Source organism: Oncorhynchus nerka, linkage group LG27 (assembly GCF_034236695.1).
Source record: "Oncorhynchus nerka isolate Pitt River linkage group LG27, Oner_Uvic_2.0, whole genome shotgun sequence".
Classification (NCBI taxonomy): Eukaryota; Metazoa; Chordata; class Actinopteri; order Salmoniformes; family Salmonidae; genus Oncorhynchus; species Oncorhynchus nerka.
The window spans coordinates 47,855,724-47,970,757 of NC_088422.1; the positions used below are offsets into that span (position 1 = coordinate 47,855,724).

General features: G+C 41.6%; 2 protein-coding genes across 5 annotated transcripts; one reads left to right on the plus strand and one right to left on the minus strand.

Annotated features, from left to right (window-relative positions):
• Positions 1 to 3,990: 3,990 nt before the first annotated feature.
• On the minus strand, positions 3,991 to 19,131 carry LOC115111902 (proline dehydrogenase 1, mitochondrial-like). Of its 2 annotated transcripts, XM_029638434.2 has the most exons (14): positions 18,708 to 19,128; positions 17,678 to 17,886; positions 15,934 to 15,968; positions 15,681 to 15,830; positions 15,296 to 15,360; positions 15,065 to 15,181; positions 11,797 to 11,867; positions 11,573 to 11,654; positions 10,995 to 11,087; positions 10,642 to 10,788; positions 10,203 to 10,378; positions 9,662 to 9,760; positions 5,912 to 6,000; positions 3,991 to 5,313 (listed from the first exon to the last, which is right to left on the minus strand). In XM_029638434.2, exons 1-14 carry the CDS (start codon positions 19,014 to 19,016, stop codon positions 5,111 to 5,113), a joined length of 1,845 nt encoding a protein of 614 aa, XP_029494294.2. In that variant the 5' UTR covers positions 19,017 to 19,128; the 3' UTR covers positions 3,991 to 5,110. The 2 variants fall into 2 exon arrangements, with proteins under 2 accessions (XP_029494294.2, XP_029494295.2); XM_029638435.2 differs by lacking the exon at positions 9,662 to 9,760 and having other exon boundaries at positions 18,708 to 19,131.
• Positions 19,132 to 20,013: 882 nt separating this feature from the next.
• On the plus strand, positions 20,014 to 46,779 carry scarf2 (scavenger receptor class F, member 2). 3 transcript variants are annotated; one of them, XM_029638438.2, is made up of 11 exons: positions 20,014 to 20,864; positions 23,612 to 23,670; positions 25,183 to 25,284; positions 25,443 to 25,962; positions 27,124 to 27,342; positions 27,800 to 27,928; positions 29,451 to 29,554; positions 31,201 to 31,315; positions 31,739 to 31,863; positions 37,038 to 37,196; positions 43,107 to 46,779. In XM_029638438.2, exons 1-11 carry the CDS (start codon positions 20,755 to 20,757, stop codon positions 44,390 to 44,392), a joined length of 2,928 nt encoding a protein of 975 aa, XP_029494298.2. In that variant the 5' UTR covers positions 20,014 to 20,754; the 3' UTR covers positions 44,393 to 46,779. The 3 variants fall into 3 exon arrangements, with proteins under 3 accessions (XP_029494298.2, XP_029494296.2, XP_029494299.2); XM_029638436.2 differs by having other exon boundaries at positions 20,015 to 20,864; positions 37,035 to 37,196; XM_029638439.2 differs by having other exon boundaries at positions 20,015 to 20,864; positions 31,766 to 31,863; positions 37,035 to 37,196.
• Positions 46,780 to 115,034: the final 68,255 nt, after the last annotated feature.

Consider the following 115,034-nt stretch of genomic DNA (forward strand, 5'->3'; position numbering starts at 1 on the left):
TGGAGTCTGTTTCTGACCGTTTGAGCAGACACATGCACATTTGTGGCCTGCTGGAGGTAATTTTGCAGGGCTCTGGCAGTGATCCTCCTGCTCCTCCTTGCACAAAGGCGGAGGTAGCGGTCCTGCTGCTGGGATGTTGCCCTCCTATGGCCTCCTCCTCTTCTCCTGATGTACTGGCCTGTCTCCTGGTAGCGCCTCCATGCTCTGGACACTACGCTGACATACACAGCAAACCTTCTTGCCACAGCTCACATTGATTTGCCATCCTGGATAAGCTGCACTACCTGAGCCACTTGTGTGGGTTGTAGACTCCGTCTCATGCTACCACTAGAGTGAAAGCACCACCAGCATTCAAAAGTGACCAAAACATCAGCCAGGAAGCATAGGAACTGAGAAGTGGTCTGTGGTCACCACCTGCAGAACCACTCCTTTATTGGAGGTGTCTTGCAATCAGTGTTGCTTCCTAAGTGGACAGTTTGATTTCACAGAAGTGTGATTGACATTGTGTTGTTTAAGTGTTCCCTTTATTTTTTTGAGCAGTGTATATATATATTTATATATATATATATATATATATTCCTCAGTCTCCTCCTCATCTTATTCTGTGTTGTTTGAAAGGGCTTGATACTTGATGTGAACTTGCATTATGAAGGTTTTGTTGACGGTTTGGTCCCTCAGCATGCCAACATCAAATCTTGTTGTTCCTTTTGTTTGTTGGTCCTGAACGTTTCAGCTTTAGTTTGATGTTGGCAGTCACAAGATGGTGGTCACTGGCGACATCTGCCCCCCTTCGCACCTTGACGTCCCTCAGCGAACTTCTCCACTTGCCGTTGATCATCAGGTGGTCAATCTGGTTCTTGTGTCTTTCATTAGGAGAGTACCATGTCAGCTTGTGGATATTTTTGTGGGGGAAACAGGCTGCCAGAGACTAACACAAAGGACCTATTTTAAAACAGTTATTTATAAGGCATGTTTTTTGTTCAACCATTCAGCATATTCTGAAGTAATATCAACAATACTCATTATCATTTCAATTGTTGGTATCAATTTCCTTCAGTTTCATCTTTAACCCCTAAGGTTGATTTCCACGTCTCCGCAGAAATCGAATTAGCATAATAAAAACATCCCCATGAAAGTTTGTCAGTTGCAGCTTTTGCATTTGATGCGTCTCAATTCACCGCATCCGCCCATATCACACTTCTGCATCTGCGGTGAAAGTTGACAGAGCTAGAGCGGGGTTTGTCAGACCATGAGACATCCCAAAAATCGGTCTTCTCACAAAATGTTCTGTAGCATTGGAACACTTTGGCCTAAAAACCACTATAACCACTCTATGGAAAGATGAGACTCTCACGAACACGATGGAGTTCTTCGTAAATTGGTACAGCCAATCTGTCAACTTCTATCTGTAGCAGCCAAACAGTTTGGCCTACACACTAATATGACTCTGTAGAAAGGCGAGACTCTCACGAACACAGACGCCCACAGGCATCACAAACTAGTCGAAGGTCCTTTCTTTAGATATCTGTTGTTCCATATTGTGAATCTGTTATTCAATGTGTTCGTATGGCATAATAGCATCTGAGGCCAAATACATTTTTTCTTCAAGTAATTAAAAATCAAACATGTTTTTGATACTTCAAAGGGTCGTAAAATTAAAAATCAAATAGCAAAAGGATCCTTGGTATGACCTTTAAAAAAAATCCATGTAGCTTAGTAGAACTTGGAGGAAACTATGCAAAGCCCACATGTAAAGTGATTCCAGTCAACCTCTTGCATAAGAAACGTCGACATTCATTACATAAAGTAAATTAGGAACAGCTCAGTTTAGAAGGTACTGTCAGTGGATCTGGAGTTCAATTGTTTCCTTACTAGAGAAAAAAAACATCCCGAAAGTCAAAAAGAACAGTTAAAAAAAAAAACGGAGAACAGAAACGTATTGCTGAAGGATTCGCGGAAGATCCGCTTTGACATTGAAAGGCGATTTCCGAATGAGCCGACATTTGCAGCATTTACTGTGAATACAGTCTCCGCGAACGTAGGAACACTGCCTTTAAAATGAATTTGAGCTATAACAATACAGATTGAATTGAGCCCTTACATTGGACAATGTATTTTTCTTGTTTCTGTAACACAGAGTTCTTCAGACCAATTTGCCTACAATGAATAACACATCCTCTCCCTCCCCTATTCAGGGTGAGAGAACAATATCACAGGCAATTGAATGAACATCTGCAGAGTCGCAGGGTGATAATTACTGGGAAGCATGTTTAGTTTCCGACGGAGATATTAATAGACTGTCAGTAATGAAACAGGCATTAGCCTACAATTATCACACAAAATGACCCATACTGGGAGTCTAACTTAAAAGCTGGGCTATCAAAAGAGGACGATAACTTTGTGATTTCTCAATTTACTTTCAACTTGTACGAGACTTGTTGAGGCCTTGTGCATTTTTCCATACATTCTTCTTGTCAGCCATTTTGGTTATGAACTCACTTCGTGAAACACATTTTGAATAAACAAAATGAATGACTTTTCACAGATAGCTTAAGTATATTTACAAGAGACAAGGTTGGAGTGTAAGATCTGAAGCCATTCTTGTGATTATTGTGACTTTGCCATTGTAATTGTTTGTAAGCTTGTGTAGTTAAAAATTCATTTAGGATCGTATGCTATCCATTTGTTGCTTGTACGCTGTTCTTTGTATGCCATTTTAATATTTGATATTAACCAATGATATTTGGCCACTCTTGGCCATGATTACAGACACCTGTGTCTTTTGACACTATATAAATGAGTCATCCCGCAGTGTTTGATTATAGCCTGATGAAGACAGCTTGGCTGTCGAAACGTTGGTAATTACATTTTTGCATCTGAGCTCCTAGAGTGTGCGGCTCTCTTTTATTTTGGAGTGTAAAATCCGACACATTTAAAATGTAATGAATTTACATGCCAAATGGACAAATAAATAGCACAGTCAGTATCAGTTATTTGATGTCCAGAATCGTATACAATACTGTAATTGCATCCCTGGATATGAACACAAAAGAAACAAGGCTACCGGAGAACCAACCCTCCAGACCCTTTATACAATTTAGTTCCAAAAGACTCTTATTGATTCAAACTAAACTAGCTCTGTCTATGAGAACAATATTTAATGCAGTACTACAGAGGCACCGGTGTGTGTAGACAAGTATACATTCTCACCATAGATTTATGTACAGTATACATTTCCCAAAGAACACTATATGATACTATCTTTAAAACATGATGTAGGAAATCTACAGAAATACTCCTCAGAGGGTTTTGTATTCTCAAAAAGCATTATAAAGTAAAAGGGATATTGATGGATATTTTACTGCCACTTAAATCAAGCCTGCAATGTTTTTATTACTGTTGTCCCTCTCCAGGATAAATAGAGCTATAAAAAGCAGCGAGTGACGGGTAGTCTGGGCCAGCCTGACATTTTAGGGAGTCCTGTTAGAGTAGTAAAGATGCCCATATGATATATGCAGCACTCTGAGGATGCTGAGGACACCAAGAGGAATGCTCATAGAGAGAATTAAGAGAGAGGAAGAAAGGGAAGTGGGGGAAAGAGAGAGGAAGAAAGATGTGGGGGGGGGGGTAATTGATAAGAATAAGACAGAGAACATGACAAAGAGAGAGAGGAGACAGAAAGAGAGAGCGCTAGAAAGAGAGTAAGCAGCTGTCATGTCTTTACTATCATTAAGATTCCTGTAATTAGTATTACGTGATTAAACTGAATAATCATGTAACTGTAATTAACTAGGAAGTCGGGGCACCAAGGAAAGTATTCAGATTACAAAGTTATAATTTCCCAATATAACCTTTCAGATATTTTCATATCTGATCAATAGTCTTCTGATTAATGATTTATTTTACCTCACGTTAGTCACCTTCCAAACGTCGTAAATTGTTGGTTATCTGAACGAACCCAGTCTTCACTATGAGTCATCCATACATCAATTGTCTTAAATAATTAATTTATTACTAACTAAGTAATTCACAGAAATGCATAAACAAACAAACATGGTAAATGTGGTTACATGAAATGATAGGAGAATATGCACTAGTGGGCTGAACCGGCATAGTGGCTTGTTAAACAAGCCACAATTAAAATGCTAATCCTTTACACATGAACGCTCACTCATTCGGGAACAATTGCAATCAATATATATATTTACGCACAGTGTGTCGTCTTGATCGCTGGTGAAAAGTCTTTCTTTGTAGAATTGTCCGTCTCGCTCCCTCTCTCTCTGTCTTGGTTAAAGGGGATAGTTCAAAGTGACATTCGTTATAGAATGAATGTTTCGGCAGTTGTCGTTCTTCGCGTTCGATGATACCAAATTCCTAGCTGCAGACTAGTAATTCATATCAAAGACCTGTTCTCATTCTGTCGGTATCGATAGTCTAAGAGTTTAACCACGTGGTATGGTTAAAAGATTCAGCAATGGTCTGCAACCTTTGTCCCCCTCCTAATGGAGAAAAACATGGTCTGGTGATAATTTCTCAAAGTTGGGTTTTATTCGGAATTGCAGAAAAGGGCTGTCCCAGGATGTCTGACCCTAACTGGGCCCAGGGCCGGTCCTCTGATTTAGTTTAAATCCAATCCCTTTTTGAGTTTTCCTTCATCAAACAGTCCAAAATCACATTGTAAAATTGTGTAAACAGTATCATACTCACTCATTCATCTTATACAACAATTAGATGTAAACCCTTTATCTGGGGCTATTATATAAACAACGTTATGGTAATGTGGCCACACAGTCTCCCATGAGCTTCCCAAGTTGTGACAAACGGACCAGTTCGTAGCTGGATTCTTCACCGATCTTTTACACTTTCTCCGGAGCATGAAATTTATTCGTACCTCAAGTTCTGTGAGGTGGAAGGATTTCCTTTGTCTCCATGACAGACTACTCTCTATAACTGTGTGTCCATGAGGTCTTCTCAGGAATTTACGACCTCTGACCACAGCAGCCTTGTTGAAGGAGGCAAGGGGGGTGGCAGGGAGAGGGGATGGGGTTGCTATACTCAAAGAGGCCAACGTCATGACACAGCACAGACAGACAGCTAGCTAGCTGTAATTTCATAGACCCGGTTCAGGCTGAGGTCTGTAGAAGACCTGTCCCGAGGCCAGCCTGCGTTTTAGCTCCTTCCACAGCAGCTCCCTCTCCCTCTGGGAACCCTTCATGAAGCCCCTGTTCTCCTGGGCACGACGGGATAAGTACGGTATCACCTCATTCACCGGCCCGTATGGAACATATTTATAGACCGGGAAACCTGCCTGGCCTGGAGGAGAGAGAGACAGAAGGGAAGAGAATGACATTTATTGGGGCAGCTTTTCAGTACATACCCAAAAAATATTATACTTGGCTAGTGTAATGGAATTAGTGAGTTGGGAATTTATTCAACTAATCGTGCACTTAAATTTTAGACCACACAAAGTTGAACCAGTAGTATCTTCGCTAGGATGGAGCAAAAGCCTTCACATCCTGTGGCTCCCCAGCACCTCAGTTGATCATCCCTGATTTAGTTACAATACAATGTCTATGATTGACAAACTAGTGCTGTGAGCCAACACCAGTCATGGCCAATTTGTCAATAAAGTGTCAGTGCAAGTCCCAGAACTCCATATGTGCACAATGCAGGGTCATGAGGTTCCATGTGTCAACACAAATAACTGACTGCTATTGGGAAATACCAATACAAATCCTATGGAATCTAAACAGGGCCAAAAGGCCATCAAATCAGCAGTGCTCTGTGAGATCAGAGAGCTCTGTCTGTCCCTGCATCCCAATAATCTGTCCTGTAGGCATGGGAAGAGCAAACTTGGACCATTGGGAAGCTAACCAATCAATCAATTAACCAATCAGTCAGTCAGTCTCACCCAATGGGAAGCTGATTTGGTCACACATGCCCAGCAGCTGTCCAAAGTACACCTTGTTCTCCATGGGAGTCAGGCCCAACTCATTCATCCTGTGTCAACAAGAGGAAAGGGAAAATTATAAGTACAAGTTATATTTGTATGGTATGTGATAGTGACGAAGACACAGTCTATGAAACTAAGAGATGAGGTATCCGGGCATAGAGACTTCCTTTGGACACATTTTGTTACTGTATGTGCAAACAACTCTAGCTGCACTAATGGTGAAAGGGACACATTAGCTTTACACACACAGTTGGAGTCATTAAAAATAGTTTTTCAACCACTCCACAAATTTCTTGTTAACAAACTATAGTTTTGGCAAGTTGGTTAGGATATCTACTTTGTGCATAACACAAGTAATTTTTCCAAAAACTGTTTACAGATTATTTCACTGTATCACAATTCCAGTGGGTCAGAAGTTTACATACACTAAATTGACTGTGCCTTTAAACTGCTTGGAAAATTCCATAAAATTATGTCATGGCTTTAGAAGCTTCTGATAGGCTAATTGATATCATTTGAGTCAATTGGAGGTGTACCTGTGGATGTATTTTTGAAAGGCCTACCTACACATCCAGTGCCTCTTTGCTTGCCATCATGGGAAAATAAAAATAAATCAGCCAAGACCTCCACAAGTCTGGTTCATCCTTTGGAGCAATTTCCAAATGCCTGAAGGTACCATGTTCATCTGTACAAACAATAGTACGCAAGTATAAACACAATGGGAATGCGCAGCTGTCATATCGCTCAGGAAGAAGACGCGTTCTGTCTCCTAGAGATGAACATATTTTGGTGCGAAAAGTGCAATCCCAGAACAGCAAAGGACCTTGTGAAGATGCTGGAGGAAACAGGTACAAAAGTATCTATATCCACAGTAAAACAAGTTCTATAATCGACATAACCTGAAAGGCCGCTCAGCAAGAAAGAAGCCACTGCTCCAAATCCGCCATAAAAATGGCTTTGCGGTTTGCAACTGCACATGGGTAAAGATTGCACGTTTTGGAGAAATGTCCTCTGGTCTGATGAAAGAAAAAATTGAACTGTTCGGCCATAATGACCATCGCTATGTTTGGAGGAAAAAGGAGGAGGCTTGAGTGTATGTAAACTTCTGACCCACTGGGTATGTGATGAAAGAAATAAAAGCTGAAATAAATCTCTCTCAACTATTATTCTGACATTTCACATTCTTAAAATAAAGTGGTGTTCCTAACTGACCTAAAACAGGGAATCTTTACTAGGATTAAATGTCAGGAATTCTGAAAAACTGAGTTTAAATGTATTTGGCTAAGGTGTATGTAAACTTCCGACTTCAACTGTACAGTCGTGGCCAAACGTTTTGAGAATGACACAAATATTAATTTCCACAAAGTTTGCTGCTTTGGTGTCTTTTCTTTTTTTTTGTCAGATGTTACTGTGGAATACTCAAGTATAATTACAAGCATTTCATAAGTGTCAAAGGCTTTTATTGACATGAAGTTGATGCAAAGAGTCAATATTTGCAGTGTTGACCATTCTTTTTTCAAGACCTCTGCAATCCGCCCTGGCATGCTGTCAATTAACTTCTGGGCCACTGACTGATGGCAGCCCATTCTTGCATAATCAATGCTTGGAGTTTTGTCAGAATTTGTTGGTTTTTGTTTGTCCACCCGCCTCTTGAGGATTGACCACAAGTTCTCAATGGGATTAAGTTCTGGGGAGTTTCCTGCCCATGGACCCAAAATATTGATGATTTGTTCCCACTTAGTTATTACTTTTGCCTTATGGTAAGGTGCTCCATCATGCTTGAAAAGGCATTGTTCGTCACAAAACTGTTCCTGGATGGTTGGAAGAAGTTGCTCTCGGAGGATGTGTTGGTACCATTCTTTATTCATAGCTGTGTTCTTAGGCAAAATTGTGAGTGAGCCCACTCCCTTGGCTGAGAAGCAACCCCAAGGATGAATGGTCTCTGGATGCTTCACTGTTGGCATGACACAGGACTGATGGTAGCGCTCACCTTGTCTTCTCCGGACAAGCTTTTTTCCAGATGCCCCAAACAATCGGAAAGGGGATTCATCAGAGAAAATGACTTTACTCCTGGAGATAAGTGGCTTCTTTGCTGCCCTTCTTGACACCAAGCCATCCTCCAAAAGTCTTTGCCTCACTGTGCATGCAGATGCACTCACACCTGCCTGAAGCCATTTCTGAGCAAGCTCTGTACTGGTGGTGCCCCGATCCCGCAACGGAATCAACTTTAGGAGACGGTCCTGGAGCTTGCTGGACTTTCTTGGGCGGCCTGAAGCCTTCTTCACAACAATTGAACCGCTCTCCTTGAAGTTCTTGATGATCCGATAAATGGTTGATTTAGGTGCAATCTTACTGGCAGCAATATCCTTGCCTGTGAAGACCTTTTTGTGCAAAGCAAAGATGACGGCACGTGTTTCCTTGCAGGTAACCATGATTGACAGAGGAAGAACAATGATTCCAAGCACCACCCTCCTTTTGAAGTTTCCAGTCTGTTATTCAAACTCAATCAGCATTGTAGCGGTATTTATTAGAGAGGGGTAAAGAAAGATTTTGTTCGGGCGCCATGCTGGTATTAACCATGCCGAAAGGAAAATAGTAGAATAGAGAGAGTACCACTACCAGACCCACACACATCAGCAGAAGAGACTGCCTAGAGTGTAGCCTGTTTACCAGATAGTCAGTGGAGAGAAAAGAGAATACACACCATATAAAACCCACATCACAGCACAGGGGTAACCCCAATAAGAATACATCATCCAATAATACTAATAATAGCAGAGCAATTTAACAGCAACTTCATACAAGAACGAACCCAGTCATCAACAGAGGATTTGCAATAATCTGTATTATCTTCCAGTGGATGAGTGCAGAGGGTATGAATGTGGGGGGTGTTCATAGACACAACAAAGGCCTCAAAAATGTCCACAATCTTCTCGGCCACATTTCATTAGTACACCTCACCTCAATACAGTTCACATAACAATACACAACTTGCAAGCAACCTCCCTTTTAACTAAAATGTCCACCCAAATACTTCTGGCCGGGCAATAATAGTCCAGCTCTAATGAACTTCAATGGGAAGTGCATTTGAAAAATAGAGAGTCTGTTGCAGGGTAACGCACTGGAACGATAGAGGGAAGAGAAGGAGAGAGAGAGAGAGAAAAAGAGATCTTAGCTGTGGTCTTCAGGCATGCCGGTGTACTGTCTGACTGTCCGATGGTTTGTATGTTAAAGCTTCGCAACAATGTTGCTACTTAATCCATGCGATCCATAACGGGAGCGGGCCCAAACGAAAACAACCACGACCTAAACGATCACACCGATGATTGAGTTAAATACTTGATAAACGACACACGCTGAAAACAAACAAAACTTCTGCAGCCCAGCAGACACAATCAAACTGTCGCGCCACCCAAGAGGGAGGGACTTTGCAATTAATTGCAATTCATCTGATCACTCTTCATTCTGGAGTATATGCAAATTGTCATCATACAAACTGAGGCAGCAGACTTTGTGAAAAATAATATTTGTGTCATTCTCAAAACTTTTGGCCATGAATGTACATAGTATATGCTTTAAACATGAGAAAAACTCTATAGAAATGCAATAACTACGTGTGTTAGAGTTTGAGCAGGAAAACTTGGCAGAGAGCCATCCTCCGTGTGTCTGTGTCAAGCTAAGGCCATGCAGTGCAGTAATGAGACTTGCCTCCCGAGGGTGTGCTTCACTGTGTCCTCATTGTGAGAAGCAACCATGACATTGGCATTTCTGTTCAGTGCAATCTCATCGAGGATGTAGTCTAGACACCTTACAGAGTACAGACATGACGGACATGTTAAGTAAACTACAGGTATCCTAGCGGTTAAGAGCGTTGGGACAGTAACTGAAAGGTTGTAGTTTGAATCACTGAGCCGACTAGGTGAAAAATTGGTTGATGTGCCCCTGAGCAAGGCACTTAACCCTAGATGCTCCTGTAAGTCGCTCTGGATAAGAGTGTCTGCTGAATGACTAAAATAAAAAAAATACAAACCAAAATGCTCTCTGTGTGAAACGATGTTACACAGAAGTTACTGAAAAATTCCTCATAGTGCTCTACTTTTGGTCAAGTCAGAGAGTTTACTTTATAGGTCATTCAGCATTTTAACAGGTTCTTAAAAACAATTGCTATTCAATACGAATTGAAGAATGTTTTAAGTACAGTATTTATTTAAGCACAGTGAGTAACTAAATAAGCACATCCATCCCTTACTTGTGGTACATCATGTTAGTGGTCTCATAGTCAGGGTTGATAGGGTCCTCGTATCCGATCTCCTCCGCTCTGCTCCTCTCCTGGTACATATAAGCCCCACGCACCAGCTTGGCCCCAAAAAACCATCCCTCACGCCTCGACAACTCAACATCCATGGTCACGATATCATAGGCCTCCTACAATGGTAGAGAAAGCGAGAGGAAGGAAGTAAAGGAGGGATATTAGGGACACCGGTCATCTGTATGACAATGGCGTATAAGCTGTTTATGATCAAACCTTCAAATGATGTGTTTCAGAGAGCTGCTGGTAAGACATGACTACATGTATGAGCATAGCAACTCAGTGACAGGGTCTCTAGTAGCCTTAGCTCCCAGGCTTCAACTTCCTTGTGATGTGACAAACAAGACTTGGAAGGATGGCAACGTAATGGGTCCCTAACCTTGAGGTAGCACTGGTAGGTGTTGAAGATGACAGGTTTCCCTCTATTGTAGATCCTCTGCATCTCCACAGTCAGTGTGCTGATGGCGGGCTGGAAGTAGGTCTGCTCTGCATCCACCATCAGACGAACACTGTGCTCCTCTGCATGCTGCAACACAGACAGCCAGAACAGGTGAGTTCCACTTCAATCCACACATGAGCTCAGAGCTTTTCTCAATAAACCAAGGAAACTGAACTGGTAGCTAATTATGAGATGATAAGATGACCTGGCGTGATGTAACGTGACATAGCATAACATGGCTGAAGATGACATAAGCATGGTTTCATATAGCATTTTGACCTCCCTGTGTTTACATTGGCAAGTACGTCCAGCCTCTGGAGCATCCTCTTCATCTGTTTCTCCTCCTCCTCTGTGAACTTATTGAGCAGGGGCTCCAGCTGACCAGTCTGGACAAACAAAGAAAGGAGAGCCTAAAATACCTTACCTGAGGCTCAATGAATCACACTGTCTGAGCTAACACTGGAGACAGCCCACACACACAGAGACCTGAGGGCCTTTACCTTCAACAGGCTGGCTTTGTCTTAAGCTAAGATAAGTAAGTATTAACACACGGCCTCAAGCCTTCTCACACCGCTGAGGTGTGTGGTTATTCCTTGGAATTGCACAGCTGTCATGTGTTAATGCTTACATAGGGAATGGCGTGCCAATTGAAACCATGTCAGGCCCAGTGAGTCACAAGAGGTGTAACTCTTTTCAAACATTCTTTCACCATTCTGGGATCAACTCTAAACTGAATGGTCAATCTTATCAACGTATTTACTCAAACAATTGACAGGGTTTGGAGGTGTTTACAGAACCACTTGAGTTTGAAACCAAGTGGTATCTTCTATCTTCTAGAGCACTTTCGTTGCCATTGCCGTGCCTTGCTTACCTCTAAATTTGGGACAACCAGCAGATCTGATATCTTTATTCTGTCGTCGATCAGGCTGTTCCAGTCCAGCCTGTCAATGGTTCTGAAGGGGCGCAGAGAGAGACCGCTTTTAGTAAGTCAAATATAGTTGTTGTAAGGGGCTTTTTCAACAAAGTATGCAAGGGCAATTATTCTACTGCTTTATGGCACAATACAGTTTCTCGAACGAGAGGTATTATTTTTACCCTGATCCTTGTTTCTCTCCAGTGAACCAGCCATGGAAGTCACCTGTGGCCCCCAGCGTGGTCATAAACTCCTGTATGGACAAATAGTCATTTTTGACAGTATATATAGTACGACATTGTTATCTCAATGGATCAAATAGGTCAAACAAGGGGTGATCACCTATACACAAGTCATTATAAACCCTAAAGAACAGCAACTGTGTTCTCAGGGTTGGGTAGGTTACTTTCTAAATATAATCCGTTACGGTTACTAGTTACCTTCCAAAAATTGTAATCAGAATCGTAACTTTTGGATTACCCAAACTCAGTAACACAATCTGTTTACGTTCAGTTACTTTTAGCTTGCTTTCCGCTTAAGAGGCATTAGAAGAAGACAAAAATGAATATGACCAATTGAATGACATTTATTGCAGACTAAATACATTTGAGAGTTTACATAGCTGGCCATAAATGGATGTTGCATTTTACTTTATGGGTTGGTTATGTAGGCTTCTTCTAACCCACTGCTTTCTACTACAGATAATGATACAAGTAGGCCATATATTTACATTAAAAAACAAAGTCTGTCAGATGTCCTGTCGTTCCAATGAATTAATAACCCTTGATCTTCAAGACTTGGAAATATAGATTAGTCAAAATGTTTTACCTGAACTTAACCCAAACACTAAGGACTTAATAACCTACTCTGTTGTTTATGTTTTGTTGTCATGGAGGACTGGTCATTGCTTCAAGTTGAAAAAGAAATGTTGCGCTCATGTAAAGGCATGCTTTGAGCACTACTGAAAAGTGCAATTCGCATGTGACAAATGAAAACCATATGCTGCATTTGGTACAGGCCAATTGCTTACATTTTTGTTGGTGACACTTTGATATGCCGATCATTTGCAGCTGTTTGGGATAATTCTATCAAACGTGTGCAAGTTTGAGCATGTGTCTGTTTTCTTTATCAGCATGAATTAGATTGAGCAATAAAAGCCCCACTTAAATGAAACTAGTTTTTGACAGAATTGAACGCAATACCACAGGGAGTTTAGAAAGGAGAAACTCCCTCAAACTTTTATTCAATAGGCTGGGAACCGCACTAAAGCTGTTTCAAGAGCGCATTTTTCACTGACTGTCCACTGGTCACAAAAACAGTGATTGATAAGCAGCTTAACCTTCTTAAATTCTACCATTATTGGGTTAAAATACACATATATATTGGTGAACTGCGATCCCCAACAACCACAATCTGTAAGGCGCACAGATACACACACACACACACACGGTAACATACACACTATACACACATACACATGGATTTGGTGTTTTAGATATGTGATAGTAGAGTAGTGGCCTGAGGGCACACACTTAATGTGTTGTGAAATCTGTTATGAAATATAATGGCATGTTTTAAATTATAAAAAAATTGCCTTAAGTTTGCTAGACCCCAGGAAGAGTAGATGCTGCCTTGGCAGCAGCTAATGGGGATCTGTAATAAATACAAATACAAATGGGTAAATGAGAGAGCAGCAGTGTGATTCACATCAATGTGCTATGTAGATATAAATAATAAGTGATATCCACCACTGCTGTTGTCCTTAACTCCAAGTGTTTATTCAAGTTTGATAATCTTTTGATGCCGACAGCAGTCGCACCATTGGAAGACGTAGCTTGGACTGTAGCCTACAAAACCTATTCCTATTTTCCTGCGATCCATAAAACGCGTTTGGTGTGTCATCATAGTGTCACACCCTGATCTGTTTCACCTGTCCTTGTGCTTGTCTCCACCCCCTTCAAGTTGTCGACCATCTTCCCCATTATCCCTTGGGTATTTTTACCTGTGTTTTCTGTCTGTCTGCACTAGTTCATCTTGTTTGCCAAGTCAACCAGCGTTTTTTTTCTCTCAGCTCCTGTTTTTCCCCAGTCTCTCTTTTTCTCGTCCTCCTGGTTTTGACCCTTGCCTGTCTTGACTCTGAGCCTGCCTAACCACTCTGCCTGCCCCTGACCTCGAGCCTGCCTAACCACTCTGCCTGCCCCTGACCTCGAGCCTGCCTGCTGCCCTGGACTATTTTGGACTCCGCCCTGGCTATAAACTCTTTCCTGTCCCCGACCTGCCTTTTGTCTATCCCTTGGACTATGATAAATATCAGAGCTCAAACCATCTGCCTCCTGTGTCTGCATCTGGGTCTCGCCTTGTGTCGATATAAATAGTGGTCTCTGACTTCTAGCCAGACTCGCTCACGCCGAACAAATTTAAACTTGCGCCTTTTTTCAATTCTGATTTGAATGTCATTGTCAAGTACTCCCTCTCCGGCCTCTAGGTCATCAGGCTGCTGATAATCCCGCACACCTGTCACCATCGTCAAGCGCACCAGCGCCTCATGACACTTACCTGGACTCCATCACCTCCTTGATTATCTTCCCTATATCTGTCACTCCCCTTGGTTCTTTCCTCAGGTGTTATTGACTCTGTTCTTGTGTCTCGGCGTACTGCCTTATGTTAGTGTTGTGTTCTTGGTTTTGTTGTTTTATTAAAATGTTTCACCTGCACCTGCTTTCGACTCACCGCCCCATCATTACAGAATAACACCTCACCTAATGGAAGCATCAGGTAGTGTTTTTTTGTGTGCTAGTGTAAATGACATCGGGTCTGGGAGCCGCTACAGGCTCTCATGCCTCAGCCAGATGGCCAGGCTCCCCTGCCTCTGCCGGTCTGACAGGTTCTCGCACCCCAGCAGTCTCGACAGGTTCCCGTGCCTCTGCCGACATGACAGGTTCCCGCGCTTCAGCAGGGATAACCGGTCAGCTCCTGATCCCCGGGTTCGTCCCCTTTGTCGGCGTCCTGCGGCTGGATCCGCGTGTCAGGGAGGGGGTACTGTCACGTATACCCCTCTCCGTCCTCTAGGTCATCAGGCTGCTGATTATCCTGCACATCTGTCGCCATCGCCGAGAGCACCAGCGCCTCATGACATTCACCTGGACTCTATCACCTCCTTGATTATCTTCCCTATATCTGTCCCTCCCCTTGGTTCTTTCCTCAGGTGTTATTAACGGTTTCATGTCGGTGCGTTGTTTGTGTTTCGTGTTTATTTTTTGGTTTATTTATTAAAACACTCGCTTCACGACTTTCAGCGCACTCGTTACAGTCATTGAGAAAAAGTTATTTCTGAATTGAAAAGTAATCCTATAAGTAGTCATCTAGTTTTTCAAAAGTATCTGTAAGCTGATTACAATATTTTTGCTGGTAACGGAACTGTTACTCCCCAACCCTGTGTGTTCTGTGTACCTGTAGTGGCTGCAGCTCTAGCCTCTGCTCCAGAGCCTCCATGCCATCTCTCCCCTGCTGTGCCGCCAGGAAGCTGAAGAAACGCTTCCATTTCACCAGCACCTCCGAGAACTGGAGCTATAGAGGTAGAGAGCAAAATACAAGCATTATAGCACTTTACCAGAGAGTCAACTATCAGCTAAGTGTGTGTTACACATTGATATTGAATGAGGTGAGTTCCCCCTTAACTACCAGGAACTGAGGTCGTCCCAGTGCAGTCATCTTGATGGCAGAGAAGCCATCCACTGAGCTCCCACCTGGATGAAGGTTGATAGGTCACACATGCTCAATGTAAGCCACACTAATATCAATCAAAAACAGCAATATATAAATTCATGGGAATAGGAAGCTGATGCATTTTGCATAATGTTGTCTAAACAGTAAGGTTACATAGAGGGATATTTTTGCTGAGTACTAATTACGGTCTTGAGATTATGAGTGTCCTTTAGTGAGTGTTATGATGCCAAGGAACTACAAATTGGTACATGGTAATTACTATTATTACTATTAGTCACTGAATAAAAATCTCCATCCCAACCACCCAGCCTTTTCGTGTTGTTTATATCTACAGGTGTACCAGATGCTTTGATACACTTTAGGAGGGTCTCCATGTGTTGGTCACACTTGGCCTCATCAGAGTAGAAGTATGTCCTGGCGCCGGTCACTCCCCCTCGACGGTCCCCAAACTGTTGGTGAGCCTTATACTGCTTTTCTCTGTGGTCCATGCCTGCAGGGGGAAGCAAACACATCAGCATTCCTCCCTATTGCAACCAGTTGCATCATATAGTTTGGGCTCAAATGAGAGCAAAAAAACACAAGGACGGACTTACTCATGCCTTCTTTCTCTGTAGCAGACACACATGAGCTGACAATGAGAAAAGAGAGGAGAATTTATTAATTTGTTATGGACACAAAGTTTAGTATTATAGTGTTATGGACACAAAGTATATTAAGATATCTCTCTCTACACACACACATTCAATTCCTTGGTGACCACACATCAAGCCCCGTTCCACTTCTAGAAATAAACACCATTCTATGAACCATATTGCCCTTGAGGCACAAGTCAGTGTATATAGCACACATCTACCCACAGGTGGCCCCAGATTGACTGAAGCCGAGCTGTCTCCCTGCCAATGTTTTGACCTTCCTGAAAGGGCACTCAGACACACTACACCATCACAGATCACAGGACACAAGGGCTGACGTCACAGGACACTATATTGGGTATTTTGGTGGTTATTGGTGCTAGGTTTGGTGGGTTTTTGGACGTCACTGTCAGTGCGTTTAAACAGAAGGAGGTTGAATGGTATATGATGGCATGTCTGGACTGTAAGTGCCAGACGTTTTAACATGCTTGGGATGGACCCGTAAATGTCTGAGTGATCGTTTGGTTGTTGGTTTGCATATTTGTGTGTACATGTATGAGCCTGTGAAGCCTCTATACTTTTCTATTTTATTCTCCTGGAAGCGTTCCTGTTGTTTGTGTCCTACTCTAGCTGATCAGTGCGATTCTCTTTGGAGGGTCATAGAAGTGCATGTCAAGCATGAACGTTACTATAGCAGTCGTCTTGCATCAAAGTAGACTAGCTACCTTTCCCTAGCGTATGCCTTGCAGGTCTGTTTTTTTTACCAACAGAGAGGCCTGACTGAGACTTTGATGGCCATGTCTTTTGATGGCAGACAAAGTAAAGACAAAGGAGAAAATTAAGCAGAGCAATGAAGTGACTGTATGTTTATTGAGAGAGAGAGAGAGAGAGAGAGAGAGTCCTTTGGCAGCATGTTCCTCTCTCAATTCAATTTCAATTTAAGCGGCTTTATTTATCTCTCTCACTGGACTAAATGCCGACCAAATGTCTTATTTATTTATTTATAAGTATATAACCTCAAAGTTAAAGTTGTCCTTCAAAGAGGGGTCAGGAAACTAAGCTAAGAAGAAAAACAAATGTTCTTAGCATAACTATCTCACAGTGTGAGTACATAGTGCCATTATCTCACACATCAAAACTACAGCTCTCCTCAGAGAGAACGGTTGTGTAAGTTTTTCCTGGCCTGTCATACAGGCTTATATCAGAGCTGGGATCAACTCATGTGACAGAATTCCTGAAGAGTGAGTTCCGAGAGGCCAGCCAATCCACGAGGAGGGCCTTGACCAAACCGACCAATGGGGTCTGGACAGACTAGTGTTTACATCCTAAGAGGGATATCAAATTATAGCATGTCCCTGGCTTCAAACGAGGGGAAAATCATACTTGTGGTCATTCACTCTGGTTAGATTTGGATGCCTTTGATTTTATACAAAATAAGGAAATTATATTATTTTGGGGAACTAAATCTGTATGTGTGAAAAATAGAACTTTGTTTGCTTAAAACAATGCTTGTGTGCTTTCAGAAGTGAATAACACAGAACTGCAGTACTTTCTATATTCCCTAATCCTTATCGAATACCTTACTGATGACAGGAAATGCATTCATCACATTCATCACCACTCATATTCCTTCTGATTAAGTTGTGGAACAGCATTTTATATAGGTTAGAAACATAATGTTTAGGGTAATAAGCAATTTACTTACTCCATCTCTTTAGTCACTGCATCCTCTTGTGTGAGGTCCTCCTCTACACTGTAGTCCAGGACAGAGCCCACTCCGAAGGCCCTGTTCTTTTGAATCAGAGACTTGATGGACTTGTGGTCCTCTCCCGCCACAAACTGGCCATAGAATGTCATTTTCATAAACTGCTCAAATGCCTTCTTCCCCAGTAGGAACTTACTGATATCCATCAGCTAAGAAAAAAAGGGAAATGCATTTAGAGCTCGTTTCAAGCTGTAGCGCTGAGGATCTGCGGTATAGTGCGATTTAAATGAAAGCGTTTACAGTGAATGCAGTCCCCGCAAACAAGTAAACATTTCCTTTCAATTTCGTTCACGCCATTTACTTGTGTGGCCAATAATTGTGTGGTAATAATGGCAATAAAGCCTTTGTAAATGATACATAAACATTGTTATAGCATTTGCCATGAACACCGTCTTTTTTCAGTTTTTTGGACATTTCACTGAGGTGAGAACCTCAAGATGACAGTAAACAGTGGGAGGAGGGCCGGGCAAGTCAGGCACAGTTATGTTCTATAAGAGGGAGTAATTCCACACTCTAAATAGACCGCTTGGTGGTAACGTTATCTAGGGATACAGGCACACAGCATACTAGGCCGACGACAGATTTACTGGAAGAGAGGTAATAGATTCCTCGCTGCCTGCACCTGTATGCACACCCTTTAGGCGAACTGAATGTTAAACAAACTTTGTTTATGTTTTCTTATACCGCTTCAAATAAGAGTTCCCTCACTGGAGAAATAATTCCAATTGTATTCTGTTTCTTATATATTCTATAAAATGCAGATTGTCCTGCCTTTAGAAAGTCATTTGGGCCTTCTATGTTGTCTGCTATTATAAGTCAGGATCCTTCTAAAGGACAGACAGATCAGCAAGATGATCACATGCAGTAAAGTTTCTCTAATACAGTTTGTGTGTCTCGCCAACTTGAGCTTCTCAGCAACAAAACAAATACAAGCTTAATGCAGATTCAGCACACAGATATTATACCATACCTCCTTGTTCTTATCAACCAAAAGGTCATAGGAGCACAGTTTGAAAACCACCAAACTTCTGAGCAGTTCTAAATTGTCTTTACTCTTGTATGCTTCCTGTGTCAGCTCAAAGTCAATAGAGATCTTTGGAGAGGATGAAGCATTTCTGCTTTTCCTTGAAGAGTAGGACTCTCTGTTGGTGACATCCTGGTCTGCCTGAGTTGAGGCGACGGTGGACTGTGCTCTTCGGTTAGAAAGAGTATTCAGTCTTCTGACGTTTATATCCACGCCTGCCCGAGTAAGGGCTGGTATAGTTTTGACATAAGACATGAGTTTTGAGGTGCTGCGTTGGTCTCAGCGGAACTAACTAAGCAGGTGAGCGCAGCATCGATTGTGGGCTGTTTAAAATTAGTTTCGCATTTATCTGCCACACGTATTCGTATCTACTCCGTTCATGCATATTTATAGTAGTTTAATTCTGAAGTACCGGTTGGTGGGAAAAACCCTGACGCATGCATATTGATTTTGACGTAATAGGTTAATTTCGACACGTCTTTATTTGGCCAAGACTTTAAGGTGGACTTGGGCGCGCAAGACTATCAATCTGTCCCCTGTCATGAAATCTTGTGGAATAGTGATTTTTTTGTGTAGGCCTAATGTTGCACCTTCAATATCAGGAAGAAATAGTACTACTATTGTATTGAAAAACTATGGCCATATATTAATAACCCACAGTCCTCTCTGTGGTTATTTTGCCAGTTCATTTAATGAAACAGACGGGGGAGCCATTGCTGTGCAAAAGTATAGCCTAATGGTATTCTTTCTGTCAAATTCCCATACAATGAAGTTGGCATAAAATATCAAATTGGGGCTATTGATTGGGACTAACGGTCATATTACAAAAATGTCAATAAATACATTTGATACTTGATATAATTACTCTTATTCTTATAAAATTGGTATTTGTATTACTCTCTAATTTGTCTATTTTTATATTAAAGCATTACGTGTCTTGGTGTCCCAATTTGCCAGTGTCGACAGCGAAAAATTCATCTTAGGACAATCATCCATTCTATCATCCATTCTGTGTCAGAAAATGTCCCACTTTACCAATACTCACCCTATTATTAGTAGTAGTAAGTAGTAGTAGTAGCAGTAGTAGTAGTAGTAGGCATATGTATTATATTTAATATTTTGAGGAAAGGTTGGCATTGAAGAACGAGACCTAGGCCTATATCATATTGTCCCCATGTGGCACACCCACTTTTGTGTGTTGCTTATCGCCTCTTTTCTCTGAAAATAAATCCACTGTGGCGCACGAAAAATATGCTCACTTAACTCTGTGTAACTAACTAACTGCAGGCAAGGATAGAGTAACAAATCAGAAAGTGCCTGCCCCCCGCCACTCATGACAGCGCAATAGAAAGAGAAGACAATAACACGTTATTCATCTTTGATTTAAAAGCACAAAAAAAAAGGGAATCTTTGCCTCGACCAGTCGAAAGATTTAGTTTTTACCTATTCCATAGCACTGGGCATAAAACATAATATTTGTGGTCAAGTTATGGTTGGTGGCAATAAGCGGATGCTTTTATTGTCGGAGGAGGATGCCCGTTGGATTCCGCTACTTTCCTGATGCCTCTTTCCTTCTTCCTTATTCTTCTGAAAATGTATGGGATAATGAATGTTTTAATATTACACATCAGCAATGAAGGAAAGTAATCGTTCGAGGAGATCGAATTGCGTGTTCAAGTTTGGGTTTTATAACTTCTTTGGAACTGTGCTCTGTGTGGTTTGGTGTCGCTACACATTCTTTCAACTCTTGGGTACGTCGATGGCGTAGATGGCGCAGTGCTAAGCCTTTTCTCCCCAACTGGAACCTGGATCATATCTCGAATACTTGGATAAAGCTTCTGAAGTTCCCACAATAACAAAACATTATTTTTTTTGACCTCCGTGGATTATAAACGCAACCCTGGAGAGCAGAAGAATAGGGGCAATTGTCGTTTTCTGGAGAGGAGGAATGCGGAGAGAAAGAGACATCTAGAAGGATGCTGTTTCTTGTAAAATGGAATTGAAGATCACTATTGAAGTTGTTGTGGTGGTTTGTTCATTTTTTTCTTTGAGTTTTAGCCAAGAACTCAATCCGAAAGGCAGAAATGTATGCAAATTACCAGGGTAAGTATAGCTGCACTGCGGACGCGGAATAACGGGCTTCTGTCGATTAAATAAAAGGAGTTGCCTGCCTCTATCGCTCTCAGTGCGATGCAACTACTAAGCTACTTGTTGATTATTCAGGTCAAATTCTGAACTATTGTGCTTTGAGTATTGACTACTCACATTGCAAAACTTTGTTTTAGACTCGGGTTCTCTTGCCCTCCACTACCTAAAATAGTTCATTTTCGATATTGTGTAGGCTAGTTGGTCATATTTCTTTTCATATGCACTCTCCTTACACAAGGAGGAGTCCATCTGAGGAGCAGCCATCCAGATGGTACCTACATCTGGAACCGTGGGTAATGTTCTATAATTTCACATAGGGGGCGCTTCCAGGCCTTATATATTTAGTGTCACTGGCCTGAAGTCGTGGCATCAGCTATATGGCTGAAAATAACCCCACAAAATTGTATGGCCGCAGCTACCAGAAACAAAGGTAAGTTGTAGACTGAACTTATAGACAGGGGGTGCATCAAGTTAGCTTAAGCCTACATTTCTTATTCACCAGTTAGCACCTTTACTATGCAGACTGAAAACCACATGTCAAAGGAGGGTCGGTGTAGGACCGGAGTGTGTGAAATCTGTTAACATTTTGGCATTCCATAATAGAGGTCAAAGCCCTTCTGTGGTCTGGCATTATACACATTTAAATGACATTACAAGTCGACCCCTGGGCCCTGCCTGCGCCTGTCCTTACCTTTCGTGTTAGAACGTGATGAAATGTGCCTCAATAGACAATGGTGAGCATGTACAGTGTCTCATGGGCAAAACACGTCCTTTGTTGTCAAAGTTGTTGCCCAAATGTCTATAGTTGGTTTGAAGGTCATTACTTTAACATTTAGCATCCATGAGGAGTGTTAGTGCTTTACTGTAAACTATTCTCTATCCTTTATCTTCAATGAAATCACACAAGTTTACTGTTGGTCCCACTCTCAATTTAAAGTCTCTACCACAATCCTATTCTTAGTGTTTTAACTGGCTTGGATTATTTATTTTTTTGCAGTGCACCACCCGTATCCTTTTCTTTCGTTTGTGCATTTTGTTTAATCTCTTTACTGGGTTCACTGCTCACAGGAAGAATATAGGGAAGTAGTTGTTCATTTATCATTGCTGCTTAGCACTTCCTATCTGTGTCCTCGTGTTACTAAATCAGCTCGCTGACTGTAGTGGGGGCCATCGACAACATTAACAACGTTGGGTCACATCATCGTTGTTTGTCAGTTATTCAATGCATCACAAAGTACCATGGGAAAGTGAGAAGAAGAAAAAAACACAGAAATTGAGAAAAGTTGCTATCTGATTTTTTTCAGTGTTGAGAAACAAATGATATGTTGTTGAATGAAGTGTTCAGTACTAGAACACTGTTCAAAGTGCCAAACGTAACAGTACTGTGGCCGATAACGTTTATAGGCTCATTTGAGTAACAAAAGACAAATGTGGGTCCTGCTTTGATAATGAGAGACCAATGTGAGTCCTGCTTTATCTCAAAGCGTCACATTTGTTACGCAAATGAACATAATGTGTTCTTTTCCAGAGTTGTGATGGTTTGAGGCTGTATGTCAAAGGTCAGATGGGGTCATCTAAAAATCGCAGATACCACTGACCACATTGGAAATGCTTCACTGAAAGGAGATTTGATTAATACCTTACAAACAGCTTCTTGTGAGATATAAATAAACCAACACAGCTTTTTATCCATGTATTAGCTCATTCTTGCATCTTTAGACCCAATCCAGAATAGTAGGCCTAAATAAGACCAGTATCCATTAGACTCTCCCTCTGTGTGACAGACCCAGGTCTAAGACAAAACAGAGAGGCTGAGATAGTGTTTTTAACAAATTTTAGGTTTTAGAGGGGAAAAACAGCGCATGTGTGTGTCTGTGTGCACGTCTGCTTCTGAAGGCAGAATTCCGCCCCCAACACTTTAGAGGAAGTAAACGTGTGGCGGGGGCCTCTGGGAGGTCAGTGGTGTGGGAGGAAGAAGAGAAGCATCTGTCCTTTCCTGACAGAGCAGTGCGGAGAGGAGAAGAGAGCAGAGTGGAGGGATCTAGCTTTGCTTCAAACTAGACCGCCAAAGACTGCCTCTCTAAACTCACTCCTCACTCCTTCCTGGCTAGACGTGGGGTCATCTTTAAATAGTATTTGTGTTCTTTCTGATACCAAAGTTGTGCTTGATTGAGACTGACTGACACACTGGATCAATGGGATAGTCCCAAAAGTGCAAAACATCACCCTTCAGGTACGCCTGGTAGGTTCAATCACACATTAAAGTATTTGAAAGAAAACATTGTTTTTGAACTGTGGTTGTAGCTAGCTAGCTATTGCTAGAGTTGCTCTTCTATAGTCTCCATGGGTTAGCACTTCAGAGGCTACTATTGTTCTGACTGTTGACTGCTGACAGGCCGGGCAAGAAAGGTCGAGTTGAAGGGGCTTTGGAGAGAAGGATGTTTATGTGAGAAGTGTGTTATTCATTTCTACCCATTTCATTGCACATGGAAAGCATATGGAGAAAGTCAGAACAAATGCTGCGCAGACGTTTAGAGTTTTCAGCGTTTGCCACACGAAGGACAAGTGTGAGGACTGAGGAGATGACAGGATAGTAGTGGTTGCGCAGGGTGGTGGCATGTTGTTATATACCAGTGTCTGTTTAAGTTTCCTTGCTTATTTTCTTCCTCTCTGACACTCGTATTTCCTCTCCTCTCTGTCAGGTCACCAGGCTTTGTGTGCTGCAGCGGGTGGGGGCAGATAGGAGAGGAATGTTTGACACGTATGTATACAGCATATCAACATCATAGCACAGTATTTTCATATGTACAGTTGAAGTCGGAAGTTTACATACACTTACGTTGGAGTCATTAAAACCCGTTCTTCCACCACTCCACAAATTTCTTGTTAACAAACTATAGTTTTGACAAGTCGGTTAGCACATCTACTTTATGCATGACACAAGTAATTATTCCAACAACTGTTTACAGACAGATTATTTGACTTATAATTCACTGTATCATAATTCTAGTGGGTCAGAAGTTTACATATACTAAGTTGACTGTGCCCTTAAACAGCTTGGAAAATTACAGAAAATAATGTCATGGCTTTAGAAGCTTCTGAAAGGATCATTGACATCTTTTGAGTCAATTGGTGGTGTACCTGTGGATGTTTTTCAAGGCTTACCTTCAAACTCAGTGCCTCTTTGCTTGACACAATGGGAAAATCAAAATAAATCAGCAAAGACCTCCGAATTTTTTTTTTAGACCTCCACAAGTCTGGTTCATCCTTGGGAGCAATTTCCAAATGCCTGAAGGTACCACGTTCATCTGTACAAACAATGGTACGCAAGTATAAACACCACGCAGCCGTCATACCACTCAGGAAGGAGACGCATTCTGTCTCCTAGAGATTAACGTACTTTGGTGCAAAACGTGCAAATCAATCTTGTGAAGATACTTGAGGAAACAGTTACAAAAGTATCTATATCCACAGTAAAACAAGTCCTATATCGACATAACCTGAAAGGCCGCTCAGCAAGAAAGAATCGACATAACCTGAAAAGTCGCTCAGCAAGAAAAAAGCCACTGCTCCAAAACTGTCATAAAAAAGCCTGAATACGGTTTGCAATTGCACATGGGTACAAGGATCTTACTTTTTAGAGAATACTTTAAGGACAACAAAGTCAATGTATTGGAGTGGCCATCACAAAGCCCTGACCTCAATCCTATTGAATATTTATGGGCAGAACTGAAAAAGCGTGTGCAAGCAAGGAGGCCTTCAAACCTGACTCAGTTACACAACCTCTGTCAGGAGGAATGGGCCAAAATTAACCCAACTTATTGTGGAAGCTTGTGGAAGGCTACAACCGAAACGTTTGACCCAAGTTAAACAATTTAAAGGCAATGTTACCAAATACTAATTGAGTGTAGGTAAACACTGGGAATGTGATGAAAGAAATAAAAGCTGAAATAAATCATTCTCTACTATTATTTTGATATTTCACATTCTTAAAATAAAGTGGTAATCCTAACTGACCTAAAACAGGCAATTTTTGCTAGGATTAAATGTCAGGAATTGTGAAAAACTGAGTTTAAATGTATTTGGCTAAGGTGTATGTCAATTTCTGACTTCGACTGTACATGTTTATATCACTTAGGGCCTGTTTCCTGGACAGAGATTAAGCTTAGTCCTGGACTAAAAAACAATTTCAATGGAGGTTCTCGGTTTGGTGAAACCAGCCCTCAATGTTTAATATGTGGACATGTAGTGATTCAGTACATCCTCCCTCTAGCTCTCTGTGAAGGCAACTTCACCTGTAAGGAAAATGAGGTATGCGTTAGGCCCAATGAATGCCGCTGTCGCCATGGATACTTCGGAGCCAGTTGTGATACAAGTAAGCACCTTGTTTTTCGGACACATCTCACACGTCCTGTCCTAAAACATCAGAAAGGACATATTCACCTAGATATAAGGCATCAAGTAAATGTTTGTGTAATGCTTTTGATGTTCTCACCATAATATCCTGATATTACTTCATCCCTCCTTTTTCAGAGTGCCCCACCCAGTTCTGGGGCCCAGACTGCAAGGGCAAGTGCCAATGCTTTCCCAACGGCCAGTGTGATGACGTGACGGGCAAGTGCACGTGCAACCCTAACCGCTGGGGGCCCAACTGCGAGAAGCCCTGCCTCTGCCAGAAGGGCAAGTGTGACCAGGACACAGGCACATGCACTTGCCAATATGGCTTTTGGGGCCCTCAGTGTGCAAACAACTGCTACTGCAGTCTCAACTCTGTGTGTGACCAGAACACAGGAAGGTGTAACTGTAGTCCAGGCTGGTCGGGGAGGAATTGTGCCATCCAGTGTAACTGTAATAACTCTCCATGCGAGCAGTTCACGGGTCGTTGCCAGTGCCGGGAGAGACTGTGGGGCCCCCGATGCGAGAGGTATTGTCAGTGCATCCATGGGAAGTGCAACCAGGCGGATGGCTCATGTACCTGCACACCGGGGTACCGGGGGAAGTTCTGCAGGGAACCGTGTCCCGCAGGGTTCTACGGACAGAACTGCAGGAATAGGTGAGGAACCACTGGAGAACATTACTCTGTGTCATTATGACCGAAGATAAGACATTTTGACAGATGGGAAACTGAAAAGCCGTGGATTCTTATTAACAGGGATTTCTCTTAATTTTTTTCCCCAAGGATCTTAATGTTAATGTTTTTTTCCTGATACGCATTATATTGTGGTTTTGGAGTTTTGATTAGAAATATGATTTGACACATGCTCCAGCTGATAACCCATAACATATCTTAAAATAATTGTCCAGTGTTTACAGATTTCTATCAAATATGAACTATAAATAATTACAATATGAGTGAAATGTTAATTAAGTATTTTAAATATCTGCTTTTCTGTGTTGGAATGGTGTGGTCGTACCCCAGCAACAGAATGGTCTGGGCGTCTACCGGTCATAAAAATTATTCATGCGAGTGTAGGATTTTTTTATTTTATTTATTTAACCTTTATTTATCTAGGCAAGTCGGTTAAGAACATATTCTTATTTACAATGACAGCCTACACCGGCAATGCTGGGCCAATTGTGCGCCACCCTATGGGACTCCCAATAACAGTCAGTTGTGATACAGCCTGGATTTTAACCAGAGTGTCTGTAGGGACACCTCTAATACCGAGATGCAGTGCTTTAGACTGCTCTGCCGCTCGGGAGCCCAGGAAGAGTCAACAGCATTATTTGGGTATGAATTAATAGAATATACATTTTTAAAAGTGAGATTTTCACTGGACAGTTAGTTACTTTAAACATGATCGGTAAAAGTGTATTGGGGCGATACTGTGGTATTGGTATTCACAGTATTTCATAATAATCATCCAATATGCTGAAGCCATTCAGGTTAAGTGATTTACCTTGCTCAAAGTCTGCAGAACTCATGTTATACATGAGCTGCTACATAGCCGCTTTCCCACACTTCTCTGACCTCTATGTCATAGATGTTATAAGAAAAGGCAGTCCTGGAAATGTATATACAGGGCCCGCTAAACTGTGTAGATACCAACACAAAGATTCACTATGAAAATGTTACCAAATAGTTTTGCTGTCAATAGGCCAGGTCAAAAGTAGTGCACCATAGGGAATATTATGTTAATTTGGTGCCGTTTTGTAGGCAAATGTCTCAACCCACCATCCTGATGCCCTCTCTCCCTTCATGTCCTGACTCCAGGTGTGGCCACTGTAAAGGCCAGCAGCCCTGTAAGATAACAGAGGGGAGGTGTGTGACCTGTGAGAGGGGCTGGAACGGGACCAAGTGTGATCAGATGTGCCTGCCAGGCTTCTTCGGAGAGAACTGCCTGGATGTGTGTCCCCCGTGTAAAGATGGCCACTTCTGCAACCGCATCGACGGAAAGTGCTCCCACTGCAACCCCGGCTGGATCGGGGACAGGTGAGAGAATGGAATGGAAACACACATGCACACACACAAACACTTTTTTTTGCTTCTACCTGGTAGTTTGTTGCACTCACCTGGTGTCCCAGGTCTGAATCAGTCCCAGATTCGAAGGAGAGGATGAAAACTAGGAGTGTTTTGGCCCCTCCACAACCGACATTGAACAGCCCAGCTCTAGTACAACACTTGAAAACATAACTTCAAACAAAGACTTACAGTTATGCTAATATACACTTGAATACAAAGCTAGAAAAATGTCAATTGTTGTCTACTTTTCAGCATGTCAAAATGTAATTTACATAGATACTGCATTATAATTACTATTTAAATACCTGAACTTGTACTGGCACAGGCTTTCATGTTGTGCTAATGGTTCTGAGACATGACTCACAGCTGATGTGACAATGATCATAATAAACAACATTCATTCCTGTTTTGTCTCCCTGGTCGGTAGGTGTGAGGTGCGCTGTCCCAACGGGACTTATGGGGATAACTGTGAGAATGACTGCAGCCACTGTTTTAACGGCGTTTGTCACATTGCTACCGGAGAGTGCCTGTGTGAGCCGGGATTTTACGGGACCTAGTGAGTCAGACCTTTCACCAAAACATCTTAATGTTTACGCTTCCCTTCATGGCTACAATACCCAGAGAGCAGTGGCGGTCGGTGCCATTTAAGATGAGGGAGGACAATTTTTTTTAATGAACATGGCCTTATTTCTATTGCAGCATATTGGATGACTATCATTCATACTCCATTCACTCAGCTCATTGTAGCATTGACAGGTTTAGGCTACTACATGATACTAACATTTTCCCTATACCCATCTTGAGGTTGCTACAACCTAGCCTATGAATGAAAGTTTACAATTTAGGTGCAAAGGTCGAGATAACTTTGAGTAAGCAAGGTGACAGACATTGACACATTCAATACCGCCTTGCACAATCTTGCCTGCATCTAGCTGATCAAGGGTGTAATCATTAGTCAAACAAGAATTTCTATTGGACAAATTCCGGTATGTTTATTCCCGTTTAATTCTGTTTGTTTTAATTTAAGAAAAGTTTTTCAACAGAATCGGTGAAATGAATACACCCCTGATCACACGCAAACACAGTTCACTTTCATAGCAGCCACATAAAACAGCATGATCGATTTGAGCTTTGGATTATTCGTTCTCGCATTTACGCCCTCTCCTCCACTCACCTTTTCCCTTCGCTTGTGGACTTCAGTGCACAACACATTAGCAGTCTGTGACGAGGCAAACAAACACTCCAAGCTAAACCTTCATATCATAACCGCTAACCGCTACACACAGTCTACATTGCGGAAAGCTAATGTGCACAAATAATGCATTATTTAGACAAACCGTACAAGCAAGGGGTTTGGTCATGCAGTACAGTGTACAGTTAGCAAGCAGTGTACCAGTTACACTGACGGGCCCCGTGGCAATAAATTAATAAAACCAAAAGCTTACCTTGACTTGGAAGAGTTCCAGTGTTGCATAACCAGATAGGTAACATAGCATCCCTCTCTTTTTGAGCCGGGTGTTTGAGTAGGCTAAACTAGCAAGCTGTATTTTACTAGCTAAGTAAGTGAAAGTGAAATAAATATAGCTAGCTCCTTCACTCCCTCTCTTTTTCTCTCTTGCTTCTCCTTCATTTATGAAGAAATTCATTCGTAAAAAACTGTTAAACTATTGTCTTTCTCTCTCTTTGAGTCAACTACTTACCACATTGTATGCACAGCAGTGCTAGCTAGCTGTAGCTTATGCTTTCAGTATTAGATTCATTCTCTGATCCTTTGATTGGGTGGACAGCATGTCAATTCATGCTGCAAGAGCTCTGATATGTTGGTAGACATCCTCTGGAAGTTGTCATAATTACTGTGTAAGTCTATGGAATGGGGTGAGAACCACAAGCCTCCAATGTTTTGTATTGAAGTCAATGTACCCAGACGAGGATGGAAACTTGCTGTCCTCCGGCAATGTGCAAAACAATGTGCTTTAATAGATTATTTGGTGACATGAATATATTTATTATAGTTTTATCGCATGGACACATCGCATGGACACAGTAACTAAGTTGTTTGTGCCTTCTCTTTCTTCTAGCTGCAATATGACGTGTCAGATGGGTCAGTATGGAGTGAACTGTGCCCAGACCTGCTCCTGTCATGACAAGAACTGCAACCCAATGTCTGGGGCCTGCAACCTACGTAAGGAAACCAACCCACTCTCTTTCCTTAGTCACACACACACACACACACACACACACACACACACACACACACACACACACACACACACACACACACACACAGAGAGAGACAGAGACACACATATACACCCTGCAACCTACAAACTACATAAGGGAACCACTCTCTTTATTACCTCATTCACTTCTATAGATCTGGGTGAATGTTAGGTCACTGTTTTTGAAGCCAGCCACACTGCAAGACCTAAAATGTAGATGTAAAAATACATTCTTAGCAGAGTACTTGCGGCATCAAACCGTGGTGCTTCTAGTGATAAAGACGTTTTTATATTTTGGAAAGAAAGGCACAACATAAAGAAAACACACCCCTACATGAAACCATAGGGAACATATCAAATGTGTGCACTGCACATGAAGGTCCCAAACCCCTTGCTTGTACTGTTTGTCTAAATAGCCAGTTGATAGCGGTGACGGAGACAAGTTCGTCCTAAATGGCACCCTATTCCCTATATAATGTACTACTTTTGACCAGAGCCTTATGGGGGAGACAATGAGCACTAGCACACATGTCAAATCAGGTCAATGTAGTAGTTGAGCCTAACGGTGTTTCCAGACTGCCTGGTGTCCTTTTTTTACTTCTGTGTGTGTTGGCCCTGTTCCTGTCCTGCTGGAGAGAGAGAAAAGAGGAAGAGGAAGAGAGAGCTGGAGGAAGAAAAGAGAAGGGATGGAGGGAGGAGAGCAGCTTGAGGAAACAGGGTTACCAAATGGACATGTTGGGAAGCAGTGATGATGTCACCAGGTCAGGCCTTTGGGCTCTGCCAGGCTAGTCCCTTCCTTTTTCCAGCTGTGAACACAGAGGCCTTACACGCCACACCCAGGCCACACTTCCATTCATCCACAGTCTCTATGACAGAAGAGGGGCGTAGAGGGCCAGGGGTCAGCAGTATTTATCTATCTGCTAACTTATAGGTTATCTCACTGATGGCGTCATCTGGCTGCACAGTGCATGTATACTGTGGAAATTAAGGGTGCGTCTGAAATGGCATCCTATTCCGTATGCAGTGCACTGCTTTTGATTAGGACCCATAAGGCTCTGGTTAACAGTATAGTGCTCTATGTAGGGAATAGTGTGCCATTTCGGTCACACCCTGAGAGATGCTTATGCAACAGATGGACTGCTGTTCTGTTTAAGTGCATCCAGCTTAGAAAGGGAGGGGTGCTAATAAATCATCAATGAATTATGGCGGTATAGGGAGTGTAGTAGAGGAGTGAGAGAAAAGTGAAAAGATGGGGTTTGACAGATATTTCAGAAGTAGAATCCACAACAGGAGATAGATAATGCGGGTGGCGATTTAATAGATGGAAGTCAATTTGTCTGTTCCACATTGTCGATCATTTGGACATCTCTATCTCTTTAATTCCCGCTTTAACGATAGGCCTACAGTATTTCCACAGTGTGGAGGGTCAACACAGTGCAAGGACAGATTGAATTTCAGCTCCAGAGTTCTGATTCTGGGAGTTCAGGGAGTTCTGACAGAGAGCAACGTTAGTTGGTACCAGATATACAAATGGCTCTGGTTGGCACTGGCAGTCTGCACGAGTGTGGCACACCCAAAAATCCCTGCTTGTGTCTGTCTGCTGTTTCAGAGCCCAACCAGCGGATGGGAGTGATCGCGGCAGGAACCCTGGTCTCTTTTCTGCTCATTGTCCTCCTCTCGCTGCTTTGCTGCTGCTGCCTCTGCCGAAATAAAGATGACCACAAGTGAGTGACAGACACGGGCCTGGTGTGGTGCGAGGGATGGGATTTGTTGGAAGGGAAGAGTGGGCCATTTGCCTTCCTTGCTAGTAGCTCATGCAGATGGCTCTATCCTTTGAAATAGTTGTTTGCCCTTTTATCTTATATCTGGGTCCTTGTCATAAGTTACAATAAGGGCCTAAAGTCTTTCCTGGTTAGTTCACATGATGAGGAAGAACGACAGGCCCTGCGTAGCATATCATTTGTAGCCAAATCAAAAATGGGTCAGCATGATATTGTGTGTGGTCTTTTTCTTCACGTGGTCCATGAAATGTTGCTTGTACTGCAAGCGTGTCAATGCAGATGAACATTACCCACATTTCAATCAGTTTGTGGTGTTTCGTAATTTAGTATGTTTTCCATGGCGTCACCCCTCCCTCTTTCCCTCAGTCCTGACCAAGACAACTCTACCAACAGCAAAAAAGCCAAGCGGATCCTGTGTGGAAGATTCAGCCGAATCAGCACCAAACTCCCCCAGATCCCACTGAGACGACAGAAGCTGCCCAAAGTAGTCGGTAAGCACCAATCTCTCCTCCCCATAGTCTACCGCCTCAACCATGCCAAGACAGAGCCTGCATCCTAAATGGCATCCTATTCCCTAAATAATTCACTACTTTTGACCAGAGCCCTATGGGCCCTAGTTAAAAGTAGTTCACTATATAGGGAATAGAAGGTGTCATTCGGGATCCAGCTACAGCCACTTTCTTCAATACGATACTCTCTTGTTTGTTTGTGTATATGCTCCATGTGTCTCTGGATGATCCCATAGTTTCTGTGTCATAATCTTTGCACGCCTCTTTAACTCTTCAGCAAGAGGGCGAGAGCGTTTTCATTTGACCTTTGCTCTGTGATACTTCTCTCTGCGACTCTCTGTGGAGTGGTTTTCAGACAATGAATAGGGTTGAAAAGTGTACTGCGGCTGCCAAATGGGTATGGGGTTTCATCTGAGAGGAATGCACTGGTTGCAGGGCTTATTATTCTTGGCACCCTTAAATACCATGTGTTCATATTATTACAACCCTAAACAGGCCCTTCTCTTTTTTTTCTCTCTTTTCTTTACTCATTTCCCTCCTTCCCTCCTTCCTAAGAAAGTGAGTTGAGTTCCTACTCTGCTGGGCTGAAGGCAGTGTTATTAAGAGAGAATGGGTCAGTGTAGTGGTGTGGTGCTCGGGAGGTCTGAGTGGTGTTGAGTGATACTTTATCAAAGGCTGCTCTGTTTGTGTCAATGTGGATGGAAGAGGAGGGAGAGTAGCTCCTGTCTGTCTGTGTGGAGGGAGGGAGAGAAGGAAGTGGAGGAAGGTCTCGTGGTCTGGGATAGGATTGTCTGTCAGGACCCATCTCAAGTCAGCTTAAAGGATATTACACGTTGCCTACATATGGAAGAACTCTCCTTTGTCTACCCAGATGCCTTCTGGAATCTCTAGAAATTTCAAACACGGCCACATTCTGTGGCGTTCTGCTTTGTCTCTGCTATGTAGGAGTTAAATTGAATCATGGCTATCTAGACTGGTTCTGAATGCATGGATGGAAGAGCTCTGACAGTGCTCTGACTAAATTTTGGAATTAAGAAAGGCCCTATTTGTGGGATATATTGTAGTTACCTTTACCAATTAAGATCAGTGATGGGGAAGGAGTTAAAAAGCAGTGACCTTGTTTCTTTCCTCTTTCACAACGAGTAGCATGTTCTTCTCCACTTCAGCGGTCTTCATTGTGCCTGCGTAGAAACACACACGGGAACAGTATTGTCTTTGTCATCCAGTTATCATGGGACATTTTAAGATCATTTTGCACAAACACTCTCAAAGTTTACTGTAACTTATAAACAAGCCGCCAGAGGCAACAGATTTTTTTGTTAAAAGTCTATGCCTATGACCTTTTAAACAAACAAGCCCTTTCATTATTTTTTGCACAAAGCATATCGTGCCATGTCTGGGTTGCGATCAAGCAAATCAAGGAGAACAAACTACCACTTTGGGAATTTGGAGAGAGTAGAATAGAGTTTTTGGTTCAAACCAAAACCAATTCTTTCTAAGTTTTCATGACATGACAACACACAGCTATAAAATGACAACTGACTGAATTTAAGTATATTCTTTGGAGTCCTTCTCCCAGTGTTATAAACTCTCTTGTTCATAAGGAGAGATAAACTGGTCAGCTTCTCTCTCTCTCTCTTTCTCTCTCTTGCTCTCTCCCTCCATCTCGAGAGCCAGGACGCTCTGCTCTGCTTTGCTTTCCTCATTGCCTGCCCACAGAAGCGTGGCCTGCCTGCCAGCGTTTTGAAACTCTACCCTCCCTGGGGCGCCGTCAGTCCCTTCAACATTCCACAGGAGGCCCACTGGACTCGAAACAGGAAGTGGCCAAATTTACCCCAGCCCGTGTCAGACCTATGATTTACCCACACTGTGGTCAACACACAACAACAGATGTGGCAAGACAAAAGGAAAGATGAAAAAGGGGAGGAATAGGAGGGAGGAAGAAAACCTTTATGCTGTCTTTACACAAACACTCAACCGTTCCAAGACAAACGTAAAGAGAAACAGAGGGAGGAGGAATATGAGGAAGAGGAAGATGAAGAGGAGGAGGAGGGGGGAAGAAAATATTTATGGTGTCTTTACCCAAACTCTCACCCAATCCAAGACCAATGTAAAGAGAAACTGAGGGAGGAGGAATAGGAGGAGGAGGAGGAGGAGGGAGGAAGAAATCAATTGCTCTGTCTTTTGCATAGCTCATATAGCTCCTCCGCTCCTTCATACATAAACGTTCTCCCATCCCCCCTCCTCTTCTAAAACCTCTACACTGCTTATAGTTTGTCATTCCATTCTAAGCATATTTATTCCACACCCTATACTATAGTTAGCTATCTCACGCTCGGCTGGCCGCCTTCCCCCATTTCCATTCCGTAGTCCTCTGTGTGTGTGTGCGTGTGTCACAAATGGTACCCTATTCACTATACTGTATAGTGCACTACTTTTGGGCTCTGGTCAAAAGTAGTACACTATAATATAGGGGATAGAGTGCCATTTGGGATGCAATTGCATGTCCGAATGCTTTCCTGTGAAAAGTGATGTGGAGCGGGACCACCTGCTCCAGTGTAGCTGGCCTCACAGGCAGCTATGATAGGCCTGTACAGCTGGGGTTCATCAGAAATGCACAGTTGTCCAATGGACTCTGTAGGCTGAGCTTTGGGCTTTCGCTGCTGCCCTGTCTCTCCCGGAAAAATCCATCCGGCTCCAGACTTTTAGTCTGGTGTGAACATTCAAGCACAGCAGTTGTTCACTGTATCATGAAAGAGAGAATGTATGGAATAAAGAGCCAGTTGGTTAGTTGGTCAATTGAGGTTACTTTACAGTAGGCCCTATGCTATACCTATTGGACACTGCATCAGTACTGACTAATATAGTCTTGCACAGACATTGGTTAAGTCAACTGGGATATTCTGCTATTGTACCTCCATGGCATTGGAGTCATCTGTTCATTATACTCTAGCATAGCAGGGCTGTTACAATAGTCATGAAGTGCATACCGTTCAAACAGAAAGTCTGCCATTTATTTATGTATCGACTTTATTGAATTTGAACAAAAGCAATTTCAGCTGGAAGAAAAGCTGCTATGAAAGAATTTCCATGGCCTTTCTTTTCTGTGTCCGTGGATAAATATTTGGATGGGCACTGTTTATATTATATTGTTTCTAACGGCTGCCATTGCTACAATCCAACTAATCTACATCAAGTCAATTTCCTCCATTTAATCCCTTCACCATGGCGGCATTATGTAGAGTTCTGAACAAGACTGGGATGTCACCAGATATATTGCCTGGAACAATTTCAGAAGTATGGAGAAATAGACAAATAGTCACTTTCTGCTTGACTCTGCAGTATGCAGGATATCCACATAGTACCCACCATTTTCAGTGGAAATTCCCATCAAAATAGAAAGTCCCCTTGCATCAATCTAATTAACAAAATGAAAAGATTCCCATCAAAATCCATCTGTTCAACATCTGAGGTTAACTGCTATCCACCTATGTCACTGTTTGTCAGACCTGGAGACATCCCGAAAATCAGTCTTCTCACGAAAACGTACAGTTTGTAGTGTCTGAACGGTTTAGCTTACAAGCTAATATGGAAAAGAGACTCTCACAAACAAGATGGTGTGGTCCATTTTGCTCTATGACATCCACATAGGACTTGTCTGAAGTTGGTACCGCCGATGTGCCAAATTCTGTCTGTATCATCCAAACCGTACAGACTAATATCACCACTCTATGGAAAGATGAGACTCCCACAAACACGATGATGTTCTCCCTTTTGTTCTACGACCCGCACAAGTGTCACAGGACTCGCAGGACTGAAGGTAACCCCATACCGGTTAAAACATTTAGTTTTGTTTTAATGTGTAAAAAATATATAGAAAAATCCTGAGCTTTCGTATATCTCAGAAATATAGGAGAGACACTTCAAATTCCAAATCCTAATGATGCATTTTTGGACTGTCTGTATTGCCAAGAAAATCTGATACCTACAGGGGTCCTAAAATTCTCAAATCTAAAAGCTAAATGATCCATGATATGACCATCTTAAAACAATTCCATATGTTAGCTTAGTACAACCCCCCTCCCCCCCCCCCCCCCAAACCCCAAGGCTTAGTTAACAAGTGCTGTGAGAATAATAAAATAATGCTGCTCTTGCATTTACACATCTCCTGGTACTCATTTAGCTGGAGCTGTACCACACCTGGTTGTGTTGGTGTTAGCAGAGGTCAGTTGTTTTACAGTTTGGGAGATGACATCCATGTCACAACGTTCATACTATAAACTCATAGCACAATAAGGACCACAATGGAAATACTTTGTAAAACTTTTTGGATTTATCCACAATGATTTTAAATGCAGTAAATCCACTTGGGTGGCTGAATTGTGTTTATAATGGTCAAATAAATCATATCAAATACATAGAGCGTTGGAGGGGAACTTCCAGCCAAGAGAGGGTTGAGTTTTAGCTTAGTGTTAGTGGAGAACAAACGGATGGGCTCATGTGTCATCCAGTAGAGGAGGGAGGGTGTAAATTGATGTATCTGATGTGGTTAGTGTCCAGTTAACGCCCAGTCACACACACACACACACACACACACACACACACACACACACACACACACACACACACACACATGCACACAGTCAGTCCTCGGCCAGTTGGGGAGAGGAGAAGAGGAACCACAGACATCCCACACGAACACAGCTGTCCCCAGACTGAAGGGTCAGCAGAATACATCAACATCTAAAGAGGAGGGAGGGAGGGAGGGAGGGAGGGAGGGAGGGAGGGAGGGAGGGAGGGAGGGAGGGAGAGGAGAGGGGAGGGAGGGAGGGAGGGAGGGAAAGTACCTACATTTAGGAAATGGAGCATTCTGTCTATTGGAATGATAACTAAAGGAAAAACTTGAACGTATTTCTCAGTAAATAGCAGTTTCTTCAAGGAATGTAGAATCATGCAGACTGTCACAAAAAAAAATCAACATGAAACACTATTGAAACATTCTAGATAACTCAAGCCAGACTGTACCGTGCCTGACAACATCAACACACTCCACAACATCTCTCTCGATCTGTTGTTCTTGTAAGGTAGTCCTGTCAATCTACTTCTCTCTGACCCCTGCTTCTCTGTGTTTGTTTTCTCTCCCTGTCCCCCAGTAGCCCACCACGACCCGGAAAACACATTCAACTGCAGCTTCATCGAGCCCCCTTCTGTAGTTGAGCAGCCCTGCCCTTCCTCCTGGTCCTCCCAGGAGTCTTTCGATTCCTTCGAGGAGGAACCCAGCGATGATGGCCCCGTATACTGTGTACCCCATGAAGGTGAGTCATTACACACACACACACACACACACACACACACACACACACACACACACACACACACACACACACACACACACACACACACACACACACACACACAGACACACAGAGAGAGAGAGAGGCACACGGTCGGACACAAACGACAACGGACCTGCCTAAACAATGTGTGCCCCATGAAGGTGAGTCATCAGGAAAGAACAATAAACACTGTGATTAGCCACAGCTACTCCACAAATAAACACATCCAGGCACGTATGGATGCATGCCCATACACATGTACACACACAGATGTTTGAACACACACACACACACACACACACTTGGAGTGGGATTTGTTTGTCACAAAGTGTAAAGGAAGAATACGTACTAGGATGACTGAGCACTGAGTCACAGACTTCTGCAAAGCTAATTAGAGCGATATGATAGTTATCCTTACCATGTGCCATCGAGCCCTGTCCCTTGTGTTGATGTGAAACAATGAACAGGAAATATAATGGTAAAGTCATCCAATTCATGAATCTCTCCTTGTAGTTTGGTGGAAAGCATCATGGCTATCAGTTTATATATTATTTCATTTAGACACCCCCGTGAGTTTATTGTTTTTGGAGGCCTCAAAATTTCTTGATATTATTCAAGAAGATAAATATGATGTACACTCATTCTAAATAATGTGAACATGCCTCATATAAGCATCCTTTATCCCTATTGATGTACTAATACTGTATATGAAGAGTTGAATTAAAAACCTGTATATGAAGAGTTTAATTAAAAACCACTATACAGTGCCTTCGGAAAGTATTCAGACCCCTTGACTTTTTCCACATTTTGTTATGTTACGGCCTTGTTCTAAAAATTGATTAAATAAATAAAAATCATCAGAAACCTACAGACATTACCCCATAATGGCAAAGCAAAAACAGGTTTTTCGATTGCTATGAGACTTGAAATTGAGCTCATCCTTGAGATATTTCTACTTGATTGGAGTCCACCTGTGGTACATGCAACATGATTTGGAAAGGCACACACCTGTCTATATGAGGTCCCAAGAACACAGTGGCCTCCATCATTCTTAAATGGAAGAAGGTTGGAACCACCAAGACTCTTCCTACAGCTAGCCGCCTGGACAAACTGAGCAATCGGGGGAGGAGGGCCTTGGTCAGGGAGGTGACCAAGAACCCAATGGTCTCTCTTACAGACATCTAGAGTTCCTCTATGGAGATGGGACAACCTTCCCAGAAGGACAACCATCTCTGCAGTATTCCACCTATCAGGCTTTTATGGTAGAGTGACCAGACTGAAGCCACTCCTCAGTAAAAGACTCAGACCATGAGAAAGAAGGTTCTCTGGTCTGATGAAATCAAGATTGAACTCTTTGGCCTGAATGCCAAGCATCACGTCTGGAGGAAACCTGGCACTAATCCTATGGTGAAGCATGGTGGTGTCAGCATCATGCTGGGGGGGGATGTTTTCAGCGGCAGGGACTGGGAGACTAGTCAGGATCGAGGCAAAGATGAACGGAGCAAAGTACAGAGAGATCCTTGATGAAATCCTGCTCCAGGGCACTCAGGACCTCAGACTGGGGCGAAGGTTTACCTACCTTCTAACAACCTGTTTTGCTTTGCCATTATGGGGTATTGTGTGTAGATTGATGAGGGAAAAAAGTATTTTATACATTTTAGAATATCACTATAACCTAACAAAATTTGGAAAAAGTCAAGGTGTTTGAATACTTTCCGAAGGCACTGCATATTTTCAGATATGTTGGTAAATTAGCTTTTAATGTTTAACCGCTTACAACTACCCCCCTACCTTTTTCAATTTCCGCCTGAAGACATACCCAAATCTAATTGCCTGTAGCACAGGCCCAGGACCAAGGATGTGCATATTCTATTCTAAAGAAAACACTCTGAAGTTTGTGTAAATGTAAATTGAATGCAGGAAAATATAACACAATAGATCTGGTCTAGATAATACAATGAAGAAAACGTGAATACGTTTTTTCATTTTTATTGTTGTATCATCATCTTTAAAATGAACAAGACAAAACAAACATTCAGATAGGATGATGGGGACAATTTCAGTGAAAACATAAGAGGGCAACAGTACTTGTGCAACGTTTTAGAATGATAACTTCCAAAATGAGTGTGCTACATGACATTTATCATGAAGTCACCCAGGTGTCCCACACAAGTAGCCCAAATGTACCTAAGTGGCCAAATTGGTGAGGTTATAAATTTTGAATGGAATAACTATATACAAAATACCAAAATGGTATTCTAACACACACACCCCAAAAATTTAGAAAAAACATGAAAAAAATAGAAACATTTACAAAATAACACTTTCAATATTTGGAAGACCCTCAGTCATCTACACAATATTGTGCTGCTGATGCCAGGTGCCATAGCAGGCTCTTTCTGCTGTAAAGCAGAGGGTCACCAAGCATGTGGTGCAGGTGATGGGGGACTTCATTTTGCAAAGAACATAGCGACGCCTCCATGCTGTGCCCTTTTGGCCCTGAGGCACATCCATGCCTGCAAAAATAAATTTGGGCAGATGAACACCACTTGTGGCAGGAGCTGGATGAACCAGCTTCAGTGGGGGAGGGACACCTTGGCACTGGGGGCTCCCATTCGGAGTCAGTATCACTGTGAAAGAAAATGTTCAGTTAGAATAGTTTCACATATGAGCCCTGTATCAACAGGTATAATAAACAGATATATATAGAGTACAGGGAACATAAGGTTGAATATATTATTATAGACCTGCTAGATCTACTGTCTCATTTATATTATGACAGACCAGCTAGATCTACTGTCTATTTCATATTATGACATTTCAGCTAGATCTACTGTCTCTATTATATTATGACAGACCAGCTAGATCTACAGACTTTATTATATTACAACATACCAGCTGTATCTACTGTCTCCATTTCACTTTGTCCATTGTTGTGGGCCTGCCCTCCCCTCAACAGCCTCAAATAGGCTATTTCATGTGGGGGTGGGGGGGGGGGGGGGGCGGCAGACACACACATCTCACATTTCATTACATTACATTTTTATATATTGCTACTAAAAATAAAAAAAATCACAAATACTATTTTATATTATTAATTTCAAACAACGGCATTAGCATGAGAAGAACTTACCAGTCCAAAACAATGTCCTCTCCGTTCAAAAAACATTCCTCCATTTGGGAATCGCTAAATGAATCGTCCTCCAACAATCTCTGTCTCACTTTCCCCTAAAATTGTGTGTACATCTGTATATCTAGACTTAGGTTTAGCTTTCCCTGACTTAGTCGCCATACTGATTGATATATAAACAGCTGAAGATGCGCTTTACCAAAACAATGCTGTGCGTAACATGCATGGCTCCTTCCGAAATGAATCTTCAATGGCGAATGGGTTGGTCTTCCAACACATAAACATTACATATTGCCGTTTACCTCAGCTCATTGGCTATCTACCCAGCTAGATTTCAAGACAATCAGTGGTCATTGGGTTAAAATACAGTCAATCAACTAAACAGCGGTCATATCATTGGTGCACAATGATGTCATTACTTGTTGTCTTCAAATCGGTTTCTTTCAGTCAATACGTCCCGCAAAATGACCCATCAGGTTTGGTTGTGTTACAAACAAACCAGTTGATTGCAAAAAAAACAAACAGGACTGGAAAAGTCACGTTTAGGGTGTGTATTTACATCGAATGTGTCATCGAAAATGGAATGAGACGGAATTCACAACACAAGCGGTTCACAAAATGTTTCGTGTTAGGCTATAAAAATTTGATCAAACAAAAGACCATTCATTGTGTAACAATGAGCATTGGGATTGCAAACAGAGGAAGATTGTCAAAGGTAAACAATTTATTTTATTGCAGTTTGTGATTTTGTTAAGCCTCTGCTGGTTGAAATAGTTGTTTTTTATGGGGCTCTATCCTCAGATAATCGCATCGTATTTTTTCGCAGTAAATCATTTTTTAAATCTGACAATGCAGTTGGATTAGCAAGATTCTAGGCTTTCGGAACATGTGAGACACTTGTATTTTCATTCATGTTTAATATGACTATTTATGTAGCGATCACCGTATGTTGTCGAATTTCATCCCACTAACGGGTTCGGTGCGCAGAGAGGTTAAAGAAATTATGTTTTTTCACTATCTAATAATGGCAATAACATATATATATTTGTTTAAAATCTATTACTTGATGGATTAATTTCAGAGAGACAAATAATCATGTTTTTTGCAAAATGCTGTATTTCCGCCTCACTTTCAGAGAAATAAGTAGTACTACTAGGTTTTACACAGTCAAATGTATTCAGTAGAGTCATATGAGATCTGTATGTAAAACATTTACTTTTGACATTTTAGTCATTTCGCAGATGCTCTTGTCTAGAGTGACTTACACTAAGTACTTTCATCTAAAGATAGCTAGGTGAGACAACATATCTTAGTCAAATATACAGGATATGAACATTCCATTCCATTCCTGCTGATATATAAAGTGTCTTGAACTGTGGTGTAGTGGTGCCTGGAGAAGTGTGTTTCTTTTAATTTTACCTACATTTTTCCAAATGGCGCCCTGTGTGAAACATTATATTAGAAACAGTGACATACACTCTGAATGACCTAAAATGATACATCCCATATTGGTCCTTCACAGTCAGGTCAGCCCAAGCTGTACTGTTCAGTTGGCTAATACTATTGAAACAGATAAACTGAGTCAGAAATTAACAGGTTTCAGATTTTCCCCCATTTTTTCAGGTTTTCGTTCTCAAAGTCACACCTTTTTCTTTTCTTCAGAAAAACAAAACAAAAATCCATAACAATGAACATCAGGAAACCACTTTTGAGGTCTTGTAAAAAATGTTTGATTAGCTGTGTTTCTGTAGGACATGATATGGAGTTTGCAAAAGAAAAGACCACTGGATTGATGCAAATAATCATCATGATATCATTCTGACAGATAGGCATGGGCTACTTTGTAGCTAGTTAACATTTAATAGAGAAGGTTTTTAGGAAAGCCTTTCCATCTACCAGAAGACAGTTAGGCCTATCAATAGCATCACTATATTTTCCCTGTTCCTTAATTGTTTGAAACCTGGACGTTTTACTTCATATTATGAGGCATGTCTTACCTTGATTCAAAGTAGCCTAAAGCCAAAATCCCACCATAGAAATGTGGAGGCAAGTATTTTTATAAAGATTTACTCGTATGCATTCTCCTGTTCTATTGGTTTTCTTTCAACTTTCTTTCATTATCTAGCAGTCAAAGACATTATCCTAATCATATTACCAACCCATGATAATTGATGCATCTTTAAATTCCACCTCTTTGTAACGGGTATTTCCAACTCTGTATTTCAATCTCTGGTCATGAAACCGCTTGCATTTCCAGTGCGCACTTCAGAACGGTGTTTTCCTGCAAATTGCATTTTGGAACATTCACGGATTGGTCTACTGCCATGTGTACATTGCTGCACCTAAAATGTGAACAAATAATAGTTTATCAACATTTGAAGCAAAACATTCCAATCTGTTCCATCAGCCCTATTAATTGATACGGCTTATACCTCCGCTACACTACGTTGATACCTATCAGTGGGAATTAAGAAGTAAGTATAGGCAATGCCCACTGAAAAACAAGTGGGTATACAGCGTATACCTGCGTATACCCTCCACTACACCACTGGTCTTGAATACAAAATCTGAGAACAGCCATATTTTACACACACATGAAGGTACTCATAAGTGATCATTTCTGATAAAATAAAAAGTAAAAAATGTGTGGATATAGTGTTTTGGAAATAAACTTCATATTCTGACCACCTACGTATGATCACCATTACCATCCAAACTAAACCTGACTCTCATCAATTATATATCTTACTGTCCCATAGAGTCACTGAATGAGAGTAAGGAGAAGCCAGCAGCTGAGAAGCCATCCGCAGCAGCTGTGCCCAGTGAGGACGATGCAGGGGAGTACACCTCTCTGAAAGACACCAGTGCTACCAGCACCACCATCAACAAGCTTCAGGCTGGGGACGGGAGCGAAGCAACCCTGCTCAAGTCCTCTGACAGCGAGGGCTCCACCAGTGGCTCTGAGTCGGCCATTGGGGCCCTCTATGCTCGCATTGCACACCTCTCCAAGAACTCCAAGGACGAAGAGGATGGGGGTGGCAGCACAGTTACAATAGAGGTCAAAGGTAATGGCAAGCCACCGTCCCCGGGATGGAAGACCACCACCAAACCACGCCCGCCAGACCCCTCCACCAAACCGAAGGTGTCATGGATCCATGGGAACACCGGAGGTACCACACCCACCCAGGTGGAGCAGCTGAACCAGGGGTGTAAGGGGCTGACAGTGCCCAAGGAGAGGACGACCAGGAGCTCCAGCGACAGCTCAGCCAAGAGTGAAGAGAGGCAGAGGCTGAAGGAGACATCCAAGGAGAAGAGGAACCAGGAGGGGAAGGGGACGGAGGTCAATGGTTCCCCCAGCAAACACAAGGCCCACCGGCTGGGAAGGTCCAGGGAGGATATTAACCACATGGAGCACATAAATGGAGTGGTGCAGAACGCTCTCAAGAAGATCGGTAACTTCCACAACTCCAACTCTGACAAGAAGGTGGCCGAGAAGGCAGCCGCTGTGGAGAACCCCAAGGAGCCGCCCAAGAGCCCCAAAGTGATCCACCCACACATGAACTCCGAGGCCGCCACACTCCTGGCGGCCCAGCTCAAGGAGAAGACGCAGAGCATCAATCGGAATGAGGGCACCGGCCTGGTAAAGACCAACGGCCTGCCCACCCCAGCCTTCCGGGACCGAGGAGACCGGGAGAAGCCCACTCCTCCGCAGAAGGCCAAGCGGACCACTCCGGCCACCCCAGGCCACCAGAGCTCCAACAAGCCTCTGCTGCCCACCACCACCAGCCTCCAGAAGATGGTGGGTGTGGGGGTCCCCACAAGGGAACCAGCCACCCCCGAGGTCACCCCCAAGAGCCCGGAGAAGCAGGACTTGAACGGCTCCAGGGTGGGAGAGGGTGGTGGTGGAGCAGTGAACGTCACGCCAAAGAAGACCCCCATCAAAAAGCCTCCCAGAAAGAGAGGCAAGGAAGGGACATTGGATACTGCTCTGGAAACTAAGACACCAACAAAGACAGCAATTATGCCACCGCAGATAATCAAATAGACAATTTTTTACTCCGACCTATTGACCAGGGTTTTTTTATTGTTACTCACACACATGACAATGGGGAATTAATTACTTTTCTTCCAAAGGAAACATGCAAAAGGACTTGGTGGTTTTTCATCAAAGGAATTTATTATGTGTGTGTGTGTGTGTGTGTGTGTGTGTGTGTCCGGGACCAGTGGAAAGTAAGTAGAACTTTGTTTAAATTGTGGTTCTTCTCATTGGTGTGGGAGTGTGTTTGTATTATATTGAACTCATATACCTGCAATGTATCAGTTTTACACTTCAAAGTTGGACATAACTGTGGCAGTGGAAGAGTTCTGACAACGGCAAACAATCATCTTCTATTTTCTTCCATCTCTACTATATCCCTCCAATGCCCACCACTATATTTATATAGGAATTTCCGACAATAATTGTAATTTAAAATGTTTTTCCTCAACATTGTATGTGATACAACAATAGAAATGTAATCTATGCAAAGTGAGGTCTCAAGTTGAAACAAGGTACTGAGAATACAAATACAGTATTTGTCTGTTTGATTTAAATTAGCCAGTTTCAATAAGGAACACTCCATAAAGGAGATTGTTGAGTTATTTGTATGTTTTTTTGTTGCTATGTTGTCCACAATCTAATGTTTTAGCTGAAGTACAGTACATTTGTTCCACAATTTTGTCAGTCACAGTTTATTGACAATGAAATGAGTAATCAATGCAAACGTTTAAGGAAGCACTTGTTGTCATTCCCCTCCTAACAGAGAAATAGCCCTGTAATTCTGAAGGCACGCACTATATTATCTGGATATGCTGTAAAAGCACCTAAAAAAAGCTAAGATGCTGTTATGTTCTTTCGTCAAGCCTATTGAACAGCTAGTGTAAATGTCTTAGTCTTAGATTCTTTCCCACTCAATCGTTTTCAGCTTGATTCTTACGCACTAATAAATGTGGGTAGGCAATGTTCCTTATACCAAATGCTTCTGTGCATTGTTTCTGCAGCCATTGTTTTCTAAGAAGCACATAGAGACAGGTGTATTGCCACTAGGTCTTTGGCCACTAGAAACAGTCTGTGAGAGGCCTTGGCTTATCTGGTATTTCTCATCATAATGTTGTTTATAAAGGTTGAAGTCATGTTTGAATTCCAGATTAAATATTATACTTACATTTTGATACTTCAATCATTCTTTAACAGTATATTAATCATCCACCTACCTGACAGACAATCTAGTCATGTTACATTAGAAGGTTGCCTTTTCCTTAACTTGAATTCCAGTGTGGCTAAGTAGCTGAATAATGCTAGCTAATTAAAGCTAATTGGTTAAAGAGGCCTTATTGAATCAAGGGTAACACTTACCCCGAAAGGGATGTATTGCTTAATCAACATTTCATATTGCATTAAGTTTGACTGGTTTTATACATATGAGGATTACTACATTACAAGAGGAGGCTCGTAGAAAAGAGTATGGAATATAAATACAACACTTAACCAAAAAACAATTAACCAATCTGCATAATATAAAGTAATACAAAAGTGGCAGTGGTGTTCAGACCGTGGATTCAGACTTACTGTACATTCCACAGTTTTCAGAGCTATTTTGATAGTGCTTAGGATTTTTTGGGTGCCTTTGATGTTTTCATTTTTTTTTATGGTACAGCTAGCCTACTCTTTGCCAGTGTTCTTTTTCGACACGTGAAGGTGTTTTTGTATCAGTATAATTGTATATGTTTGTAAGCTGCGCTTATATGAATTATTTTGCTACTTAATTTTGTGTGTGTCAATGAACTGGCTTTCATGTTACATTTGATTGTTTTGTGTCAGGCTCTCTGCAGCCACAGTATATGAGTATGTGCTTTGTAAAGTGGCCCTTGGCTTGTCATTTCCCTTTTTTTCTGTTGTTGTTTGTTTAACACTTAACTGCATGAAGCAGAGTGAAACTTATCTGGCATTAATAGCTCCACAGGAATCTATAGCCTAACTCTCTTTTTCTTATCGACTTTCCCAATTGCTATCATTTTGTCCGTAGGAAATATACAATATCAAAACTTCAAAGGATTATACAGGATGTGCATTATTGTGTTACCACTGTTATTAAGTACATGTAACTAAAACCATATGAGTTGTGTGATTATAAAGTGCCAATTTAAGCAAGCAGAAAACACATCTTTTTATATCTGACTGACTGGCCTCTGCCTGCTTTCACAGGCTACAGTACATATTTTTAAGCAGGGCCTCATAACGCTGCAGAAACATTATCAGTGATATGGTATATTTGTAACTCATCATTCTGTTTTGTTTGTTTGTCTGATCTGATTTTCATTTTTTTATTGTCGTTGAATATTTTTTTATTTTTTTTATTTACTTCTTTGAAATAAAAGCGATACATGTAGCTATATGGACATTCTCACCTCTCACATTAATCTCTGAACCTATCCCTCAGTCAACCTTTTGCGTGCTAAAATATTATCATTACCATCCCACAAACATCACACAGTGGCCCTAGAGTATTGATTTCAGAACCAGACATATAGCTCCCTTTCCCCATCTGTAGCCTAAAACCATCCATCCTCTTAGCAATAATTGATATTTTACAGTTTCCGGTGACTCCTGGCTGCCTCTCTCCTGGAGACAAAGAGGATACAGAGACTTTTTCACGGTCACACTTGATCATCAAAGAGGCAGAAGAGACAGAGGAACCACTGCTGGGCTCCTCCTGAGGGAGACAAGAGCTCCTTTCATGGGGGAAAACAGTGGGAACTCTGTGCTAAGGACCCCAAAGTTAATGCATCATGCGCTGCATATTTGTAGTCTTTTGGGGGATAGAAGGGTATATAGCCTGGAGCAAGGCAGAAGGCTGTGCAGGAGTGTATGGATGGATCATGTGGTTGGGTAATTGAATCCAGAAGACCGGGTCATTGACTTGGGCCTGCACTGCTGACATGGTACTCCACTTCCATGTTTTTTTTAACTATATGTGTGTGTGTGTGTGTGTGTGTGTGTGTGTGTGTGTGTGTGTGTGTGTGTGTGTGTGTGTGTGTGTGTGTGTGTGTGTGTGTGTGTGTGTGTAGCATAGACTAAACAAAGCGCACCCTATGCACAGCTAGACTGCAAACTAGGGCACAGTCAAGACGTGACACAGAGGTCGACCGCAGCTTCAGACCACACTGTGACCACAAAGAGAAGGTCTGAGCCAATCATATCCCAGTCAGACCCAGAGAAAGCAGTTAAATGTGTCTTGATTGACACATGACGTTTCTACGTTGTGTTTTTAATGTAAAGACCTTTCTAAAATAGACCTCCCTCCATTAACTGCCAAATTCAGTTTGTGATACTAACCTGGGCATAAATGACATAGGCAACATCGACTAAAAACTCCTAGTCGCACAGCAAAATACTTATTTGCATATGCAACCAAATTGATCGGACTTTAGAGCCCAGTCTCCACCATCACGAGGGGGCCACTAAAATGTTTTTCCTGTGAGGTGGGGGTACCCCCAATTAAATCTTGCCTAGCGCCCCCAAAAGGCTAGGGCAGGTCCTGATACTAATTCACCACATCCCAAAGAACACTCAACTACTGTATTCAGTGTTTGGCTGTAGAACTGGCAGAGTAGAATTGTATAGAACTTACTGAATGTTAGAATGTAATATAACTTATCGAATGTAAGAATGTTATCAAACTTATTGTCAGAGTGGAATTTACAGATGGTGGAGGTTCTCAGCCCAGCATTGCAATATCTGTCACACCGTTGCTCTCCCTCAACATGCCCTATAAGACCGGAATGAATGAGAAGGCATATCTGCGTTTAATCAGAGTCTTTTGAGAATGACAGGCCCAATCTAATCTTCAAACACAAGGTTTTTGTACTAGTATTTTCAAAGAGAAAGTTTGCAGATAGTGTATATCTCTTTTCAAATATCAACTTTAGTTTAATTCAAACAATGCCTTTGGCCTGAGGTCTGAAGTATTCCTGTGCTGTATACAGATGGTTGGATGGTTATGATTCCATCCAAAGTGAAACATTGGTTAGAGAAATATGAAAATATGTGTTTACTCGTTAGTTAGATGCTCAAAGCTTCTCATGCAATTTGTAAACTACAGTATTAGAAAAACCATCAAACCATACAGGATAACTTCCAGGTTTGACAGTCAAACTGTTAGGGGGGAATAGAGTGGGTGGGAAGTGCAATGACAAGTTGACTGACAGTCTAAACAGAACTTGGATCTTGGCACGTATTACGGCTGTGTAGTGTGCCAGGTCTATAGAAACAGCAACAGTGAGTCAGCCAAGCTAACAGCCCTAGAACCTAGAAGGTCTTTTCAGAACCCTGCGTTACCGCGGTAACAGGAACAGACTGCATCCACATCTGGCATCCATTTCAGCCCTAGCTGCAAAAAAAAAAAAAATTGAAAGAAAGAAATGTATGAGTGAGGGAAAAAATACAAATATTTTCTGCAATGCAAAGCAGAAAAGAAAATGGGATAAAAAATATATATATAAAATATAAATGTTTCTGTGGCTAGAATGCATGGAGAAAATGTGTTTATATTCTCCCATACATTATGGATATTAGAGCGGGACTCAATGGATGACGTGTACTACTTGTAAAATGATATATTGGACTAAGCAGAGTATTTCAGCATTGAGAGGGAAGTACAGGTTCACTCAAGTCAACATAAGTTTTCATAGTAATTCCTGACTTAAAACTATACACATTTCATTCAAAAGTATCTTATCTACTGTCTGATGTTCATGTCAACACATTATAACATTATATTATATTGTCTTACAGCAAGAGACATTGTTTAATCTTAGTGCTTTGTCACATTGAATGTAATGTAATGTAATGCTCAGCATGTGGAGCTTCAGTAACTATGAAATTACTTTTACTGGAAATGGAGCTGGCATTTTCCCTCGCCCTAAACCACACACACACACACACACACACACACACACACACACACACACACACACACACACACACACACACACACACACACACACACACACACACACACACACAGACAGACACACACAGACACGCAGACACACACACAGGCACAGACACACACACACACACACACACAGACAGACACACACAGACACGCAGACACACACACAGGCACAGACACACAGACACACAGACACACAGACACACAGACACACAGACACACACACACACAGACACACAGACACACACACACACACACACACACACAAACCACAGCATGCTGAGGTCAGTGTTTCACCATAAGGAAATAACGCTGGGATCCCGTGTATGTTTATATATTTCCAGTGACATCTACTCACTCTGTGATTTAACACTGTCATTATAATAGTATAATATAGCCCAAAACTCAAAACTCCCTCACAATGGCACCACACTCAAATTGGATATTCTGACATACTATGTTGGTTTGAAGACAACCACATTGCATGACATCTCAAATAGACATTCGGGCAACACTTATCTTTAGTAAAGTTCAGGTCAGTATTATGATATATTTGTCATAGAAAGACAAAAAGGGATTATGGGTAAATAATAAACGAATAAGGGGTCTGTAATTATGCTTAACATGTGGGTTTGAACTGTCAGCAGATATTGAAACATCAGTATAATAAATTTTTCTGCAAATTATAACTAAATCAAAAGATCTGCTCTACCAAAACAACAAGGCCTTTATAGGTAGGCTAACAAAGTTGTGATTTGCAATGAAACATTTATCCCAGCACAGTATTGACCCATAAGAGTCGAAGCGATGTCTAAGCCGGGGGAGGGGGAGGGAGGGGGGATGGGGTACTACTAAGCTATATGGAATTGTTTTAAGAAGGTCATAACAAGGATCACTTTGCTATTTGATTTGGACTTTGAAGACCCCTTGAAGTATCAAAAATAAATATATATATATATATATATTATTTGATGACACATTTTATTTAGCCTCACTGCTATTAAACCATAAAACTTGTCACGTTGGTATGAATGATTCGGGAGACAGGCACAGGAATGCGTAATAGGGTTTTTAGTTCAGCCCAAATTACGGCGTGCCGTGTAAAGGCACGGGGACGAAGACCAAATAAACACATACACAATAAAAAGGGTTGAAAAGTAAAGAAAAAAAGTACCTCGAATAAATACACACGCGCACAATGATTAACACACGGGACAAGACCCGTAATCATCTGCACAATCCACAAGGGCACGAAAGTCCAAAACACACAGCACAGGTACTCACAGGCACCAACGGACATAGGAAAAATAATCGACAGCCCAAAGGAAACCAAAGGGCACACTTAATCAAGTACTAATCAGTAGGAATAGGGGACAGGTGCGCGTAATGAAGGTTCCCGGAGGGATCTATGACACAAATGCATAGAATAACATATTCACTACATGGGACAACAGATAGTCACTTCAATAAATCTAAAGGAAGTTTGTTCTGAAGTGTCTATCCTATATCTGAGCGATATAAGAAAGATCATGAAACATTTTTTTAAAATTTTTTTACACGTATTTAACCCCTTAGTTTTGTTACTAAACTGTCTCCATATTTGCTTCCATACATTTCTTCAACTGTTACCGGTGGACTTTCAGATGAGTCTTGTGAGGCCTGTGGGCCTCCTAGAGTAAAACACAGAGGGGTAATTTGTGTGTATTAGTGTGTAGCACAAACTGTTTCAGATGCTACAGACAGAAGTTGGCAGATCCGCTGTACTGACTTCAGACGAATCCTAAGACACTTGTGGGGGTCGTAAGAGCAAAACGGTGAACACCATCGTATTTGTGAGTCTTTTTCCAAAGAAGGGTCATAATAGTGTGTAGTCCAAACCGTTTGGACGCTACAGATTTTCGGGATGTCTCATGGTCTGGTAAACATCGCTCTAGCTCTGTCACCTTTCACCACGGATGCGGTTACATAGGCGGATGCGGTCAATTGAGATGCATCCAGTGCAAAGAAAAACAAAAAATCTCTAGCTTAAACTGACAGATTTCTATGGGTATTTTTGTATTATGCTAATTATATTTCCTTGCGGACAATGACCTTATTAGCATTCAACCACACTTCTTCTGTAATGCAGACACTTAGCTAGTAATTATAGTTGTATGATTCATTAGTTATCATCTTGTCTTGTCGTAAACATTACTGATGAATGGGAATAAATTGGGAATCCATCTACAATCCCTCTCCATCCAGATTGTTTTCTGGTGGAAAGAGAGTGGTATGCAAACAGTCGTCTGGGACTTTAAATAGCCTAAACTATTTTTTCCCCCTTTGTCAGCATAATTCTGCTGAGTGTATTAAGGAGCTCTGGTTCTAATAGAAAACAGGTCAGTCAAATGTTCTCTCTCTCCTTCCCTTCCCCTCTCTCTTTCTCTCTTCCTCTTCTCTCTGTCTCTCACTGTCTCCCTCATTCCCTCCTGCCCTCTTTCTTTCCATCTTTCCCTCTCTCTTTCCACACCCCCATCCACAATCTATAGAGAGGAGGCAGTGTGTCTCCAGGTTTCAGTTTTCACATATTCCAGAGTCAGACCCAGAGCTTTTTAACTTCCTCTCCAACCTGGAGTAGAGAACCTCACTATGCTCTAGAGATTGGGATGGAAAATGGTCACAAGATTCAGCTCTGTTCTATCCAAGAGCTGGAGAGGGAAATGATTCAGAGCAACGGAGCGTATATTTTTATGCACTGAACCAATGGTCCTACAGTCAATGTAATCAAAAGCATACTGATAAATACACTCAAGCCTCAAGCGGTTGCACACATTGAGTACATTGTATGAGATGCAGGCATTCTTTTGACTATTTTCTGTGCCAAGAATTACTAAAACGTATGTTGCCACCATGGACTTTTCCCTCTCTGGCTTTCCCCCTTGCCTAACTTTCCCCCTTGCCTAACTTTCCCCCTTGCCTAAATAGCTTGCCTTATCGCTGTCTTGCTCTCTCCTTTTTCCAGCCAAGTCATGGTTATTCACACCCTCTTTATCCTGGCTTAATTTGCTGAGATGATACGGCTTTCCGTTCTGCCCACCCAGCTTTCTGCCTGAGACTCCAGGGGTTGATAATGGCCGTCTGACTCTCTAACGCTAAATGGAACACAGGGAGTGCGCGTCACTGCTTTGTGTGTGTGTGTGTGTGTCCCAGGCTCACACTGAAGCCATTACCCCCTCCTAGCCACACACACACACTATGGCCATGTGTTTTCCATTAGCAGGCTGAGATTAGAGAGGGGAGCAGCAGTGGTAGTCTGTTTGCCCCGTAGCCTCTCTGATGTGGTCAGCGGCTGGACATCGATCATTGCAAAACTCCCACATCCGGCATGATGTCAACTCACGCCGCCTCCCTAACTCGCTAGTTATTCTCAAATCTAAATATGTAAACACTGAGCCCCCTCACCTCACACCACCACAATAGAAAAAACAACTGTTTTCTCCATTGAGGGTCATAAAGCTTTTCTTTAGGTGTGGAGATTAGTGACTAGATTCTATGGGGTTGTAATGCAGTCTAGCACATGGCTGAATTGAAAACACAGATTTAAAGCTGGGATATTATCATTATTGCAGGATGTCCATCCTCTGGTTCGTGCCACATTGCCAAATGCTCAAAATGGACATATTCCAGCAGCAATTTATCATCCCTATATTAGATGTACATGTATTATGTGTCAGCAGAGGGTATAGGCTGTTTTGGTTCTTAGACCTGAGCATAAGTAGGGCCAGTAGTTTGCCCTGACCATGTTACTTGACCTGGAATAACTCTGGGCCCCCAAGGTTATGCAACTCTAGTGTGCAACCATGTTACCATGCCTACAGTTACCAACCCTATTTTACAGGCAGCAGTGTTTCCAGCAGACAGAGAAAGTCAGGGAGGAAGGCCTTAATTCCCTCTGCAGCCCTGAGGGCCCAGACAGGATCAAACACACAGCCAGACCCCTGTTACTGTTAGTGAAGCTTCCCGCCGCAGCACCACATTAGTGGAGAGAGAGGATAGAGGAAGTGTATGTCTCTATAACAAGCCCTGACGACTGCTGAGTGTGAGGAAACTAAGAGACAGGAGACAGGACGGATAGACACACACACACACAGACAGGGGCCTGCAGATCAGTTGGGGAAGAGAGAGGGGCTTCCGATTGGTTCCCCTCATTATGCATGTTCGGAATGGCGTGCTGGGAGTCTAGTACACTCACAATGGACATGATAGGAAAGAGGGAAGAGCTTTTTTAGATGGATGTTTGATCTTGCTCCAGATTCTGTGTGGAAACCGGCCCTCTAAATACACCTCTGCTGTCTTCAACCAGGATCTCAGCGATCACTGCCTCATTGCCTGTGTCCGTAATGGGTCCGCGGTCAAACGACCACCCCTCATCACAGTCAAATACTCCCTAAAACACTTCAGCGAGCAGGTCTTTCTCTAAAAGTGCTTTCCTCACCATCTTAAATAAGCATGCACCATTCAAAAATAATAGAACCAGGAACAGATATGGTTCACTCCAGACCTGACTGCCCTTGACCAGCACAAAAACATCCTGTGGCATACTGCATTAGCACCGAACAGCCCCCGCGATATGCAACTTTTCAGGGAAGTTAGGAACCAATATACATAGGCAGTTAGGAATGCAAATGCTAACAGAAATGTGCATCCTATAGCAAAAACTCCAAAAAGTTCTCGGACACTATAAAGTCCATGGAGAATAAGAGCACCTCCTCCCAGCTGCCCAATGCACTGAGGCTAGGAAATACTGTCACCACCGATAAATCTACTATAATCGAGAATTTCAACAAGCATTTTTCTACGGCTGGCCATGCTTTCCACCTGGCTACCCCTACCGGGTCAACAGCTCTGCACCCCCCACAGAAACTCCCAAGCCTCCCCATTTCTCCTTCAGCCAAATCCAGATAGCTGATGTTCTGAAAGAGTTGCAAAATCTTGACCCCTACAAATTAGCTGGACTAGACAATCTGAATCCCCTCTTTCTAAAATTATCCGCCGCAATTGTTACAACCCCTATTACCAGCCTGTTCAACCTCTCTTTTGTATCGTAAGAGATCCCTAAAGATTGGAAAGCTGTAGACCCAAACTGTTACAGACCTATATCTATCCTATCCTGCCTTTCTAAGATCTTCGAAAGCCAAGTTAACAAACAGATCACCGACCATTTCGAATCTCACCCTACCTTCCCCGCTATGCAATCTGGTTTCCGAGCTGGTCATGGGTGCACCTCAGCCACGCTCAAGGTCCTAAATTATATTATAACCGCCATCGACAAAAGACAATACTGTGCAGCCTTATTCATCGACCTGGCCAAGGCTTTCGACTCTGTCAGTCACCGCATTCTTATCGGCAGACTCAACAACCTTGGTTTCTCAAATGACTGCCTCGCCTTGTTCACCAACTACTTCTCATATAGAATTCAGTGTGTCAAATTGGAGGACCTGTTGTCCAGACCTCTGGCTGTCTCTATGTGGGTGCCACAGGGTACAATTCTTGGGCCAACTATTTTCTCTGTAGACATCAATGGTGTTGGTCTTGCGGCTGGTGATTCTCTGATCCACCTCTATGCAGACGAACACTATTTTGTATACTTCTTGCCGCTCTTTTGACACTGTGTTAACTAACCTCCAGACGAGCTTCAATGCCATACAACTCTCCTTCCGTGGCCTCCAACTGCTCTTAAATGCAAGTAAAACTAAATGCATGCTCTTCAACCGATTGCTGTCCGCACCTGCCTAGCATCACTATTCTGGACGGTTCTGACTTAAAATATGTGAACAACTACAAATACCAAGGTGTCTATTTAGACTGTAAACTCTCCTTCCAGACTCATATTAAGCATCTAAATCCAAAATTATATCTAGAATCAGCTTCCTAGAATCAGCTTCCTAGAAAGCATCCTTCATCCTTCACTCATGCTGCCAACAATACCCTCGTAAAACTGACTATCCTACCGATCCTTGACTTCGGCGATGTAATTTACAAAATAGCCTCCAACTCTCTACTCAGCAAATTGGATGCGGTCTATCACAGTGCCATCCATTTCGTCACCAAAGACCCATATACTACCCACCACTGTATGCTCTCGTTGGCTGGCCCTCGCTTCATATTCGTCGCCAAACCCACTGGCTCCAGGCCATCTATAAGTATTTACTAAGTAAAGCCCTGCCTTATCTCAGCTGACTGGTCACCATAGTAGCACCCACCCATAGCACACGCTCCAGCAGGTTTATTTCACTGGTCACCCCCAAAACCAATTCACTAACTCACTAACTTTAAGCACTAACTTTAAGCATCAGCTAACAGAGCAGCTTACAGATCATTGCACCTGTACATAGCCCGTCCAACTACCTCATCCCCATATTGCTGGCTTACCTGGTTAAATAAAGGTTAAATAAATAAAAACAATTCTGTGTGGAAATCGGCCTGTTGCTATAATGTATGTATACCAGATGTCATACAGATCCTACAAGGAGTTGGTTTTCACTAGGGCCCAGAGTTCTTTCTCACCTGGTCACATGGTCTGTAGAAACTTCTAACCACATTTAGTTTTTTTGCCCTAGCACTACACAGCTGATTCAAATAATCAACTAATCATCAAGCTTTGATAATTTGAATCAACGGTGTAGTGTTAGGGCAAAAAACATAATGTGCACCCCCTTGGGGTCCAGAGGACCGAGTTTGGGAAACGCTGTCCTAGTCTGATGTACGATAGGTACAATGGATGATGGAAGAATAGACTAAGATGATTTGACAATACCGACAGTGATTTTTTTAAATATATAGCAGCATGGGGTGTGAATTTGTATAGGTTTGACACTGGAGTTTAAGTTTGTGGAACGGGGAACAAGATATGAGATGCCTGGAGGTTCGTGTGCCTTTATGTTCATGAATGTGTGTAACGGTAGTCTTCGGTGGAAGGAGAGGAGGACCAAAGCGCAGCGTGGTAAGTGTTCATATTTTTTATAAAATAACTGAATACTGAACAAAACAATAAACGACAAACGAACAGTCCCGTAAGGTGAATGAAAAAACACTAAACAGGAAATGATCACCCACAAAACACAGGTGGGAAAAGGCTATCTAAGTGTGATTCTCAATCAGAGACAACGAACGACACCTGCCTCTGATTGAGAACCATACCAGGCCAAACACAAAAACACATCATAGAAAAAGGAACAGAGACTAACCACCCCAACTCACGCCCTGACCAAACTAAAACAAGGACATAATAAAGGAACTAAGGTCAGAACGTGACAATGTGGCTATTTATGTTGGGTATGACTGAGTTCCTTTTAGTGCATTTATTTTCCTGTCTTTTCACAGGAATCAGTGTTCACCATGTGACCTATCACACTACAGCTCTTCACCATCATTAGTCCCTCTCATTGTCAGCAGATGGATGGTTGTAACCTCTTGTTCTGACATACTCTCCAACATAGAAGGAGGCCTACACACACATACAGGGAGAAAACATATGGTATGCATCCACACATATACAGTACTCTCACAGAGGCATGCCAAGAATACCCAACCCCCATCTTCTCCTTTCTCTCTCTTTCCTTCTCCTGCTGTTTAAAATTAATTGTATTTGGATTGTTCTGCTGCTCAATCTTGGCCAGCAAACTTACATTGTGAGAAACATGGCTGGGTTTATAACACAAATAAAGATAAATTAAAGTGAAACTATAACTATTTTCCGTGTCGGAGGGGGCTTGGTTCTTTTTAATTTGGGCTGTGGATTTACAGCCACAGCCAAGGGGAGGAAACTCTGTTAAACTCTGTTAAAATGAGGACTGCTCCACCATTTGACACATCATGGCTTGCACACACCGAACTGCTGAATGTTAAGGGTTGAACATCAAGTTCTAAGCTCTAGCCTGGGAATTATAGAGAGAGATGGTTTTGCTTTAGCATTCCAATCTAGAAGGGTTTATTTTTCTTGGAAACATAATTGTCTGTGGCTAGATTTTGGAAGTAGGCTACATTTTTACCCGCCAATCTGCCAGGAAATAATAGTCAGTTGTTGTCGCCCTCTAGTGTACATGTCATGCCTCTGTTTCATTGACGAAGGAAAAGCAAAGGTTTTTACTATGGAATGGAACAACAGAATACTTTTTTTTTGTCATCTCCTGTATTGTTGTGTCATGTGATTTGACTGCATTCATTTCAAGGGGGCTTCTAGGATTATTAAAGGCATGCTTATTCAATGTAAGCATTTATTTCAACCTGACATACTGTTGTTCTACTGTTGCTCCATCTGTGGGGAAATGGAGAAACGCTCTAAAGTGTCACATTCTGAAGTGTTTTTACTATGTTTCACTATTCTCTGCAGCACAGAGGTATTTTACCGTCATTACATACAGGCTTAACAAGTTCAAGAAAATGCACTGCAGTGTGCCATGAGGTAGGTTTTCACTAGCACCGTGATCTGGGAGAAAGTGATACGGATGCAGGTGTCCTCGAGGGTTGCTACAGAGACAGAGAGGATATCTTACGGAGTCAGGGGTACCAATCCCCGATAGAAAGTGTTCATTAACATCTATGTTTATGTTCAAGCCATTTCAAGTGGAACAAGTATTAGGCCCATCTGGTGACCATTTCCCATAATGTCTGTCATTGAGAAAAAAAAAAAAAGAAAACCCAAACTAAAAAGATGACTCATTTTCCTAATGGACCCTCTTCCCCCCTTGGCCCTGCCACCTGATTCAGTCCAACCTGAGCACATGTGTCCATGGTCACCCGAAAGGTAGTTTACTGTGTCAGTTGTTGAATAACTCCATCGAAGACTCAAGAAGCAAGGTTCAGGCTCAAACACGTGGGCCGTTTTGTTGCTCATGCTGGCCTTTTCTGCTCCAAGAAGGACGGCAGAAGAAAATGTCACAGATTTAGCCGTTGAAGAGAGACTTGTAATAGCCAAGGGCATACTTAAGGTAAGTTAAATGTGAATGATGTGGTGATTAAATTAGTGAAATGAATTTACTTCTCTACTCTGAACATACCTTTGTTAAACGTTCTACTTCGGAGGAAGACACATTTATTGTTGATACATGAAGGCTTCAGTATCTTTGACCTAACTGAGATAACAGATTAGACATGGTGGTTGTGAATGAAAAATACTCATTGTCTGTTCATTTTTCCCATATGGTCCAAGTGTGGTTGGATGAGCCATCAAGAAGATGCCTGAGCTCTAAACGTTTCTCATGGAGTGATGGGCATTGTAGTATCCTTCTATTGGTTTCTGTGTAGATCTTAAATAGATTTATGAGGCTAGATCATAATTGTATTATGGTTGCTATGTCGCTTTCAAATGATATCTTGGGAGATCGTTTGCATTGTATGTTAGCATTGCCTCATATGGTTACATCGTACCTCATGTCATTTTTTTCCAAACTTGACCCACCCAAAGCCTTTTGTAGTTTCTCATGACCTTCCAGATAAACAAGAAAATGTGTGTTAGCAACAACCCAGTTTTATGTGGGTCCAACTAAATTCAAATCCATCATGTGTTGTATGTTGAATTATGTTTGATCTCACTTCAAGTAGATTGTTCTTGAATTTGTTGGTGTTCCCGTATCCTACAGGCAGAGAGTGAACCTAGTCCTAGACAATAACAAAAAATCATGCTTATTGGAGAATCTTCACTGAAATAGATTTTGTTGTTGTCCAGGACTAGGAATAATCTGGGCTCAGGAAACCAGCCCTACATATATGTTCCTTGTGCCTCCTTTCCGTTGAAGTCACAATCTGGAATATGATACAGGGGAGGAGAAGAATCCACATCTGATCTTCTACAATGATAAGGATGAGGTTGTTCAGGTAAGATATGATTCCCATTGAAGATGCTACATATTGTAGCAAATTCAGAGGGTAACTCTGACTGGGATTTGAACCTACAGTAGGTCCAGTGACTAACAAGGCAACACTTTCACCATTATGCCAAGAGCAACAAACCATTCAACAAAGTCGCAAGGGGGTTGGGTTAAGGTCGTTACTTTAGCTCCTTCCTTTGGGAGAACTTGTCCCCACACTTCTCTATACCAAGTACCTTACATGTAAATGCCTCTCCAAAGGCCTCCCACTTCTGACACCAATGTAGTGGTTGTGGGGGTAGGCCTGACAAGGCCTCAAACCCAGGGTCAGCTATTGTATAGCCAACACCTTAACTCTTACGCTAAGAAGTCAGAACCTCTTGATGGGTGTTGTTTAAGATCGCTACAATATCGTCTAAAGGTCAGGCAAAGATTATCAGCTAAATGGTTGGGTAAATAACATATATTTTCTGACCTTGACTCAAGCATGACAAAATTAGAAAGGGATACATAACTATTGCAAGAAGACATTACACAATAAAAAATAGGAACATATAGGTGTGATTTGAAACAGTTAAAGAGAAAGAGGCATGACAGTGATGCTGTATATTTTCTGAACCTGTTCAATCTTGCATTATGGTTTCCCCGCTTGTACTGAATGTAAACATTTTGCGTGTGTGTTGTATCAGATTGTCCCTGTAAAGAACATGAACGTGGATGAGATCAGCAGTCTGCTTGTGTTGCTGGGTTTCTACAATAGATCTCAGAAGATAGAGGAGGTACTGGAGCAGTTTGAGTACTTTCCCCTGCGTGCCCCCAGAGATGAGCTGTAAGCACAGGGACATCTTGTGGCCATACTCTGTCATTGCACCCTGTCACACATGATGAGTGAGGCCCCAAGGCCACAACATAATCCAGGCCTCAGTCTGACGACAGACTCTGTGCAGTTGAGCAAAGCAGAGCCCTACCACACCGTCTCACTGTAATTTAAACATGAATTGAATCATGAATTTGTCAATAAAAGTTTTCACAAGTTACGTCAAATGTTTCTCTTACTGACTTTTTGTTGCTTACTACCATTTTATATAGATCCTATTAAATGACTATGTAATAAACACTCGATGTTAGAATGGGGTGAATATGGCAGCCAGATTGGCCAGGGAGAAATCCAAAACCAATCTAATTGGCGTGAATGGCAGAATTGACATAATCCAGATTTGACTTATGCAGGTAAGTAAAATTAAGGTGGGTGAAATATCAGAAAGTATGTAGTAGAATTATTGTCAACCTAAAGTATTGTCATATAATTATATATTCAGTTGATATGGGTTGTTGACCAATTTTCTGTCTAACTGGCATCTAGAATAGATGTAAGCAGACCATACATGTCTCAATTGTTGTTTTCTTGGAAAGCTATGAGTGCTATTATATGACACAATATCAGTAATTGTTGCAAGTCCAACTGATTTCTGCCAGTTTATTGCTGCGTTGTTTTAATGGAATATTGGAATAATGGCAGTTCATTTGAAAAATAAATGGAATCATTCCCCTTAAACTGGCAGGCAAACTAGCTAACAAACATACAGTGCAGCTAAATTCTTCAAATTCATTATTTTACACCTACATCTTATCACAGCACATGCAAACCATGGTCGACCAACTCCCTGACCTAAACGGCTGGCCTTTATACCATCGTAAGAAGGTTCATGTCCATCTAGTATTCTAATTCCTAATGACACGCTTACCACACTGTCTATCTTCCATCAAAACATGATTTATCTGCATCTCATTAAAGTCACAGAGCAAATTTTCAACAGGTAACGATTGATATTAGTTAGTGTAGCAAATATGTGTGATGTTGATTTAAAAGATAACCTGCCTTAAGATGTCCTACGGTTATTTTGCATACAACCTTCCCACAACTTTCTGGGAATGGTGCAGGATAGCTGCTTGGCTTTGGAACATTCTCAGCACATTTAAGGAACTTCACAAAAAAATGTATTTCTTGGTATTTTATTACTTTAACAAAACATTTCCTGAAAGTTCAAACATGGTTCATTTTTCTTGGGGGGGTGTTCTAGGAACATTCTCCAACTGGTTTGACATTGGGAATGTTTACTCATGGATCTAGAACGCTAAGAAACAACGCTCTTCTGTGGGAATTTCCGTACTTGAGCAATACGTTTCCTACAGGTTTCCTCATGGTTCTATGTAAAAGTAATGTTCTCAAATTGTTCCAAGAATGCTAAGAAACAACGTTCTTCTGTGGGAATTTCAGTACTTTAGCATAACGTTTCATACAGGTTTTCTCATGGTTCTATATAAAGTCATGTTCTCAAATTGTTCCAAGAACGCTAAAGAAACAATGTTCTTCTGTGGGAATTTCTGCATAATCTATCCTACAGGTAAAGAAAAAATAATGTATACCGCTATCTCATGATAGCCAAGCACCGCAGTGCTTATACCGCTTTCTCATGACACCTCAAGCACTGCAGTGCCTTAGACCACTGCGCCACTCGGGAGGCCCTACAGGCCCTACATTGTTCTATTTAAAGTCATGTTCTCAAATTGTTCCGATAACGTTAAGAACACTTTCCATTAAAAAAAACACAAAACTTTTATACCGTTCAAAGAACATTCTAAGAATCTTAATAAAAACATATCCATTCGGTTCTCATAATCAACAAAACTCCATCCTCTATTTTGTAAAGTGTGTTCAGGTGTGTTGGCCGCGGCCACTTATTGGGCATACCTGATCTTAATGAGTGCTTGTTTTCTTTGAAATTGGGTCTGTTTGAATAGACTAAAATGAACAGCCTTGTATGTGTAAAAAAAAAACATGTTCGCTCCATCCTGTTGGCGCAGTGGAATAATTCCATCAATAGAGAACAGAAGATTATAGGTTCAAATCTCACTGATGCTGTGTCACAATAAATAATAAATTACTTTCCATGTGTCCTATCTGTGATTGTAGTTAAAGAGTTAACCTAAAATGAGATGGTGTTTTATTGAAACATTCAGTGAATGTTTTTAAGGAAGTTATTTTTTTAAATCGAAAGTAGCAATCATTTCCGTTCTCAGGCCATTAATAAAACCCCCCGGGAAAACTTTCAAGCAACCAGAGTAAAATGTTCTCAGAACCCCTCTGCAACCTAAAAATGTACTTTTCACTTCTGTTCTCAGAACATTAAAAAAATGTTCAGTTTTACCAGTCAGGAACATATGGCTTCGTTCTCACAATCAATATGAAACCAAAAACATATGTTCCTACAACTTCCACGGAACCAAATGATCTGGCTGGGAAAATTGTCCCTATTGATGGGTTTTATCTATTGTTTTTTTTTTCACAAGGAATGTTCAATTTGACGTTTCAAAACTTGGTTGACATGAAACCTTCTATTCCCATGTATTAAAACCCTAACAAAGTACTGAGTGCAGAGCCACAGCCACCACACAGCTATGTCTGTCTAGGGCACTAATCCCCCTGTCATCCCTCCTCTCTCCACTCTGACAATCTAATTAGCAGACACTGCTGTCTGCTTAACTAATGAATCCCTACAGCCCTCAATCACACACACACCATTACAAACACACTGTTGTTGCCTTCACCCACACAAACAAACTGATAGCAGGCATGGTTATATTGGGCAGCCACCATGCCTGTGTTCTACTCCCCCACACCCAAGAACCTGCATATGGGCCTGGCTTCCGTCAGTGGGTCTGTGTTCACCAACAACAGGACAGGGGACTTTAGCAGTGACTACAACAGGGAGCAAGATGACAAAACAGCTAGGCCTGATTCCAAGAATAGGCAGAATACTATATGATGCCCGTTTCAAATAGCCTATGTATTCAATATATTTGTTACTCTGAAATGTATTTGAAGAGGTATTTTAGGAAAATATTTCACATCCTTTTGGAGAGTGTCTGGATATTCAGGAAAGTATTTATATAATTCAAATTTATATGCTTCAAATATACATTGATTTATGGTCAATCTATCGCTTTGTTTCTATATTCCAATCAATGAGTTGGTGTTCCACCTTCCCCTTCAGATGCTCCTCTACTTCAACATATTCCAGTTCCCATGCTGGTAGGTCTCAGCTGTTGTCATGTTGAATCAGAAGGCGGGTTCTTCGTATGACTTCACAGAGGTCGCCCCAAGGTTCCACAATGTTTGTTTAGTATTTATAGCATACCCAAATCAATAATGCGTTATTAGTCTTTCTTGTCATAGTTGTATTACCTGCCTGGTTACTACCAAGCTCTCCTTGTGACTGGGGTGGTTCTGCTTACCACCTGTGAAATTACCAGGCTGTATCTGGGCTATATCGGAACCCTCAAAGAGAAGGTAACCGAAGCCAACTTTCTCTCTGGAACTTCCTCTCTGGAGCAGTGGCGTTGTATTCGTGGATGCCAAGGGAAGCCGTGCTTCCCTAAAAATTTGACCAATAATAAAAGGGTAAAAAAAACATTAAAATAATATATCTTTCGTCTCTCCGTATTTCATAATGGTCCTTAAATTCAAAAGAGGCTGAATGTACACTACATGACCAAAGTATGTGGACACCTGCTCGCGAACATCCCATACCCCCTTTGCTGCTATAACAGCCTCCACTCTTCCGGGAAGGCTTTCCACTAGATGTTGGAACATTGCTGCGGGGACTTGCTTCCATTCAGCCGCAAGAACATTAGTGAAGTCGGGCACTGATGTTGGGCAATTGGGCCTGGCTCGCAGTCAGTGTTCCAATCCATCCCAAAGGTGTGCGATGGGGTTCGAGGTCAGGGCTCTGTGCAGGCCAGTCAAGTTCTTCCACACCAATCTCGACAAACCATTTCTGACTTTGTACACGGGGGCATTGTCATGCTGAAACAGAAACGTTTCTTCCCCAAACAGTTGCCTCAAAGTTGGAAGCACATTATCATCTAGAATGTCATTGTATGCTGTATCATTAAGATTTCCCTTCACTAGAACTAAGGGGCCAAGCCTGAACCATGATAAACAACCCCGGACCATTATTCCTCATCCACCAAACTTTACAGTTGGCACTATGCTTTGGGGGCAGGTAGCGTTCTGCTGGCATCTGTCAAATCCAGATTCATCCGTCGGACAGCCAGATTAATGCGTTTCCACTGCTTTAGAGTCAAATGGCGGCTGACGCTTGGCATTGCACATGGTGATCTTATGCTTTTAGGCCAAGGAAACCCATTTCATGAAGCTCCCGACGAACAGTTATTGTGCTGATGTTGCTTCCAGAAGCAGTATGGAACTCAGTTGTGTTGCAACCGAGGACAGACTATTTCTTTCAGCACTCGGCGATACTGTTCTGTGAGCTTGTGTGGCCTATTACTTTGGGGCCGTTGTTGCTCCTAGACGTTTCCACTTCTCAATAACAGCACTTACATTTGGACTTGGCAGTTCTAGCAGGGCAGATATTTGATGAAGTGACTTGTTGGAAAGGTGGCATCCTATGATGGTGCCACGTTGAAAGTCACTGAGCTTTTCAGTAGGGCCATTCTACTGCCAATGTTTGTCTACGGAGATTGCATGGTGGTGTGCTCGATTTTATAAACCTGTCAGCAACGAGTGTGGCTGAAATAGCCGAATCCACTCATTTGAAAGGGTGTCCACATACACCATATTTAAAAACGTATCTCCCCCGGAGAAAGCATCCGAGCGAGCGAAATAGCGCCCCTCTATATGTGTAGGTTATCTATCGTGAGCTAGATAAAGTTGGCCTTTTCCTAAATTAGCCATGGTTGGAGACAGAGATTTGGACATGTGGTTTTACTTAATTCTCCGTTACCGGCCAGTGATTATAATGGGGATTCTGATCCAACCACATGTGAAAGAGACGTGATTAAAATACAACTTTGAAATGCTTTTCCAAAGGAGGAAGCTACTAAAGTGTTAAATTGTGCCCAAATATATAAATCAAATCAAACCAAATTGCATTTGTCACATGCGCCAAATACAACCTTACCCTGAAAATGCTTACTTACAAGCCCTTAACCAACAATGCAGTTTTAAGAAAAATAACAGTTAAGAAAATATATACTAAATAAACTAAAGTTAAAAAAAGTAAAAACAATTATAATGAGGCTATATTACAGGGGGTACCGGTACCGAGTCATTGTGCGAGGGTACAGTTTAGTCGGGGTAATTGAGGTAATATGCATATGGTAGGGGTAAAGTGACTATACATTGATAATAAAGAGTGAAAATAGCAGTAGCTTAAAAAAAGGGGGTCAATGCAAAAAAATATATAATAATTGTTATGTAACCTTTATTTATACAGGTTTTTCTCATTGAGATAAAATCTATTTTCCAAGAAAGACCTGAAATAGTCCGGGTAGCCATTTGATTAACTGTTCAGCAGTCTTATGGCTTGGGGTTAGAAGCTGTCTAAGGAGCCTTTTGGACCTAGACTTGCAGTAGCAGAGAGAACAGTCTATGACTAGGTTGGCTGGACTCTTTGACAATTGCTTGATATTGTGATCTGTTATAAAATTGTAATTTTGTTATGAAATTACGAGTTGATGCACTGTTTTATAATTGTGCTGTTTATTTCCATAAATCATGTGCGTTTCAAAACGGCCTTTCAGTTCAGTTACTTTGATGATTGATAATGGTAGTGGTAGTTATAACCACATGAGTGCACTAAATGACCAAAAGAGGGATAGTAAACTTTGAAAAGTGTGGTAAAGTCCCAATAGTAAATTATCATGGTGCTCAGATCCTGGTGAGAGATCTTGTCTGATGATCCACGCGTAGCTTGTAGCTTTTGTGGATAGATAGGGAGACAGAACAATAACAGCACAAAAATTGACAGCACAAAATCTCCAAAGGATATTATTTAAATTCCAATCTTATATGCCAAGATATTTGGTTGAGATAAGAGGAAGAACGATTGGTAACAGTACATTTTATTCTCTTCGAATGTCACGCCCTGGTCTAAGTATTTTGTGTTTTTCTTCATGTATTGGGTCAGGCCAGGGTGTGGCATGGAGTTTTTGTATTGTGGTGTGTTTTGTCTGGGGGTTTTGGTGTGTATGTTAGTGGGATTGTAGCTTAGTAGGGTGTTCTAGGAAAGTCTATGGCTGTCTGGAGTGGTTCTCAATCAGAGGCAGGTGGTTATCGTTGTCTCTGATTGGGAACCATATTTAGGCAGCCATATTCTTTGGTTGTATTGTGGGTGATTGTCCTTAGTGTCTTGATGTCCTTGGTCCTGTCTAGGTTAGGTTACATCAGTATAGGCTGTTTCGGTTTTCATTACGTTTATAGTTTTTTGTAGTAATTGTATTTACATTCGTGTTACGTTTGTTTATTAAAACATGGATCGTAATATACACGCTGCATTTTGGTCCGACTCTCCTTCACCATTAGAAAACCGTTACATCGAAAAGTTTCTTTCAGTAGAATATTTCAATTTCACAACTAAAATTTCAATTTCACAACTAAAAACATTTAATAACCAGCATACAAGTAACCGAGTACTCAAGCAGAGGTACTAAAGGTGTCACGCCTTGGTCGTAGTATTTTGTGTTTTCTTTCTTTATTTGGTCAGGCCAGGGTGTGACATGGGTTTATTTTGTGGTGTGTTTTTGTATTGGGGTTTTAGTAGGTATTGGGATTGTGGCTGAGTAGGGTTGTCTAGGAAAGTCTATGGTTGCCTGAGGCGGTTCTTAATCAGAGGCAGGTGATTATCTTTGTCTCTGATTGGGAACCATATTTAGGCAGCCATATTCTTTGAGTGTTTCGTGGGTGATTGTTCCTGTCTCTGTGTTTGTAGTCACCAGATAGGCTGTATAGGTTTTCACGGTCCGGTTGTTGTTTTTGTATTGTTCGTGTTTTTGTCGTTCAATAAACATGTATGGAAATTACCACGCTGCATTTTGGTCCGACTCTCCTTCGACGGAAGAAAACCGTAACAAAAGGTCATCTTATAAAGAACACTATGATTGTATCACTAAATAATCATAACAGCTTGAATGCTTTCCCAGTCAAGATAATCTCTCTGACTGATATAGCCTACTGTGCAATCCAATCCATGCTCATTTATTTTATTTTACCTTTATTTAACTGGCAAGTCAGTTAAGATGAAATGTAGTCCTGTGTTAATAGCGTTTCCCTCATCCCCCATTTACCAGAAGACCCTGCCCTCCCCGGCCTTGTCCGAATCACATTTAATAAGTTTGAATTCCATTTGCCGTTGAAGAGGAATAGGGAATAGAAATAGGGGTAAGAAAAAAAGAGAGAGAAAATCCCCCTGGAGGTGTCGGGCACATCTGAAGCAGCTCTCCTCACTGCTGCGATTTCTCTGGCTTCTCATCAAATTGACTTCCTTTTAGCTGAATGTGGTGAATAATAGCCTGCGAGAGGCAGGGGACATAATAGTCCCTATCTCACCAAACATATTGTTTCCCTTGTGATTTCCCTTTGAAATGTGACTGTGAGTTCTGAGTGTCTCTCTCTGTCTGTACCCCAGGATTCTTTTGTATATTTTTTTTTCTATTTTTCGTCTTCATCCTCCTGTGTTGCAGAGTACTGTCATCCCTCTCTCTCACACACTTTCCCTCTCTCTCTCCTCATGCGGTAGGCCCCATCTTCTCCTTAATTATAATTGGGTGCAGCTTCAAGGTAATCACGAATGTGATCTCTGAGACATGTGGTGGTGGTGCTGTGAGAGCTGTGTGAGGGGCGATGAGAAACAACTGCCTTCTGGATCTGTGTGTGTGTGTGTGTGTGTGTGTGTGTGTGTGTGTGTGTGTGTGTGTGCGTGCACATGTGTGTGGGTGCAAAAAATGTGTGTGTATGCTTAGACTTATTATCTGTGACTGTGATGACTCTATAGCACTATGAAAACATGTACGCTTGTCATCCCCCGGAGATGTCTCTCTCTTCTCTCTCTCCTTCTCTTCCTTTTCTCTTTGCACCCTCACCCCCTCTCTCTCTCTCTCTCTCTCTCTCTCTCTGATGATGTGTAGAGTAGGGCCTGTTGGCTTGTTGTTGGTGAGTGAAAGGAATACAGCTATAGATGGGAGCACAAATAAGGTTTTCCTACCACAACATATAGGTAAGTGGGAAACCTGACTGTTCACCTTGGATTTAACTTTTTTGGTGATAGTTGAGCATAGGCTACTCATGTAGGTACAGAGTGGTAGAGAGATATACCTCATCATTCTTAAGTGATAAAAATCCTCAGTAATCGTAGACAAACATACAACATATAGGCCACTATTTTTATTATCAAAGGCCTAATCTCAGTATAGATAATACCAAACATGCCACTTTATTGTTTCCTTCATATTGCAATCTCTAATGCTGGGCCCAGAGAAAATAGAGCGATTTTGACACCATCCTTAGTGGCTCATATTGGGAATCAGGTGAAGATTGGCGCCGGAACCTTGCAATCTGAGTGTGATTGTCAGTGTTACGGGGATGCCAGGGTCCAGGGTAATTCACTTCCCTCAGTCAGGGGTTTAAATGGCCACTCAGGGTTCTGCATGAGAAGGACCGCATTACATTGCTTGGGCTCAGTGAGGCAGGTGGATCTTAATGTGTTGCTATGAGCTAACTGCGAACCTGTTTGCTGTTGGTATTTTGCAGTGATTTAAGTGATTTAAGTTAGCTTTTCGTGTTTCCCTAATGAGTAAGTGAGTTCTTGCAGATTTGGGCAATATAGACAAGAGAGAATATAATAGAGGACATGTGTCAAAAAGTGATTGATGATCTATTTTTAGTGTCATATGTTTATGCCCTTTTATGGACATCCTCATTCCTCATTCTCACACTATGAAGTGACTGCTTATGTAACATGATAGTGCAGCTGTTCCATTGAATTAAATCATATGTTTTCAATAAAAATGTCCTGATGATTGATGTGTAGTGAACTTGTTGAACTGTTGAATGTGTTTGAACATTTGAAAAAGTTGAGAATGTATGTAGTGAATTGGGGAGGCCTGAGTTTGAACATCTGAAACAGTTGGGAATTTATGAAGTGAACTTATGGAGCTGCTGTTTATAGGGAGCTTGTGAAATGGAAAGGTATTTGCTGGGTATGTCTGCCTGAGTAAAAGTAAGTGTTAGACGTGTCCTATGACAAGTTGAACGCGGAACGAGGAAGAGCTTGGTTTTGCTTCTTTGGAAAGTTTGTTGTTTGAAAGTGTATTGGAAAGTTATTGCTAGCTACCTAGCTTCTTAATTTGGATCCTGTGATGCAGTTGGCATCAGTTGCTGGGACTGCTTGTCTCTTTCCAGTGATCCTACTGACCAAGGACTGGTCTGAGGAACTATTTGGCGTTGCAGCTAGCCTAGCTGCTAGTTAGTTGCATATCAAGCTAGTGAGGTGTTCTGAATGCAGCCCGCGACATGGTTAGCCATTGTGGCTGGGACTGAGGATTGTCCAGGGTTTGTGGCTGTCTAGATCCCTGCTGTTTGTTGTTTTCAATTTTCCCAGTGACTTTCCCCGTCTGGAACTGCAAGGAGAAACAAAGTAACCTATGTTGCTAGCTACCATGACAAAGACCAAAACCGGCGTTGAGGACAGTGGTGTCTCTCTATCACACGTGAAGGGTCTTTTAAATGAACAAAAATAGACCTATAAGCAGTTGTTACAACAACAAGGAAATATATTCAAGTGTTTTGTCCAAATGCTTGTGGATTCTATTAATAAAAGAATGGACAACCTGACTAGAGAGGTCCAGGACCTGAAGAACAGTGTGCAGTTCTCCCATGGTGTAACGCTCCGGGTGTCGTGGGTGTGGAGTCAGACGCAGGAGACAGAGAGTGCAATGCTGTGCTCTTTAATGCACAAACGCACCACAGGGTGCTCACAACAATAACGGCCCCAAACACGGGGGACGAAAAATGTACAACTGAAATACACGACCAGGAAACAAACATGTTCCTCTACATACAGAACCGAAGGTCACAATAATTAATCCCGCACAACAAACAGGCGGGTCGGCTGTCTAATAAAGCCCAACTAATCATTCACAAACAGGTGCTACCAATAAACATACAAGGAGGGGGAGGAAAGACAATCAGTGGCAGCTAATAGGCCGGTGTCGACGACCGCCGAGCGCCACCCGACCGGGAAGGGAAGCCACCCTCGGTCGGACTCGTGACACATGGTCAGCTCGATGAGTTGAAACAGGATAACGGCAAGATGACAACAATCTGTAAGTCATTGAGAGAGGACATCAGTTCTGTGTGTAAATCCATGATAACAATGACATATAAATCAGACTATCTCAAGGGAGAATCAAGACGGAACAACATGGTTTTGGATGTAACTGCAGACTCTCCACATCAAATCATATCAAATGTATTTATATAGCCCTTCGTACATCAGCTGATATCTCAAAGTGCTGTACAGAAACCCAGCCTAAAACCCCAAAGAGCAAGCAATGCAGGTGTAGAAGCACAGTGGCTAGGAAAAGCTCCCTAGAAAGGCCAAAACCTAGGAAGAAACCTAGAGAGGAACCAGGCTATGTGGGGGTGGCCAGTCCTCTTCTGGCTGTGCCGGGTGGAGATTATAACAGAACATGGCCAAGATGTTCAAATGTTCATACATGACCAGCATGGTCAAATAATAATAATCACAGGCAGAACAGTTGAAACTGGAGCAGCAGCACGGCCAGGTGGACTGGGGACAGCAAGGAGTCATCATGTCAGGTAGTCCTGAGGCATGGTCCTAGGGCTCAGGTCCTCCGAGAGAGAGAAAGAAAGAGAGAAAGAGAGAATTAGAGAAAGCATACTTAAATTCACACAGGACACCGGATAGGACAGGAGAAGTACTCCAGATATAACAAACTGACCCTAGCCCCCCGACACATAAACTACTGCAGCATAAATACTGGAGGCTGAGACAGGAGGGTCAGGACAGGGCCAAACAGGAAGGATATAACCCCACCCACTTTGCCAAAGCACAGCCCCCACACCACTAGAGGGATATCTTCAACCACCAACTTACCATCCTGAGACAAGGCCGAGTATAGCCCACAAAGATCTCTGCCACGGCACAACCCAACCCAGACAGGAAGATCACATCAGTGACTCATCCCACTCAAGTGACGCACCCCTCCTAGGGACGGTATGAAAGAGCCCTAGTAAGCCAGTGACTCAGCCCCTGTAATAGGGTTAGAGGCAGAGAATCCCAGTGGAAAGAGGGGAACCGGCCAGGCAGAGACAGCAAGGGCGGTTCGTTGCTCCAGAGCCTTTCCATTCACCTTCACACTCCTGGGCCAGACTACATTCAATCATATGACCCACTGAAGAAATGAGTCTTCAGTAAAGACTTAAAGGTTGAGACCGAGTTTGCGTCTCTCACATGGGTAGGCAGACCATTCCATAAAAATGGAGCTCTATAGGAGAAAGCCCTGCCACCAGCTGTTTGCTTAGAAATTCTAGGGACAATTAGGAGGCCTGCATCTTGTGACGTACGTGTAGGTATGTACGGCAGGACCAAATCAGAGAGATAGGTAGGAGCAAGCCCATGTAATGCTTTGTAGGTTAGCAGTAAAACCTTGAAATCAGCCCTTGCCTTGACGGGAAGCCAGTGTAGGGAGGCTAGCACTGGAGTAATATGATCACATTTTTGTGTTCTAGTCAGGATTCTAGCAGCCGTATTTAGCACTAACTGAAGTTTATTTAGTGCTTTATCCTGGTAGCCGGAAAGTAGAGCATTGCAGTAGTCTCACCTAGAAGTGACAAAAGCATGGATTAATTTTTCTGCATCATTTTTGGACAGAAAGTTTCTGATTTTTGCAATGTTACGTAGATGGAAAAAAGCTGTCCTTGAAACAGTCTTGATATGTTCTTCAAAAGAGAGACCAGGGTCCAGAGTAACGCCGAGGTCCTTATGTCTGAAACACATGCGTCTAGCGAGGGCAATTTTGGGGCTTCACCATGTTTCATTGAAATGTACAGCTGTGTGTCATCCGCGTAGCAGTGAAAGTTAACATTATGTTTTCGAATGACATCCCCAAGAGGTAAAATATATAGTGAAAACAATAGTGGTCCTAAAACGGAACCTTGAGGAACACCGAAATTTACAGTTGATTTGTCAGAGAACAAACCATTCACAGAGACAAACTGATATCTTTCCGACAGATAAGATCTAAACCAGGCCAGAACTTGTCCGTGTAGACCAATTTGGGTTTCCAATCTCTCCAAAAGAATGTGGTGATCGGTGGTATCAAAAGCAGCACTATGGTCTAGGAGCACGAGGACAGATGCAGAGCCTCGGTCTGATTCCATTAAAAGGTAATTTACCACCTTCACAAGTGCAGTCTCAGTGCTATGATGGGGTCTAAAACCAGACTGAGGCATTTCGTATACATTGTTTGTCTTCAGGAAGGCAGTGAGTTGCTGAGCAACAGCCTTTTCTAAAAGTTTTGAGAGGAATGGAAGATTCGATATAGGCCAATAGTTTTTTATATTTTCTGGGTCAAGGTTTGGCTTTTTCAAGAGAGGCTTTATTACTGCCACTTTTAGTGAGTTTGGTACACATCCGGTGGATAGAGAGCCGTTTATTATGTTCAACATAGGAGGGCCAAGCACAGGAAGCAGCTCTTTCAGTAGTTTAGTTGGAATAGGGTCCAGTATGCAGCTTGAAGGTTTAGAGGCCATGATTATTTTCATCATTGTGTCAAGAGATATAGTACTAAAACACTTGAGCGTCTCTCTTGATCCTAGGTCCTGGCAAGAGTTGTGCAGACTCAGGACAACTGAGCTTTGAAGGAATATGCAGATTTAAAGAGTAGTCCGTAATTTGCTTTCTAATAATCATGATCTTTTCCTCAAAGAAGTTAATTAATTTATCACTGCTGAAGTGAAAGCCATCCTCTCTTGGGGAATGCTGCTTTTTAGTTAGCTTTGCGACAGTATCAAAAAGGAATTTCGGATTGTTCTTATTTTCCTCATATTAAGTTGGAAAAATAGACCTGAGACCTGGATGGACACTGAGGACAAAGTGAGGGAAATGATCTCTGAGAAATTGAAAATGGACCACAGGAAGATTGAGGTGGAGCGCGCCCACAGGACAGGAAATCCCACCACCGGCCCAGGTGATAGGCCCAGGTCGATAGTGGTCAAGTTCCTGAGGTTCAAGGACAATGTTGCTCTTCTGGAAAGAGCCAAGAACTTGAGAGGAATGTATATCTTCCTCACCGAGGACTATCCTGAAGCTGTGCGCCAGAAGAGGAAAGAACTGATCCCAGCCATGAAAGCTGCCAGAGCGTGTGAGGACATTGGGTACATCCACTATGACAGGCTTGATATCCACCCTCCCTCCCAGAAGAGGGATGAGAGAGCCTATGGGTTTGTAGCCTCAATCCCGCAGCACACACACACGCACACCCAATCACACACATACACACACACACACGCCAATTGATTATTTGACTGCTGAATGTATATATTTTTCTCTTTCTTCATCTGCTCTTTTCAGCATTATGTCTATCTCTAATAAACTACACAGGAAAGGGCTGAAAATAGACCATATTAATATATGTAGCCTTAGAAATAAGGTTCATGAAATCAATAACTTGCTAACATCAGATAACATTCATATATCAGACACTTAGATAATGGTGATTCTGATCCAAACATATAGTTATAACCACTGAGACTCACTTAGATAATTAATTTGATGATACATCAGTAGCAATACAAGGATATAACATTTATAGAAGAAACATAAATGCTTATGGGGGAGGTGTTGCTGTATATATTCAGCTCCATATCCCTGCAATGCTTAGTGAAGATCTTATGTCAAGTGTTATTGTGGTTGCAGGTTCACTTGGCACATCTAATGCATTTTCTTTCGGGGTATTACTATAGGCCACCAAGTGCTAGCAGTCAGTATTTAAATAATATGTGTGAAATGCTTGATAGCGTATGTGATCTAAACAGAGAGTGCTACTTTATTGGGGACCTACCTGAATATTCATTTGTTTTTCATCAAGCTGTCCGCTCAAGAGGACTGTAATCTGTGCCTGTAATCTGGTTCAGGTTAATCTACCAGGGTGTTTACAAACAATACAGTAACAAGATCGTCCACATGTATCGATCATATGTTTACTTATGCTGTAGAAACTTTGTTCTAAAGCTATATCTGTACCGATTGGATACAGTGATCACAATATAGTGGCTATATCAAGGAATGCCAATGTTCCAACAACTGGGCCTAAAATAGTACATAAGAGATCATACATGTGAGTCTATGTGGATGATGTTAAATATATTTGTTGGTCTGATGTGATTAATGAGGAGCATCCAGATGCTGCACTTGATGAATTCATGAAATTGCTTCTTCAAATTATTGATAAACATGGACATGTTAAAAAACTGACTGTTAGAACTGTTAAGGCTCCATGGATTGATGAGGAATTGAAAAACAATATGGTTGAAAGAAATGGGGCAAAAGGAGTGGCTAATAAGTCTGGCTGCACATCTGACTGGCCTGTTTACTGCAAATTGAGAAATTATGTGACTAAACTCAATAAATAGAAGAGGAAACTTTATTATGAAGCAAAAATAATTGACATAAAGAATAATAGAAAAAAAGTTTCAATGAAATTATGAGCAGAAAGATAAATCAAATCAGATGGCTTATTCATCACAAAACCACTTGATGTTGCCAATTACTTTAATGATTATTTCATTGGCAGAGTGGGCAAACTTAGGCAGGAAATGGCCACAATGAACAGTGAGCAATTGTATTCATGCCTAAAAAAACAACTAACGAAAGAAAGGCAGTGCAAGTTTGAATTTTGGTTAATTTTGGTTAAGTTAATGTGGGAGAGGTGGGAAAATTATTGTTATCGATCAATAATGACACACCTCCTGGCATTGACAACTTAGATGGAAAGCTACTGAGGATGGTAGCTGACTATTGCCACTCCTATCTGTCATATTTTTAATCTGAGCCTAGAGGAAAGTCTTTATCCTCATGCCTGGAGGGAAGCCAAAGTAATTCCGCCAGCCAAGAGTGGTAAAGTTGCCTTTAATGGTTCTAACAACAGACCTATAAGCTTGCTGCCAGCTCTTAGCAAACTGTTGGAAAAAATTGTGTTTGACCAAATGCAATGCCATTTCTCTGTAAACAAATTACCAACAGACTTTCAGCATGCTTATAGATAAGGGCACTCAACATGTACTGCACTGACACAGATGACTGATGATTGGTTGAAAGAAATTGATAATAAGAAGATTGTGGGAGCTGTACTGTTAGATTTCAGTGCAGCCTTTGATATTATTGACCATAACCTGTTGTTGAAAAAACATATGTGATTCTCTAATGTCAAACATGTCAAGTGTGGTGTACCGCAGGGCAGATTTCTAGGCCCTCTACTCTTTTCTATTTTTACCAATGACCTGCCACTGGCATTAAACAAAGCATGTGTGTCCATGTATGCTGATGATTCAAACAAATATGCATCAGCAACCACAACTAATGAAGTCACTGAAACCCTTAAAGAGATGCAGTCTGTTTTGGAATGGGTGGCCAGTAATAAACTGGTCCTGAACATCTCTAAAACTAAGAGCATTGTATTTGGTACAAATCATTCCTTAAGTTCTAGACCTCAGCTGAATCTGGTAATTAATGGTGTGGCTGTTGAACAAGTAGATTGTAAACTGTCATGGTCAAAACATGTAGATTCAATGGTTGTAAAGATGGGGAGAGGTCTAGCCGTAATAAAGAGATGCTATGTTTTTTTGACACCAGTTCTGCAGGCTATAGTTTTGTCTAATCTTGATTATTGTTCAGTCGTGTGGTCCAGTGCTGCAAGGAAAGACCTAGTTAAGCTGCAGCTGGCCCAGAACAGAGCGGCACATTTTGCTCTTAATTGTAATCAGAGGGCTGATATAAATACTATGCATGCCAGTCTCTCTTGGCTAAGAGCTGAGGAGAGACTGACTGCACTTCTTATTTTTATAAGAAACATTAATGTGTTGAGCTCTGACACACACTTATCCCACCAGACATGCTACAAAGGGTCTTTTCACAGTCCGCAAATCCAGAACAAACTCAAGAAAGCGCACAGTATTATATAGAGCCCTTATTAAATGGAACTTCCTTCCATCTCACATTGCTCAAATAAACAGCAAACCTGGTTTCAAAAAACAGATAAAGCAACACCTCGTGGCACAATGCCTCTCCCCTATTTGACATAGAGAGTTTTTGTGTATGCATTGATATGTAGGATACGTGTGAATTAAAAAAAAAATGTTTGTAGATCTGTCCTTGAGCTGTTTTTGTCTATTCTGTATTATGACATTCTGTATTATGTTTCATGTTTTTTGTGGACCCCAGGAAGAGTAGCTGCTGCTTTTGCAACAGCTAATGGGGATCCTAATAAAATACCAAATACAATGTCTAAAGCAGATAAACCACAGAAAACTACAGAAAACATGCCTCCTAGACCAATTCTAAGTGTATTGTGATTTACCTTCAATGAATGAAATCCCTGCCTCTCTCTATGTCTCTCTCCCCCTTGGGCTGAGTGTGAGGCCTGGTTGCATGGGTGGTGTCAGGTTACAAGCTGTGGGGTTACAAGCTGTGGGATTACAAGCAGAGAGAGAGAGAGCGAGAACCCTTCCCGATGCCTTCTTTTCTAAGAAAATAATAATAGTTTAAAAAATGTTTAACTGTCTTTCGGACAATTAAAAATAATTATACATTTTAAATATATATTTTGTAGTAATGTGTGATAATAATATGTATGATATATATATAAAGGTTTTGTAAAAAACAACATTTTAGAGGTATAGTTTAATATTGCATAGTGATCTTTTAATAATAGTGATATGTTTAAATGTTGGTAGTAACATTTTTGAAGAAACAAAGGGTTTTAAAATGTAATTTACCTTTAATGAAATCTCAGGCTCTCTCTGTCTCTCTTCCTCTGGACCTGTGTATCTCAGTCAAAAGAGAGTGTGTGTATGTGGGTGTGTGTGAGACAGGGTGCCAGGTTACATTCAGAGAGAGAGAGCTAGGCTCCAAGGCATTCTTTCTAAGACAACACATTTAGAAAACAGTCTTTCCTACAACAAAATAATTATACATATAAACATTTAATGGGTATTAATATGTACTGTTGTGTGATAATAATATTTAGGATTTATATAAAGGTTTAGTAAAAAAAAACAGAGTTATAGTTTAACACTGCATAGTAAACTTTTTAATAATTGTTATATGTACAGTAGGCATTTTGGGAATGAACATTTTTGAAGAAAATATTATATTTAAAAAGAACATGTAAATGACCTTTAATGAATTAAATATCTCTCTCCATCTCTCTGTATGTCTTCCCCGATCTGTTTCTCTGTTTCTCTACACAAGAGTCAGGGCTTCCTGTCAGATGTATGTGTTTGTGTGAGTGTGTGTCTTTAAAAACACCTGTCTGAAAACGGTTGTGTCCTGGGGCATCCGAGGATCTCATGACCTATGACTCTGAACGTGCCAGTATGTGTCTTTAAACCAATGTTTTTTTTTTTAACTGTCTAACCTTTAATCATCAATACCCAATATATTAAATAGTTAATGTGAATTGTTCGTTGGCCCCTTAACCCAACAATGAAGAGGCGACTCCGGGATGCTGGCCTTCCAGGCAGCATATAAAAAGCCATATCTGAGACTGGCCAATGAAAAGAAAAGATTAAGATGGGCAAAAGAACACAGACACTGGACAGAGGAACTCTGCCTAGAAGGCCAGCATCCCGGAGTCGCCTCTTCACTGTTGACGTTGAGACTGGTGTTTTGCGAGTACTATTTAATGAAGCTGCCAGTTGAGCACTTGTGAGGCGTCTGTTTCTCAAACTAGACACTCTAATGTAATTGCCCTCTTGCTCAGTTGTGCACCGGGGCCTCTCACTCCTCTTTCTATTCTGATTAGAGCCAGTTTGCGCTGTTCTGTGAAGGGAGTAGTACACAGTGTTGTACAAGATCTTAAGTTTCTTGGCAATTGATGAAATTGATGTTCAAATGTTGCATACACATTTTTTAGCACCTAGATATTGTGTTATATGCTAGAATGTCTAACAAACAACTATATTGTATACATCAATAATATTGTTTTGTCAGGAAAATGTAAATATAATTATAATAATGTTTTACCTGCACCTGTATGCAGTACACATCCCTGCATTCTCTATCATGAAGTAGACTGACCCTCTTTGAGGTCACGTAGGTCAATTCATTGCTCTCTTTGCCTTTATATAGCTCTTTGACATACTGTAAACTCCCTCTGTAGCTAACATCTACAACATATACCATTAGGACGTACGAGTCGGAGTTATCATACACAGTCTCAGGGATAGCTAGCTCTGGAAATTCCTTTGGTCTGTACAGAGTTAGGTAAATCAGCTCTTTACCCCTTAATGTGGAATAATCCCCAAGCTTCTCTAAACATGAATGTTTTGGTGTGTCTAGTTTACCTCTCCTGTTGTGTTCGTTTCAAAATGACCGCCCAATTATAGCTTATAATAAATCCATAATACATACATATATTATCGCCTAATGTTGTGTTGGATCTTTTATAAACTTTAAGTTCTTGTGAACATTACAGGTTTTGAAATTATATAGGCCTCATTGACCTGAGCTCATACAACTAGTTTTTGATTTAAAAAAATCATAATGTATGGATTATTTTGACAATAACAAATACTCAGATGAAACATATTGTGCTATTCATCACAGACTACTTTCTCCTCTAATGCATCTTCATTGTCAGTTTCCTTGCCTCTACTCCTTACCAGTGTTATGATCAAAGATATGATCAAGAGCCTCACATACAGTATATCGTTCGGTCATTGTGCTGCCACAGAATGAATTGTGAGCAAGGCCTCAAAAAAGCTTTATATACCAGAGGTGCGAGAAAAGTTCTATATGTTATTGAAACAATGTTGCGATTGTTTGTGAGAATGCCAACAGATGTGGTTCCCGTGGGGGAAGATTCTATTGGGGAAAGGTCCCGTGGGGGGTTGCCATGGAAGCCAAGAAGGGGACTGAGGTGTGTGTGTGTGTGTGTGTGTGTGTGTGTGTGTGTGTGTGTGTGTGTGTGTGTGTGTGTGTGTGTGTGTGTGTGTGTGTGTGTGTGTGTGTGTGTGTGTGTGTGTGTGTGTGTGTGCTCAAACACACATGCATGTTGGGGTCTGGGAGATGATGTGTGTCCATCTGAAGAATGGGAATGTGCCTGAACTCAATTCTATACACTAATTGCACATTTCTAATGATCGGTCATTTTTGACCGGGAACACCACAGGTGTACAAAAGTTAAATAAAACACCCAAAATTGAATGAAAATCATCCAAATGTATTTTGTGTGTTCAGATGCCCTGTGTGTACAAAGTAATGGAACCTTATGACAATCAGATTAAATGAACAACATTTTTCAGAGGGAAAACTTGTCAATCGGTCCAATTCGACCGGAACACAGCTGGAGGGTTAATTCAGACTGCTGAATGAGGCCTGTTGCAACTTACTTACAGAACCTTTAAAGGAGTTTGTGAAACCATTCAGTCATGCATGTATGTAAACATATTTAATAAGTATTGCTTGTTACAGAAGACTACCGTTGTTCATTGAATAGCCATTCATCACTGTTACACCTTCTTGATGTGATGGTTCTCTGTGTCTGTACATGTTTATAATCCACATAGTGTGAATAGTGGTTTCCATAAAGTTATTAGCACCCCTAAACCTGAATCTGAAATGATCGTTATGATCTTTCTTACCACTGTGACACCTTCTTGATGTGATGGTTCTCTATGTCTGTACATGTTTATAATCCACATAGTGTGAATAGTGGTTTCGATAAAGTTATTAGCACCCCTAAACCTGAATCTGAAATATTCTTTATGATCTTTCTGACCACTATTGCTTTGGGGTTCTAATCCCCTTCTTTCAAAATCCACACTTTGAACAAATCTTTAACATTCATGATGCTTCACTATATTTATCCCAAAACTACCCACAATAACTATTGTCTACTGTTATTCTCAATGGACTTACTGACAATATGAACGTTTTATACAGAGCTAAATACAATGTTGGAGACGGTTGTCATGTCTTTCGTTATGCAAACATTTGTTTATTCGATTATATTTCTCATTAAGAATAATGTTGTTTTAATTATATATGAGTCATGCTTTGCTTTTGCTCATGTGTTCTCTTATAGGTCAATGATTTTAATTAGAATATAGCAATTATGTTCTCGCTTCAATTACTTAGAAGGGCATGTGGTCCCACCCCTCCCAATGTGTGCCCAGGTGCATATTTTATAGTACATATACCTTCAGGATGTAAGGCTTACGAGTTAAGGCAAATGTTAGGAGGACCTGGTTGTTGTAACAAACAAAACACAACAACAAAAACAGAAAAGCTTCATACTTTGACCACATCGTTTCACACACGTTTTATTTGGGTATTTTTCATGGACCCCGTTGATTGGCTCCAGCCATTGGAAGCTTGTACAAAGAAAAAGAACCACTTCAATCATTGATGGATGGTGACGCAAATAAAGACATTGCCAATAGCCATGTTAAGGTTTTCAATGGGTTTTTTGGTGGAGTTTATGGATTTACACGTGACTGGGCATTATATGATGCCTGAATAGGAAACAGGATCTGATCAAGCCTATTGGTGTGAAAGACACACACATGTTTTGGGGTTAATTCCACATCTGCTTGCATTGTTTGGTAGTGTATTCGCATGGTATGAGACATATATAATACCTTAAGTAAAATAAAAATAAACAGTATTATCCTAAATTGTTATCACATCAACAACATCAAAATCTTTCAGAATGTACCTGTTTTCAGTATATAATGACAAGTATACAGATTATATTACAACTTGTTGTGTTTTGTCTTACTGATTGTTCGTTAGTAAATAGGAAACTCAACAGTATGTTAGTCAGAGAAACATTAACTAGATAGTTGTTTTCTGTTTGTGAAACCTTGAAATTAACACAATGGGAAGTGATTTTGTAACAACAGATTTGAATGAGTAATTGTATCAAATATATATTGTATCATTGTATGTTTGAATTATTTCTCATATAAACGTTTTTTATCACTGCCTTGTAAACACATTCTTGTAAGTTGGAGTTGCTGTACGTGAATACGTGAATCTGTTGTACAGATTTGAACACTTGACATAACGTTGACATTTCTGGGTATGTCTCACCTGTAACATAATAATAATAATGATTATGATATTAATAATAATAATATTGTTATATTATTTGTATAATAATACAAATCCGTCAATCAACCAATTTTATTTCGTAAAACCCCTTTTTGCATCAGCAGTTGTCACAAAGTATTTTACAGATACCCAGTCCAAAAATATAAGACCCATCAATGCATATACCGAACCACAGCATCTAGGAAACACTCCCTAGAAGTCATAAACCCACGATTAAAATTAGAGAGGAACCATGCTCAGAGGGCTGTGCTGAGTGGACATTTAAGAGTACAAGTGTCCCTTATTGTTATTCAAGATGTTCCAATGTTCGTAGATGACCCTCATGGTCATATAATAACCAGGGTGGGCAAAGGTTCAACACTCAGGAGTCAATGTCATGTCTTTTTAATGTCTTTTTAATAGCCTGAGAGAGGCAGAGAGAGAGAGAGAGGCAGAGAGAGGCAGAGAGAGAGAGGCAGAGAGAGAGAGGCAGAGAGAGGCAGAGAGAGGCAGAGAGAGAGAGAGAGAGAGAGAGAGAGAGAGAGGCAGAGAGAGAGAGAGAGAGAGAGAGAGAGAGAGAGAGAGAGAGAGGAGAGAGAGAGAGAGAGAGAGGCAGAGAGAGAGAGAGAGAGAGAGAGAGAGAGGCAGAGAGAGAGAGAGAGAGAGAGAGAGAGGCAGCAAGAGAGGGGCAGCTATAGAGTGGGCAAAGATTCAACACAGGAGTCAATGTCATGTCTTTTTAATAGCCTGAGAGAGAGAGAGAGAGAGAGAGGCAGAGAGAGAGGCAGAGAGAGAGAGGCAGAGAGAGAGAGAGAGAGAGAGAGAGAGAGAGAGCAGAGAGAGAGAGAGAGAGAGAGAGAGAGAGAGAGAGAGAGGCAAGAGAGGGGCAGCGAGAGAGAGGATCTATAGTTATCATAGATGGGCAAAATCAGTCAGTTTCAAGACTAGTCATTCAACTGAGACTGTCATCACGGAGGCCCTGTCATGTCTTTTTAATAGCCTGAGAGAGGCAGAGAGAGAGAGAGAGTCTCCTCACCACGCAGAGAGATTCTCGAGAGGCTCTGTCAGGTCTCTCCTATCATTGCTATGCAGAGAGATGACAGAGAGCATGTCTGGCAGAGAGGATCATCACCTCAAGCTGAACCTCGGCAAGACGGAGCTGCTCTTCCTCCCGGGGAAGCGAGCCCGTTCCAGATCTCGCCAGGTTGAGAGAGCGCTAGAACCTTGAGGAGAGAGGTTCAGAGAGAGAGAGCCTCAGGAAGCAGCGCAGGTCCTAATCCAGGCACTTGTCATCTCCCGTCTGGATTACTGAGGGGCCATTAAACCCCCTAGATCCAGAACGCTGCAGCTCTGGTGTTCAACCTTCCCAAGTTCTCTCACGTCACTTCCAGTAAAGCTCAGCAGCTACAAGACCATGGTGCTTGCCTACGGAGCTGTGAGGGGAACGGCACCTCAGTACCTCCAGGCTCTGATCAGGCCCTACACCCAAACAAGGGCACTGCGTTCATCCACCTCTGGCCTGCTCGCCTCCCTACCACTGAGGAAGTAACTCAAAACTGTAATGGTGGAACAAACTCCCTCACGAAGGACAGCGGAGTCAATCACCACCTTCTAGAGACACCTGAAACCCCACCTCTTTCAGGAATACCTAGGATAGGATAAAGTCATTTAAAAGATTTAGATGCACTATTGTAAAGTGGCTGTTCCACTGGATGTCTTAAGGTGAACAAATTTGTAAGTCATTTAAATGACAAATGTAAAAATTATATGAATAATTCCCTAAATATGTGATGTCATTGTCTTTCATAACTGTTACAATACAAAACATTTAAACATTGTTAGATATTTGTTACTTTGTTACACATTGAGTGAAATGTTATACATTGAGAGAGAGAGTAATATTACACCATAAAATAATAGACCATCACTCACACAGACATGGCTTTATAGTTGTTCATAGTTTATTATCATAGTTTGATCATAGTTTCTAATTAGCATTTCTAATCATAGTTTGAACATAGTTGGCCAAAGTTTCTAATCATACGTTCTAATCATACTTTCTAGTCTGAGAGGTTTTGATATAATAAAAAGGGTCAAATATAATCTAAGAGGGCAGAAGCTATTGTCTACAAACAGTATGAATAGAAACTATGGCTACTGCTCAATGGATAAATAGCCGTCATTTGTAATACATATCATTCTTAAATAATATATTTCTACATACAAACATCACCTCGAATATTCAACTCACCTTCAAAAAAAAAAGTTCCATGAGGAGGAAAGGATTCCCAGATTATCTGTTGAAGAGGGGGGGGGGGCGCAGGTGAGTGAGCTTGGGGCTTTTATGGTCCTGCCTCTGGGAGCCTGTTAGCGTCTGACATGATGAGAGGGTGAAAGAGGGCCTACCTGTCAGATATTTTGTCCTACAAACATACTTCTATTTGAAGAGGTTTTCGACCATTTAGGGACCTAATCTCAAACACGCGTGAAACCATGAAAAACATTATTGTCTACATACACCAAAGAATGTGAATTTGGTCATAAAAATGCTTTTTGACAGGTTATATGCATGAAAAAAAAGATGCTTAAAAATGTGACATTTTGGAGAGATTTTGGAACACTATAGGGACCGCCTAGGCCTTGTTATGGATAAATGTCTATAAAGATAGACCATTATAAGATATCCGCTCCAACTTTGAGGGCCATGTTAACGTTCCACTGGATGTCATAAGGTGAAAGCACCAATTTGTAAGTCGCTCTGGATAAGAGCGTCTGCTAAATGACTTAAATGTAATGTAAATGTAACAAGATGTTGGGGAATCACTGCAGGGGTATATTGACCAACTGAGCATCTTAGTGTACAGCTCAATAAACACTAGGTGTCTTGATACATTTCAGTCTTCTATGATGTATTTAAAGTGGCATATTGGGATGCAAACAAAAAAAATGAATATATTTAAACTATACAGTATCTGACATGTTACTGGTGTCTTCTTTTTTAAGTCCATAAGGGGAGGTGAGGTGTAGACTTTTGTTTCACAGTAGATTTGTTTAAGACTACCAAGAAACACTCTGTGTGCCCCTGATTTAGCCCAGTGCATTAAAATGTTATTAAAGGGGGTAAAAATTGATCTGTTTAAGTCATAAGTAAGCACCCATCTTAAAGAGTACAATTACCCTTTCAAAAAGAGGATGGTGTGATTCACTGAGACATACACCCCAGGACACCTCAGGAGACCCCAAACAAACAGTTGTTATGGGGTACCACTATGTACAGTACATATAGTGAAATACGGTTTGTAAACATTGTAAAATAAGGTTTGTAAACATTTGTTGACCATTCATATGGATTTGCTGAGTAGTCTTTTGGAAGGTTAAAGGTTAGACATGATTAAAGAAAATGTTAGTTCAAACACGCATTCACAACCCCGAGGGGAGAGACAGAGGTTCTGACATCCTCGGACCCACAAACAACTGTTTCAGACAGATGTTTGGGTTCCTTGGGGTTAAGGGGCCCCCCAACGAACCTTTCATGTTCACTATTTAATATGTATACTAATACTAATATGTATACTATTTAATATAATATATAAGGTATTGATGAGAACTTTAAAAAAAAAAAACATTGGTTCAAACACACATACAGACACGTTGAGAGTCATAGGTCATGAGATTCTCGGACGCCCCAGGATACAACTGTTTTCAGACAGGTGTTCTCAAAGACACACACGCTCACACACATGCTCACACACACACACACACACACACACACACACACACACACACACACACACACACACACACACACACATAGAAACAGAGAAACAGATAGGGGAAGACATACAGGGAGGGAGAGAGATATTTAATTCATTAAAGGTATGTTATATTTGGAAAGTACCCCTTGAATTTTTCCACATTTTGTTACGTTACAGCCTTATTAAAAAATGTATTCAATCATTTCCCCCCTCTCAGTCTGCACACAATACCCCATAATGACAAAGCAAAACCAGGTTTTCAGAAATGTTTGCTAATTTATTAAAAATAAAGAACAGAAATATCACTTTCACATAAGTATTCAGACCCTTTACTGAGTACTTTGTTGAAGCCCCTTTGGCAGCGATTACAGCATCAAATGTTCTTTGGTATAATGCTACAAGCTTGGCACACCTGTATTTGGGGAGTTTATCCCATTCATCTCAGCAGATCCTCTCAAGCTCTGTCAGGTTGGATGGGGAGCATTGTTGCACAGTTATTTTCAGGTCTCTCCAGAGATGTTAGATCGGGTTCAAGTCCAGGCTCTGGCTGGGCAACTCAAGGACATTCAGAGACTTGTCCCGAAAACACTCCCGCGTTATCTTGACTCTGTGCTTAGGGTCATTGTTCTGTTTGAAGGTCCTGAGGTCCTGAACACTCTGGAGCAGGTTTTGATCAAGGATCTCTCTGTACTTTGCTCCGTTCATCTTTGCCTCGATCCTGACTAGTCTCCAAGTCCCTGCCAGTGATAAACATCCCCAGAGCATGATGCAGAAACCAGCATGCTTCACAATAGGGATGGTGCCAGGTTTCCTCCAGACGTGACACTTGGCATTCAGGCAAAAGAGTTCAATCTTGGTTTCATCAGACCAGAGAATCTTGTTTCTCATGGTCTGAGAGTCTTTAGGTACCTTTTGGCAAACTCCAAGCTGGCTGCCATGTGCCTTTTACAGAGTGGCTTCAGTTTGGCCACTCTACCACAAAGGCCTGATTGGTGGAGTGCTACAGAGATGGTTGTCCTTCTGGAAGGAGGACTCTGTCAGAGTGACCATCGGGTTCTCGGTCACCTCCCTGAACAAGGCCCTTCTCCCACAATTGCTCAGTTTGGCCAGGCGGCCAGCTCTAGGAAGAGTCTTGGTGGTTCTAAACCTCTTCTATTTAAGAATGATGGAGACCACTGTGTTCTTGGGGACCTTCAATGTTGCAGAAATGCTATGTTACCCTTCCCCAGATCTGTGACTCGACACAATCCTGTCTCGGAGCTCTAAGGACAATTCCTTCAAACTTATGGCATTATTTTTGCAATTAAAATTTGATAGATTTTTTTCTCATGTTTAAACCTGTTGGTACTTGGGGGCAGTATTTTCATTTTTGGAAAAATAACATTCCCAAATTAAACGGGATATTTTGTTAGGACAAGTGCTAGAATATGCATATAATTGACAGCTTAGGATAGAAAACACTCTAAAGCTTCCAAAACTGTAAAAATATTGTCTGTGAGTATAACAGAACTGATGTTACAGGCGAAAGCCTGAGAAAAATCCAATCCGGAAGTGACTCATCTTTTGAAAGCCTTGCGTACCGATGCATCCCTATTGAGCTGTGAATGCCCTATCAACCAGATTACGCTTTCTGCGTATTCCCCAAGGTGTCTATAGCATTGTGACATAGTTTTACGCATTTATGTTGAAGAATACCCGTAGGCGGCTTCATTGCGCAAGTGGTCACATGATGCTCCCAGAGAAATTCTTGCATAAAATACAGAGGTAGCCATTATTCCAATCGCTTCTACTGAGAATCCAATTGTCCCGGTTGATATATTATTGAATAGATATTTGAAAAACACCTTGAGGATTGATTATGAACAACGTTTGCCATGTTTCTGTCGATATTATGGAGCGAATTTGGAATATTTTTCGGCGTCGTCGTGATTTCTCAGCCAAACGTGAAGAACAAACGGAGCTATTTCGCCTACAAAAAAATAATATTTTGTGAAAAAATTTACTTTGGCTATCTACCTGGGAGTCTCGTCAGTGAAAACATTCGAAGTTCATCAAATGTAAACGATTTAATTTGATTGCTTTTCGTGACAAGGTTGCCTGCTGCTAGCAAGGCATAATGCCATGCTAGGCTATCGATAAACTTACACAAATGCTTGTCTAGCTTTGGCTGTAAAGCATATTTTGAAAATCTGAGATGACAGGGTGATTAACAAAAGGCTAAGCTGTGTTCCAATATATTTCACTTGTGATTTTCATGAATAGGAAGATTTTCTAGGAAGATTTATGTCCGTTGCGTTATGCTAATTAGTGTCAGATGATGACAACGGTCCCGTTCACGGGATGGGGTGTCACTAGAAGTTAAAGCACCAATGCACACTGACAAATGATATGGAGAGTCAAGAGTCCCTATTATGATCTTGCATACTTGAATGGACGACTTGAGACGTAATGTTACAATGTACTTTGTTAGAACTGTTGCTGCAGTCAGTAGTCACCTGGAATGCATTTCAATAAACAGGTGTGCCTTGTTAAAAGTTAATTATATGTAATGTCTTTCCTTCTGAATGCGTTTGAGCCAATCAATTGTGTTGTGACAAGGTAGGGGTGGTATACAGAAGATAGCCATATTTGGTAAAAGACCAAGTCCATATTATGGCAAGAACAGCTCAAATAAGCAAAGATAAATGACAGTCCATCTTTACTTTAAGACACGAAGGTCAGTCAATACAGAAAATTTCAAGAACTTTGATAGTTCAAGTGCAATTGCAAAAACCATCAAGCGATATGATGAAACTGGCTCATGATGACCGCCACAGGAAAGGAAGACCCAGAGTTACCCCTGCTGCAGAGGATAAGTTCATTACAGTTATCAGCCTCAGATTGCAGCCCAAATAAATGCAGACACATCTCAACATCATCTGTTCAGAGGAGACTGAGTTTATTTTTTTATTTCACCTTTATTTAACCAGGTAGGCTAGTTGAGAACAAGTTCTAATTTGCAACTGCGACCTGGCCAATATAAAGCGTAGCAATTTGACACATACAACAACACAGAGTTACACATGGAATTAACAAAACATACAGTCAATAATACAGTAGAACAAAAGAAAACAAAAAGTCTATATACAGTGAGTGCAAATGAGGTAAGTTAAGGAAATAAATAGGCCATGTTGGCGAAGTAATTGCAATATAGCAATTAAACACTGGAATGGTAGATCGGCAGAAGATGAATGTGCAGGTAGAGATACTGGGGGGAAAGAAGCAAAATAAATAAATACCAGTATGGGGATGAGGTAGGTAGATAGATTGGCTGTTTACAGATAGGCTATGTACAGGTGCAGTGATCTGTAAACTTCTCTGGTGCTTAAAGCTAGTGAGGGAGATTCTCCAGCTTCAGAGATTTTTGCAATTCATTCCAGTCATGGGCATCAGAGAACTGGAAGGAAAGACGACCAAATGAGGAATTGGCTTTGGGGGTGACCAGTGAGATATATGGTCTTGTGAATCAGGCCTTCATGGTCTGAAACCACTACTGGAGATCACCATTCAGAATAAGAGACTTACAGTGAAAGTAAAATAAAGTGTTACTGAATTTTAACAAACACATTTCACTCAGTGACACAGCTAATATCAGAGAACGTGAGGTGTCATCCAATCCTGAACTGGATGACTGATGACCTGCCTACGCACCTGTGTGGCATATCACATTGCCAACCTCTGTAACTACACCCAAAGACCACATGCCATGCAAATGTCCTACTCAGTGTGACAGGAACCACATCTATCCATATGATTGAGGAGGATGTGTTGGGGTTGATACAGTACTTGATAGTCACACTTGACAGTCGTATTGAGGTACATGTTAAATACAGTTGGAAAATGCTCTAACTTAAGCCAATAATATATCAAGTTGTACAAGGTTTGTACATTTTCATTAAATCAATTGTTGTTGATATTGTCTTGCTAAGTAAATTTAAGTTAAGTGCTGTCTAGGCTGCATTCACACAGGCAGCCCAATTGTGAATCACATCAGATCTTTTCACGTAAGATATTTTTCAGAACTGATCTGATTGGTCAAACGACCAATTAGTGAAAAAATATAATAATTGTGTTGCCTGTCTAAATGCATCCCTAGTAGCATATGTAATCATTATTGTTTGAACTGTTTAATTGCTCAGAGCTTGTGACTGCTGATACATTGACTTAGTTTCAGGCCAATTTGTGTTGTAATCTTGCTCATTTGCGGGCGTGTTGTAGGAGGTGTTTTCTTAACCTCTGCCAGGCAATCAGCAATTATTAATGGGAGGCGTGTCCTTCACCTCTGCTAGGCAATAAGCGTTAGTACTTCAGTCTCCCCTGTTTTTACAGCGACAGTGTCATTGCTGAAACAAACACAGTTCAGCGATATTTGAGAAAGAGAGGAAAGCTCCACACTACTCTCTCACTTGAGTATCTCACCTAGTTATTTTCAGATTCTCATTTTGCTCTTTTGTAGGTTTGTCAACTTTGTGTGCTCCCCACCCCTTTGCTGCAACCCTTCGTAGTGTACCCTGAGCACACAACCTGTGTGGAATTTCTGGTCTCCAGCAACGTTTTGGAACTACCGATCATGTTTGCCTGACGGAGACATGGATTACCCCAGCGAACACTGACACTCAAGCTGATCTCTGGTCAGCTGAATATGTGTTCTCTCATAGTCTGAGAGAATTTGGTCACCGCGGTGGTGGCACAGGGCTACTAATTTATTTTTATTTGAGAATGTATCTTTTCCCCCTCTCTCTCACCTGTCCATCTCCTCATTTGAATTTCATGATGTAATCTATCGCCCACCAGGTGCCTCAATGAGCTTGACACCTTGATAAGCTCATTTCCTGACGATGCCTCACCACACATACTAGGCAACTTCAACCTCCCGACGCCTGCCTTCGGCCTTCCAGCTCCATGGCTGTGTGACTCACTACGAGCTCACAGAACAGGGCTTTCGGTATCTGAGCAAAACTTCCGGAGGACCTTCCTCTGTATCTGCTGCTAAAGCTGCTTTCTATCATTCTAAATTTCAAGCTTCTGTCTCTAACCCTGGGAAATTATTTTCCACTTCCCTCCTTGATCCTCCTCCCTCTCTTCGGACGACTTTGTCAACCACTTTGAAAATAAGGTTGATGACATCCGTTCCTCATTCACACAGCCTATTCTCTGTCCTGGCACCACAATGGTAGAACCAGCTTCTCCCTGAAGCTTGGACAGCAAAGTCCATCTTCTGAAAACATCTGAAACGCTTCCTCTTCAAAGAGTATTTTAAATAATCTCGCACCCTCTACTCACCCTTTTGTGAAGTAACACTTGCAATATTTTCCCCCTTTACTAACTCTGTTGCTGAAAGCTGCTTTATTGAGGAAAAATGTACTTCCTATTACTGTGAGATGTGGTTGTCCCACCTATCTATTTTAAGATTAATGCGCTAACTGTAAGTCGCTCTGTATAAGAGTGTCTGCTAAAATGTATACATTTACATTTGAGTCCACTAGTCCCACTCACGCAGAACTACCCTACACTCTGATCTCTTTCTTTCCAGATGAAATCTTGCGACTAGTGATGTCCAGCTGCCTGTCAAACCTGCCCGTTCGACCCCACCCTCTCGTCACTTCTCCAGACAATCTCTGGAGACCTTCTCCCAATCCTCATCTCCCTCAACTCATCCCTGACCACTGACTGAGTGCCCTCTCACTTCAAGATGGCCAGAGTCACTACCTTCCTCGAGACCAACACTTGACCCCTCTGATGTCAAACTACAGTCCGGTATCACTTCTTTCTATTATTTCCAATACACTTGAGTGAGCTGTCTATGACCAACTCTCTTGTTATCTTTGTCAGAATGATGATCTTGACCCTAACCAGTCAGGCTTCAAGACGGCGCACTCTACTGAGACCACTCTCTTCTGTGTCGCCGAGGCTCTTTGCTCTGTCAAAGCTGACTCTCTCCTCTGTTATCATCCTCCTAGATCTATCCTCTGCGTTTGAGAATGTGAATCATCAGATGCTCTTCTCCTCCTCTCCACCTTCTCAGGGCTGGGCGACTCAGCCTCTCCACACCCTCTCCTCTTTTTCTATACAAAGTCACTCAACTCCGTCATATCCTCAAATGGTCTCCTATCATTGCTATGCAAATGACACTCAGCTACTTTTCTCTGCCCCCCTCCCCCCATTTGACAGCCGGGTGGTTACACTAATCTCTGCATGCCTGGAAAACGTCTCCGCTTGGACGTCTGCCCACCACCTCAAGCTCAACCATGACACGGTGGAGGTGGTCTTCCTTCCAGAATCCTACCTGCTCCAAGTCCTCTCTATCACGGTTGACAACTCCACAGTGTCCCCCTCCCAGAGTGCAAATAACCTTGGCGTGGCCCTGCACAAAACAACCTGTCCTGCTGGTTCATGCTCTACAACCCTCAGATTAAACTCTGGACCTCAAAGCCAGTTCAACTGCTTTTTTAAATCACAAACTAATTTAGACCTGGGACACCAGGTGGCTGCAAATAAGTATCAGGTACAACTGATAACCAGCAAGCTCCGGACCTCATAGGGAATACCCCTGCTCTACAACATCCGTAGAGTAAAACCTTCCCTCATACTGAAAGTGGTGCAGGTCCTAATGCAGGCATTTGTCATCTCCCGTCTAGACTACTGCAACACTCTGGTTGGGCTCCGCATGTGTGTCATCAAACCCCTGCAACTTATCCAGAAAGCAGCAGCCCACCTGGTGTTCAACTTTTCCACGTTCTCCCATGTCACCCCGCTGATCTCCCATGTCACATTCCACTGGCTTCCAGCCGAAGCTTGCATCCACTTCAAGACCCTGGTACATGTCTCCGGAGCAGCAAGGGGAACTTCCCCTCCATACCTTCAGGCTATGCTCAATCCCTACACCCCAAACCGAGCACTCCATTCTGCCACCTCTTGGCCATCCCACCCCTATGGGGGTCAGCTCCCGCTGAGCCCAGTCAAAGCTCCTCTCTGTCCGGGCACCCCAATACATGTGCAACTCCTAACTTAAGAAGGGTTGGTGTTGGGTGGGAGGGTCGTTGATGCAGCCACTCAAATCAAATCAAATCGTATTAGTCACATTCACCAAATAGAACAGGTGTTGACCTTACAGCTTACTTACAAGCCCCTAACTGACAATGCAGTTTAAAAAAAACATGGATAAGAATAAGAAATGGGGGGGGTGTACTGGTACAGAGTCAATGTGCGGGGGCACCGGTTAGTTAAGGTAATATGCACATGAAGGTAGTGTTATTAAAGTGACTATGCATAGATGATAACAGAGAGCAACAGCTGCGTAAAAGAGGGGGAGAGGAAAGGGGGGCAATGCAAATAGTCTGGGTAGCCATTTGATTAGGTGTTCAGGAGTCTTATGGCTTGGAGGTAGAAGCTGTTTAGTGCTACGGTACCACTTGCCGTGCGGTAGCGGAGAGAACAGTCTATGACTAGGGTGGCTGGAGTCTGACCATTTTTAGAGCCTTCCTCTGACACGGCCTGGTATAGAGTTCCTGGATGGTAAGGAAGCTTGGCCCCAGTGACGTACTGGGTCATTCGCACTACCTCTTTAGTGCCTCTTATGTACTATATTTTAAGTTATTAGCTCAGGAATTGTTTTGTGTCATTACATACAACCGGGAAGAACTATTGGATATTAGAGTGGAAGTAACTTCCAGGATTGCGACTTCCCTGGAGCAGATCCTTTGTTTGCTCTCCCCAGAGCAATTTAACTTATTCCAGAGGCTGACCCAAAACAACGCCAACGGAGAAGAGGTACTCAAGGAGGTCTTCTGGTCCGACTTAGGAAGTGTGCACACCATCCACCGCTCGCAAGTATTTTACTCGCTAATGTCCAATCTCTGGATAATAAAATTGATGAGCTGAAGGCAAAAGTTGCTTTTCAGAGAGACACCAGGTATTGTAACATACTCTGATTCACAGAAACATGGCTCTCTCAAGATATACTGTCTGACTCTGTAAAGTCAGTTGTTTTCTCAGTACATTGCGCCGACAGGAACAAACATCTCTCCGGAAGCAGGAAGGTGGAGGTATATGTTTTATGATTAACGATTTATGGTGCAACTACAGGGACTCTAGTCCTTCTGTTCACCTGACCTAGAATATCTCACAATCAAATGCTGACCGTACTATCTCCCGGGATAATTTTCGTCAATAATAGCCACAGCGGTCTATATTCTGCCCAAGCGGATATCACGACAGTGCTCAAAGAACTTTACTGGACTTTATGCAAACTGGAAACCACGTATCCTGAGGCTGCATTTACTGTAGCTGGGGATTTTAACAAAGCAGATTGGAGGAAAAAGCCCCAAAATTCTATCAACATATTGAATGTTGTACTCACGCTGCTAAAACCATCGACCATTACTAAACCTACCCTAACCAGAAACCATGGATAGATGGATAGAACGTTTGCGCAAAACTGAAAGCGCGAACCACCACATTTAACAAGGGCTAGAAGACTGGGAATATGAAAGAATACAGTGTAGTTATTCCCTCAGCAAGGCAATCAAACAAGCTAAGCGTCAGTATAGACATAACGTAGAGTCGCAATTCAACGGCTCAAACACGAGACGTATGTGGCAGGGTCTACAGTCAATCACGGACTACAAAAATAAAACCAGCCCCGTCGCAGACGCCAACGTCTTGCTACCAGACAAATTAAACAACTTCTTTGCTCGCTTTGTGGACAATACAGTGCCACTGACATGGCCCGCTACCAAAACCTGTGGGCTTCAGTGTTGCCAACTCAGTGTTGCCAACAAGTAAAGTAGCTATTGGCTGTCCGAAAAGTCGTTAGAAGTTGCTAAATGACGTCATCACCCTAATTTGCATAATTGGCCATGTGCATGTAATTGTGATGGGCGCTGTTGGAGAGAGGAATAACGTCGTGGGAGAGACAAAAAGTGAGTAAAAAACACCCTAAATATGTTTAGAACTACAAATGAGCAAGCTGCAGAGAGTGGCACACACAGCAAATAAGAACCAGATATTTGAGGTCATACTCCTCCTCCAGCACTTTATGGACCCCATTGTTAATCCCCGTCATAAGAGGCATTGTCAGTCCCTATCCCCAGGAGTTTCTCTTTTTTAAGACAACACTTCTCGAGGAAAGCCACAACAGCATGGGGCTATAGATTTGGCATCTCCTCCCTCCAACTTAACAAGCCCCAGAAATGTTGATACAATTGTCTGCTTGGTGTCACTAAAGTACCTTATCACAACCCCCAGGTACTTAGAAACACTTACATCTGTGGACACATCGAGGAAGAAGCTGAAATGCTGGTCACCCACAACTGCGACCAACTCTTTCAGAAAGTATGGTGCTAGAACACCATTAATCATTTCTGTGCACTTTGTCCTGTGCATTTTGAAGTCGGTAGCAGCAGTGGAGTCTGAGAAAGCAGCTCTACATGCTTTTCCAATGTGATCACATTACCAGCATCGAGCAGTCTTCAGCGATAGTTAATGCCATGGTGGCCTAATTTTTTGCAGCCACAAATGGCAGCTTGTTTTGGGTGGAACTGTTATAAGGCTTTTTGCCTTGTGAGTATGTTTTTGAGTTGTCATGTGTTTTTTTACATCACTAAGTTTGGCGTAGAAATCAGCCTTACAATACAGGCAGTATGCCCGTGTATCATCTCCAATAAACGGCTTCAACCAGCCTTTGAATTTAGGTACCGCTTGCCGTTTGATTCCCACTCCTTTCTGTATTTTTGATTGTACAGTTTAGACTGAGATATGATGAGCTATCCAGCTAGATGGTTAGCTTATAAAGTCACTGAGAGGGCACACACACAGTTGACAAGGTGAGTAAGTGACTGAGACTGCGTGAGTCAAATGCAGTGATTTATTTTTGTGCAGTGATTTATTTTAGACAAAGAACATTTTACATTTACATCTGTTGATAAAATGATATTAGAAGGGTGAGCCGGTTAAGGATCGATTCAGACCAGGTGTTAAAATTGTACGACAAGCGACAGTTTATTTCAGAGGGAGAATATCTGGTACACGTAAATACGGCTCTTCCGTTAGTTCGTGTTGGAACAGCAGGCAGAGAGCGCGTAAACAGTCAGCACAGCCTTTATATACGTCACAGAAAGTAGGTTGACCCTAGGAAGATCGGATCTCCGGATTGGTTCAGCTGGTTGTAGTCTGTAGTCTTCCGCCATTGGCTCAGTTGTCTGTCCGTCATCGTAGGATCTTCTTCGGGCAGTGTTCGGTTAAAAAAGGGAGATTATGTGTGTAATGTGGGAGCTATCCTGTAGGGGACCCCACAGGCTTTACTGTGAAAATACGCTGCTATGTGTTGTCTCAGTTATAACAATGCAATAGCCATATATTTAGCAGTAGGTTGGTCTCCTGCATAATAGCAATTCTTTACAAAACCCTCTCTTCACGTCTCACCAGAGACGTGACACAACCTAACTGGATCCAGACACAAAGAGAAACTTCTCCCAAGGACTATGAAATAAGGCACGGTATTAAACAGAAATAGATATTTATGTATTACCATCATGTTCTCCATTCAATCCCACTATGTACTAAGTTGGCTTACAACCCTCATTTAACAGAGCGGAGAACAGCTCAAAATAAAAGTAAAATGATTGTCCACATTAGCCCACTTTTTCCAGCAGGAAAAAGTTGTGATACCCTCTCTTCACATCTCCTAAGAGATGTGATATAGTCCAGATACATTACTCCAAGCAAAAACGAAGACATAATCCAAAAAGGAAAAATATCCTAAACTAGGTATGTCTATCCGGAAATGGCCCACAAAGAAAAATAATTTCCCCCTCTTCCCATCCCAGATGGGACACGACATACAATGGAGAAGCTTAATCAATAAAAGCAACTGGATCCCCCTTTTTACTCCTGCTAGGGTGTCACTCAATTATCCTTTATTTCAGCAGTCATAGCATTTCATGAAAATAATAAAAAGTTTATTACTAATAACAAGTTATATATGCCTTTGTTGTATGCCTTTGTTCCCCCCAAGGGTGTCACTTATCAAAAACAGGATAAAACTTTATTGTTATTGACATGTAAGATGTAGGATAAAACTTTGGTCATGGAAAACAGAGTAAAGAATTATTAGAAACCATCTGGTCCTCTCAGCTACTCCTATCCTGTACCAGGTGGTACCAGTCCCATCCTCCCCTGAAAGCATGCGTCCGTATCAGCATCGCCAACTGGAGCATCAAGCAAAGGCATATGCCTGAAGCCCTCACCACATCTGTAACAGATTTCTCAAAACACAGTATGATGCGAGCAGCACATCACATCAATAACAAATAATACAAGAATTAGGGTCAGAAATCCAGTAACCATCCTACCAGTGCACTTACCAAACCAGGCCAAGAGAACAGACTCCTCCACCCCCCCCCCGTGGACCTCATCTTAGCAGACAGTGCATCAAGCCCGCCTTAGATTGTGAAGTTTAAAAACTATCATCTGGACTGGTATTATTAGGAATATATGTGCAACATTGTTTACCGAACATCTTGCAGACGTCCCCCTGACTGGCAAGAAGCATATCCAAGGCAAGTCTATTCTGTCTGGAAACCCCAAATGTGGCCTCAAGCTGTTCAGACATACTAGTGAGTGCATCACGGAGTAATTCACAAAACGCTGTTGATTATAGTAGATATAATTAATCCATGCAGTCTGTCCAGCATCCACCATGGCTGGACCCATAGTAGGTAGTAAGTGCCAGAGTCCATCATTCCTACCCAAGGCCTGAAACTCATGAGGAATCCCCACTGGCACTCCCAACAGGTTAGTGTATGTCAACTACATCCTCTGTCCATGGAGCACTACTACATCTGTCTCCCATGGGATGGAATGTTTTCAGGTCCCCTGGTTACAGAACTCAGCAGCTGTTCAGCAACAACATCAACAATGGTCCGTGGAATTATCAAACTGGTCAGACCACACGTGCCTTGCCATTCTCCTCTAAGAATGGGTCTCAGCCCTCTTTTGGCTCCACTCATCCAACATACATCAGCCAGACCACTAGTTTGGTTTAGGCCTGTAACTGGCCAAGTGGAATTAATGGTTATGTTACTCCTGCAATCAGCTTCAGGCAATCTCCCATAATCAATGCCATTACCTGTACCCGTGATGCACTCGTAATTGCCCCCATATGCCTCAACACCCCAAGAGGCCCGATGAGGAGGTACTGCAGGAAACACAAGGCTCAAAGAGGAACAGAGGGTTGAATTGGGCTTAACCTGGTAAAAACTTCTCAAAATACACAACCACCCCTCTCCTTCTCCTACAGCAAATGGGTGTAGCCAGAACAGGTCTAGCATAACTTCAAATAATACAGTCCTTTCCTCTCAGGGTTTTAGCTGTGTACCTCATATAAGACAGCCACAAATTGTCCCTACTATCAAAACCAGTCTCAGTTTCTAATTGATCAATAGCCGAATAGTCTCTAACATTAATTACCTGAATGGTATTTTTAACACAGTGGTGGTAGAGGAGTGTGTCCGGTTACCTCTGGTCTTGGCAGTACCTTGATAGAAAACACACCCATCATGTCTGTCCTCGTCCTTTGTAGTCCGAGGGTGTGAGTGCCTGCATCAGAGAGCTTAATAGTTTTGATGGTTAGTAGGATTTCATCACCTTTACAAAGTTCAACATTGCTCCCAGGTTTCCCCATATCATGGAAAACCTATCCACCCTTGTGGGATCCTCCATGCTATAAGGATACCCTCTTCTCCAATCCTAAAACTGTCCGAAGTCGGTTATCATGTAATCTCTACTCTAACTTCTTGTCTACCCAGATCTAGGGATTTCTTATGCTTATTTTGGAACAAAATACACATCACTTAGCCAGAGCCAGACACATCTTCACTTCTATGAACAAAAACAGGGGTGATAGGACAGGTAGGGTTACTTCATTCGAGAGTTGGCCCCCGGAATTCTGTTAATTCCAGTTCTTCTCCCGAACTCTGTTTATTGTCCGACAGTGAAAAAATGTCTTACCCTTCCGCCGTGCGATATGAATCTGGGTAGCTCTTTCAGCTAGCGGTCACCAGGGGTCTTCTATGGTCCCCAAGCCTCTGGGACTGGATTGAGTGACTTCACCTGTAGTTCACCTGTAATGCATACAATCCTGGACATACAGGCTTGGTTAACAAACAATTTCTCATATGTTTTATCTGATTATATCTTTAACTTCTATTCCCAATTGTTAGCTTACATTTTTTAGTTTCCTATCCAATAAGCCCCATCCTATCCTAGACCACAATTTACCCATCCCCTTTTGATACCTGACTCTGCCCAGGTATCAACCTTACCTACTCTAAATAATGATTTAGGTAAGATTAGTATATTATCTTTATGTCTGACATCATGAAGGAGCCCTTTTAGTTTTCCACATGTCCAATTCTCCCTTGGGCGTCAATCCAGTACCAATTCCCTGTCAAGTTTCGTATCTACTTAAGAACTATCTGCGCTACTTATATATTTTCTTAAATATATATTTACCAATTTAAACCTTTTCTCTCATATTTCTCAAATACCACTAAGCTTCTAACTGTTTGACTTTATCCAAAATCATGTCTATGAGTGTCAATCTCTAAAGTCCTTACATTTCCTTAATCAACCTAACAATAATCCTAAATCATCACAGATGTCCTATATACCTGTTAAATTTAATACTATTTTTTTTTTTTTTTTAAACCCCTAATGGTAAAAAAAATTCAAAACAAATGCTTATCATATCAAAATCCTTCCTTCAAGGACTCTCATTATTCTATCTGACAATAACATGAATTTAATATATGTTGCAGAGTGCAGAATTCCTTGTCTACAGTGATTTATCACCCCTAAGAACTGAAACTTATTTTTCTATGTAATTCCCTGCCCTATTGGCTTAATATATATCCTATCCTAACCTCATAACCTAAACTCCTTTATAATGAATTTACCTTAAAACTAGTACTCAATATGACCACATTCATTATACCAATGACTCTCCCCAAGGCTGATCAGACCTTAGAAGACAGTCATGATAAGGTCCATGAGTCAACCCACCCTTTTATAGTCAAGTTCTATACTACACTAGACATATTAAAGAACCCTTTATCCTTAAAATCCAAATTCACTTGTGTAATTTAAAACTCATAAAATAAAAACTCATAAAGTTCCATATTTGTGCGTCTCTTTAAAATACCTTTGCACCAAAACAAATAGTCCTAACAAATGTTTTATGTGTATATATTTGCAAACCTTAATGATTAATCAAAACTTCCAGGCCTTTCCAATTTGGTCATTTATGGCCTCATTCTCCCCAAGATTATAATCCCTGATATTTAATAAAAATAACGTATTTTCCCTTGGCTCCTTCAACTCACATTTACATCTCAATAAAACAAAACACCATCTGCGTGTTCCTCAAGGAAAAACAACTTGCCCCTGTTACGTATGTCTACGTATCAAGGGAAATGTTCAAATAACCAAATTCAACCTCGCTAGTTTACCGAAACATGTACATTTATGTTTTACCATAGAGGTTGCTTTTCACCATTAATACCCTGACACCGTTCCACATAATGGAAACAGTGCTCAAATTCACTGGTGCTATTCAAACGATCAAACCAAAAATCAACAACCATCAGAATCCACCATCACGATGTTTTATGACTCAGACATCCAATCCCTCTCTCTCACGGCCCAATTACAGTCAAATAAACGCCACAAATCAATGATACCCACCCAGCGAATCAGCTGCTAGTTTTTAGCATCTTTCCTGACGATTTACATACTCCTTTTAAAGGACACTAACCATTTTCTCTGTCACCCCCAGTCAAGACATCATTTCCGTGGCGGCGGAAACCTCGCTAGTGATGTCATCAACAAGCGCTCAATCTTGACTCATTTCACAACGATTTTCAACTCATTGTAAATAATGGTTGGCTTTCTGCAACAGTATTTCGGGTTCGATAAACCAAACCTAATTTATCACATCTGTTGAATCCTGATTTAGAGTTTACAACATCAATCAACATCTCTCAATTCGCTAATCTTATAAAAACATTTCGATGGACACAAATCTATCGTAATTGTTCCCCGTTATTATTCAGAATTAATTTGATTTAAGTTACTGTCTCGTCTTTGCATTAGCATTTTTAATTACGACTCTTTTCCCAATGTATTATTCCCAACAAATCATTTAGTGAACAGACATCGCCTTGCATCAAAATCTCCGTTCTTATATTAAGTTGAATGAATTAGTCTTTCAATTTGAACCAAACAAACTATTTAAAACGTTCAGTTTATATCTTATACCAATACTAGTGACTATAACTTTCTCTGCAAAACAACCAGTTCAATTACAACCAAAAACTCAGACATATATAACTATTCTTTACACCTCAGCTGGGAACCGAACCCCGGCCTCCCACGTGGCAGGCGAGAACTCCACCACTGAACCACCAATGCTATGGAACTGAGATTCTCCATAAATAGACCCAATTTACAGTTATCTGTATTTGTTACTCCGGCATCTGAACAACAGAAAATAGCACTAATTTAAACGCCCAAAGTTTTCCCTCAATTAGGATTCTCATTAATCTCGCTCCTTCGTATCTGACCCTTCTTTCTTCAATACGTGAATTTTGTTCTTTTCTGCCTCTTTCTCTCTTAACCCACATTCCATTGTTTTCAACTGGACCCCGGTTGGCAGTCCCCCTCCTAGGTAACCTGCTTGCGTCCATCTTAACTTTACTCCCTCCCAGACTTTCTTTATATCCTTCCACTGTCCCTTTCCCCTGATCTATATTCAATTTTTTTCTAGGAACTCATTAAACTTCAGCTTTGGAGTATTGGGGTCGCCATTGTGAATTTTTAATCGTGATTCAATTTAATTCAATCGGAAATTAATCGTAACTTAATCGGAATTTTACCAGACTACTTGAATATAATTAGAATATACTTAGCCCGTCGTTAGTTAATAACAACGATGTATTCGAGGAGACACTATTGCTCACACTCTGCCTTATAGCTTTTCCTTGTATATTCAGTTCGAGAAAAACGATTGGGTTGGTATAGCTTTCGTGGAGCGCGCAACCAAGGGATCTATTCGACTATATAGTCGCAATATTAAATATTATATTCAGATCTTATTTCAATTATACATCAGTCATTTTGTTCCTGATTATACATTTTACACAGAAGTTATAGATACACACAACATGGAAGTTTACATACAACACAGAATTTTCGGATTTATTCAATAACCCTTCTTGAGTTCTCTCTCTCTCTCTCTCTCTGTCTCTCAAACCATCAACAATCTTAATGGAGACGATTACAACCACATTACATTTTTAATATAAACCGTTACAAATACACGTCATCTCTCTGACCCCTATCAGCTTATCTTTATCATTGGACCTCTTATCAGACTGGACTTCGACCGAGCCGCGGGACAACCTCGGCGCCAGGTTTAATGAATAGCAATTTGCTATCCCCTTACCGATATCTATCCCTAATCATTGGACCTCTTATCAGACTGGACTTCGACCGAGCCGCGGGACAACCTCGGCGCCAGGTTTAATGAATAGCAATTTGCTATTCCCTTACTGATATCTATCCCTAATCTCTATCGTGCTGATCCCTTATCAAAATTGTACACATGTCCGACCCCTATCGAAACTGAATGTATATATATATATGTTCGACCCCTATCGGAACTACAGGCCTCAAAAGTGATCCCTCATCATTGAAAGCTATCAGACTGCGCTGACCGGGTCACGGGACAATACAATCTATCCCCTCGCTGATATCTCATCAATGATTTAATCACCCGGCCGTCGCCGGTTTGTACCACATATGTTCACTCTACTGTTCTTTGACTCGTCAGCAAATTATAAATTTACACAAGAATTCATACTTACTCGGAAATACTGATCAGAATTTAGACAGACTATACGACAATATGCAAAGTTTGATTTAACAGGTTTTGCTTACCTTGTTTATGGTGCACCTTTAGATCAGTTTCCCGAGTTGAGCAAATTATTGTCCTCCCCCAATTTCTTTCACCCGTCTCTTTTTTGGAACCGTCCTTCCGTCACTCTCCTTCTCACACCCAATCAACTCACTTCGACCGGACCGTTATTCAACCATCCTCTGCTACCATGTTTTGTTGATAAAATGATATTAGAAGGGTGAGCCGGTTAAGGATCGATTCAGACCAGGTGTTAAAATTGTACGACAAGCGACAGTTTATTTCAGAGGGAGAATATCTGGTACACGTAAATACGGCTCTTCCGTTAGTTCGTGTTGGAACAGCAGGCAGAGAGCGCGTAAACAGTCAGCACAGCCTTTATATACGTCACAGAAAGTAGGTTGACCCTAGGAAGATCGGATCTCCGGATTGGTTCAGCTGGTTGTAGTCTGTAGTCTTCCGCCATTGGCTCAGTTGTCTGTCCGTCATCGTAGGATCTTCTTCGGGCAGTGTTCGGTTAAAAAAGGGAGATTATGTGTGTAATGTGGGAGCTATCCTGTAGGGGACCCCACAGGCTTTACTGTGAAAATACGCTGCTATGTGTTGTCTCAGTTATAACAATGCAATAGCCATATATTTAGCAGTAGGTTGGTCTCCTGCATAATAGCAATTCTTTACACATCTTCCCTGAATGTAAGCCAGGGCGGGATCAGCCAGCGGCGGCTTCCCGCATGTGCGATTCATTTGCAGACTGGACACGGAGGGGTGAACATCTCCTGCTCTGACTGCAGCTGGGAGGGACTGCTACGCGAGGACTGGGCCGCCTGTGAGTGCTTTGGGAAGGGGGTGGGGCCCAATGCAGCACCCGCTGCTCGTTGATAAGAGTAAAAATGATACGTGCTTTCACGTCAGTCTCCAAAAGTCTCCAATAACACCAGAAAAAGTCGCTAGATTTGTCGCTAGTCGATTTTTAAAAAATTTGTCGCTAGAGGGGTCTGAATACTCGATAATTATAGCAACAACGTCACTAAGTTGGCAACACTGGTGGGCTCGCCTTCACCGTGGCCAACTTGAGTAAAACATTTAAACGTGTTAACCCTCGCAAGACACAGACGGCATCCCTAGCCGCTTCCTCAGAGCATGCGCAGACCTGCTGGCTGGTGTGTTTGCGGACATATTCAATCAATCACTATCCCAGTCTGCTGTACCCTACATGCATCAAGAGGGCTACCATTGTTCCTGGTACGGCAACTGCTCCGCCCACAACCGTAAGGCTCTCCAGAGTGTAGTGCGTTCTGCACAACGCATCACCAGGGGCAAACTACCTGCCCTCCAGGACACCTACAGCACCCGATGTCACAGGAAGGCCAAAAAGATCATTGAGGACAACAACCGCTCAAGCCACTGCCTGTTCACCCCGCTACCTTCCAGAAGGTGAGTACAGGTGCATCAAAGCTGGGACCGAGAGACTGAAAAACAGCTTCTATCTCAAGGCCATCAATCAGACTGTTAAACAGCCATCACTAACATTGAGTGGCTGCTGCCAACATACTGACTCACATCTCTAGCCACTTTATTAATTAATAATTGGATGCAATAAATGTATCACTAGTCACTTTAAACAATGGCACTTTATATAATGATTACATACCCTACATTACTAAACTCATATGTATATACTGTACTCTATACCATCTACTGCATCTTGCCTATGCCGCACGGCCATTGCTCATCCATAAATGTATATGTACATATTCTTATTCATCCCTTAACTCGTGTGTGTATAAGGTAGTTGTTGTGAAATTGTTAGATTACTTGTTAGATATTACTGCACGGTCAGAACTAGAAGCACAAGCATTTCGCTACACTCGCATTAACATCTGCTAACCATGTTTATGTGACCAATACAATTTGATTTGAACTGATGCATACACACACACACTACATGTTCATGTTTTTAAATGTATGTCAATTGTAAAGTATTTTGTCTGTAATGTCTTTTTTGTTGTACCTCGAACCCCAATAAGACCTTCTCTCGCCATTGGCGTTGGCTATTGGGGATCCTAATGAATCAAATCAAATGACTGTGCTATTCAATGCATTTCTCTGGGCTATAGTAGTAAAGGCCAAATGCAATATTTGATCAAATAATTTGTAAAAAATGATTGATACCTAAAGGGGTCCTAAAATTCTAAATCAAATAGCTATCCATAGTATCACCACCTTAAAACAATTCCATATGTCAGCTTAGAACTCCTCCTCCCACCTCAAAATGGCTTACACTTTTAAGAATGAACTATAAAACCAACTCTCACTGGACCTATACTTCTTTCTCCAAACACCTTTTTCGTCCTGCTATCCCCTTAACAGAAACAACCCAGTGTTGACTAATGGGTCAAATGTAGTTGTCACATTCTGACCTTAGTTCCTTTGTTTTGTCTTTGTTTCAGTATGGTCAGGGTGTGAGTTGGGGTGGGCAGACTATGTTTATTTTTCTAGGTTGGTTTTTGAGTTTGGACTGGTATGGTTCTCAATCAGAGGCAGGTGTCGTTAGTTGTCTCTGATTGAGAATCATACTTAGCCTTTTTCCACCTGTGTGTCATCACTAGACAGGACTGTTTAGTTTGTTCGTTCTTCCTAGTTGTTATTTTGTTTAGTGTTCAGTTTGATTATATTAAAAATTATGAACACTTACGACGCTGCACCTTGGTCCTCTTCTTCCACCGACGACGGCCGTTACAGTAGTGACATTTCCTCCTGGCTGGAAACGTAACATTCCTTGGTTTCCTTGCAGTTGGTTGATTTCTCCACAGTCAGTGACCTGTGAAATGGAGGGCTCAGGGGCAGTGAGGAAAGTTAAAGGTTGAGTTAGAGATTTAATGATTCAGATTTGGTGGTAGCATACCTGGGTGGAGCTGGGTAGCCAGATGTGTTGCACCAGACCATATCTGATGTGCTAACAATACTGTGAAATATGTGAACTTCGGGCTTGTTAGCCAGTGAAGGGAGGATATCTTTCTGGTTGTGTGGCGGCTCGTTGATAATGGCTGTATGTCCAATGCAGGTGGAGTTGACATTGACAGTTCTGGCCACTTAATCCTAGTCAATAACAGTACAGCTAAGGTATAGAGAAATACATCAGCTTCATCTCTAGTTGTTTGTGTTTGATTATGACCATTTGCAAAGCATATGAGAACTGTATTTTAACAAAGTAATCAAACCACACTCTGGGGAGAAAGGACTTCTGTGGTAAAATTATGAATAGTCCAACTTCTGATTTTTTAATTTTTTAATTTAACATTTTTAACCCCCTTTTTCTCCACAATTTCGATCTTGTCTCATTGCTGCAACTCCCCAACCAGCTCGGGAGGCGAAGGTAGAGTCATGACCCACCAAACTGCGCTTCTTAACATCCGCCCGCTTAACCTGGAAGCAAGCCACAACAATGTGTCGGAGGAAACACTGCTCACCTGACAACCGAGGTCAGCCTGCAGGCTCCCGGCCCGACACAAGGAGTTGCTAGAGCACGATGAGCCAAGTAAAGCCCCCCGGCCAAACCCTCCCCTAACCTGGACGAAGCTGGGCCAATTGTGCGGTGCCCTATGGGACCGGTTGTGATACAGCCCGGGATCAATGCAGTGCCTTAGACTGCTGCGCCACTCAGAAGACACCCAGCCTCTGATTTCAACGGAGGAGCACAGGAGAAATAGTCTCATCATTAACGTAGAGGTGAAACATATCCATTTATATGTGTTGGTGTGAACAGCCTCAACAGAGCTTTTTTACCAATATGGTACTAATAGTCCCCTCCATACACACAGGCAGGCAGGCAGGCACACACACGCACGCATACACACACACACTCACGGATGGCTAGAGAGAGGGAGTTCCAGGAGATCCACCTCATCCGCCAGTGTCACACTTCTGCAACTGCAGTGAAAGGTGGCAGTGCAAGAGCGATATTTGTCAGACCATGATGAGACATCCCGAAAATCAGTCTTTTCACAAAGACGTCTCTAGTGTCCGAACAGTTTAGCCCATGAACTAATATGGAAAGATGACTCTCATGAACATGATGGTGTGCTTTGTTTTTCTCTATGACTCCCACAAGTGTCACGGAACTCGTCTGAAGATGAATGGATGAACGAATGGATGTATGAAGGTAGTTTTGTGCATAACACAATAAATGCAAAAAAGGGTTAAATATATGTAAAAAAACATATATATAGAGTACCAGTTAAAAGTTTTAGAACACCAACTCACTCCAGGGTTTTTCTTTATTTTTTATTTTTACTATTTTCTACATTGTATAATAATAGTGAAGACATCAAAAAGTGTTCAACAAATCAAAATATATTTTATATTTGAGATTCTTCCTTGCCTTGATGACAGCTTTGCACACTCTTGGCATTCTCTCAACCAGCTTCACCTGGAATGCTTTTCCAACAGTCTTGAAGGAGTACCAACATATAATGAGCACTTGCTGGCTGCTTTTCCTTCACTCTGCAGTCCAACTCATCTCAAATCATCTACATTTGGTTGAGGTCGGGGGATTGTGGAGGCCAGGTCATCTGATGCAGCACTCCATCGATCTCCTTGGTCAAATAGCCCTTACACAGCCTGGGGGTGTGTTTTGGGTCATTGTCCTGTTAGAAAAACAAATGATAGTCCCCCTCAGCCCAAACCAGATGGGATGGCAAATCGCTGCAGAATGCTGTGGGAGCCATGCTGGTTAAGTGTGCTTGAATTCTAAATAAATCACAGTGTAGCAATCCCACACCATAACACCTCCTCCATGCTTTACAGTGGGAAATGTACATGCGGGGATCATCCGTTCACCCACACCGTGTCTCACAAAGACACAGCGGTTGGAACCAAAAATCTCAAATTTGGACTCCAGACCAAAGCACAGATTTTCACCATTCTAATGTCCATTGCTCGTGTTTCTTGGCCCAAGCAAGTCGCTTCTCTTCTGTTACTTGAACTCTGTGAAGCATTTATGGGCTGTAATTTCTGAGGCTGGTAACTCTGATGGACTTATCCTTTGCAGCAGAGGTAACTCTGGGTCTTCCATTCTTGTGGCGGTTCTCATGAGAGCCATCATAGCGCTTGATGGTTTTTGCGACTGTACTTGAATATATCTTCTGTATATCCCCCTACCTTGTCACAACACAACTGATTGGCTCAAACACATTAAGAAGGAAAGAAATTCCACCAATTATCTTTTAAGAAGGCACACATATTAATTGAAATGTATTCCAAGTGACTACCTCATGAAGCTGGATGAGAGAATGCCAAGCATGTGCAAAGCTGTCATCAAGGCAAAGGGTGGCTACTTTTGAATAATCTTCAATATAAAATATTTTGATTTGTTAAACACTTTTTTGGTTACTACATGATTCCATATGTGTTATTTCATAGTGTTGATGACTTTACTGTTATTCTACAATGTAGAGTAGAATAACATGTACAATGTACAATGGAGTAAGTGTTCTAAAACTTTTGACCGGTAGTGTAATTTCATAGGCTTAGACTTGTCTAGTCAAATAACGCTAGGCCTGCAGGTTCTCTTCCGTCCAAACATCAGGGGTCTCCAACAGGTCAATTGCAGCCCACCTATGAGTAGCTCATCATGAAAGTACATGCAGCTTTCACCCCAAACTGTCGGAAACAAATCTCACAAGTAGCGTATCAGACACCGCAAGCTCCCATCTAATCAACAGAAAATAGAAATTAACCCACCCCTGGTAAGCCAGTATTGGCTTAAAAGGCAAACCTGACACTATCTGACAATTAATTTCCAGCAATATTGCCCGTCTGTCTATGTGGTGAGCACGATTGTTTATCACTCTGCTGCATCCAGTTGATGTGATAACCATCTTGGGGGTTGACAGAAATACAGTACTTTCCACAAAACCTTCTCAATTAAATGTTCACTGAAAAGTTTGGCTTACCTGGCAGAAGTATATCATGAGTAAGTATATCATTTGTTTGTATTATTTGTAATTTGCAAACTTTGCCATGAAATGAGCAGAAGCACTACAGAACCATCATAAGACCAGCACATTAGATGGCACATCCCTCACTCCCTAGATGCACAATTAAAGGAACAGAAGCAGAAAAGGGGAATTACACTCAAATTAAATCAAATCATCAAGTCAAGCTTTATTTATACAGCACTTTTCAGACATGGAATGCAACACAATGTTCTTCACAGGAAAAAATAAAAACAATGAAAATAAAAACGAAAATAATTACTACATAACAAATATAAGAGAATAAAAAAAACTATAACAATAAAACCTGAATGTCTAAAAAGGTACCTAAGAAAAAGCAAAGCTAAAAAGTTGTGTTTTAATCTCTTTAAAAAAATGTCCAGAGTTTCAGCCCCCCTCAGGCTATTCCAGAGGTTGGGGGCAAAGTAACTAAAGGATGCCTCTCTGTAGTTAAAAAGACAGTGCTAGAAGGCCTGAGGGACATACTGGGTACATCACTTAAAAGCATGTCTGACATGTATTGGGGTGCACAATCGTGGATTGATTTAAAAACCAATAGAATAATAGTAAAATTAATTCTGCAGTGAGGGAAAAAAGTATTTGATCCCCTGCTGATTTTGTACGTTTGCCCACTGACAAAGAAATTATCAGTCTATAATTTTAATGGTATGTTTATTTGAACAGTGAGAGACAGAATAACAACAACAATATCCAGAAAAAACGCATGTCAAAATATAAAGTGATTTGCATTTTAATGAGGGAAATAAGTATTTGACACCCTTTGCAAAACATGACTTAGTACTTGGTGGCAAAACCCTTGTTCACAATCACAGAGATCAGATGTTTCTTGAAGTTGGCCACCAGGTTTGCACACATCTTGTTTCTCACATTCTCCAATCTATCAGAATGGTAGAAGATGACCATTTGTTTAAACTCACTAGAAGGTGGAGTTAAAGGAACATAAATTAGGTTACTCACAATAACTATAGTGCCATTTCTATAGGAGTTGATATGATTTCCAAGTCCTCTGTTGCTTATTCTGATAGGGAGAACTGAAGCACTACCAGAACCTGCCTGTCAGTCTCTAACACAGTTTGTGATGTTGCTGGAAATAATATTGGAACCCTGCGTTTAAAAAAAAAAAGTGCTGGTTGCTCCCACAGCAAATCAAAGTTGTCACAAAAAGAGAAATTCCTGTCGAAATTCCTGTCATTGCAAAGTTTCTTCAGATTACTCGTTTAGGGCAAAGAGTCGGCTGAAACGTTACGAACCCCTTCGGTAGCACGGAAGGGGGCCAGAGATAATTATTCTCTTCCTTGTCCTGATGAGGGTCTTTGATTTTTTTTGTAGTTCTCCCTCAAAAAGAATGTGTTCTTCCAGACCCCCAAAAAGTGTCTTCTGATGTGATGTAAGCACTGGCATGGACTCAGAACATCCAATTTTGTTGTTATTCAATGAACAATTGTAATTTTAAGAGTGAAAAACAAAGAAAATCTAAAACGAGGAAAAATAAAACAGAACATAATTTGGGAAAATATAAAACAGAATTTGAGGGAAGAAATCACAGATTTTATAGGGCCCCCCTTAGAGTTCTTTATTAACCATTATTTGACCAAGTACGCTACCGTTCAAAGGTTTGGGGTCACTTATTGGCTGTGGGGACTGGTGTTTTGCGTGTACTATTTAATGAAGCTGCCAGTTGAGGACTTGTGAGGCATCTGTTTCTCAAACTAGATACTCTAATGCACTTGTCCTTTTGCTCAATTGTGCACCGGGGCCTCCCACTCCTCTTTCTATTCTGGTTAGAGCAGGTTTGCGCTGTACTGTGAAGGGAGAAGTAGAGAGTGTTGTATGAGATCTTCAGTTTCTTGGCAATTCCTCACATGAAATAGCCTTTAAGAATAAACTGACGAGTTTAAGAAAAAAGTGATTTGTTTCTGGACATTTTGAGCCTGTAATCGAACCCACAAATGCTGATGCTCCAGATACTCAACTAGTCTAAAGAAGGCCAGTTATATTGCTTCTTTAATCAGAACAACTGTTTTCAGCTGTGCTAACATAGTTGCAAAGGGGTTTTCTAATGATCAATTAGCCTTTCATAATTATGAACTTGGATTAGCTAACACAACGTGCCATTGGAACACAGGAGTGATGGTTGCTGATAATGGGCCTCTGTACGCCTATGTAGATATTCCATAAAAAATCAGCCGTTTCCAGCTACAATAGTCATTTACAACATTAACAATGTCTACACTGTATTTCTGATCAATTTGTTCAAAAATTAGATTTTCTTTCAAAAACAAGGACATTTCTAAGTGACCCCAAACTTGTGAATGGTAGTGCATATTGACAGAAAACATAATGCACTTGTAACGGTTGTCGTCTGGAGAAAGAGAGGAGGACCAATGCGCGGCGTGGTACATGTCCTTGTTGATAATTTATTAACATTGAACACCAAAAACAAAATAACAAGGAGAACGAACGAAAACGAAACAGTTCTGTCTGGTGAAGAGACAGAAAACAATCTCCCACAACTAAAATGGGGAAAACAGGCTACCTAACTATGATTCTCAATCAGAGACAACGAACGACACCTGCCTCTGATTGAGAACCATACCAGGCCAAACACATAAATACTACATAGAAAAAAAGAACAGACTAACCACCCCAACTCACGCCCTGACCAAACTAACACAAAGACATAATAAAGGAACTAAGGTCAGAACGTGACCGTACAGAACGTACAAGTATCTCTTGTACTCTAAGGACCTGGGGAAGAGTTGCAGGGGATAGGAGAAGAGAAGACTATGCCTATTTGAAAGCAAAAAAAAATAGAGGCCCCTGCTGTACATAACAAATACATTGGTACAGACAAGAGTAAATGTCTTAAATTAAAGAATGAATGCAGCAATCATCTAGCTGACATCTGTAAAGCTTTCTCTTTCAATGTTGCTTCTCTTGATGGGCCTGGGGAGAATATGCATTATCTCTAAACAGCGTAGCCTAAATATTCTTCCCTGGCAAACAATTTCAGATTAAAACCACTGAAAACTAAATCCTGTTTCTGATGCATATTTTACGTGGTTGAAATACTGACAGCTGTTAAAGGACCAATCACTGATTAAAAATACCCATATTCGCATTTGCTCAAAATACTGAAAGAAATCTTACCATATTGCTCCACTCCTTTTCCTGAGACAAAAATAACATTTGGTGTATCATTGTACTGCAAGAAATACATAATTCTGCATGAGTTCATTTCATATTAGGCTACAGGTGAGATGTTATAGGCCTGTCAGTGTCAAGATTTCAGTTTGTATTTCAATCTCAAATTCAAAAGTATAATTTCAGCTGTCTAATTCCGGCTCTCACATTTGTTGGCAAAGTAAACATTTTATAATACGATATTAGTTTCTCACAAGATCACAATCTTTCACAATAAACAAGTCATTCACAATAATACTCAACGTAGTCATAGTAATAGAGAAATTAGTATTTCAAAGTGTCAAATATTTAAGTAGGCCACTTCCAAATGGAGAGCCATAGTAATAATTCAAAGTTTATTTGTTCTGAAGATACGGAAAAGTTAACAGCACAATTAAATAGTAGCCATACATACAGTAATGGCAGTGTAGTACAATACAAGGACTACTTGTACAGTGGTGCAATAGAGGTAACAGCGGTGTGGGTGTAGAGATGTGCAAAGAGTGATCTTGTGACAAGAACAAGGAGAGAATAGGAGAGAATTTCCCAACACCCTGCAGTGCAGCACCCCTGAGTGGAGAGTGTAGGGGTGCCTTGCTCAAGGGTAAAATGGCAGGAAATGGTACATGGGAGCCTTCCAGCTGCCAGTTCAAATCCATACCCATTTTTGTGTCATCCTTGGCTTGAACCATTGTAGTCATGGCACCACACTCATTCATTGCTCCTGTAGTTGCCTAGCCCTAGAGCACCCTAGTTTCCTGATCCTGATCGTAAGGAATCAAAGTGGTGCACATTTTAGTTTTTGCCTTAGCACTACACATCTGATTCAAACCATCCAAGCTTGATACGTTGATAATTTGAATCAGCTGTGTATTGATCGGACAAATATAAGAATGTGCACCTGAACCAGAAATGTGCCCCGTCCGGGCAAGAAAAAATGGGAGTGGAATTGAACTGGCAGCTGGAAGGCTGTTGGTCATTGATCCCATGTACCATCTTCTGCCATTGTGCCCTTGATCATGATCAAGCCACCTAACCCCCCACAATTGCTCTCCATACAGGGCCTCTGCACTGCTGCTGACCCTGTGTCAACTTGTGTATTTGTTGGTGATGGGAAAGAGTGAAGACATATTTTCCATTCTAACCAATGGCTTATAAAGTTGTATTTAATTCCTATTTAGCGTAATTTATGTCTTTATCCAGCATTCTGTCCATCTAGAGAGGGATAGACAGCCCTGACAACACCAGCTGGCTCCCCATGTACTCCACTCCTGTAATGTGGTCGCAAGGAGTCAGGAAGCAGGTGCAGTTAGTGAGTTTAATGATAATGAACATGGAACGATACAAAACATGGAAACACAAACAATACTACCTGAAGACTGACAAAACAGAGTGCTAGATAAATGTTAAGTAATGAAGGTAATAATGAAGTCCAGGTGTGACTGATGATAGGGTACAGGTGTGCATAAAGATGGATGGCTAGGACCGGTGGTTAGTAGATCGGTGACGTCTAGCACCGGAGAGGGAGAGCGGGAGTAGACGTAACAACACCAGGAAATATATGTCTACCATCAAGCATTATTTTCTGGAAAAAAGAACAACACATTAGACTCCCCTGCATAACCATTTGTTGAAATATATCAGCGCAATGTTGATGGGACACCTTTCACGTTGATTATACCCCACAGACCCCAAGATGAGTATTAACCATGCGCTATCGCCCACATAGGATAATGAATTGTCTAAAGCCAAATCTTCCTCTTAGTTACTCTTCCTCATCAATATACATTTTTTTTTGTAGTAGACACACTAGGATTATGATTATGGGCTAGAATTTGGATAGATATCTAGCCAGCTAGCTAGCTTGCCTAACAATAGAACATAAGGTAACCAAATCCTCTCGCTACTTTAGTTAGTTAGCTAGCTAGCTAAGTTCAGGTTAACTGGGCAAGCCACCCCATCAGCTTTGGGGGTATAAAGCTATAGCTGTATCACAATTGCTTGCACAGAGAGCAGCTATGGTAGCTTAACAACAATACATGGATGTAGCTATTATTGTGTTTCACAGAATTAGCTATTCAAGTTAGCTAACTAACATTAGCTAGTTAGAGTCGAGAGCTAGCTAGTTAGATGTTACAGCAACCCACAATCAGATGTATTTTCCTGTTGCAAAAAGTTAGCTTTTGGGGTGGCATAGACAGACAGCTTTTAAAAGACTAGACAGTTTTTGCTAGGCCTTCAGACAGTGAGTGGAACACAGTTAGATTGATAGCTAGCTTGCTTGGTAGCAGATTAGTTAGACTATAAACACATTCATGTTACCTAAAGTGAAATGCAGCCAGACCTTCATAGCAGTCCTGTCTCAATGAACCCCAACAACACAACACTCAACCCTTAGCTACCCCTAGTAGCTAAAGCTAGCTAGCTAAATTTCTTCTTGTTGGTTTAGCTTTCTGGCAGACTAAACACTTTGTGGCACCAATTTAGAGGTTCTGAGTTGGAATCCATGCCACTACAAGTATGGTGAGAAATGCATACATTCTTTGGTGTTAAGATGGTGTCTTCCCTAAGAATGAGATGGAGAAGCGGGGTCTAAACCCTTGGATAGGGGTTTAGTTGTTGTTTTTTCCTCCGTCATTTGTCCAGGGTCAGGAGGCCATAGGTGTCCCTGTCTATTTCATGCCGCTCCGCAGCACCTGATTGGCTGCGATAAGCATGACACTGATGATGAAAGCAATGGCGAAAGCACATATCAGGCTCTTGCGTACACACGTCTGCTTGACTTGCTGCGTTGGACTAGCTGCTTGACAGGGAAGGGAGGCAAGAGGATAAGGAAGGTATTTTAGAGGAAAATAGCTACTGTACATATAATGCAGCTACCTCCGGGCTATGCGTTTTCCCACCACGTCAACTTTCCATATCTCTCACCTGTTAGTCCCTCTCAGTTAAATCTATATGCCTGTCTCAAAAAAAAAAATGTATACACAGTGTGTTATAGTGTGTGCAAGAAGTCTCTTACGAACTATATCCACCAGAGACGCATGTTAAAGTGTGTATCATACAGTGTGAACTATAAAGTGTCTACTACAAAGTGTGTACTATAAGATCCCTTACTGTCTATATCCACCTGGCAGGCCCCTGGGTTCTCTATATGGCTCTCCTCGGTCTGGATAATGTTCTCGATGTCCTTCATGGTCAGGTGGTCGCAGAACGTACGCACACACAGACAAACAGGAACTGTTGATTTATGTTTTTCACCCCAATGGATATGGTTACGATTTGGGAATGGTAAGTTGATCCTGGACTTTCTAGCCTGAGAGAACAGCACAACACTGCCCATTGATGCGTGTGACATATTGAATGACTGTCTTGACTTGGGAACATACACTTCCATACACACACTACAACGTGTGTGTTTGTTCTAGATTGAACACAAAAACACTGCTTAGGCATAGACATTGCGAAGGGAAGCCTGAATCGGTCCCTAAATATTTGGTAAATCCTATTACTGTCCATATGGGAGGGTAATTATCTGGGAAACTGTCACAGAATTAACACCTGATTACATCTACATGGATTTCACTTCCTTTGATAAGTTGGGTCTAAACCCTTGGATGGGAATGTGGACCATAGATCATGAAAATAAGCCTCTTTAACGGGGACACATAACCATTCACCCCC

Coding starts and splice junctions, on each gene's coding strand:
- LOC115111902 (XM_029638434.2), bottom strand. CDS start 19,016: ATGTCTTATGTCAAAACTATACCAGCCCTTACTCGGGCAGGCGTGGAT. Junction 15,831..15,933: donor TACAGAGAAAGAAGGCATGA/GTAAGTCCGTCC, acceptor TTCCCCCTGCAG/GCATGGACCACAGAGAAAAG. Junction 10,789..10,994: donor GGCTGGACGTACTTGCCAAT/GTAAACACAGGG, acceptor TCTGTGTTGCAG/CATGCAGAGGAGCACAGTGT.
- scarf2 (XM_029638436.2), top strand. CDS start 20,755: ATGGAATTGAAGATCACTATTGAAGTTGTTGTGGTGGTTTGTTCATTT. Junction 25,963..27,123: donor GGACAGAACTGCAGGAATAG/GTGAGGAACCAC, acceptor TCCTGACTCCAG/GTGTGGCCACTGTAAAGGCC. Junction 37,197..43,106: donor ATACTGTGTACCCCATGAAG/GTGAGTCATTAC, acceptor ACTGTCCCATAG/AGTCACTGAATGAGAGTAAG.